The following is a 142,643-nucleotide window of genomic DNA, read 5'->3' on the forward strand; positions in this document are numbered from 1 at the left end:
GGTGAGATTGTCACTGATGTGAATAACTTTGCTGCCCACTCTGAGCATTCTGACTGAGACTTATCGGCCTGGAACTTCCTCCAACTGTGTTTCAGCCAGATCTGGGCCTCAAATTCCTGGGGGTGATGTGCACTCTGTCTGCGATAACAGCCCTGGCAGGGCTGCCTTGGCTGCATCTCTGCTCAGATAACAGAAGTCTGGCGAAGTGTCTCCACTTTATCTCCTGGAAAGCTGGCTTGGCTTTGGACTCAGACGGCTGTTGGGTGAGGCCAAATCTCCTCCACCTATTGCCTCTTCTGGCTCAAGGAAACTGCAGCAGGGAAGGGAGCCATATCAAAGGGCAGTGAGTTGCCCAGATGAGCAAGGCAGGTGTCTTCCATTGTGCTAGCCTGCCTGCCTGATGACAGAAGGAAGGAGTCATTCTGTCACTCACTCATCAGATATTTACTGAGCACTCCCCTTGGGTCAAGTCATGTTCAAATTATTTTTATATTTGAATTCATTTAATCTTCCCAATAAGCCGATTAGATAGGCCCTGCTGATATTTTATTCATTTTACAGCTGAGAAAACAAGGTCCAGAAGTAACTTGCCCAAGGTCACACAGCTGGTGTGTGGCAGAGTTCTTAACACAGGCTATCCAACCTATAGTATTTACAAATGAATAAACAAGTCAGCCAGTGACAAATACTCTGAAGAGTAGAGAGAGTAGAGCAGTTGCTACCTCTGCTGAGGCTCTCTGGGGTGGTGACTTTTCAGCCATATGTCAATGCAAGGATGAGTCATCTATGAGGTTCTGGGGGAAGGACATTTCAGGCAGAGGGGCACAGTAAGCACATGGGTTCTGAGGGAAAACAAGCTCCAGTGGGGAAAAGGCCCCAGAGAGCAAAGGGCCAGGGTTAGACGGAAAGCCAGGGCAGGCTGGACCCAGGTTCCCAGTCCAGGCTTTGGCTCCTCATCCCCTCCTGGCTCTTCTGTGGCCAGCCCTGTCTGAGCCCTGAGGCATTTCCTGGCTCACCTCCTCCCAGCTGCGTGATCCTGGGCGAGGGGCTTCCCTTCTCTCTGCTTTTGTTGGGTGCCTCACCCATGTCTGGGGCAGCAGTGAGGCCCCTGGGGTGAGGAACACTGTGGACCCACGGCTGCTGCCCAGATGTGAGGTGGCAACCACTGGGCCATGTGTCTTCTTGCAGAGATGGCAGGTGGTTCTGGAGGTGGTTCTGGAGGTTCTAACTTCCTCTCGGACCCAATCTAGGCTTTAGGTCTAGGAGAATGTGGACCCAGGACTGAAAGACCAAGGGACAGAATCAGAAGGAGATGCAGAGATCAAGGACAGAGTAAGTTGGAGAGACAGGTAAACATAAGAATGGAAAGAGACACACACACAGAGAGGATGGGAGTAGAGTAAGAAGCGCAGTGAGAGAGAGAGAGAGAGAGAGAGAGAGAGAGAGAGGGAGAGGATTATGAATATTCCATTGAATTGAATTGTATACTTTAAGATGGCAAAAGTGCTGAATTTTATGCCATGCGAATTTCACTACAATAAGAAGAGACAAAGACAGAAAATGGTAAATGGGGAAAGACAGACAGGTGGAAAATCAGAATTCCAGGGTCCTCACTCTCTTTGGATGTGGCTGGACTCTGAAGTTGATAATGGAGAAGGGACTTGGGGTTCTTGTACCGGAGTCCAGTCCTGCAGGGCCCGGTGGCTTTGGGCCAGTCCTCCTTCCACCTGGGCTGCTGTGGGGCCAGAATGTGCTGCCCTGTTCTGGCAGCGCTGCATTTTGTTTGTGTGGGTTTGGGGGTGGGGTTTTGAGTCCCCAGTCAGGAGAAAGGGCCTGGGAGGTAGTCCCTTGCCAACTTTCTGCTCCCCACAGGTCCTCTTACCAGGCACAGGCTCCTAGTCTGCCAAAGGGGATCAGTGGGTACTAGGCCATGGGATGCCCACCCTGCCTGGATTGTGGGGGTCAGAGTCACAGTCATTACCGTTTTGAACTTACAACTTGCAGGGCGTTCACCATCTGTTGAATGGGCCCTGTGCTGAGGGCTTGACATGGGATTCCCTATGTCTCCCCATCAACAGCCAGGGGTTAACCTTTCAAGAGATGAGGAGGCTGGATTCAGAGAGGACAAGGTCACACAGTGGTCAGAAGAAGCTGTGTGGGCTGGGGAAAATGACAAATCTAAACAGTCTCAAAGCTAGGGGCTGGGAACCATGTGCACAAAGACCTGTATTAGGGTGTCAAGTGCGATCAGGCCCTGTGGAGTGTGGGAACCCCCCAGGAATCTGAAGACTGGGGCCAAACTGGTCTTGACATGGACGGTGGACCCTGTCACACTGGTCTGCCTCTTTGAAGAGATGTACCTAGCCCCCTCAGGCCCTCCCAACGTGTCCGGAGTTTCTGAGCCCATCTTCCATGGGAAGACACTAAGAGTCACACTAGCTGAGGTGGCCAGAACAAAGCTCCCTAGCTCCGGGCAACAGTGCTATATCTGGAACTCAGAGTTTAGACTGGGCGAGGGAAGGGGGTGCAGGGAAGGAGTCCAGGTGTTTGGCGAACGCGCTGCAGCGCAGACATCGCGAGGCCTCGGTTTGCACATCTCCGCCGGAACGGAGCAACACCAGGTTGCCCATACACTACCCCCGCCGGGCGGAGACCCCGCCCCGGAGGCGGAGGCAGAGGAGGGGGCAGTGAGCCGGCTCCGGCCCGCCCCTCCCCTCTGTGCCTCCGCCCCGCCTCACGCCGCGCACAACCCGGGGCGCACGAGCTCTGGAGGCGCCGACGGCTCGGCGGACGGACGCACCGACGGACGGACGTGCGTAGCTCCCCTTGGTGAGTGCGCACTGACCCCTGCCCGGGCCTCTCTCTCCCCACTGCACCGCGACCCCACCAGCTTTCGCTTAGCGCCCCGATGCCCCGACGGCTCGGCGGCCCTACGGCCTCACGCCCTGCATCCAGGTCCCAGCCGCGGGGACTTCCCCTCAGCGCGCCAGGCCCATTGGATAGATGTCGGCACTGAAGCTGGCTCCTTACAGCGGGCTATGGCTCCGCGGGCAGGTCCCCCACGCGCCAGTTCCCTTTGGTCACCAACCCCCCTCTCCTTGTCCCACTGCTTTCCAACCGCCTCTCTGGTCGAGAGGCCTGATCCCCATCAACCCAGGGGAAGACTGGAACCCTAGGTCAAGCACCACCGCTTCCTTCACACATCCTCAGTTACCCCTCCCCCTTCTCCCAGTCACACTCACTGCCACACACGCACTCACACGAGTAGCCAGCAGAAGTTCTTGCACACTGTTCGTGGGTGCACCCACCTCCATGTCTGTCATTCTATTCCTCAGGTCTCTTAGTCCAATGGTCAGAGCCTCCTCCCCTAAATTTCTCTCACACATGTTTGGGCTCCTCACATTACCCCTCACACTCTGCCCTTTGGTGCACACGTGCTTCATATGTATATGCTTTGCACACTGGTGTCTCTCAGACGTACACGCCTCTGTGTTTCTGTTAAACCTGTGCATGTCTCTAACATGCACTTATGTCGGCCACACGTGAGACTATCACACACACATTATGTCAGATGTGCGTCTCACATACACGGAGTCACAAACATTTCCACACACACTGTGAATCTTGCACATAGAGTCACATATGCCCACAACTTCATAGCTTAGGCACTGCCATGCCATACCTCCATGGGCACAGTCCTCAGGCTATCCTGAGTGGTTGGAAGTTGGGGTGGGGCAGGGTCTTGTCTGACACTCCCTGACAGTGGGGTCTGGGTGGCTTTGGCGGGGAGCACAGGGAGGGGCCTCTGCCTGCAGGGTGGCCCTGACTCTGTCAGGCTCCCCACTTCTTATCACCCCCTGCATCCTCTGCCTTTCCCTACTCTCCCAAGAAGGAGTGCCCCCACTTCTTTGCTGTCACAAGTTCTTGTCCTGACTTGGACTGGTCCAAAGCTGGTCTGGGCCAGGAGGTGTCACATGACAGGCCAGAAAAAGAAAAAAGGGTTTGGGTGTTGGTCATTGTCTTGAGCCCCTGGAGTAAGGGAGCATTGATGTCTGGGCCTGCCACTGGCACATAGTTGTGGCTAAATGACTGGGGCTCTGGGCCTCACCTTCCCTACCTGCAGATGGGGGTGTAGGTCCCTACCAGGAGGAAGAAGGGGCCTGGAGCTGTTGCTTTCAGTGCTTCTTCAACTTCCCACCTTCTCTTCTGTGTTCAGAGCTGTGTGGTGGGGCATTGGGCTGGGGATGGATGAAGTCAAAGAATCTTATTCCTGTGGCATGAAAATCAGCCAGCCCTGGTTGTGGTTGTCCCTGCATGTTTTGTTTGGCTCTTACCATGTTGTTATTATTTTTAAAAATTTAATTAGCTGGCAGCATTTACAAATTGTCAGGTTTCACATAAAAGTCTGGATTCCTGTCTTCTGAAAAATCACAGGATCTGGCAGCTCAAAGTCCACATCTCTACGTGATGCTCATAGGCTGGTGCTGCCTGTCTGCTGCCACTGGGGGTGGGGCTGGAGCATCATTTAGCCACAGTCCCCACCCAGCCTGCTTGCACATTCTTGGCTCCTGCCTGGCCTGCCTGGGCTTCCATGTTGGCTAACCGTGCTGTATAAACGGGGGTATTTTTGCTGCATTGCCCACCCCAAAGTGGGTGTAGGCTAGTCCTCTCATTCATGGCTGGGGAATCCTTGAGTAAGCCTCCAATCTTTCAAGGACTTTCTCATCAGAGCACTGTTGGGTGTGCCAGGGGCCTGGCATCTTGTGATGCTGGCAGGCACCTTCTGCTAGACTGCGGGAAATAGCGGCCTGGAGGCCACATCAGAGAAAGGCAGTTATTTCAGAGCCAGGCCTCATACGTTGGTTTTCTTCCCAGATCTTGTCAACGACCCTGCAGGTTGAATTCTTACCCCTATGTGTCAGCCAAGGGAACTGAGGCTCAGAAAGGGTCTTGTAGCAAGCCAAGGGTCAAGCTGGGATTTCAAACCAGGTTTTTTTCTTTTTGACCCTAAAGTCAAGCTCTTTGCCTCCTTCTTAATACATGCATGAGATGAAAGACTTGGTCTCATTGACCCTGGGGAGATTTCCTGAGCCTGGTGCATGTGTGACATACAGTAGGTGCTTAGTGAGCTTATGGAACAACTGAGGGATGTAAAGCTGTGTTTTCTGCAGAGGTCAAGGTGGAACTAAATTCAGGGCCCAAGATGAAGATCTCTAATGGCCTAAATGACCAATAAATTTCCTTTGAATTTTCCTGAAAGCCCAGTGCAATTTCTTGCTCTTGATGTCCACGTTCACCGTGATCCCATTGACCACCAGGGTGAAGACCTCCAAGTCCCTTGAGTCTGTATGGCCTCAAGAGCATGGTGGTGTGTCCTGTTGGACACCAGATTCGATGTTTGCCTTGCATTTGGGGAATGTGGGTGTGAGCATATCCCCTTTAAACTCCTTTTAGGTCTTGGTGGGTGAGATGCCTTAGGAGAAGGGACTCAGTCCAAGGAGGGAAAGGTGGCTTCAGCTCCAATGCATGGCACTGGGTGGGGCAGCCGCTGAGTTAAGCCCGAATTCTCATGACCCTCTGCTCTGTCTTGTTTGCCACCTGCAGGTGGCTGAATTTACTTAAGCTTAGGGCCCCCATGGCATGTGGCCTCCTGAAAGACTGTTGATTGACTGAAGACCATCTTTCTCAGTGGCACGTGGACCTGCACGTGGGGATGGTGGGCAGTGCCTGGCCTCTTTCTCCTGGAGGTTTTCGTTTCTGTTGAGGAAGAAGGTGCTGGGCCAGGGTACATAAGGTGGTGCTGAGGACCTGTCCACCCTTTTCTGGGCCTCAGTCTTCTGTAAAGTATTGGGTTGGCCAAAAAGTCCATTTAGTTTTTTCTGTAAAATAAAAGACACAGTTTTCATTTGCACTAATAACTTTATTGATTTGAATATTTTGAGTATGTCAGCTATCTCCCGCTATTGGCTTCTAGTGGGTAGAGGCCAGGGGTGCTGCTAAACATCTTCCAATGCATAAGATAGCCCCACAGCAAAGAACTATTTGGCCAAAATGTCAATAATACTAAGAAACTTCACAAACCACTTTTGACATGTTTGATCAGTCATAGCACCTTCTCCATATACTGCACAAATCTTTTGTTGCATTTTTATGTTTTTTGAAATAATCAAGTACAATATGTTGAGAATGTTGTGTATTTTTGTCTATCTTCAATGTTAAAATGGCTGTGCAAAAATTTGCCAATTTTGTTGTTTTTTTAAAAAATGCATTCTTATTTGACAGCTGTCACAATATAATCTAACAAAATTGTTTCGTAATGACATTAAAGACAGCTAAGCACTACTAGAGCTATTAAAGGGAGAAACCTGGTTCTTCTTGCCAACATAGTAAAGAATTACAGATCAGCAAGCCTATTGGTATGCAGGCAAAGTTTATTAGTGCTCAGTTCTAATGGGAGAGCAAAAGCAAGGGGAGCCAGAGCAGGGTAACCAGAGGCTGGGTGGCCAGCAGCACCTGGGTGGCCAGAGGCCAGATGGCCAAAGAGAGTGGCCAGAGGCTGAGTGGCCACGCAACTCTCCTCCCCTGCGCCGTGTGGCAAGATAGCCAAGAGGCCAAGAGATTGAGTCCTTTGTTCTGAGGATTTATACAGTTGATGGGATGGAGTGAAGAAGTTACACATTGATTGACAGGTAAAGGTGGTGTCAGCTTCCCTCGGGGAGATGTGACTACACCAACGTAGTCATGTGTGGGGGTCTGTTAGCCTGAATCCTTGTCTTGCTCCAGGCTGTATGTGTTCATTTTGCATATGTGATGGGAGGCAGGCAGTTACCCAAAGTTGTTTTATGGACTTCACCGTGGATCCCTTTCTCCTTCCCCCTTCTAGGCCTTGGGATGAATACACAGTCTCAAGGTTTTCCTTTTTCCAGCTAGTGGAGATGATGCACACAGACTTTCAAGCACCACCCGCTCCCCCGGCACCTTCCTGCTCAATCATAGTTTTACTTGTTGTTGGGAATGTCTGGCAGCCTTATCAAGCCAGGCTCAGGACTACTGGGTCAATAGGTGAGACATCTCTTCCTTTGCTTTTAGCCTGCTGTTTAAGTTCTTTGTTAGGTTACAATGGTGAGGGCCCTGCCTTATTTCCCCTCTGACCACTTATTCCTAGCTGTTATCAGAACCATCACATGGAAAAAACGAAACAAACTTTTTGGCCAACCCAGTAGCTGCTGCCCAATGGTTTTCCAGTGCTCATGGTCCTGAAGTGGGGATATGGTCATAGAATCCTGGGGTCTGCTGTCCAGGTGGCAGCTGTGGGTGACCCTCCTCTCTGGCTTCCTGATCTCTTTCTGCCTCCACCTACCCCCGAGTCAATGGCCTTGCCCAGGGATGCTGTTTCAGCCCATGAAAAGATCCAGTACTGTGCTCTGCCAGCCTGTCACTTCCCCAAAGGCCATCACTTCTAATTCTGTCAGGCAGGAGCTTCTATAGGAGCCTGAATGTCCTGTACTGAGGGTGGCCAGGCAGGAATGGTCTGGGTAGGGAGCTCATGGTGGGCAGTGCGGAGACTATTTTTGCTCTTATGCAGTTTATATTCTAATTGGAGGGGCGAGGTGGGGTAACTTGGTCAACAAAGAAGTTAATTCCATTTATTTTCCAGAGGCATAGATGCTGTAAAGGGGCTATAAGGCTGCAGGGCAACCAAATCCAGGTAGGCAGGGAAGGTCTCATTCAAGAGAGGTTTTCTGAGTTGAGACCAGAGTGGTGAGGCCCTGAGGTGGGACCCTGCTTGGCATGTGTGAGGGACACAAAGGGAGGAGGATGGAATGGGTGAAGGACAGCAGAGCGGGGCAGGACAGGGAGATTGAAAGCTGCTGGAGATTTGTGAGCCAGGGAGTGATGAGAACTGATTTCTGTTTTAAGATGCCCTCTCTAGCTAGCTGCAAGATCAAGAGGAGGCTTTGCTCCTGGACGGAGTGGGTGCATGCGGCTGGGAGTGCTGAGCTGCCTGATGATCACTCATTAGAGCCAGCTCTGTGCTGGGGGCAGTTTTTACCCATAAGAAGCTACAGGCAGGTTGGGGAGAGAGCCCTGTCAAGAGACATTTGAGATCCAGGGTGACACACCCTGGTTGCATAGATGCTGGCATGGCCTTACAAGGAAAGATTACACAGCTGTAAAAAATGGGATGCTTTCTATGGAAAGGTTTTTAGGATCTATTAAGAGAAAAACACAATGTGGGCATTGTGTAGTATGCCCACAAGAGGTAGTGTGCTTTACCTACCATTGTGTATGTAAAGCACACTACCTCTTATGTAAAGTAAGAAATACAAATACACATTTGCTTGGCTGTCCAGAAACAAACTTGGAAGAGACACCAGGAGCAAGCTGTGGTGGTTACCTGTGGTCACCTGGGGAGGCGGTGCAGGTGGGGGACAAACGTGCGAGGGTGAGGTGACACTTCCCACTGTGTGTCTTTTATATTTTCTGGTTTTTGAACTATGTGACTATATCGCCTGTTGAAAACATTACATTAAATTCAAAAGCAGCTGGGCAGTTGGTGGTTGACTGTTCATTTGTGACTTTTAAGTGGAAGTGTTTAACGATGGTTTTTAAGTTGCCTGCTTTACTGACCTTGTGGTGGAACAGACGTCTTCCTGGCTTGGTATACAAAAGTTTCCACTGTGATTAAAATTAGATGGTAACAAAGTCACTCTTTGCAAGGTTTGGCAAATGGACAAAAGAAAAACCCACCCTTTCCCTCTCCCCCTTTTCCTGTGGTTGTATTTCCTCTGGTGATTTGACTGCTGGCTCTTCCTGGGGTGGGCACTGGTACACTGACCATTATGTCTTGATCCCATCCACAGTCTGCTAGCGACAGATCCAGACTCCAGGAGGGCTGGGGGAGCGGGCAGCAGTGCAGGGAAGTGGTGCAGTGCTGCTTTGGCATCCTACAAGGTTCAGATCCTAGCTCTGCTACTCACAGGCTGTGCCCTCTTTACACCAGTTACTCACCCTCTGAGCCTCAGTTCCCTCATCTGTAAAATGGTTCCCATACCTGTATCTCTCAGGGTTGTTGAAAGGAGGAAATGAGACCACTCATTCCTTTATTCAGCAGATACTTATTGAACACTTACTGGGTGCTGGTCACTGTGTTGAGTGTTGGGGATAAAGCAGTGACCAAGGCGACATCTTCTGTCCCCACAGAGTTTCTTTTCTGGTTGGGCAAAGCAGATGGGAGGCAAGTGGATGCTCTGCGTGGCGTGCGCTGCGCTCCACGCCTGCGAGGAAGAGCAGACAAGCTGGTCTGGGGCTGGCAGTGGGAGGGTAGGGCTCTTTGGGGGAGGGTGTCAGAGGAGGCCAGCAGGGCAGGGCCTGGGTGCAGTGGGGATGTTCAGGCACAGGGCATAACAAGTGCAAATGACTGGAAACAACTGGAGGACAGGACCCTTGTGAGAAAGGAGGGTGGTCAGGGCATGGGCCTAGTCTGGTGTTTTGATTTTATTCTGGGTGTGATGAGGATTCAATTCCTGGAGAGGTGAGGTCTGAATGAGATTTTACAGCTCTAAGGGAGAGCCAGGTGGGGTCTACACCCAGGCCTTATGGGGTAATGGGCAGTTGTGGAGTTGTGGCCTTCCTCCCAGAGGGTTAGCAGCCCTCACCAGGTCTTATTGGGAGCAGCCAGGGAAGGCTTGTGGAGTTGGGGTTCCTGGTTAGTGGCTGCCTGGACACCCATGCCAGGGCCATGTGGCCAAGGCCTTGGGTTCTCTCTCTCACACACAGTTCTAGCGGTAGCCTGTAGTGTGGGCCAGCCCATGGTCCCTCCCATGGCCATCCCAAGGGCCGCAGGGACTCGGACAGGTAGTTATGAAATGCTGTTTGGTCAGGGCTGTCCTGGAGAAGAGCACAGAGGCCCTGGATGGTGGGAGCATTCAGCCAAACCTGGGGGTGGTCAGCAGGGAAGGCTTCCTGGGAGAGGTGTTATTGGCACTGTAATGTGAAAGTAGAGGGGTGAGGGAGACACAGGGACAGGAGAAAACCTGGCTTCTTCTGGAGACATGGGGTGAAGGGGAGGTGGGAGGAGGAAGAACTGAAGAGGGAACCAGGTCTGTCCACCTCCAGATTCTATCCCAGGCAGACTGCCCTCTGATTACAAGGCCCCACTGGCATACACATATCACTAACTCATCTACTCGGGGCTGGTCCCCCCGCCCCAGGGCCCCTCTTGGGTCAAGCCATGCGTCATTTTACTTCATTGTCCTCACGGTTATTGGAATTTGGAAACACTGCAAAAATGCCTCTGCCTTCTCATATATGGATTGTTGCAATGAAAGTACTGATTTGGGGAAAGGTTAATTTCCTTCCTTGAGGGTGGGGAGCCTGGCTTTATGTGGAGTATTGTAGGCCAGAGTGACCTCGCCCGAGGCACAGCGCTGATGAGGAAGTGGTGCTGCCTGCCTGCCCAGGGCTGGGGCCGGGGCCCCTGGGAACTCTGCCTGGCCAAGAGGGTGGGGAGGGGGGCATGTACCTGGGGAGCGGGATGGCTGTTTGGGGCATAGGAAGCCTTTGCCTTCAGGCAGACCCTGCTGGCTTTAGGCCACCTCTCCTCTTAAGTCCTCAGTTTTCTATGAATTGTATGAATTGGGGGTAGCCTTGCTGACCCTGCTGCGATTTTGTCCCTGGGAATGGCCTAAAACCTGGGAAGAGGGCTGTGAAGTGTGGAGTGACGGTGGGGTGAGGGCCCAGCCCGGTGTGTGGGAAGCCCAGGGGGCGCTTGCTGTTCTGTCTACTTGGCCTGAGTCACCTGACCCTGAGTAATGAGGGTTTTCTCTCTCAGCCTCAACCTCTCAGTCTGTTAAGGGGCCTGGTGGTAGTGCCCACATAGTAGGGTTGGTGTGAGGACTGAAGGATGTATGGAAAACCTCAAGTGTGGGCTTCGGCAGGTATGTGGTGCTCAATTAATACATGTTAGCTAGGTTCTTTCTAGTGTCAAGGCCATCCCGTTCTCTCACTTCTCTTCTCTGTTCTGATCTCTGAGATGCCTTTGTCTGCATCGGAGCCAGCCCTGGGCTCTGTGGTCGGGACACACCGCGTTCTTTTATTTCTTAAAAGTAACTATTTAATTACAGTTGATATATGACATTATATTGGTTTCAGGTTTACAACACAGTGATTAGACATTTATGTAACTTAAGAAATGATCATGCTGATAACCCTAGTTGGCAGCATACATATTATTACAATATTATTGACTCGCAATATTATTGTATGATAACACTGTACAATAATATTACTGTACACCCCCTTGGCTGTTCTTTAACTGCCAAGCTATACTTCTTAATCCTTTTACCTTTTTCACCTCCAGTCCTCCCACTTGACAGCTGTCAAAATGTTCTCAGTATCTGTGAGTTTGTTTCTGTTCTGCTTGTTTATTTTGTGTTTCAGATTCCACATATAAGTGACATCATATGGCATTTGTCTTTCTCTGTCTGACTTATTTCACTCACTAGGTCTATCCACGTTGTTGCACATGGCAAAACTTTATTCATTTTTTATGGATGCTTCCATACTTTGGCTGTTGTAAATAAAGCTGCAATGAAAGGGACACACGGGTTCTTGAAGCCTCCCAGAGTTTTTTCTTCCTCAGCCTCAGTTCCCCATCTTGGCCTTACATTTTCGGCCATGTATTTGGTCATTAAATGAGCTTTTGGTGATCCAGAAAATTCTGTTCTTCTTAGAGTCTCCTCCCAATGAAAGCATGACATTAGAAATTTTTTTGGTAGAGAACTCTTGGGATCCCTGAGAATACCTCTCCAACACCCACTGAATCTGTGGCCTGTAGTTGGAGTGATAGACAGAGAAGAACTCTGAGCAGGAAAGTGTAGGCTGCCTGGGAATGCGCTGGACGGGCCAAGTGGGGACTACGTGGGAGTAGGATGGGGACTGAGGATCAGGGCCAGCTCAGGGAACAGGTGGTCTTTATACTTGCCAGCCCCTCAGAGGCATACCACGCTGTACCGTCGTTCACTCCTGGCGCTCACTCGCTCGCTCTCTGTCTCTCTCCCACTGCCCATCACTTCGTCAGCTAACCTGGTCCTCCTGGTAGTTGGTACTGGCCTAGAATCTCAGCGTTCCTGTCTGCTCCTCTGTGTATCTTCATAGCAGATGAATTATGCCACCTTCTCCGACCATGGACACCCCAGGACCGCTGTCTGCTGTTGTCTGATTACATGGCTGATATAGGCAGGTTCCATGGGTGCCTTGTGGTTCTTCCTTGGGGAAGGATCCAGTGGGTGTTGGCATTTTCTCATAAAGTGATGATTAGCATAATCCCATCTAGTGTCTCCCCTCCCATGCTCTTACATTATACTGAGTATATTTTTAGAAATGCCTCCCCTGTTTTATCTACATTCGTTTTTGAAGGAGGTGTTCTGTCACAACTATAGATAGAAATCAGGATCACTCCCATGGAATCAACAACACCCGTGAAAATAAAGGTAGTTACAAAGCAGGACCAAATTCTCATTGCCTTTCGTTCCTGTCCTCAGACTGAGCCAGTGAGTCCTGTCCTCTCTTTGTTAAAAAGAAGGTTGGTAAGTGGCAGGGAGATGTTCATGGCACTGAAAGTTTTCTGTGGTTCTGACTGGTTAAAACAGTATACGGAGGGGTCCTTACTCTCCATGGGTGTCTTGCCCTGAGACCTTCCCTCACCGTACATGGTTATCTCTAGCCCCACTTGGAAAGGCCCCCCTGGCTGGTCATCCATCACACACCTCACATCTTCTTGGAACCCTCCTGCTTTCTGGGCCCTCCTTGGCATGTTTCTCACTGGGCAGGGCTGTGAGAAGAGGCTGCAGCCCTAACAGCTAGGATGTGTTCTTCAAAATAAAGTCCCTGATTCTTAGTGGCTGGTGCTTGTTCTTGAGGGGCTGGAGCTGCCCTCTGTGCTCCCCAGCTCTGCACCCTTGGTGCTGGCTGTGCAGAGCTTGGGAGGATGAAGGCAGCATAGCCTGGGGTGTCCTGCAGCTTGGGGGCCATGCTGGGGGAAAGGCTTAGTGCCTTAGGGCCAGGGCTTCAGCTCTGAAGTAGAGGGCAATGGGGTCTGACAAGGTGAGGCTGGGTCTAAGGCAGGGGTGTCAAACTCATTTTCACCGGGGGCCACATCAGCCTTGCTGTTACCTTCAAAGGACCGAATGTAATTTTTAGGACTGTATAAATGCAACTACTCCTTAACTAGAGGCAAGGAGCTTGGCACTGCTGCCACATAGAAACAAGGTGCCTGGCTGGATAAAACAAGGTGGAGGGCCAGATTCGGCCTGCGGGCCTTGTGTTTGCCACCTGTGGTCTAGGGCTTGGGTGAGGTGGGGATCTAAACCTGATCAGATGGGAAAGTGCCTTATAAACTGTAAATTGCTGAGTCCAGGTGAGCAGAGGTCATTAATATTTCTTTTAATGGGTAATACCAGTAACACAGTAATGGCTGGTTGGCTACAGGCCCTTGATTAGCTGCAGAACCTGGTGTGAGGGAAGATCGCTTCAGTCCTCTTACTGTACCCTCTCCCTCCCTACTTGTTTTCTTGAACTAAGTGTCCAATCTTACTCTTTGATGAGAGCAAGAAATTCATTTAATATACTCCTGGGAATGGAAAAGTTGTAGTGACATTAGCTGCCTGTCCCTGAAATGCACACCATGATCCCAAGGCCAGATGTGCCCGATTCGGGTGCCCTTGGAGTAACCGTGGCTTTCCATGTATGGGGTGGGTAGAGAGGTCCTTCCTCAGCATACAGCATGGTCGCGCATTGGTGACCTGGGCTCCATCCATCACAGTGATTCTCCTACATTGTCAGGAAAGGAGGACAAGTGACTGCTACCTCCAGGCAATGCTGTAGCTAGGGACTCCTCATACTCATCTTTCTCCCCGCCACCCGCTGATAACCCTCCATGTGATCTCCATTTCTGTGATTCTGTTCCTGTTCGAGTTGTTTGCTTAGTCTGTTTTTGTTTTTGTTTTAGGTGTGGTTGTTAATAACTGTGAGCTTATTGTCATTTTAATGTTCATAGATTTGATCATCTTTTTCTTAAATAAGTCCCTTTAACATTTCATAGAATAAGGGCTTGGTGATGATGAACTCCTTTAACTTGACCTTATCTGGGAAGCACTTTATCTGCCCTTCCATTCTAAATGATAGCTTTGCTGGACAGAGCAATCTTGGATGTAGGTCTTTGCCTTTCATGACTTTGAATACTTCTTTCCAGCCCCTTCTTGCCTGCAGGGTCTCTTTTGAGAAATCAGCTAACAGTCTATGGAAACTTTTTTGTGGGTAACTATCTCCTTTTCTCTTGCTGCTTTTAAGATTCTCTCCTTATCTTTAATCTTGGGTAATGTAATTATGACATGCCTTGATGTGTTGCTCCTTGGGTCCAACTTCTTTGGGACTCTCTGAACTTCCTGGAAGTCTATTTCTTTTGCCAAATTGGGGAAATTGTCCTTCATTATGTTTTCAAGTAAGTTTTCAATTTCTTGCTCTTCCTCTTTTCCTTATGGCACCCCTATGATTCAGATTTTGGAATGTTTAAAGATGTCCTGGAGTTTCCTAAGCCTCGCCTCATTTTTTGAATTTTTGTTTCTTCATTCTGTCCTCATTGAATGTTTCTTCCTTCTGGTCCAGACTGTTGATTTGAGTCCCGGTTTCCTTCCTGTCACTGTTGCTTCTCTGTACATTTTCCTTTATTTCACTTAGTGTAGCCTTCATGTTTTAATCTAATTTGCAACCATATTCAACCAATTCTGTGAGCATCCTGATTTCCAGTGTTTTGAACTGTACATCTGACAAGTTGGCTATCTCTTTGTTGCTTAGTTGTATTTTTTCTTTTCTGGAGCTTTGATCTGTTGTTTCATTTGGGCCTTTTTTTTTTTTTTTTGGTCTCCCCTCATACCCATCTTTCTTTGTGCTTGTCTCTGGTTGACATGATTTAAATGTGTCCATCCTCAACTTGGATGTGTCCTGGTTCAATTTCTTCTAGAAATGGTCTGTTCTCTTTGATTTCCAGGTCAAAGTCCTGGGGAAGAGCTTTGATTAACCCAGCTTAATACCCACCCTGGGCTAATCAGCTGTGGCCAGGGGCAGGGGCAGCAAGTCATCATATAGGTGTGGCTTTAGGGGTATGTCTCTAGCTATTCTCTGAGAATGGGCATTCAGTGTAGCAGGCTGTTGGGACAAAGTTTAGTAACCTTAGAAGCTCAAGCTTCTTGGAGTCCAGTCATAGTCAGCAACAGATACAACACAGTTGCTATTATTGTTTTCTTTCATGGCTGTAAGGATTATTTTGGTTGCAGGTGATAGAGAGTACAACTTAAGCAAACAAGGCATGGAATTAAAATATACAGGGGACTAGCTTCAGGCTTGGCTGTATCCAGGGCCTCTGAAGATGCTGTTAGAGCTGTGTCTCCATGATCCATGTCTCAGGCAGACTCTGCCATGTGACAGTCAGGTGGTGGCCCAGCAGCTCCAGGGTCAGTGCTTTGAGCTCAGGAGCTTCAGCACTGGCCGGTGTGACTGAGTTTTGTGACTGTCCCTGACCAGTCATTGTGGATTGGGGAAGGAGGCTTCTTACTGGCCAGCTAGCAGTCCACATAGCCTGAGGGTGGGAGAGTGTGTCTCCCAGAGGAAAATTGGGTTTCTCCTACCAGGAGAAGTGGGCAGACATCCCTACAGCATCTCTGGCATGCTCCAGGTAAATGGCCTCTACAATCCTTTCCCTGTCCCTGTCTCACACGGTGGACCCATCATAAGAGAACTCGAGGATGTTCTAGTATGAGTAACAGCAGCTCTTTACCATCTGTGCGGCTTTTATTAAAAAAGGGAGTTGGAAAGCGGGGTAAGGGTTATGAGGTCCTGACCTCCAACCCAGCCACTTCTACTGCTAGTGGTGAGGATGTGGGCAGAATTAGTTATTCTCTGAGGGTTTGCTCTAAACCTCTTGTTTTTCCCTTCCTCCCTCCCTCCCTCCCTCCCTCCCTTCCTGCCTCCCTCCCTCCCTGCCTCCCTTCCCTCCTTCCCAGGGATTTTATTTACTTACTTTTAGAGAGAGGGGAAAGGAGGAGAAAGAGAGGGAGAGAAACATCATGTGTAAGAAATATATCTGTTGGAGGTAGACCTGGCCTGCAGCCCAGGCATGTGCCCTGACTGGGAATTGAACCAACAACCTTTTGGTGCACAGGCCAGGGCTCAGTCCACTGAGCCACACCAGCCAAGGATTTTTTTCCTTTTCTGTGAACTCTGAAGTTTGAGGGACTCTACAGCATGCAAAGAGGTCAAAGGAGGGAGCCATAAACACTGAGGAGAGGTTTCCCAGAACAGGGGATATTCATCTCTTCAGAGATGAGTAGGACTTTGCTAAGGGTCAGAAGGGTGTGCCTGACTGAGGGGACAAAGGAATGGGCAGACTTGAGGAATGTGAAAAAGTTAGAGCAGTTGGGGCCGGTAATTATTTATATTGAACATGTGTTGCTTGTTGTTTGCCATGTGTGATCCTGGGTCTTTACATCATCTCCTTGAGTCCTCCCGATGTTGCCAAATGGCTACTGTGTTGGGGCCCATATGTAGACAAAAAGCATGACTGCTCAGGGGGTCACATGCTCTGAGCTACCCAGCAGCCTAAGGGAAGAACTGGGTTAAAATTTGAACCTTGACCTCAGGGAGTCCAGAGCTTGATCCTTGCTGTCCATTTCTGCTCTGGCAGTGGCCGCTGATGACCTTGGGGGGCCTGATGGTTGTGCCACAGCCTGGGCCAGACCCTGCCATTTGCTGTACACTGGCTGCCTTGTTGGCAGCCCTGAGAAATTCCTTAATTTTGGGGCCATGCAAATAAACTGGGGCAGTGGCATGGCAAAGACCTGAGGGAGTTGTAGAGTTTCTCTGGCTGACGCCTCCCTCCAGATGCCTCAGTGGCTGAGGGAGCTGAGCTTTGCTGGTTTCAGCCCTGCCCGTCTGTTTCTGTCATCCGTTTCCTTTCTGGCCCTGTCTGCTTGGCTCTTGGTCCACTCCCTCTTTCTCTCTGTGTGTCCTCAGTGTCTTTCCTCCTGACTCTATTCCACCCCACCCTCCTCCATCTAAAATCTCAGGTCTAGGGAAGCTAAAAGGACACATGGGATGAGGCATAAGGGTGGATATGAAACGGGAAAAGTTGGAATGCATGCTGCCTGTCACTTCCAGAACCAAAAGTAGAGACAAGGATTGAAATTTTATGGGTGCTTTATGCAGATGACCAACGATCTGAAGAGACTGCAGGTTATGTATGTTTAAAACCATCTTAATGTCTTTCAAGCTGTATAAGGAAAAGAAAGGGTATGTAAGGGGTGTAGAAAAAGCTAATTGGATAGAAGGGTAGGTAAAGGGTTATATAAAAGGTTAATTGGATAAGAGTTGCAGTTCTCCTTTTCCTAGTACTTCTTGATCTGTTGATCAACAATTATTTATTTTTATCCCTTCCTGGAATAGAATGGCTCAGATACTGTCTCCACCGTCTTGCTTGCAGACCCCCTGGGGCACAAAGGTGGAACTGCTTGTCTTCTTGGAGTCCTGTGGTCATGCATTCCAGTTCTTAGAGGAACAGCTTTCCACATGCATTAGTCACTTAAGCCTATCAATTATGACTGAAACTAAGACCTTTAACTCTTGAATTCCCCTATCACATATGCACAGTGGTTGTAACCATGGAAAACTCTCAGCTTAGCCACTGACTTGCCAGGCGACTTTAGGCAAGTTTTCTCCAGCTATGAAGGCTCTTTGGGATGAGTGTTGGTGGCACTCACCTTTATAACTCATTCCATGTTTTCTGTCAGCTTTGTGCTAGGGCCACATAAATTAATTAATTAATTAGTCCACTGACCTATCAAAAGCATTCTTGAGTATCCACTGGGCCAGCCCCTGGGTGAAGGCTGAGCAGGAAAGCAGGGTCCTCGTGTTAAGAGTTGCAATCCAATCAAGGAGACCAGGAGGCGGGCAGTGCAAGGTGTCAGTTCCTAGGATGGAGCATGCCAGTTCCAGTCCCTAATGACTATTCTGTGGCTAGAGGGGAGGAACTGGGCACTCTGGCATGCAGCTGATGGAATGTGTCTGTCCAGGGTGCTGCAGGAACCCCCAGAGCTCTCTGCACTGAGGTCTGATGGTAGAAGTGGTATAGGAGTCTGGATGAACTCTGATGGATCTGTGAATAAGGTGGGTACAAGCACATGTCTGGAGAGCAGGAAGCAAGGCATGGAAGGACCAAGGAGGCCGTGTGGCCCAGAGATAGGAGGATGGCCAGGGGCACTGGGGAACAGTGACCCACTAGCTGGGGATGGAGAAGGGGCAAGGACCCGCCAGGCCCATCTTGTGTGTGAGCACATGCATGCTCACATTCTCACACACTCTCACTGTCTATACAAACTCACACATGCTTGCACACCCTTAAACACACCTCATGTTCACATACCCACTCACACACTTGTAGTTCACATATACACACATGCTCACAGTTGCACACATAATTACACCCACACTCACACCTCATGCACATACTCATACACATTTAAACACACCTTGCATGCACACACCCACTACATACCCATGCATTTATAATTATGTTTCACATGCACACAGATGCATTTACACTCTCAAACTTCTACACATACACTCATAAGTATTCACATCTCTTATAGAAAGGACTCTTGGTCTTTTGGCTTCTCTTGAAAAAAAAAAACACCTCTTGTATCAAAAAGAGGAGAAAAGAAGCAAGAGAATATCTGCTTGAGTCCAGAGACTCAGGTATGAACCTGGTCCAGGCCCTTCTTAGGGACTCTGCTCACCTCCCTGGAGCAGTTCAGTCTCTGCTGGGTTTCTCAGCATACAGGGACTCCTTACTGGACCCCTGAACTCAACTTCATGGGCTGAAAAGGGATAAAAGGGGCCTAGCTAATGTTTGGAAGGCTCTGGAGGAGGGGTGAACCCCCAAGTTTATCTCCTACTGGCCTGATGTAGTGCCTAAAATCCTACCTTTGTGTTCCTGCAGGGAGGCATTTAAACTCCCAAAGACCAGTTTATTCTCTGGAAGTGGAGCCAGGTGAACCCATTCTTGGTGTCTTCTAGGGAGGGGTCACTCCCATAGGTGGTCCTCTTGCCAGGAGAAGCCTACTTTTCTCAGTTTTCAGTCATAAAATGTTGAATTAAAAAGATTTTATTTACTTATTTTTTTAGAGAAAGAGGTAGGGAGGGAGAAAGGGACAGAATCATCAATGTGTGGTTGCCCCTTGCATGCCCCTAGCTGAGACCTGGCCCGCAACCCATGCAGCCCTGACTGGGAATCGAACTGGTGACCATTTGGTTTGCAGGCTGGCACTTAATCCACTGAGCCACACCAGCCTGTGCAAAAATGTTGAATTTTATTGAATACTTTTTTCCCAACATCTAGTGAGATGGTCAATTTTTCTTTTAGTGGATTGCATTGATGTTTTAGTATTGAACTATCCTTGCATTCTTGAGGTAGCCCTACTTGGGCACAATGTATTATTATCCCTGTAATATGCTGCTGGATTCGGTTTTCTGACAATTTCTTTATGACTTGGCAGCTAGGTTCCTAAGTGAAACAGGCCTATACATCCCTCTTCTTGTAGTCCATGTCTGCTGTTGATATCAGGGTTTTCTTAGCCTCATAAAATGAGAGGAGCTGGCACCTTTCTTTTTCTGGGCTCTGGAACAATTTTTTTTAATAGGATAGGAATTCTTGTGAGCTCTGTTGTACCATGTCTTGGGCTAGCCTCTGTGATTGTTTTTAACTTAATCGCATGGCATCCTGTGAGGAAAGCATGATGCTTCTCATCTAACAGATGGGAGAATGAGTCTCAGAGAGCCAGAGTCTCTGGTCTGTGGCCAGACAGTGGGAGGCGGCTCAGCTGGCCTCTGAACATAGGCCCTTCTGTCTCCAGGGCTTGTGCTTTTTAGGCTGTTCACCATGGTACACGAATTGTCTGAGAGGCTGGTCTATGGGACAGCCATCAGCCTTGCTCTGGGTTTTTCCAGGGGAGGGAGGAATGGGGCTGGGAAGAGCACTGACTGAGCATCAAGACGACTTTCCTGCCTCTACTCACCCACCTACTGGCCTACCTGTGTACCCATGAACCCATTCATGCATCCTCTTGTCTACTGACCCATTACCTGCCAGTTCCCAGCCATTCCTCAGCCATTCGTCCCCATGCTGATATACCCACCAGCTAGCCTACCTTGCCATCCATGCTATCTTTCATCTCCTCAGCTATCTTTCTACCCACCCATCTGTCCATCAGACATTTATCCACACACTGATTTCTTGCCCATCCATTGATCCATCTTCCCAGCCATCTGTCCTCCATCTGCCATCCATTCACCCACTTACCCATGATTCACCCCCACCCATCTGCTCACCCATCCTTCTCTTTATCTGTCAACTGGCCATCCACATGCCAATTCTCTTGCCTCTCTGTTGATCTATCTTCTCATCTGTCTGTCCTCCATCTGCTACCTGCTCATCGACCACCCACTTATGCACCCATTGCATCCACCGTCCACCCACCTGTCTATCTGTTCATCTGTCCATCACATCCATCACACCCACCTACCCACCCCTCACATCCACCCATCACATCCATTGCATCTACTCATCCATTCATACATTTACCCACGGCTGGGGCTTGGCCTGAAAGCAGGGGTTAGGATTTGGGTATGCAGAGACTCAGAATGGAGGGCAACCTGAATTGGGGCAATGGTACGGGCAAAGATGAGGGGTTGGGCACTTGTCTTCCAGTTTAGGAGGAATTGGGTACATGGAGGGCAACAGAGGGAAATGGGTTAGGAAAGATTGGTGGGGGCTAGATGGTGAAGGTCTTTGAATGCCACTCTTAGAGTTTTCACTTTGTCCTTGGGCCTGGGATCTTCAACCAGGGATTCATAAGTTTCAGGGAGTCTGTGAGACTCCTAAAATGATACACAGCTGTTTTTGGTGTATGTTTATATATCTGTTAAGATGCTTGGCTGCAAGAAGCAGACAACCTGGTCCAAGTTAGCTTAAGCAGAATGGGTTTATGTCATTGCAAAGTTTAGCTTTTCTATTTGCTTCAGCCATGGCTGGATCTAGTTGTTCAGCAGCTATTACTATGACTCTGTTTCTCTTTTCTCCACCTATTGACTTCTCTTGTTTGTTTGTTTTTTTGTTGCTGTTGTTTTGTTTTTGAGTTTGCTCCAGACTCTACCTGATGACAAGATGGCTTCAGGGATTCTTAATAATAAATCATCTCATGTCTAATACAGTGGGAAAGAGAGAGGCTGTTTGCTCAGTGTCTCACCTGAGTTGGTTCTCATGGGCTCAGATTGGCTCAGTGTCCATCCCTGAGTTAGGCATTGTTGCGAGAGGAACAAGAGGCACTAAATAGAGTGACAGTGGAGTGGTGTGAACCCCAGAATGAAATCTAGGCCCTGTTCTTGGAAGGAGGGTGAATATATGTTGGGTGGTTAGAAAGCACACCAGGTCTACTCTACCATGCTCTGTATTTTCCCTTTTTTGGTGGAAGGGGGTGCATTATCCGTGGGTTTTCTTAGGTTCTCAAAGGGACCAGAGATAGTAGGGATCCATTTAAGATTTTGAGTAGAGGTGGGAGATCAGATGAGAAGTTCCCAGTGGCAGGACCGTGGGCGAGCTGGATGGAGGATGCCTTGCGTTCTCACAGAAAGAGGAAGAGGCCAAGGGTGTGACTCCCATCCATCTGGGGCTGGGTGGAGGGCATGGGGAAGCCAGGTGGGGAAAGCAGTGAGGTCAGCCTTGGCTGCCTGCAGAGCTGTTTCTCATCACTCCGCCCTAGGAGTGTTTCTTCTTTCCTGAGTCGTGACTTGTGGGGAAGGAAAATATCGGCTCTCTCCTAGTGCCAGAAGCAACATTTTCTTTTTTCAAAGGTTAAAAGTCATGAGCATTCATCTTTGTAATTTTTCACTTATGTTGGTAATAAAATTAGTGATTATATATGAAGGGTCAGCTCTCACCGAGGGTTTAAGAAGTTTTTTATTCAGGGGAAAAACCTGACTATTCTACTTGAAGAGTGATTTTCCCCAGTGGTTTTATGAGCTTTCCCCAGTGGGCCCAATGAGCATGTGAGGATTCAGGGCTTCTGGCACCCTCTCTGCCTTCCAACTGGGGTCCCTCTGCTCCTCAGCACGTTTTACACAGCGTTTGCTCAGAGGCCCAGGGTTCCCCTGTGCTCTGGACCTAGCTCCTCCCTCATCCTGGGAGATCTCAGGCAACCCCATGAGTGCCTTCTGCTTGCCCTCTCTCGCCCGGGCCTGACCTGCTCTGGCTCTCCTACCCAAAAGGACCCAGGCCCCTTCCCAAACCCCCTACCCTGTACCCTGCCTTTTATTTTTTTTAATCTTTAAGCTCTGTCACCCTATAAATTCAATTTGAAAAATGCTTTTTATCAGAAATATTTCTTTTTTTGTTATTCTATTACAGTTGTCCCAGTTTTTCCCCTTTTACCCTCTTTTGCTCATCCCATGCCCCACTCCCACAGTCAAGTCCCAAAATCTTGTCCATGTCCGTGGGTCCTTCATACATGCTCTTTGACTAGTCCCTTCCCCTTCTTTTCACCATTATTCGTTCCCCTGCCCAGTCACTGTCAGTCAGTCCCGTATTTCCATGCCTGTGGTTCTATTTTGTTCCTTAGTTTATTTTGTTCATTAAATTCCTATTTATTCATTCATTTTTTTCATTCTATTACATATGTCCCAATTTTCCCGTTGCTTCCCCTGCTCTGCCCTGCCCCCTACAGTCAATCCCCACCCTGTTGTCCATGTCCATGGGTCATTGTGTAATTGTTCTTTAGCTAGGCCCTTCCCCGTCTTTCCTCCCTCCCTCCTCCTCTTATAGGTGAGATCACCTTTTCTTCTGAGAATTGTGACTATTTTGTGCTTCCCTGCCCTCCTCACTATTTCTTGTGTTAAACCTTCTCTGCCTGTTGTTTCCTTTGTAGGTTACTACAATTGGCTTTTTTTTCTTTAAAGAATCTCTTTTATTGTGAAAAAGCACACATATAAAAAGTCCATAAGGACATACAATTGAACAGACCATGGAATAGTCAGCACCTGGGTGAATCCGGAGGGCTGCCGCCACCCCACAATCTCGTTCCCTCCCCCTTCGAGGTGCCCTCCACTGGTCTCTCCTGTCACTGCTTGGCTTGGCGTTCTGCTCTGCCCCCTACATTTGCATTCCCTAAATAATGACATTTAGGCTTAATTTGGTTTTGTATTTTATATAACTGGGGTCTTCCTCATACTTCCTGAAAGGTCCCTTACCGAGTTTCCAGTATGCTGTGTAGTAGCCCCTGCCACCCTACAGGAACAGTGTCCACTGAATGTACTGGATGTTCTGTGGAGTCCCTGGGGCACTGGATATGGACAACTGGCCTTTCCCCCTTTCCAGCCTCTCTCCTTTCTTGGTTTTCACATCTCTCATCCACTTTTCCTCCTTTTGCTACCTTACTTCCCCTGTCACCAGACCAGTCCTGTGCTGGCGGCTGGCCCTGCCCTGCCCTGCCCTGCCCTGCCCTGCCCTGCGGGTCTGGGTCTGGGACTTCACTGGATTTGTGCAGGGAAAACTTCAAGAACAAGTCCAAGTGAGAGTCTGAGCGAGAGCAAAAGCAAATTTTATTTACCGTATTTTTCAGACTATAAGACGCATGTTTCTCCACCCCCAGCCCCCTAAATTTGGGAGGAATAATGGTTGTTAATGCTGCTGTTGAGCTCTGTTTACATTTACATTGGTGAAATATTATGATATAAAATATTTCACCACATTTTTTGCTTCAAAAGTTTTTTTTTCCTATTTTTCTCTAAAACCTAGGTGCATCTTATAGTCCAAAAAATAAGGTAGGTATAGAGCAAGAAGGCAGGACAGTGGCACCCTGTGAAGGAAGTGAAAGTGCGTGTTTGAATGGAGCCAGTGAGTTGCTGTGGTCAGTTCTTGGGATTTTATGTTTCCAGGTTTTGAATGTTGTGGTACCAAATCCTGCCTCTGCCTCCTGGTTGGGAGGGGCCTTGTTCCTAACATGGTCTTTTCTGGAGGTATCTTGGTGTTTATCCCCCTTGGCCATCCTTGCAGTGTTAGTTTTCATTAGAACAATGACATAAGCTTTGGGTCTTTCTCTGACTAATTTTTCCTCCATCTTGGATGGATCTGGTTCTGGCCAGTCCTTATTGCTGTTGACTTCTGTGACCACCACAAGGGTTTCCTGCCATAAACTGTTACTCTTTGATCATGCTTACAGGTGGGGGCTCTGGTGAGAGACCTGCTCCTACTTCCTCATTCCGCTTGTAGGGATTTTTCCCTGATTTTCTCATGTCTTGCCTCACTCCCACTCTCTTCTTTGTTCCGTGCATGCCTTTGCACATGCTGTTACTGCTGCCTGGGATTCCATTCCCCAGGTCTTTGTATGGTACCATGTCTTTTCAGGCAAGCCTCCACCAAAGCGCTGCCTCCTAGTGAGGCCTGCAGTGACTGCTCTTGCCAGAGGAGTGCCCTGCTTCTTCTCCTTCACAATGCTGACATTATCTTATTTATTTGTTCCTTGTCTCTTTGTTCCACCAGAACACTGGGCACCTGAGGGTAGGGACCTCTGTTGGTCTCGTTTACTGCCACATCCCACTACCTATAATAGGGGCTGTCAGGTAGCAGGTGCCCGATTAATATCTACAAACTGAAGGTCTCTGGCCATGCATATTCCCTTGGCCAGATAGACCTGGGTTCAAATCATTGCATCCCCTATTATTGGTGATGTAATCTGGGGAAGATCATTCACCCTTTCTGGGCCTGAGTTTCCTTCTCTGTAGAGCATGGTTAAATAAATTAAACATCCTGGAAAGCCGCAGTCCAGTGTCTGGCATCATGTCAGCACTGAGGAAGTGATTATAAATATGAACTTAGCAACAGTTAAAATTCCTCCAAATATTTTGTGCCAAAAACATGTTTATTTTTCCCAGTGAACTAGATGACTTCCTCTTATCAGACAGGGAGCACTGAATTATCCTCTAATTTCCCTCTTGGTCCTGGTGACCAGGAAGCTTACTACTAAGGGGAGGTCTCAGGAGCTGCCCTTATTTCCTGTTGGGACTTCAGTGTAGTCATTTTCCTTTCCTGTCTCTGCTCTGATTATTTGCTCTTGGCTCCACAGTACATGTGTTATTATTGTTTTTTATTATGGTATAATATATATAACACAAAATTGACCAATTTAACTCTTTTTAACTGTGCAGTTCAGTGGCATTAAGTGCAGTCACATTTTGTGGATCCGTCACCTCCATCCATCTCCAGAACTTGTTCATCTTGCAAAACTGAAACTCCATACCCATTACTCACTGCCTCCCCATTCCCCTCTCCCCAGCCCCCAGCATCCCCCCTTCTACTTTCTGTCTCTATGGATCTGACTACTCTAGGGACCTCATATGAGTGGAACCACAGTATGTGTCCTGTTGTGTCTGGCTTATTTCACTGAGCGTAATGTCCTCCTGGTTCATTCATGGTTAGCATGTGTCAGGATTTCTCTCCTTATTCAGGCTGAGAATTAATATTCCTTTGTATGGGTAGACCACACTTTGTCAGTCTGCTCATCTGTCCGTGGACACTGGGTTACTCTTGGCTCTTGACTATTGTGAATAATGCTGCTAAAGGTATGGGTGTGCAAACACTGTTTTAGTAAATTACTTCCTTACCCCTCTGACACTGGGGTGAGCATGAGTAGTTTCTAGAACCAAGCTGTCTTGCCAGCTTCTGCCCAGGTATGTGTGTGTGTGTGTGTGTGTGTGTGTGTGTGACAGATGCTGTGGCTGCTGCCTGTGCCCTGTCTGGTTCCCCCTCCCCTGAAGAGGCACTCCTCCCCCAGCTGCCCCAGATTTGAGCTGCTAATGGCCCTTGTCCGGGTGCTTGCCCTGGGTCCACAGGAGTTGCCTGTGCAACCCCCCTTCACCACCCCCATGCCTGGGAGATGATTTTCCCTTCTCCCTACCTTGGTCTGCGGTCACCGACTGACTCGTGTCTCTGTGGGTGGGATGAGCCCTGGGACACTGGTCACACTGTGGGACTCCCTGTAGGATCAGGCTCGTGCCATACTCCAGCTGAGGCCATGTCTTTGCCCAGCTTTGTTCTTTCCTCTGTCCTGCTTTCCTTTTTCCTTCGCCTGAGAGTTTTCCCCCAGTAAACTGTGAGCTCAAAAACCCAGCTCAGGCTCTGCTTCTGGGGGTCCCAGGCTAAGACAGTGTATAACTCCTGTATTCCCTCCTTCAGCTGTGTGTCTTGTATGGCTGGAGGTATGCCACGGGATTCCTCTGTGACTGGCGTACTGAGACCTACCTACTAGGCCACCTGGGTAGAAATGGGCTCCTTGGAAAGGGGCAAAATTCCCAGTGCCCATCACTTAGAGAAGAGGCAGGTCCTAACCCAGGAAACCTGGCCATTCAGGTGACCTTGGGCAGGAGGGTGCTGGAGCTTCCACCTCCTCTGGGCCTCTCTCCTTTGGGTGTGGACAAGAAGAGCCCAGGGCCCAGAAAGGTCTGGGATAGAGGGGCAGCAGTGACCCCAGTGTGGCAGTGGAGAGTGGGCGTGGATCCTGGTGGACAGTATCACTCTGCTGTCAGGCTTTACCTTCTAATTTTCTTAGAGAAGCTGGGATCCAGCTTCAGTGTAAAATGTTCTGATTTTAAATGTTAAAATATTAAAATAATAACATTGTAATATTATAATGTCAGCAACTAATTTCAAAAGTACCATATGGGCTCCCTGAACATGGTCTATGAATAGATGGTCCGGCTCTCTGGATGGGCTTGGGCAGGGCAGCTGTGCGGGCAGGCTGCTGGGAGGAGCTGAGGTGCTGCCTCCAGAGGTGCCAGTGGGCGGGCCAGGTGGTCCTGATTACTCCTGTGTTTGGTATGTGGACGAATGTCTTGTATGTTTATTTCCCTCCACCATCTCCAGCTGTTTGAAAGTCCAAGTGGTTTGATGTCCCAGTGTCTTGTTTAAAAGAGAGATCCTCTGCAAATATACAAAAAGTTTTCAACCGTGCCATCACCAACCTGATACTATTCTTATCTAGGGTTGCGTGGTAAAAACACAGGATGCCAGCAAAATTGGAATTTGAGATAAGTGATGAATAAGAATGTCCCAAGTATTGCACAGGACGTACTTATACTACACAATTATGCAGTATTTGCCTCAAGTTCCAGTGATTTTTATTTGCTCGCTCTGGCAAGCCTATTCTTGTCAGTGTCCGAAGGATCTGAGGACTGGAAAAAGGAAGAATTTCTCTACCTTGTGACGCAAAGGCATGTAAGGCCAGACCCCACTTTAGGTAATTGTGGTACTGGTGGTGAATTTGTGTCCCCGGGGGTTGTCTAAGGAGCATCAGGGGTGGCCTTGTGAGCCTGGAGTGTTTTTATCTGGGGCCTGCTCTGGATGGGTGCAAGGTTAATTTTTCAAAGGGGGTAATGTTGCCTTACTGTAGGGATGTGTCTGTGTTTTATTTTTGGAGGGGGGACAGCAGTGAGGGTGGCAGAGAGAGGAGCTTGCAGCCAGGGTGAGCCAAGGTAGCTGGTGTTTGAGCAGCATGCTGAAGCACCTGACCCAGACTTCCCTCCCTAACCCTTCCCACCTTCAGAGGCCCCGTGGTGTGGGGGCTGTGGGAGAGTCAGTGTGTCTCCACACCCAACCACCTCTCTGCAGGTGCTCCCTGGAGATAAACCCTTACTGAGTGTGTTGTTCCCCCCTCCACTGTCCTGTCTTGTCCATGTTCAAGTTATGGCCTAAGAACCTAACCCCAAGCTGCATTAGAAGCTCCACTGTCCCCACCCACAGCAGGGGACTGATCAACAAAGACCGAACTGTGACAGCTCAGACTGTGACCTCAACTTGCCCTTGCCTTAAGCCCACTCTGGATCTTCAGCTTGGGAGTCAAAGACTGTACAGGGCTGGATGTACCCCCAGACTCTATGTTGGTGGCTCCCCACCTTTCACTCCCACGTAAACACTGACTGTCTTGTGGCTCTTCATGTGGAGTTGGCAAACCAAAATAGAGAAGACCAGAAAGGACACCCAGACACCCGACACCTGGATTTCACAGTAGTTAATGTTTTCACATATATTGCCCTTGGCTATTTTCATGCTGAAGTATGTTAGAGCATATTATAGACATGATGATATTTAAAATATTCATCTTTTAAAAATGCCAGTGTTTGCCAGGCATCACACATCACAGAATATCGGCTGTTCCTTGGTATCCTTTGGTCCTCAGTCCATCCTTGGAGCCTCTCATTTGGCCCCAGCATCTCTCTCAGCTGATTCCTCATGCTGGGTCTCATCAGGAATCCCACATGCATTGTCGGTTGTACCCCAGGCCTGTTCTAATGTAGAGCAGCTTCTCTCCTTACTTTCCTGTGCACTGAGGAGGTGGGCCTTTGTCCAATAGAGGTGTCCTGCCTCTGGACTATCTGCTTTTAATTGCTGACTTAGATCCCAGGGGTTCAGGTTACACATTGCTGCATAACCAACGACCCTGACACTTGGAGGCTGAAACAGCAATAGTCACGTAATTTGCCCAGGAATTTAGGCAAGGCTAGGCCAGGCTCTTTTTTTTTTTTATCTCTACATGGCATCAGTCGGGGACTTTGGTATACCTGCCTCCTCACAGAGAAGGGTTCCCAAGTGAGCTCATGCACACGCCCAGTGCAGTTATCAAAAGGAGCGGACCAGCATGTGGTCTCTTTGGCAGTCTGGCCCCTACATCTTCCCAAGTGGCTCAGTGTTTTTAGAGACCTAGGTAGAGGCTGCCAGGCCCCATGGAGGGGCTTGGCACGCCTTCTGCCGGTCTTTAGTGAGAGCAGTCACAGTGCTGAGTCTCATTAGTTAGGTGTGGTTTCAGTCCCACCCCTCAGCCAATCGCAGCAAAGCCACATGTGTCCCTTCCCCCGCCTCAGCTGGATGCGGGAACAACATGCCCCCCTCCCAGACTGTTGGGGTTTCTGACAGGGATACAGTATGGGATTTCCTTTGGATTTCTCAGCTGGACCTCAGGAGCTAAGGGTTGGGTTAGCTACTCTCTTAAATAATAACACACTATTATCTTCATCTCTGCCAGGTACTGCTCTTATACTGCTTCTATACTGCTCCTCTTTTATCGGTCAGTTTATTCTACTGTCTCTGCTCCAGAGCCATTCCTTTCCCCACTACAGGCTGATATGCAGTTCTGGTCTGTGTGGATCTGTTTAATTGCCTATATTTTTGCAAGTAGTATTTTTTTTTTTACCTTGGGTGTGTACATTTTTACTTGACATGAGTGGTGTTGTAACCAGACATAATGGAGTTTCAGCTGCCTGCGTCCCCAAAAGCTGAAATTGTGAGGCAGGTGCTGGTGCAAAAGGAAAGTTTTTATTCAGGTGCCGCACACCTGGGGCAGTGGCGGACTGCTGTCTCAGAGACCATCTCAGTCTTCCTGCTCAAGCCTGCAGTTCTTAGAGGGATAGGGAGGGGAAAGCTTTTTTCCTATCCAATTATCTTTCTAGCCTTTGGCGTGCTCAGGGCCCTGTCTGTTCATCATTCTAGCTTTCCACGCGTGCTTGGGCCCTATCCATTCACATAAGGTAAGAACCTCTTTCTGCCACCATCTTGGCCAACGGGCAGAGACTCCCTTGGTGCTCTGACGGTTTTATGGTAACAGTGTTGGGCTCACTATCTTGTTCTGGTTCTTACCTTTTCCATTTAGTGTTCTATTCTTAAGGTCGATTCTTGTTGCTCTGTGTACACTGAATCAGTCATTGGCTTTGAGTTCTGTGAGGTCCACCTGGGGCTGCGCCTGTCAGGGTCCCAGCTGGAAACGGGAGCCCCTCACGGGTGTCAACCAATGGCCACTGGTGCCAGTTCAGTGCCAACAGGAGTCCCCAATTTGGGGTGCGGTGAAGAAGGAGACTTTATTCAGTGCCAACAGTTCAGTTGTGATACCACATGACTGCAGCAGTGAAAATAACTCTGTAGTGTTACAGCCCAGTTAGGAGACAGCAGGGTTGTGGAAAAGCATGCTGTGAAGAAGCCCTAGGCCAAGGCCCCTATTTGGCTAGTCAGTGCAGAAAATTAATTTTTCAGTCTTTGGTGGAAAGGGAAAGTGCTTTCCCGAGCTGGACAGAAGTCCCTGCCCTGGTTCTTGAATGGTCTGTCCTCATGCAAATGAGGACTCCAAATACTCACAGTTTGAATGGTATAGTTTGGTGAAGATGCTGATGAGGATGTCGCTGTGCAGCTCTAGTTGGATGGGGAAAGCCTCAGTCCTATTGGTTGAAACAGGACTCCAGGAACACCTGCGTAAGGGCTGGCACAGGTGGAAGAATCACCGTGCAGGCAGGCAGTTTAGTGCAGGCTTCTCTCTAATATGTGGTTTGTGTGAGAGGCCCTGGTGTGGAGATAGCTGCTAGGCTATTTTTTTAGATTTTGAGCCCAGTTAAGCCACCAGGAGTCTTTCTTGGTAGATACCTTCTTTCTCAGGACACTGGGCTTAGGGAAGGATTAGTCCATGATGAGAACTGGAACAGGTGTGAGCAGGGTTAGGGGAATCTACAGAGGGTTGGCCGGCTCTTGGAGTAGCAATGGTGGGTGGATGGGGAGCCCTTAGTACCTTGGGCCTGTAGGGGTGGGGGAGAGGCAGGTCTCATAACCCAGCAGGGTCACCCAACAGGAGCTATGGCCATGGGGGAGCGGAGACAGCCACCACCAAACCTCTGCCCAGGTGGTAAAGTGGGTGGGGGCGGGAAATGAGCATCCCAACCTCTCTCCCATCCTCTGATCTCCTCTTAGAGGCTGTTATTGGAGGGTGAGGGGGCCTGGGTGCACATTCTGAGGAGGTCAACCTCCTCAGTGGAGAGCAGGGTGGAGAAGGGCAGGGAGTGGATCTGGGGACAGGTATCAGCATGGTGACCTACCCCTGCCTTATCCCCTCCTACAAACAGAGAGATACCCAGTGACCATTGTGGGTGTGCGGACCTGGTGCAGGTGTCTTTAGGTATCTCACAGGGCATGAGAACTGCCATCATACACTGCTCATGTGGGCGATTTGCATGTATTTTTCTGTCCAGAGTGTCCTGTCCCATGATCATTTAGGTCAGCTGGCATAATAATCATCATCTAAAATTATAATCGTACTATTAATGTAAATGTATTATCCAGCTTTTCAGTTGATGGGTACAGGGCAGAGCCTGTGGGAGATTTTCTTTTACTCTCCCTGGTCCTGGTGAGCTCTTGGCTTGGAATGTGCCTCCCCCCTCACTCTTCTCCCACCCCCCACCGCATATACACTCATGGCCCACGAACCATCCAGAGCAGCTGTAGTGATGTACCAGGGCCTCTTGAGGCTAACTCTTCTCCAGGTGAGCCTCCTCTAGGGGCCTGGCCCTTCCCTACTGGGCCACCTCCTCCAGGTACATCCCAGCTGGTCCCATCCCCCTCATGGATGGCACACAACCTTCATACAGTACTGGGGGCTCTGAGCAGCATGCAGCATTGATGCAGACCCTGGCTCGTGGGGTCCGCCACATTGTGGGTGAGAAACGAGAAATTCACGTGGACTACTGAGTCCTGTGGAGGAAAAGGGACAGCGTGGCCACTCTCTCAAGGGGAGAGCGCCCCAACCCTTGCCTTGACAGGCTTTTATTGGGTTCAGTTTGCAAAGGAATAAAGCTCATCAAATCATTGTCATGCAGAAATGATTAAACAATAGATAACATTCAAAGAACTCTGAGGGCATATTCTGAGTCAGGATCAGATAGTTAAAGGGCCATAAAACTTAGGGGAACAAACTCACTTCCTGCTTGGTCCCTTATTATTTAAATTGAGGGTATTAGCAAAGTAGATTCCATAGGATTTTATGCATTCTTTCTTAGGCCTGATCACCCCAGGGAACCTGCCCTTTTTAGCACAGGGCAGTATCTACTTCCAGCATTGTTTCAGGCTTAAGTCAGGCAGGGGAAGTCAAGCAGCCAAGAGATTAGGAGACTTCTTGCAGACAGAATGAGGGCTCAGGCTATGTCAAAGCCGAGGGGTGAGGGTCCATCACCCCCTTCTTCTGTAGCTCCCAAGTCCTTCCCTGGGGGCTCCCCATGATCGTGTTTGTCTTAGTTCATCCCTCCCTTGAGGAATCTTACCCATCATTGGCTAACTGATCAAGCATTGGGGGCCAGGCAGGGTGAAGTGAAAGGAGCAGAAACAGTGCCCCTGCCAGGGAGATAAGCTTTGTCTCCTTAGTGGCTTATGGTCTGAAGGTTGCTCACTCAGCCTTAGCCATGAGGGTGGTTACAGCCTCTGAAACCAGGCAGGGCAGTTCCCAACATAGCATTCCAGATCTCCACTCTCCCAGCTGGAGGCCACAGTGGGATTGACCATGGGGTTCCCAGTTCAGAGGTGAGCCTGGGTTCAAACATACCAGCCACATGTGAGTGAGTGGAGAGGTCCTGTAGGCTTCATGGGGAATTGAGAGTCCATGCCCTGTGTGACATCTTAGGGTGGCCAGGGCTCAGCAGTGTTCAGGAGGAGTTGGAAACCTGAATTTTCATGTGAAGACTTCCAAGTTGTAAATATAAGTAACTAATTTAAAACTAAAAACCCACCATGTGAGATAAACAAGTGCAGTCATGGGCTAGAAAGTGCCTGTGGGCCTCTGGCCATGACGGAAGGTGTGGTAGAACCTTTTCACTACACAGATGCAGAGCTGAGACTCAGAGAGGGCAAGAGCCTTACTTAGGTTTGCACAGCAAATGAGGAAAACACAAAGCCGGGGCCTAATGTTCTTTATCATTCCTCTGAGGCGGAGGTGATGGGTGAACCCAAGATGTGGAATCTATTTGTGAGTGGGCAGAATGTGATGCTTGGGGGGTGGGGTCCAAGGGCCGGCCACTGTCGGGGTGGAGGGGGTGTGCAGAACTAGGGGACTGACTTGTGGTGGGGGGTGGGGATGGGTGCAGTGGGCCCGGCTGGGAACAAACACAGGTTCTCTGGGAGGAGTCTGCCAACCTCCAGTAGGAGTATTTCCCTCCTGGCTGTGTTGTTCCAGTGAGTGTGTGATGAACGGAAAGGCAAATGGAGGTTGGCAGAAGAGTTTAGGTCTTAGTCTGCTTCTTAAACGACACAATTGAACATAGACTAGAGGGCCTCTGTGCCCCTGCCTTCTATCTTCATGTGGAGTGTGGTTGATTTTGTCACTGGGGATTGCAGGCCCCAGCTCTCCCAGTGCCTGATACCTAATCAGACTGGCTTTATGGAGCCCTCCACCCTCTTGAAGTGGCTTCTCAGCTTAGAGGGATGTGCGGGTCGCCTCTTGGAGTCCACTGACGCCCCTAGCCCCCTGGCCCAGGCACAGACTCCTATCCCCGGTGACATTCTTACCATCATCACTTGGATGATCCCTGGGCTTCTCAAACTCAGTACTGACCACACTGGGCTTCGGTCTCTACTGTAGGTCCACAGCCCTCCTTCCACGGCCCTCCCTGCTCAGGAAGCGGCAGCTCCATCCTTCCTGGTGCTCCAGCCAAGACCGGGGCTCATCCTGGACACCTCTGCTGTCACATGCATGTAGTCTAGCAGCAAATCCTGTCAACTCTACCTTCAGAGTATTCCCCTGTGCACTGTCCTCTCCTGTCTCCTATCACTTATCTCCCCAGCCTCTCTGTTCTCGCCCAGCTCCCCTGCTTTCAACATAGCAGCCTTAATAGAGTCCCATCAAGTCATTCCAGGCCCAGAGCTTCCAGAAGCCCTTACTGTAGTCAGAAGCCTTGCTTGATCTGGTTGTTACCACACTCACCCTTGCTCATTTTGCTCAGCAGTGGTGGCCTTCTGCTATTCCTTACCTCCCTCCTGCTGGGCCTGCCCCAGGCCCTTTGCATCTGCTGTTCCTGCTGCCTGACATATTTGGCCTCTGGATGTTCACATGGCTGTCTCCATTGATTCACTCAGGTCTCAGCAGCTCAAATGCCATTTTCTTGGAGAAGCCTTGCTTGACCACTCTGGCTGAAATGGGCTTTTGCATACCTCCCAGCCACTTCCTGTTCCATTTCCCTGCTCTCGTTCATTTATTGCCTCATTGTACTTACTATGTTCAGAAACCCACTGAATTCTGTGGGTGTAGGACCTGTGTTTCTGCATCAGAGGGTCAGTGCTAGCAGAATGGCCAGGGGGCCTGCCTTATTTGCTAATAAACCCCAAGTTCTAGAAGGATCCATGGCACAGAGGACCTGCTGCTCAGTCAGTGCTGAGATTTCCTTTCTCTGCTGTGCCTGGACACTAAGTGGCTGTGGTCCTGTCACTGCCCCACTAGACACCGGTCCTGTGCTCTCAGGTCATGCTTGCCTGCCCCTGCTCTAGGCTTAGCCAGGAGGTGGGGAGCTTGCAGTCACTTCCTCTAGAAATAGCAGTGGCTCTGCCCTCTGCCTTCTTTCTCTTCTTTGTCAAAAACTTTTAAGAAGTTTTCATTACTATTTTTAGATTTGCAATTACAAACGCTTAAAATGCTAGAGATGTCACTTCATTGTCTTTTTATCCCTTTTTAAAAAAATTGGATAATACACAGTAGCCCAGGGTTGTGGGCTGGGAGTGGGTGGAGAAGGAGCCCTTTTTCTGTGACCCAGGAGCAGGCAGCCTAGGTGGGGACAGTCTGGCCCCAGAGCCGCTATTGACTGTGGTGACCAGTGACTTTTGTGAAGGTAGCAGTGGGAGAGGCTGAGGACTGGTGAAAAGGTGGCACTTGAGTGGCCTATAGAGGATGACAAGGAGGGGCTATGGAAAGAGAGGGTCCTGTGAGAGTGTCGTGTGAGGGCCTTCGAGAGGGGAGGGTCAGACAGCCCCACAGGGCGCCTTTCCTTGCTGGCAGCCTGACACAGGGGCATAGTTTGGGGCCTCTGGTGTGTCAGGTTAGCTGTTCTGGGATTGCACTGGCTTTGCCGAGAAAGGGTAGCAGTGGAGTTGGGAATGGCGAGAGGTGGAGGTTTCCCAGGGCTGGACAGAGGGGACAGAGGTAGAGAGCCTCACGGAGTCAAAGGACTTGAGAGGTGTATGGGGAGGGGGTGGAGGTGTAGGGGCACTGGGTGTCCAGGATAATTCTGTAAGTGGTGGTAACCTTTGCTGGGGCAGCTGAGGAGGTTGGTAGGAGTGTCCCCTATGGCCAAACTTGCAGAGCAAGGAGGTCCCCTTGAGGTTGTTCCTGAGCCCTGAGGTCTGCTCGGAGCTGTGGCAGGGAGCTGTCTGTCTGTGCCAAGGCCTGGAAGGGAGCCTGTTGCTGCCCAGCTTTCAGCTGACCGTGTCCTTTGGTAGTCAGTCACAGGCCACAGGGCAGATGGCTGGGGATTTAGCAAGATTTGGGGGGAGGGAAATTGTTTGGGTGGTTATTGTTCATGCATGTGGGGGACTGTGTATGGAAGACCACCCTGGTGTCCTGAGGCTGTAGGTGAGACGATGTGTGTGTGACGGCGTGTGTGACTGAGGATTGGGGCTGGCCTGTGAGCAACCATGGGTGCCTGTCATGGAGGGTGTGAGTGACCAGGGTGCCCTAGACTGCTGGGCGGGTGCCCTGGTGAGTGAGTGCAGGTGTGTGTCTGTGAGTGTGTGTGTGACTGGGCAGGAGGGTCCCACTCAGAGGCCATGTGTCAGAAAGCAGCTGGGGTGGGTCACTTGCCTTGCATGGGGCCATGCTGTACTCTGGACGGTAGACCTGCAGTGCCTGAGCGACTGTGGAAGCCGCTGTCTGTGACTGTTTCACACATGTGGCAAAGCCTCTGCATGTGCAAACGCATGTGACCACGAGTGTATGTATGGGGACATGGCAGTGAGTGCACATGTGTGAGTGAAGGAGGCTGAGGCTGTGTCCAGTTGCTGCACGTGTTGTTGGTGTGTATGCCTGGTGAGGTGCATGTGTTTTCACGTGTGGGCCCTGTATGGTGCTGACAGGTGTCCTTTCCGATTCCCCCAGGGCCTCGCAGGAGAGGGGACCTTTTGGCTCGAGGTGGCATCTGGGCTTGCTGTGGGACCATGGTGCTGCTCTGGGAGCCTGTAGGAGCCTGGCTGGCCTTGACCCTGGCCCTGGCCCTGGCCCTGGGTGCAGGCACAGGGCTGGCAGCCCCACAGCAGGACTGCACAGGTGTTGAGTGCCCACCGCTGGAGAACTGCATCGAGGAGGCCCTGGAGCCCGGTGCCTGCTGCGCCACGTGTGTGCAGCAGGGCTGCGCCTGTGAGGGCTACCAATACTATGACTGTCTGCAGGGTGGCTTTGTGCGCGGCCGGGTGCCCGCTGGCCAGTCCTACTTTGTGGACTTTGGCAGTACCGAGTGTTCCTGCCCACCGGGTGGTGGCAAGATCAGCTGCCAGTTCATGCTGTGCCCTGAGCTCCCACCCAACTGCATTGAGGCTGTGGTGGTAGCTGATAGCTGCCCCCAGTGTGGCCAGGTGGGCTGCGTCCACACTGGCCTCAAGTACCCCGCTGGCCACACAGTCCACCTGCCACCGTGCCGGGCCTGCCACTGTCCTGACACCGGTGGTGAGCTCATCTGCTACCAGGTCCCCAATTGTCACGGAGACGTCGAGGCCATGCCCACTACTGCCACTGGGAACTTCTCAGAGACTGAGGACAGCGACTCTGAGCGACACTATGAAGACCCCTACAGCTATGACCAGGAGGTAGCTGTAGCAGAAGCGGCAGCAGCTTTGGAGGGCAGGCTTCAGGCAGGCACAGGGGGCCCAGCTACTCTGGGAGGTGGAAGCCAGCCTCCGTCTGCCATCCAGGCCACTCCCTGGCTGGCCGCCCTCTCTAGGCCAACAGCAGCCGCAGCCCTGGGTCCACCAGCTCCTGTGCAGGCCAAAGCCAGGAGAGTGACAGAGGACAGCCAAGGGGAAGGGGAAGAAGAGAGGGAAATAGCTGTCAGGGAGCAGCTGGCAGCAGGTGGCCTCAGGGGGCTTGATGGGCCTCCCAGCACAGGCCCAGCCAGGCCCAGTCTCCCTGTCCAAGAGGAGGGGACAGATGCTGGAGCAGGGCCCAAAGAGAACCTCATCCCAGACGCCCAGGCCACCTCTCAAAGCCCTGGACAGGAGGGAGTCAACCCCGTGCTGGGGTCAAGTATGGCCAGTGTCCTCCAGTCTCAGGCCACGTCGAGTTCTCCTGGAGACCCAACGAAGCCCAGCAACCATACCATGCTGACCACACTTCCCCACGAGGCCACCCAGGTCCTGCCCATCCAGGAAGTGCCCAAGCAGCCACCAGTTCTGTCCCATCTTCAGCCAGAGGAGGATGCTGACCCCAACTCTGTCCATTCTGCCCCCAGAGGTGACCCTGAAGGTAAGCCCCTTTCTTAATTCCTTCAGGGGCACTCAGTCCAGGGAAGGGCAGCCTCGGGCCCCATCATTGCCCGAGGTCTCTACGCTGCTGCCTGCGGCAGGGGAAGCTGGGTCTGTGGGACCTCACCCTGTAGGGCGGGAGCCTCTTAGATATAGTTTTCTCCCTGGCTTAGCTCCTGGGGATGGAGTGGGTGGGTGGGGGTGAAGTCCCTATTGTGGTCATTGCCGGGCTACATGCATGGATGGTATGGCTGTGGTCGAGGCATCCCTCATCAGTGTAGGGGAGTCACTGAAGAGGGTTCCTGCTCAGGTGCAGGTGGGGCCTGGCAGGGTCCAAAGTGCCCCAGCAGGAAGTGGGGAGTTTCACAGACCCAGGGCAGCTGCCCCCTCACATCCTTCCCGACAGTGGCCTCCAGGCATGGCTGTGATCTTGGTCTCTGAGGTGACAGCCAAAGGGATGCAGTCTCTCACGGGGGCTCTTTTTGAGAGTCCAGGACCAGGTTTGCCACCTCTTCCGGTCAGCCCTGCTAACACACAAGTTATTCTCATCCCCCTGCTCTGCACCCTGCCGTGGCTCTCGCCTACTCGGTGCAGAAGCCAAAATCCTCTTGGGGGTACCAGCTCTGCACAGCCTGCCTCTGTGACTTCTGGGCCTCGTGTTTATCACCCTTGTCTAGTCTATTTGGGCTGCTGTAACAAAAAATACCATAGACTGGGTGGCTTAAATGACAGGCACTATTTTTCACAGTTCTGGGGGCTAGGAAGGCAGTGTGAAGGTTGGGTCTCTGCTGCAGGCCCACTTGCTGGTTTGCAGGCGGCCTGCTTCTTGTTACCTCACTTCTCATCTGAGGTAACATTAGAGAAGGAGCAAACTCTTTGGTATTTCTTCTTAGAATGGCACTAATTCCATCATGAGGGTTCCACCCTCATCACCTAATCCCCTCCCAAAAAGCTTCATTTCCAAATACCATCCCGTCGGGGATTAGGGTTTTAACACACCCTACTTTGGGGCGGGGAGAAACATCCAGTTCATAACCACCCTCCCTCATACCCACTCTGCTCAGCCCCACTGGCCTCCTGTCTAGGCACCTTGGCAGCCCTGGGGCCTTTACACTCACCACTTCCTCTTCCTTTTCCAGGTGTCCATGTGGCTCACTCCTTTCGTCCATTCAGCTCTCTGTTCAAGGTCACCTCCCCAGAGAGGCTTTCCCCGGCACCCAGCTGAAAGAACACCACTCCTTCCTCTTACTGTGCTCTGTGCTCTGTTTCCCCTAGTGGGATGTGAGTGCCATGAGCAGAGGGACCACATTTGTCATCTTTTCTGCTGTGCCCAGAGCCTCCAGCAGGGTGCTCCACACAGTGGGTACTCTGTAGATGCTGGGGGGATGAATGAGGGAATCGACAGAGGCTCTGCGGCCATTCCTCTGTCAGTTACCCTTCCTCATCCTGGTTGCACTGCCGTCCCGTGAACCCTGTAGCATCATCCACACATGTGCTCACACGGTTTCCAGCTAGCACAGGTAGCCCCTCCTTTAGGGAGCCTTCCTGGGATCTTTGTCTTGTCTGACCCTTCCCCCAGTTCCATTTTCTTTCTGTCTTCCCTCTGAGGGTTCCCTCAGAGATCTCTCCCCACAGCTGGGAGTCTGTGTCTTGTTCAGTCCTGTATCATTCACTCTACCAGCCTTCACTAGGTATAAATAATGAGCAGGTCCTGGTGGGCCCTTGGTAGATAGGAATGGCTGTGAGGGAAGGATCGCTGGGAGGTAGCTGGGAAGGCTTTTTGGAGGAGGGGGCAGTGGGACTCTGGGATTTCTGCAGTATTCCCATTGACCCACCCTGCTGCTCACAGCCATGTGGCCTTGGGCAAGTCTCTAGCTGGCCTGGGCTCCATGTTCCCATCCATCAAGTGCTATAGGCCTTGATGGGCATCAGCTGTGTGCAAAGCCTGCGCACATGCAGTGAGGGGGAAACTGTGCTCCTCCTGACCAGATGGTCTGCAAGCCCAGACACCTCTGCATCCAGCCTGCTTACCAGGGCCGGGGCACAGAATTCACAGAGCACCTATTGGGTGCCAGGCCCTGTTTCTGTGACTTCGTCCTCCCCACAAGCCAGAGAGGTAAGTTTCTTCTCATTTTAAGGTCAGAGAGGTGTGTCTAGTGGCTCTAGGTCACAGAATGGGAGGTGGTGCACTGGGCCAGGCTGTTGTGCTTCAGGGGGCTCCTTCCCACCAAGCCCAGAGCCTGTGGGAAGTGAAGAGTGTGCGTGGGACGAGGTGGGGGCTGTAATGAAGTGCACGTGTGCCCAGAGAGGGCTGTACGCCTGGCTCCAGAGCATGGCGCATGCAGCATGTTTGGGCTGCAGCCTCCAGGGTTTCCAAAATAGAGGAAGCCCCACCCCCAACCCCACCTCTTGCCGCCAGAGGCCTCTCTGTGGTCCCGGGCCTTTTGGAATCCTGGGGAATTGCTTTGTTCTCAGGATCCCTGGTTTTTGTTTTCTTTTCTGTCCTGGGCTTTCTCACTGAATTTTGGAGTGTGGCCTTTTATGAGGGCTGCTTGGGGGTAGGGGTCTATGATTGAGTGCCCCTTTTCTCATCTGAAGGCTATTCTGGCAGAAGGCCCCACACATGCAAGGCCCACTGATGAGAATTATCAGGATGCGCAGCTTTTGGCAGTGCTGGGGAAAGGAAGGTATAGGAGGTTGCTGTGGGGCTGGGGGAAGGGTGGAGTAGGTGGTTTTAAATGGGAACCAGGGACTTGGTCCTGGCCAGATACACAAGGGCTGGCCCGCCGTCCACCCACATGTCTTTTGTCCTCCTACTCACTCAGTGTCCATCCATCACTCGTGAAACTTAGGCAAATGGCTTACCTCTTTGTGCCTCAGTTTCTTCACCTGTAAGCAGCAGAGAAGTTCCTGCTTCATGGGACCTTTTTGAGGACTGAATGAGTTAATTCGTGTCCAGTGCTTGGCAGGGAACTTAGTACTTGCTGAGTAGTTACAATATTAGCCATTATAACTCTCCATTCTTCAGTCTGCTCACTTCAACAAGTATGTAGGGAGTACCTGTCTATGTCAGGGGTTGTGCCAGTAAAAAGGGAGGCACAGCCTCTCTCCTTTTGGGGTTTCATGGGGGAGGATGGCATTAAATGGATGAGAACACAGATTTATTTGTGGTCACAGCTGAGTGCATGCGACAAGGGGGCTGTCGGGGGCAGGGAGGCCTGTTGAGGGGCTGGGTCAGGTGCCCAACTGAGCGTCTTGAGAAAAGTAAGACACCTGGATGCTATCATGGGGAAGGGCTGGGGGATCCCCAGTGATGCAAGGGCCCTCTCTGAGGAGAAGCTGGGGAGGTGGCTTTGCCCTGCTTGCCTGTGGGCCTGCTGAGAGGTGGGCCATGGGGCCAGATATGACCCCCAGCCATGTTGCCATGGCAGCCCTGGGGCCTGGAGGAGGTTTCTAGCCATTGCCCCAGGCCTGGCTGGCTGGGGCAGGGGGTGGGGGAAAGAGGGGTTCCTGTCTTTGAGCCGGAACCCTGTCAGGGATCCAGACTGCCTCTGAACATGTCCAGATGTGGCCTAATGGAAGCCACATGCCTGGCTCTGTGGTCCAGGCAGAGGGGTATGATGCCTGTTGTCATCCAGGGGGCTTTGTGAGGGGGTTTCTACTGCTGGGCTGGCACAATGGAGGGGTCAGCAAGCATCCCTTCCCCAAACCCTGCTGTACTCCTAGGCCACAGGGAGGAAACCCTGGGACAGGGCAGCCCTCAGAAAGTCAGAGGTCTCCTGAGCAGCTGGAGGCAGTCCCTCTCCTGTAAAAGGCCCCAACACAACCTCTGCAGGCCCCAGGAATGTGGCAGGAAAGAGGCCCCTTCCTCAGGGCCTCACTCAGTCAGAGTCTGCAGGGCAGGGGTCTCTGAGTGCTTTGACAATCAGGTTAGCAGAGAAGCTATTTAAATTCAAATAACTGTATATTAATTGCAGACACCATATAGTGCTTATGCCAGTCAGGCATCATTGTAAGCCCTCTTTGATTATTCACCCCTTAAATCCTTGTAGCCATTGCCATAGTTTACGGAGGGCATTCAGGCCACTTACCCACAGACGCTTGTGTAGGAAGTGGTGAACCCAGGTGTCCCTCGCATGTCTTCATGCCTTCATCTCTGACAGTCATTTCTTAGTGCCAGTGTGTACACAGGCAGTGACAGATGAAAAACGTGTAGCGTTGAGTAAAATTCACATCATCTTTGCCTTTTGGAAGCTTATGGTTTATGGGGGATGTAAAAAACCCAATAGTCATGGGTGTGAAGTTTCTGTGCCCTGTGAGCTTGTGTGTCTGTGTGTGTCTGTTGGGGGCGGGGCCTCATCCCTCCTGGAGATCAGGGAAGGCTTCCTAGGGGAAGTGATGTTTGAGCATCGGTTTTTGGCCGGGTGATGGGATGGAAGCAGAGAGAAGAGAGTGCCCCAGCTAGAGGACACAGCATATACAAAGGCCCTGCGGCCTGAGGGGAGTGAACTGGATTAAAAGGGGGCTGTGTGGCTGGTGTGGGAGGCAGCTGAGAGGGGCAGAGGCCAGGCCCAGGGTGAAGTACGTATCATGGGATGAAGATTTGGGCCTTTGTGGGGAGCTGCTAGGTGTCAGGCAGGAGGTGGTGTTACCTTATCTGTGCTGGGTAGTGCCCCCCTGGGTGCAAGGTGGAGACTGCAGGAGCAGGGCTGTGCCTGCCTCACCCTGTAGCCCTCAGGAGCCAGCACTGGGCCTTCCAATGTCAGTGGGCCTCCAAGGTGCCCTACAATCACTAGGTTGTGGTGCTGCTCCAGGGAGCAGGCGAGGGGGACTCCCTTAGACTGTTCCCCAGATGACCCCTACAAACCCTGCCATCTCCTCTCTAGTACTGGCCTATGGAAGGTTAAACTTGTGTGGGATCTGAGGGAGCCAGGCTAGGATTCTAGACACGTGAGTCTGTGTCCTATACAACAGAATGACCTCCTGCAAGAACTCAAGGCTCCTGGGGCGGGCTGGGGAGGGGGTTACCATGTGGGGAACTTGGCCCTGCTCAGCAGCAGCAGAGTGCTGTGAGGAGAGCTTACAGGTGGGCCCACCTGCTCCTTCCCATAGGCACCCCCAGCCCATGGGGTCTTGAAATGGGATGGATGTCTGGCTCTGTCAGGGTCTGCTGGGAGCAACAAGGACCAGGACAGGCAGAAAAGAGGCCTGGGTTTCCCACCAATCCCTGCAGGCCCACAGTGAGTTCCCAGTCATTGTGTGACCTGGAGCCTGGGACATCAGCCCTCTGAGCTCTAGTTTTCTTATTGGTGAAATGATGTGCTTAGCATGTGAAGCTGTAGTGAGAACTAACATTTCTGGAGCAGGGGCTGTGTGGCGAGAGAGTGAGGCCACGGCCCTACCTCTGCCTGCTGCCCTGCTTAAAGTTGTGCACATACCTCTTATCTGTCCACCTGCTAGCTTCTTTCTGCAGAGCATATTTGTAAGCATTAGAATTGTGTTGTGACATTTAGAAATTGGAACACATCACATAAGATTCAGCTTTGTGGCTGTTGCTGAAAATTGGCAATTGTGGGTACACTAGGTCCATGTGCCATTGGTTGGCCATCAGGGAAGCTGAGAAGAGACTGCCATTCAGACTGGGCAGGTGCTGTGCACTTTGCTGGGCCAGCTTGCCTCGATTTTATTGTCTGCTCAGCCCTGATTCACAGCTGGGTTGGGTCCTCTGCTGGGGCACCTGTCAGAGCATAGCGTTTCACCCTGTGGCAACCTTGAGAGAATCAGTGTGGTCATACTATTTTATGGAAGAGACACTGGTGTCCCGAGAGGGGAAGGGGCTTTTCTGGAAGGCATAGGATGCTAAGCAGGGGGCCCCAGTGTCCCAGTAGAAGGGGTGGGTTCATGGCCCCCATAGGGGACCTGGCAGCTGCAGTGGGTCTGTGTTGCCTAGAGCCAAGCCCTCCCTGAATTTGCCTCCCAGAGGACAGGACGTGTGCCAGCCACCTGAAGCAAACAGGGCTCCCCATCATGAGGGTCTGGGGCCAAGGCTAGGCCTTTGGTAGGTTTCTTTATTTTAACTTTTAAAACTATGTTTTCTTTATTTTTTCTAAAACAGCTTTATTAAGATATTATATATGTACCATAAAGTCCCCCTATTTAATTGTACAACTCAATAGTTTTTAGTACAGTTGTGTAAATAGCACCAGATATTCTAATTTTAGAACATTTTTATCACCCCAAAAAGAAACCCTGTACTCTGTAACAGCCACTTCTCATTTCTTCCTTCTCTGAGCCCCCAGCAAACATCACCCTACTGTCCATCTCCATGGATTTCCATATACTGGACATCCCTGGACTTAGAGGACTATCTTCTGTCACTTAGCATTAATGCTTTAAAGGTCCATGCACATAGTAGCAGATGTCAGTATTTCATCCCTTTTGTGCCTGAGTGACATTCCATTGCATGGATGGACCACATCCAATTTATCTACTCATCCATTGATGGCCACTGTGTTTCACCTTTTATCTATTGTGAATACTGCTACTGTTAATATTCACATACCTATTTTTGTGAGGATGTATGTTTTCATTTCTCTTGGGAGTGTACCTAGGAGTAGAATTGCTGGATTATATGTTAATGCTGTGTTTAACCACCAGATGAACTGCCAAACTGTTTTCTGCAGTGGCTGCAGAAATAATAATGCACTATAATGCGTGAGGGTTCTAGTTTCTCTACATCCTTGCCAACACTTGTTATTGTCTGTCTTGTTGAGTACAGCCAGCCTCAGTGCTGTGAGGTGGTGTCTCACTGTAGTTTTCATTTGCATTTTCCTGATGACTAACAATGTCAGCCATCTTTTCATGAGCTGACTTTAGAAAATTCTAGAAAACGCAGAAAAACAGACACACATTCCATTAACCATCAGTGTGTGACATTACCACATTGTCATGTAGTCTCCGAGGAACTCCGGAGTGGTTGTGGGAGAAACAGTGATGAAAAAGGCAACTAAATAGTGTTGTTGTGAAAACAGCTCTTTGCAAAGGTCTCAGGATCCCTCCAGGGCCCATGTTCACACTTGGGCACCACTGGTCAATACCACTACAGTAATGGAGGGTGCGCACATATTTTCGCAAATACTAGCATGGTATGCAGTGTGCTCTCCTGTGCTTTTTTTTCAATTATCATATCTTGGAGCTTTTCCTTGTCAGTATGTGGATAGTCCCCTACCGGCTAGTGGTCCACTGTGTGCATGGTTTCCCTTTTGTTTGCCAGTCCCTACTGATGCACCCTCAGATTGCTTTCGGTCTTTTGCCACTAAAAAAACAACGCTTCAGTGAATACCTTTATGCTGCACCCAGCAGTCAATGTGCATATGCCTTCCTTTATTTTTATTTTGAAAAACTCAGTCATACATTTTCCCAAATGAACACACCTGTGGGACCATCATTCAGACCAGGAAACATGATGAGACAGGGCAGGTCCCCTCTCAGTGACCATCCTATGGAGCCGCCTTCTAGCAGCGCAGCTGCCAAACTTTCACAAACGGAGCCATGCAGGCGGTTCTCTTTGGTGTCTGGCTTCTTTCACTCGCATAGCATTTCTAAGGCTCACCGAACTGTGTCTCAGAGTCAGTCCTTTTTACTGCTGAGAAGTGCTCCACTGTGTGGGTGGACCCAGTCCGGCTGGCTACTCTCCCATCGAGGGGCCTTGGGGTGGATTCCAGTCTGGGGTCACGGGAACAGTGTTGCCATGTACCTGCTCAGATGACCAGCCACACGCATTTCCTCTGGGAGGTGTTGGCTGGTATGTGCTCAGTTTTAGAGGACACAGAATGCATGTTTATAATCCTGGTAGATGCGGTCAACTTGTCTTCCCTTGATGGTGTACCATTTTTATTTACACCTGCAATGTATGAGAATGCCTGTTCCCCAATTTATTCATTCAACAAATATTTGAGTGCCTGTCATACTGTTCCAGGTGCTGGAGATACAGCAGTGATGAAAACAGATGAACTTTCCATCCCTTGTGGAGCTTCCACTCTGTGTGTAGGGGACACACACAGCCAATCACATGAATATGTAAAGTCTATGGTTAGAGGATGAAAAGCACTAAGGAGAGAACTGAACAGGGTGCTATAAAATGTTCCCAGCTTGGCAAATAGGGGAGGTGTGAATATGTGTCTTACAGTGGCTTGCCTCATGGGCTTTCCTCTCCCCCTGCCTTGATCAAGGGCTCCCCAGCCAGTCTGGCCTCACTCCCACTAACACTGTGTGAGGCTGTGGTGGGGTCTTTCTGCTACCCCCACTAAACTGGTGCCAGTCCTTCCTGCTGAGGACACACGTTGGGCATGATAAGGGCAGTCTATTTATTGCCATAATAATGTGAGTGGCAGACTACCACAGATCCTCTGTAGCACACAGTACACTTTCAGTGTTGTTCCCAAGTCCACAGGCCAGGTGCAGCTGATGTCGGCTGGGGCTGGCTGGTCTGGGGTGGCCTCACTGGGACGGCTCATCTCTGCTCCTGGCGCTCTCTCATCCTCCAGTGGATTAGCCCTGGCTAGTTCTCCTTCTGGAGACAGGGCCCCAGGTGAAAACGTTAGAATCACATAAGGATCCATGGGCCTAGGCTTGAAACTAACACAACTGTTGCTTTTGTCGCATCCTATTACCAGTCAGAATCGGGGCAGTCAGTGCAGTGGATGTACCCCAGGCCGTGGGCTGGGTGCTCCATGTACCTCATTTCACTTGGTACTTCCCTTCAGAAGGAAACGTGACTGGCTTATGGCCCAGCAGCAAGTAAGTGGTGGGCCCAGCTCTGAACCCAGGTCCGCCTGTGCTTAAGGTATCTCTGAATTTCCTGCTGGGGTAGACCTGGTACAAGGCTCCCCAGGTTTGAGGCTGGTTCTGTCCCTCACTAGTTATGTGACCTTACGCAAATTACTTCACTGCCCCGGGCCCCAGTTTTCTCACCGTGTGATGGGTTTACTGAGAGCTCTCCCCTAGAGCTGTGTTCTCAGTTAGAAGAAAGCTGGTGTTGAGCACCAGGTGCTGGGCTTCACTCGTAGCTGGTGTCCTTGGTGCTGTGATTTCAGTCCTGGTAGCACTGCTGGACGGACGGTGGCTTCTGAGTTCTGGGCTGCTTCCTGTTCACACACCAAGCCTGAGGCAGCAGATGCGGCTCTCCTAGGGTTAACCACGCTCCTTTGGCTTCCTGCACCCTTAGCCTTCCAGAGTCCTGGGTGGCTCTGAGTTGGAGCTCAGGTCTGTGCTGCAGGCTTCCCTGTGGGCAGTGGTAGCAGTGCCGTATCATCTGCCCACTGGCACCTCCTTCAAGCTGGGCCACGGTTCTGTGGCTGTGGGGTCCTTTGTCCTGCAGTCTCTGAGGCTTCGAGGAGGAGGCTTCCATCTGACTGAGGTCAGCATTTTGTGGCCTGGGGATTTGCTGGGACCCCTTTGTCTACTACAGGGTCTCCACACCATGATAGTGGGCTAGAGGCTGAGTCATGCTGGGGAATGAGCCAAGTAGGCCCTCAGAAGCTGTGTCCTTGGGTGTGAATCCTGCTTTCCTGGCTGTGTGACCTTAGATAAAGTCAAGTCACCTTCTTTGGGCCCATGTCTGAATCTGTAAAATGGGAGAGTAATCTCTTACCTCCTGCTCCACCCCCAAGGTTACTGAGAAGAGTAGCAGAGAGAATGCTAGTCAGCATAGATTGGACATTGGATACTGTGAGTTTCCTTTTTTCTTGCCAGAGTGCCACTGGGAAGTGGCAGAATGGATTTGTGTCTTTATTTAAGTGAACAGGTAGGTGTCTTTTCTGGTGGCCGGGAGTTGTCCCTCTGGGGGAAAAGCAAAGGAACAAGGCCTTGTGGGCTTGGGTAGGGGATGTCCGCTGCTTACCTCCTGCTCCCACCCCTGCCTGCATCACTCTGCCTGCATTTGTGCAGTGCAGCGGTCCTCCCCGCTGCCTCCCTGCCCTGGGCTTTTGCTTCAGCCAGCTGAGTTGGCAGACACTCAAGTCCTGAGATCTTCTCTTCAGCGGCACAGTCTAGCCTGTCTGTGAGGCTGACTTCCCAGAAACCAGAGGAGTGGGTGCACCCCATGGTGGGGGAGCATTTATTACATAGCAGGCTTTGTGCTTATCACGACGTGTACTGGTGCATTAAGCTGTCTGATGCCCCTGTGAGAAGGGGATGGTCATTATGTTCCTTTTGGGGGTGGGGTAACAGGCACAGGGAAGTTAAGTGAATTGCCTAAGCTGACGGAGGGCAGTGAAGCAGATGCTTGCCAAACGCTGACTCTCCCTGTGCTGGGCCCAGGGAGCTCCCAGAACCTGAGGGGTGTGGAGGAGAGAATGTGACAGGTCCCGGGTGTGTGAACGAAGAGTCTTTCCTTGCTTCCAGTTCCCACAGTCTCACCTGCCCCACTCACTCATTCATGGCACGTGTGTAGGCCATGTTATGTCAGGTGCCAGGGGATCCAGTGGGAACCAGAAAGGCGAAGGCACCCCTCCATGGGGTGGACTCAGTTGCTGTGACAAGCAGGCCTTTGGAATGTGCACAGTGGGGAGGCAAAGCCAGGTAGGTGCTTAAGATGAGGTAGCTGGTGGAGAGGAGCCACTGGCCAGTGGAGGCCATGGGGACCAGGATGATGCCTTGAATGCAGGACCACTGGCTCTCCAGCTGCAGTTGTTGCCCTGGGGCAGCACAGGCCCAGCATGGCCCATAACTTTGGATTTTCCAAGAGAAGCCTGGGATCTTTAATTGTATAAGATAGCTCCCAATTTGTAAGTGTGGGCAACTGAATCAAATATATTACAGTATCAATAAAGCATGCAGTGGGCCCGGTGTGCTACCACAGTGTTGACTCAGACTGCCAACTGCCCCCACCCCTTAATTATACAGCCAGGACACAGAGGCTCAGAGTGGGATAAGAAGATGTCTTAAGACTCGTAGTTGAGTTCAGAGGATGGGGCCCCTGATGTCCTTACTCCCAACCCCCTACCCTTTCCTCCTAGATCTTCCTGCCCAGTGAAGTCAACAAAGGAATTACATGCAGAGGTGAGGGTGGGGTAGGGGACCAGCAGGGCACAGTGCAGCACCTGGGCTGGCAGTACTGGGAGCTGTCATCCCCAGGCCTGAAGGGGAACCTGGTGAGAGCTGAAGCCTTGGGAGGGCCCCGTGGCCTTAGGCAGAAGTGGCCATGGGGGCCCATGCTGCAGCTCCTACAGGTCAGCCTCTGTCAGCAAAGAGCAAGGTGGAAGGCAGATATGGGACAGCAGGAGGCAGGCCACAGGTTTAGTGGAGGGTGACTGCAGGTGTGCCTGGCTAGGGGTCAGGATCTCTTCGAGATGCCAGCTCCCACGCTTGGGTGTGGTGTGCGCATGCTGAGATGGGGAATCCCAGGTCAGTGGGCAAGGGCTACTCATGGTTTCATCCGGGAGGTGTTGAAGCCGGTTGCTGACACCAATGTGGAGACACTACTTCCACGTTTGGGGTTTTGAGTCTGGAGGACAGAGCTGAGGTCTGGGCTGGAGGTGCAAACTCAGAGAAAGGCTGGGCCCCACTTGGCAGGTGAGCAGCAGGTGGATGTTGAGTGAGCACCTGAGGAAGGTCTCATGATTCCTTATGCATCATCACAGGGCCCCCAAAGCCTGGATTCAGGAACAGAGTTCAATGTTTTGCCTGAGGTCAGTCAGCCCCGGGGAGCTAGAGCAGGGCTCTGGGCAGGGTTCTCTGACTTCCTAGGTCTGTGCTGCAACCTGACCCCAGCTCATGACCATCTGTGTGGAGTCCTGTTAACTTTCCTCTCCTGGACACCTTTGATGGTGTTCATTGCTTCACTTGCGATATTCAGAGTCACCAGTCACTTTACAAGCTGCAGGGGGAACAAGACAAACTGTGGAGATGTTTGGGGAGTGGGGAAAAGATTTGGCCAAGGGCTATGTGGTGCATTGGCCTGCTGGGGCCAAGATCCCAACTATACGGGTGAAGATAAATGGAAAGTGGCTGAGCAGAGCCCTGGAAATTGGTTCTGGAGGAGCCTGTGTGCTCCTCTTTGAGAACACTGGGAGCCTGAGGGCACAGACTTGCGCCACCCAGACCCCTCACCAGTGCAGCCCCTCTGCCCTCCCTTGCTTTAGCAGGGCCCCATCTGGCACTGCCCCCAGGATGCCGCTGCCTTTTCGCCAGACGGGATTTCCACATCCCGGGGCCAGTCAGCTGCACAGGAAACCGTGCCAGTGCCCTGGTTCCCGTTTGCCTCTAAGAGGAGGAGAAACCCGGCTAGTTTTTTATATGGTATTATAATTTCTGTGTTTCTTAAAAAGATTTATTTATTTTTAGAGAGGGGGAAAGGAGGGAGAAAGAGAACGAGAGGAACATCAGTGTGTGGTTACCTCTCCTGTGCCATGCACTGCAGACCTGGCCCACAGCCCAGGCATGTTTCCTGACTAGGATCAAACCCACGACCCTTTTGTTTGCTGGCCGGCACACGAGCCACTGAGCCACACCAGCGAGGGCAATTTTTGTGTTCTTTTACTAATCACTATTAAGGTAAAAATAAAATTACATTTACATTTTTCTTAGAGTAAATACTGGCCTGGGAAAACCCAAATTGCTGTATAATTAACCATCTTCTCATATTAAATTGTATGTATAAATGGTGGACTGGTAATTAAAATAAACTGGAAAGAATGATAAAAAAGCAAGTCATCCATTAGATGCACCTATAAAACAAAAAGCTATTCCAAGAACTGAATTCCATCAAGCTTTTGTCAGTGTAAGTATAGTCTCTTAGCAGCAATTTCTTACACTGATAATGAAAGAGATAAATCACAGTTCTTTTGAGGAGGAATGTCTTGGTGGAGTTCTGGAAGTCCACATTTTGGTTTGTTTGAATGAGTTACTGAAGGCTGTACTGGGAGGGGGTCAGGAGGGGTTTTGGAGGCCTCTCCAAGGAGCATGAGAGGGAGAGGGGTGCTTGCCTTTGGACCTGGGGCCACCGTGAACCTCAGCAGGTGGTGAACATTGGCCAGTAGTCAGGAGTGAGCCTGCATGGAGGAAAAACAGCTCTCCTTAGATTAAGGCCACCAGCTGGTGAGGGACCATAATGGGCTTGCAGTGTTTCAATTCTGGAGCCATTGTCCAGTGAACAGTGCATTCTTCAGGTGAGCTGTCCACTCTGGTGTCCAAGTATTTTACACCTCTGTTCTGTCGTTGGTCTGGGAAAGTATTTTCCTCCTCAGGGATTAGACTGATGCTGTTCAGCTTTTTGGAGTTTGCCTAAAAACTGGCAAGGTTCCATATCTTTTTAGGGTGACTCTTTTTTTTAAAGATTTTATTTATTTATTTTTAGAAAGAGGGAAAGGGAGGGAGGAAGAGAGGGAGAGAAATGTCAATGTACAAGAGATACATCAACCAATTGCCTCTCTCATACACCCAACTTGGGACCTAGCCCACAACCCAGGCATGTGCCCTGACTGGGAATCAAACCAGCAACCTTCCTGTTTGCGGGCCCACGCTCAATCCACTGAGCCATACCAGCCAGGGCATAGGGTGACTCTTTTTAGGGTAGCATCCTCTTAAAATGATGCCAGTTGCACACATTCCTTTTGAACAGAGCTAAAGTTGTCAAGAGTTTTTGCACTCTTCCTGATCAGAGCAGCCCTTTCTGTGCAAGCTGCTAACCTCTTTTTGCATAGATTCAGCTTATCATCCATTGTAAAGGACTGAACAGAAATAGCCCTTAAAACACTGATGACAGGTGCACTTACACCACACACCACCTGGGAGGCCACAGAGGGTGGGGCCTGTCCAGGGGTCGTCCGGCCATTCAGCCACCATCTCCCAAAGCTTCCCAAGGACCAGTCTGAAGCCAGGCATGATGGGACACTGGAGCCCCAAAATGTGGCCAAAGCCCACCATAGCATACCCTCATACCCGTGGCTCCACCAGCCAGAAAGGATCCCCACTCACACCAGGCAGCTGGGACAGACCCTCAGTAAAGCTGTTCTAAGGGGCCTCAGGGAAGATGACTCAGTGCTATAACTGTCCAGTGCTCACTCCTCTCTCTCTCATTTGAGATAGTGTGTGCTGCAGCAAGGGAAACATTTCAATCTTGACACTGTGTTGCAACTCTAAAAGGTAAAGACATTCTGCTATATTACCCACATACCACGGTCCTACACTTAACACAATTACCAACTCCCTGATGCTGTCTAATACTCAGACCCCATTTGTATTTCTCTGCTTGTCACCAAAGTGTATTGTACATAGCTTGTTTTTTAAAGTAATATCTAATCAATATTTGGTTGTTACATCTCCTGAGTTTCCTTCTTTCTAAAAGTTTGTGTTGAAGTATGTTACAGATACTCTTGAGTATTGTTTAATCTAGATTAATAAAATTGTTACCAAACAGACCCACTGGGGGAGAGGTACAATATACTATTACCAAATGGACCCCTCCTCTTCTCCCGGGGTCCCCCTGTACTAGGTTTGCCTTGCCCGCCGCCAGGGAATTACATCTCTCAATGCCAGGGATTGGTGAAAAGGAAAGGAATTATTTATTCAAAGGTTTACAGACTTAGAGTAATAACTTAATGTCTTCCTTGAGATCCCAAAGTCCCTTAGAATACCCACAAATGCACACAGTCCTTCTTTCCCCCTTTGCCCAGTCTGAGGTACTGTGTATCAGGAAAATAAATAGGAGTCCATGGCTCAGGTAACCCCTCGGTTCCCAGCAATCCGTGCTCAGCTGGCAGGCCTCCTTTGGTTCCCAGCACCATCAGCTGTGTCACCACTGAGATCTCTAGTTAATCCATTCCCTCATGGCACCTTCTCCTGGCCCACCAGCAAGAGTCCTTTCACCCCTTTCCTTCCCTCAGCATCTCTCCTGCATTCTTCCAAACTGCAAAGAGAGCTCTGCATCAGTGCTACTGTCTTGCTTTCTAGTTTCCTAAGCTCTGTGGCAAAGGGAGTCCCAAAGCCACATGGTTCTCCCTTTCTCCCTTTCTCAAAAGCCAGGTGGTCCCAACCATTCTTTCACCAAAGCTGTGTGGCCCCTCCTTCTTTTAGTTCTCATGCAGGCATTGTAACCAGGGGGAGTTGCCCCCCAATTACATCATGGGCTGAAGTCACTCCCATCTCTTTGTCTCAAAGCATTGGCCACAGCTATTTAACATACTCATGAAACCAGTTACAAGTTATAGATATGTTAAATGACCATGCCTGAGGTTATTTGCAAAACTTGCTATGCAAAACAGCTCTCAATGGCCCCACTCCATGTGTCCCATCCCCCAGTTCAGACTTGTGGGGGTGAGGACATCCTATATATTTTTTTATTATTTCCTGGACACCCTGAGTTCTGGACCCCATTATAAATCCCTATTTGCAATGCCCCCTCACCCCCAGCTGCACCCTGTTGCAAAATTACTTCTTATAAACCTTTTTATTTTTGTTTTATTTTATTTTTTATTTCTGGACAGTGAAGCATACAAGTCTTCCTAGAACAGCTCATGGATTGTCATGTATGTGTAACTCAGGCAGCTTCCTCCCAGTCAAGATATAAACATTCCAGGTGCTCCAGCATTTTCCTGGCACCCTTTCTCAGTCAGTTCCATCCTCCCTACCCCTTGGAAACCGCAGTGCGGACTGTTATCACCATCAATTATTCTTACCTGTTTGTGAATTTATATATTTATTTTTATGAAACAAGTTTTATTAATTATTTCAAAGATCAATGAAATTGAAAAAGTAGCAGGACTGATCAAGGGGAAAAAAGTGAGAATTCAAATTACTAACACCAGGAATAAATATTAGGACTGTGTGTCACTCTATAATATACAGATATATGAAGGACAATAAGTAAACACAATAAACAACTTGAACAATTTGATATGCAAAGTTAGTAACTTTACCTACTGTAGGTATCTAACTTCTTTTCCCTTGCTTCTATTAAAATTCTCTCTTTATCTTTAACCTTTGGGATTTTAATTATGTGTCTTGAAGTGGGCCTCTTTGCATCCCTCTAGTTTGGTACTATGTGCTTCTTGAACTTACATGTCTATTTCCTTCATCTAAGGGAAGTTTTCTTTCATTATTTTTTCAGATAGGTTTCCAATTTCTTGCTCTTTCTCGTCTCCTTCTGGCACACCTATGATGCAAATGTTGGAATGCTTGCAGTGGTCCCAGAGGCTGCTTATACTATCCTTGTTTTGATTCTTTTTTTCTTCTTCTGATTTGTAAATTTCTTATGTTCCAAATCATTAATTTGATTCTCACCTTCATCCACTCTACTGTTGTTTCCTTGTAAATTGTTCTTTATTTCAATTAGTGAATCCGTTGTTTCTGACTAGATCTTGTTTATGCTGCCAAGGTCCTCACTAAGTCCCTTGAGCATCCTCATAACCAGTATTTTGAACTCTGCATCTAAGAGATTACTTATCTCCATTGCATTTAGTTCTTTTTCTGGAGTTTTTGATCCATTCTTTCATTTGGGCCATGTTTCTTTGTCTCCTAGTTTTGCATCCTCCCTGTGTTTGCTTCCATGTATTAGGTAGAGCTGCTATGACTCCCTGTCTTGCTGACATGGGCTAATGTAGTAGGTGTCCTGAAGGGTCCAGTGGCAGAGCTTCCCCTATCACCCAAGCTGGGTACTCAAGGTGCACCCTTCATGTGGGCTGAGTACACCCTCCTCTTGTAGTTGAGCCTTGGTTGCTCTTGGCAGGTCAGTGGGAGGGATTTACCCAGGCCAGGCAACTGCAAGGATTGGCTGTGACCACTGGCCATCAACCTCCACCCTCGTTGGAATGTGAGCTGTGCAGGGGCAGAGTGGTGGTGCTCTGATGTGGTCTATAGCTGGCCACTGGGTGTGCTGGCCCTGGGGTTTCCCGGGTGGTGCAGGCCAAAGTCAGCCCCTACCAGTGTTTTGCCCTTCCTGAGCTATAGAGCAATCTGAGAAGGCTGCTACTTGTGCTGGGCTTAGAGATTCCCAGACAAAGCCAAGCTGTGAATCTAGGTTGGCTGCTGCTAGTGCCATGCCTGGGGTCATTTTACAAGAAGTGGTGGGGGGTGCGGGGCTGGGGGCTCACTGAGGCCAGCTGTTGGTTGTTTGAAAGGATTTAGGAAGTTGTGAAGCTTGAGCCAAGACCAGTCATTCATATGGAAAAGCCACTTTTAACAGGGGGGATGGAGCCTCAGGGGATCTCCAGGGTAGGGCAAACAGAGTTAGCCAGGTTGACAGAGTCTCAGATGTGGTACAAGCCTGCCTGCTCTGTGGTTCTGTCCATTTACTGCCTGGGAGAAAGCTGTTCCCCATTTCTTGCCTTGATGCCAGACACTTCAGTTCCTGTCTGCATGCCACTGGTCCTTTCAAGCTGCTACCCTGGTGCTGGAGCTCAGAGGGAGTGAGTCTCAGGAAGTTCGTATGTGGGTTCTTTAAGAGTAACTGCTTGGGACTCCAGAAGTTTCTTCTACTGATTCAAGCCCTGCTGGTTTTTGGAGCCAGAAGTTATGGGGACTTATCTTCCTGGCACTGATACTCTGGGCTGGGGAGGCCTGGTGTGTGGCTGGGACTCCTTGCTCCTGAAATATCCCTCCTGAAATTTTATTTACCACACGTGGACATAGGACCAGCCCGCTCTGTGTCTGCCCCTCCAACCAGTCTTGATATTGTTGTGGTTTCTTTCATTCTGTACTTGTCAGACTTCCATTCAACTTGATTTCTGACAGTTCTGTATTTTAGTTGTAATTTTAATGTGGTTGTGCAAGAAGGCAAGCTGTGTTTACCTACGCTGCCATCCTGATGGGAAGTCTGGAGAATTGTCTCATGAATTTATTTTGTATAGTGTGGGCCATACAGTATGATTTTGCTTGTTAGCCTCTTTAGTTCAGGATAATGTGTTTGAGATTCATTCATGTTGCACGTAGCAGTAGTTTGTTTATTTTTTTAAATTGCCCTTTATTATTCCATTGTAGGAGTAAATCATAGTTTATCCTAGTTCGGATGGACATTTGTGCTGTTTCCTGTTTTTGGCTGTGATGAATACAGTTGCTGTGAACATTCGAAAGTGTGCGTCTTTTGAAAGGTTTAGACAGATATTTCTGTTGGATATCCACCTACGAGTGGAACTGCTGCATCAAAGGTTTGGTTGGTTAGCTTCAGCAGATACTACCACACAGTTTTCCTAGTATGTTACTGGTTTACATCCCCGCTAGCGGTTGATGAGAGTTTCAGTTACTCCCCATCTTTGCCAACAATAGGATGTTGTAATTCTTTCTCTTTTTTTAGCCAATCAAGTGGTTATGTAATAGTATCTCATTATGGTTTTAATATACATCCCCCCATAACATGATGCAGAGCACATTTCATATTACTGTTGAACATTTTGTTGTCATTTGCCCGTTTTAAAATTGGATTTCTTTGCCTTGCTGATTCATAGTAGTTCTTCATGTATTCTGATTACGCATCTTTCTTTGGATCACAAGTATTTCATCTCATCTGTGACTTTTTCCACTCTCTTAATGATGTTTTCTGATGAGTCTGTTGCAAATAAAGTCTTCTGAGAAACACAGATTTCTGATTTTAATAAAACACAATTTATTAATCTTTTATGTTAGTACATTTTATGTTTTTTTAAAAAATAAATCTTTGTCAATCCAAGAGTCATGAAGATGCTCTCCTATGTTCTAGATCTTAACTTGTTTCACTTTTCACATTAGATCACATGTAGGTTTATATCTCAGGGTGGTGTGAGTAGGGGTCAAAATTCATTCTTTTTTCAAATGCATATTCGACTGACTCAGCACATTCTCCCCCACTGCAGTGTGACCTTTGTCAGGAATGTATGAGTAGATTTATTTCTGGCTTCTCTTTACTATTCCCGTTCTGTCAAGCTGACTGTCTTTGCATATTGTTTTGATTACCCGGTAGTGGAAGTTTTCCAGTATTGTTCTTTTAAAGAAAAAGATCATTTTGGCTATTCTAGGTATTTGCGTTTCCAATTTCTACATTAAAGAAGCCTGCTAGGATTTTTTATTGGTACTATGTTGACTCTATATATCAATTTTGGGAGAATTGCCATTTTAATATTAATTTTCTAATCCCTGAACATGGTATATCCCTCTGTTTATTCTGACTTAAATCTTTTTCAGCATTGTTTTTATAATGTTGAGTATAGAGGTCACCCACATCTTTAACGAGATCTATTCCTAGCTAATTACTTGGGGCTAATGCTAGTTTCGTAACCACTGTGGGTCTGCAGTTGGGCTGAGCTCTGCTGGCCTAGGCCAGGCTTTGCGTGTTTCAGTCTCATGTGGTTTTTGTTTTAGGTGTGGTTGTTAATAATTGTGAGTTTGCTGTCATTTTATTGCACATGTTTTTTATCTTCTTTTTCTTAGATAAGTCCCGTTAACATTTCATATAATAAGGGCTGGGTGATGATGAACTCCTTTAACTTGACCTTATCTGGGAAGCACTTTATCTGCCCTTCCATTCTAAATGAGAGCTTTGCCAGGTAAAATCATCTTGGATGTAGGTCCTTGCCTTTCATGACTTGGAATACTTCTTTCCAGCCCCTTCTTGCCTGCAAGGTCTCTTTTGAGAAATCAGCTGACAGTCTAATGAGAACTCCTTCGTAGGTAACTGTCTCCTTTCCTCTTGCTGCTTTTAAGATTCTGTCCTTATCTTTAATCTTGGGTAATGTAATTATGATGTGCCTCGGTGTGTGCTTCCTTGGGTCCAACTTCTTTGGTACTCTCTGAGCTTCCTGGACTTCCTGGAAGTCTATTTCCTTTGCCAGATTGAGAAAGTTCTCCTTAATTATTTGTTCAAATAAGTTTTCAATTTCTTGCCCTTCCTCTTCTCCTTATGACACCCCTGTGATTCATATGTCAGAACATTTAAAGTTGTCCCAGAGGTTCCTAAGCTTCTCCTCATTCTTTGAATTCTTGTTTCTTCATTCTGTTCTGGTTGAATGTTTATTTCTTCCTTCTGCTCCAAACCATTGATTTGGATATTGGTTTCCTTCCCGTCACTGTTGGTTCCCTGTTCATTTTCCTTTATTTCACTTTTCATAGCCTTCATATTTTCCTCTATTTTGGGATCATACTCAACCAATTCTGTGAGCATCCTAATTACCAGTGTTTTGAACTGTGCATCTGATAGGTTGACTATCTCCTTGTCACTTATTTGAATTTTTTTCTGGAACTGTGATCTGTTCTTTCATTTGGGCCATTTTTTTTTGTCTTGGTTTACCTGTTATATAGTAAGGGGTGGAGCCTTGGGTGTTCACCAGGGCAGGGCAACCCACACCCCAGTGCTGTAATGCTGTATATGGGGGGTGGGGGTTCTGAGAGGGAATAGTCTTGCTTGTTCTGCTCTCTGCCAGCTTTCAGTCACTTTCCCTGCTACTCACAATCAAATTGGGTCCTTCTGGTGCTGATTCCCGGGTGAGTGGGTTTGTGTATGTTCTAGGACCTGTGGGTCTTTCCAGTGAACTCTCCTGTGAGGCTGGAAGTTTCTCCTACAACCTCAACCCCCACAGGTGTTTTCAGTCAGATGCTTTGAGGCTTTATTTCCCTGTGCTGGGACCCTGGGTTGTGTGGTCTATTTCGCTTCCCAGTTGTTCCTCCTGGTTTTCTGCACGCAAATGTGGGACTACCCAGTCTGCCAGCCGCAAATCCTCTCCACCCAGCTGCCCATCTCCGCCTTTCCTACTGGTCTGGAGCAATGTTTCTTCATTAACTCCTTGGTTGTTGGACTTCCATACAGTTTGGTTTCCTGTCAGTCCTTATTGTTTTTTGTTTTTAAATTTGTTGTCCTTCTTTTGATTGTGCGAGCAGGCAAAGTGTGTCTACATATGCCTCCATCTTGGCTGGAAGTCCTAAATTCCCCATATGACTATTTTTATAACTGGCAGTTTGTACTTCATAATCCCATAGTTCTTAAGGGCTTTAATGTCTGGGGGCAGGGACTGTCTAGAGGGGTTGCAACCCCGGGGCTGGATTGTTCAGGACACCTATTGTTCTGTGATCAAAGGAAGTCAGCATCTCCTGAGTCTCAGAATCCTTTTATAACAGAGCCCTTCTTGTTTGGACAATGCCTGCATATGGTAACCAACCCACAAAAATATGAAAAGGGGGAACAGTGAAATCTCAGTTGCTTCCACCCTCTGCAGCGCAAACCACTTTGACCAGTTTCTTTGGTCTTCTTCCAGAAACAATCATATGTGTACACATCCCTTTAAAAAGATAACTGATGACTTATTATACATGCATTCAACACTGAGCCCTTCCTTCTTCATATGCATTGAAAAATTGTCATATGTAAGTGTATGAAGATCTAATATTTTTTTACCACCTAAATAAGATTGGATGGATGTGACACCCTTTACATAATCACTGCTCTATTGATAGGATTTTGATTGTTTCTGGATCTTTTCTCTCACAAATTTGTCTTTGGCAAGCATCCGTGACATGCGTGTTTGTGCCCATGGGTGTCTGTCCGCTGATTAGAGTTTATGAGGGGACATTCTAGGTCACATTTTTTTAACACTGCAATGCATTATTTTCTTTTTATTGTGTTTAAAATGTAACCATTTTTAAGTGTCCAGTGGTGTTAAGTGCATTCACACTGTTGTGCAGCCATCACCAATAGCCATCCTCAGAACTTCTTCATCTTCCCAAACTGAAACTCTGTCCCCACCGGACACTGACTCCTCGGGCCCCAACCCCAGCCCTGGGAACCTATATTCCACTTTCCGTGTCTATAAATCTTTTTTAGGTACCCCATGCAAGTAGAATCATATAATATTTGTCCTTTTGTATCTGGCTTATGTCATTTTTCGGGTCACATTTTTGAAGACTCAGTCTTTAGTTTTAGGATTTTCTAATCATATTACTTTTTTAAATAATGTTTTTCTTGGGAAGTATTTGTGAATAGAAGAGCATATGGACTTGTGGGAAAAGTTAAAGTTAAGCGTTTACAGTGGGCGCCCATGAAGGCACCAGCCAGTGGGACAGAAGCTGTGACTGGCCTGCCCTGAACCCCTTCCCACTCCATGGTTACTACCATCCTGACTTCTGTGGGCAGGAGTTCCTTCCTTTTCTTAGAGTTTTACCACCTAAATAGTTGTTTGCTGTTTCCTCTTTTTGAACTTCATATAAAAGGCAGTATGCATTATTCTTCTGTGATTTGCTTCTTTCACCCACGCTCATGTCTGTGTGATTCATCCATATTGTGTTGTATGGTTAGCATGCATTCCTTCACACGGTGTGTTCATGCTACGGCTTAGTCTCTCCTTCTCCTGTTGATGGGTTGTTTCCAGTTTGGGCTACTGTTTGTGGGTTTCCAGGTGGAGACCACAGACACCTGTTTGTCCTGGATGTGTACCTGACAATGCAATTGCTACATTTTTGGCTTTGTGTATCTTCCATTTTATCAGATAATGGTAAATCGTTTTCAGAAGGGGAGTCAGTCTCCCTTTGCTACTCAGGGATGTCAGAGGCAGAGTCCTGCTCTTCATGCTGGCAGGGCCTTGAAGCCCTGATTCTGTGAGGCAGACATGTCCAAGCATTCTGAAGCCAGGGCGGTGCTGGCCCATGTCCTTGGTAATGCCAGGAGGCGAGAGAGCCTAATGAACTAGAGTTGCGGCTCTCACAGTGGGAAGTGGCCTTTACCTCTGTGTGCACAGTGCTGCGGATAACTGACAGGTAAGGAAGGACATGCACCCCCGTGGCCTAAGCTCAGACAAAGTGGAAAAGTGGTCAGAAATGGACTCTATGAAAACCTAGAGGAAAGCAGAAAAGATAGGGAGGGATTGCTGAAAGCTCCAGCAGCTTCTTCTAGTTTAAGGGATGCTTGTCCTGTGTGTGCATTTATTGGTCTGTTCCTTCGTTTTTAATGAACTAACTGGAGATGTCACCAAATCCCTTCTGTGCCTGCAGGCCAGAAGGTACTATGTACTGAGCACCTGCTATTTGCCAGACACTGAATTGTCTCACTTCCCCTTTTTGTGAACTAAGGGCAAAGAAATGGAAATTCAGAGAGGTGGTTTGACAAAAATCAGTTGCTGAACAGATTCTGGCCTTAGGAACACCAGGGAGATGTGGGAGTTTAGTAGCCAGTGGTGTGTGTATAGGAGACTAAGCTGGGGTTGGATGTGCAGGGGGCGAGATGAAGAAGGCATTTGAAGCTCAGATCCTGAATGAGATTAGCCAGGGTATAGATGGAGAATAGAGAAGGCACCATCACTGGAACCCTGAAAGGTTGATGCCCAGGGAGTTAAAAAGAATCACAGGGGGCTGGGGCAGGGGGAACCTCAGAAGGGTGGTCAGAGAAGGAGAGGACTTCTGGGCTGAGCCTTGAAACATTGGGCTGGGAAGCAGGTGGGTCTTCTTGATGAAGACATAGGGATACACATCTTGTTAGGCTTTGCCTGGCCCTGCTTCCTATATATTGGATGGTACCCGGCAATGACATGCTTGGCCCTTGTACTAATTCCCCTCTGCTCCAAGTGGGTGATCCTCCCAGCATAAGGGGTCATGGCCCCAGTGTTCCTTTGAAAAGGAGGAAAGCCAAGGTGGGAAAGGCCAGGAGAGAATGGTGGGAAGTTTGCCAAGCTCAGGATGAAATCTGTCATCTGATCAAGGAGGGGGCAGGAAGATAGCACCATTTAGTCCACAGGGAAGCAGAATCACCTTTCAGGCTGGTGACGATTAGTTTCATAGAGAGGGCCTTCAGGATCAGCTGCCTCAGCTCACCCAGCCGACAGTGGTGCGGAAGCTGAGGGGTGGGGAGGGGGAGTTGAGGCTTAGGACTTCTAAATTCCTACCTGATCTGTCTTGTAGGCATAACAACAGGACTCCTGAAAATCGGAGTGTTTGGACTTGTGCCTGGCTCGCTGGTAGCACCCAGTTCATTACAGCTGTTGCTGTTACCCAGACAGGGTACCCATTTCATGATGCCTGGTCAAGACCCAGGGATCTGTTGCAATCTCCTAATCTCTTTGTAAGGCAATCTTGCAGAAGGCTCAGGGAGAAAGGGTCCATTTAGTCCAGTAAAAGAAAGGGCATTGTGAGCCTAAGCTACACAGAAAAGGGACAAGCTGCCTGCATGGAGTGAGCCCTCCATCACCAGAAGTATTTAGACAAAGGTGAGACTCCCATTTGCCCAGAGTGTAATTAGAAAGGATGCAATGGTGGTGTTACTCTTAGTGGCCACAGAGACTGAATCCTGACTCTGTGTAATCTGTGCTGTGTTATGTTCCTGTGGTGTGCCCCAGCCGATCATGCGGTCTGTAACAGGTTCTCATTTGCCCAGTGTCTCACTGATTCACTTAGCAGATACTTGTTGAACATCCACTCTGTACCAGGCACCCTGCCAAGATAAATAAAACACATAGGTTTTGGAGCCAGAGATTACAGAGGAGGAAACTGACAACTGAAAAAACACCTAAATGAGAGCTCATTTATCATAGTGAGAAATGTTAAGGGGAAATTTAAAACTGAGTGACATGGTAAGAGAGTAATGGGGCTGGTTGGATGTGCTGCCATTTGCCATAGAGGTATTTTATACTTTAATGTTCTCAGTTGTATTAATGTTTTTATTTTTTGCATGTGAATTTTATTTCTTTTTTCTTTCAGCTTTATATAGCATGTAAGTTTACAAAGGTATACCATGTAATAATTTATATATATATAAATGATTAATAAGGCTAGTTAGCACCTCCATTATCTGACATATTTACCATTTGTCCCCCCTGTGGTGAGAACACAACAACATCTAGTTCCTTAGAAACTTTCAAGTATATAAAACAGGACTGTTAACTGTAGTCACCATGCTGTACATTCGACCCTGAGAACTTGTTTGTCTTATAACTGGAAGTTCGTTCTCTTTGACCACCCCCTGCCTACCTCCCCCGCCCCTCCCCCATTGCCGGTGATCATCAGTCTACTCTGTGTTTACCAGTTTGGCTATTTTAGATTTCATATAGTGTATTTGTCTTTCTCTATTTGACTTTTTTCACTTAGCATAATGCCCTCTAGGTCCATCCATGTTGTCGCAAATGAGAGGTTTTCCTTCTTTTGTACGGTGGAATATTATTTCATTCTACATATGTACCACATTTTCTTTATCCAGGAATCTACTGATGGACTCTTAGGTGGTTTCTATGTCTTGGCTATGGTCAACACAGATGCAGTGAGCATGGACGGTGCAGATATATTTTCATGGTCGTGTTTTCATTTCCTTTGGATATATATCCTGAATTGGGATTGCTGGTGGTTTTGTTTTTAATTTTTTGAGGAGCCTCCATACTGCTTTCCATAGCAGCTGTAACAATTTACATTCCTACCAACAGTGCACAAGGGTTCCCTTTTCTCCACATCCTCATCAATACTTGTTGTCTCTTGTCTTTTTGGCGATAGCCACCCTAACAGGTGTGAAGTGATAGCTCCTTGTGGTTTTGATTTGCATTTCCCTGAGGATCAGCAGTGTTGAGCATCTTTTCGTGTATCTGTTAGCCATTTGTATGTCTTCTTTGTAAAAATGTGCATTAGATCTTAGGCCATTTTTAAATTAATGAATTAATTAATTTGCTATTGAGTTCCTTATATATATTTTGGATATTAACCCCTTATCAGCTATGTCATTTGCAGATAGTTTCTCCCAGTCACTAGGTTGCCTTTTCATTTTGTTAGTGGCTCCCTTTGCTGTGGAGAAAGAAGCTTTTTAGTTTGATGTGGTCTCACTTGTGGGATTTTTCTTTAGTTGCTTGTGCTTTTGGTGTCATTCCCCAAAAATTGTTTCTAAGACCAATCAATGTCAAGGAGCTTTCCCCCTTTGTTTTCTTCTAGGAGTTGTATAGTTTCATGTCTTACATTTGTGTCTTTAATCCATTTTGAGTTAATTTTTTTATGTGGTGTGAGGTAATAGTCCAGTTTCATTCTTCTGTGTATTTTATTTAGGAAGAAGGCTCTCTTTATTATAAAATTAGTTTCTTAGGTTTTCTTCTAATACTGCCTTCATAGAACTGGGATTTATTTTTGTGTATGGTGGGAGGTAGGTCCTACCATCATCTGTTGAATCCTTTCCCCACTGAGTTTGAATGCCACCTTTATTGTATACTAAATACCCGTATGCACAGTTCTGTTCCTGAACTCGATTCTGTTCCATTGATCTCTTTGTCTCTCTGTTTTAATTATTACAACTTCAAAGTATATTTTTCTTTTCAGAAACTTTCTTGAGTATTCTTTGTTTTTGGGTTTTGTTTTTTGGTTTTTTGGTTTTTTACCTTTGTTTCAGACTTTATTCCCAGGCTTCTTCAGCTTAATGAGCTGCAAAGAATGATTTGTATATAAGCAAAAACTGAAAAGAGCTGCAGTATCCAATGGGCTTGGGCTTAAAAATATTAGAGATCTGAATTTTATCAGATCCATAAACAAAATTTGAAAAAGCAGTCATAAAGTAGCACCTCCCAGTAACTTCTTCAAGTTTATCTTCTTCAGAAGTTGACTCAGGTCAGTTTGCTTCACTCTCGGAAGCCTCATTACAGTTCTACACGAGATCTGGAATTTCCTCCTCCTCTTCCATAGCAAGTGGTGATTTTCATCTACAGACTGCCTGGGCCGAGTTTCGCCGGTCTCCTTAAACTAGTCAGACTGTGTGAAGCTGGTTTAAGGTGCTGAGTAGCATTTCCATCAGCTGCTGTGTCTCAGTGTGGCATTAATGGTGAGTGTTTACTGCCAGAGATGCCTGAACTTCAGGGTTGTTAAAGTGGATCACTGTTTCTTGGTTTGTGAACATGTCTACCTCTTCAGTACCAGAGATACTGTTTATCCCTAACTTCTGTAACGAGAACTGAAGTTTTTTATCTTCAGCTGTAACTGTTCTGTGAACCACCTTCTTCTCTCTATGAGCAGTTCCTTTACTCCCAATGTGTGCTTGTGCCTGCACTTCTGCGAGTTTCTCTTGGTTCCTGATAGCTCCTTTCATCTTGTTGGAGAGGAAACATGGCCATGTGGGACCAGGGTTGGTACTCAGGGTGTCTTGGCAGATGAGCTGAGAATTTTCTTGGGTATTCTTAAAAAACAAAACAAAACAAAACAAAAAAAACTTCACCTGAGGTTATGTTCATTGATTTTAGAGAGAGAGACAAACATCGATATAAGAGAGAAACATGGATCCATTCCTTCCTGTAAGTTCACTGACTGGGAATTGAATCTGCAACCTTTTGGTGTATGGGACAGTGCTCCAACCAACTGAGCCACCTGGCCAGGGCTTCTTGGGTATTCTTAAACATTGCCTTTTTTTTTAAAGTATATTTTATTGATTATGCTGTTATAGTTATCCTAATTTTTCTTGTTGTCACCCTCATCCTGGCACCTCTCTTCCCTCCAGTAATCCCCTGCCCCATTAGCTCATGTCTGTGGGTCGTGCATGTAAATTCTTTGGCTTCTCCCTTTCCTATACTGTTCTTAACCTCCCTCTGTCTATTTTGTACCTACCAATTACGCTTCTTATTCCCTGTGCCAGTTCCCTCTTTCTCCCTGACTTTCCCTCCCAGCTGATAACCCTCCAAATGATCCCCATAGCTATGATTCTGTTCCTGTGTGGTTGTTTGCTAAATTTGTTTTTGTCTTTACTTTTTAGATTCAGTTGATAGTTGTGAGTTTGTTGTCATTTTCATGTTCATAGTTTTTATCTTATTTTTCAGTTTTTTAGGAGTGGGACAATGTAAGTCTTTACTTTTTAAATATATTTTATTGATTATGCTATTACAGTTGTCCCATTTTTTTTGCCCCTTTATTCCCCTCCACCCTGCACCCACCTACCCCCCTGCACTCCCCCCCTTAGTTCACATCCATGGGCCACACATATAAGTTTTCTGGCTTCTCGATTTCCTATAATATTCTTAACCTCCCCCCTCTCTATTTTGTACATACCATTAATGATTTTTATTCCCTATACCTTTTACCCCTTTCCCCTCCCTGCTGTTAACCTTCCATGTGATCTCTATTTCTGTGATTCTGTTCCTGTTCTAGTTGTTTGCTTAGTTTGTTTTTGTTTTTTATGTTCAATTGTTGATAATTGTGGGTTTGTTGTCATTTTACTGTTCATAGTTTTGATCATCATCTTTTTCTTACATAAGTCCCTTTAAAATTTCATAGAATAAGGGCTTTGTGATGATGAACTCCTTTAACTTGACCTTATCTGGGAAGCACTTTATCTGCCCTTCCATTCTAAATGATAGCTTTGCTGGATAGAGTAATATTGGTTGTAGATCTTTGCTTTTTATCACTTTGAACACTTCTTGCCAGCCCCTTCTTATCTGCACAGTTTCTTTTGAGAAATCAGCTGACAGTCCTATGGGAACTCCTTTGTAGGTAACTCTCTGCTTTTCTCTTGTTGCTTGTAAGATTCCCTCTTTATCTTTAACCTTTGTCATTTTAATTATGATGTGTATTGGTATAGTCCTCTTTGGGTCCAACTTGATTGGGACTCTGTGTTTCCTGGACTTGCATGTTTATTTCCTTTGCCAAATTAGGTAAGTTTTCTTTTATTTTTTTTTCAAATCATTTCCAATTTCTTGTTCTTCCTCTTCTCTTTCTGGTAGCCCAATGATGTGAATGTTGGGCTTCTTCAAGTTGTTCCAGAAGCTGCTTATACTATCCTCATTTTTTTGGATTCTTTTTTCTTGTTATTGTTCTAATTAGTTGTTTTTTGCTTCCCTATGTTCCAAATCATTAATTTGATTCTCACCTTCATCCACTCTACTGTTGTTTCCTTGTAAATTGTTCTTTATTTCAATTAGTGAATCCGTTGTTTCTGACTAGATCTTGTTTATGCTGCTGAGGTTCTTACTATGAAGTCCTTGAGCATCCTCATAACCAGTATTTTGAACTCTGCATCTAAGAGAATACTTATCTCCATTGTATTTAGTTCTTTTTCTGGAGTTTTTGATCCGTTCTTTCATTTGAAACATGTTTCTTTGTCTCCTAGGTTTGGCATCCTCCCTGTGTTTGCTTCCATGTATTAGGTAGAGCTGCTATGACTCCCTGTCTTGCTGACATGGGCTAATGTAGTAGGTGTCCTGAAGGGTCCAGTGGCAGAGCCTCCCCTATCACCCAAGCTGGGTACTTGAGGTGCACCCTTCATGTGGGCTGAGTACACCCTCCTCTTGTAATTGAGCCTTGGTTGCTCTTGGCAGGTCAATGGGAGGGATTTACCCAGGCCAGGCAACTGCAAGGATTGGCTGTGACCACTGGCCACCAACTTCCACCCTCCTTGGAGTGTGAGCTGTGCAGGGACATGGTGGTGGTGCTCTGATGTGGTCTATAGCTGGCCACTGGGTGTGCTGGCCCTGGGGTTTCCCGGGTGGTACAGGCCACAGTCAGCCTCTACCTGTGTTTTGCCCTGGGTTGCTCTTTATAGAGCAATCTGAGAAGGCTGCTACTTGTACTGGGCTTGGAGATTCCTAGACAAAGCCAAGCTGTGAATCTAGGTTGGCTGCTGGTAATACCTGGCCTGTAGATCACTGAGGGCAGCTGTTGGTTGTTTGAAAGGATTTAGGAAGTTGTGAAGCTTGAGCCAAGACCAGTCATTCATATGGAAAAGCAGCTTGGGTGGGCAGGTAAGTTGACTGGCCCAGGGTCTGTGGGGCTCTCCAAAGCAGGTCAGTTTTATCTAGGTTGATGGAGTCTCAAATATGACACCAGCCTGCTAGCTCTGTGGCTGTGCGGGGAGAGGGTTCAGAAAAGGGACAATGGCCTCTGCTCACTCTGATGCCAGACATATGGGTTCCTCCCTATATGCCACTGGTGCCCTTCAAGCTGCCATCCCAGCACTGGGTCTCAGAAGGAGTAAGTCCGAGTAGCTGAGTCCATGTGTGGGTTCTTTAAGAGGAACTGCTTGGGGCTCCAAAAGTTTCTTCCACTGACCCAATCCCTGCTGGTTTTTGGAGCCAGAAGTTGTGAGGACTTATCTTGCTGGCCTTGGAACCCTAGGCTAGGGAGCCTGGTGCATGGCTGGGCCTGCTTGCTCCTGAGATATCCCTCCCAAAATTTTATTTACCACAGATGAGTGAGATACCTGCCCATTCAGTGTCAGCATCCCTCCTACCAGTCTTAATGGATGTGGTTTCTTTAATTCCATAGTTTTCAGACTTCCATTCAACTTGATTTCTGAGTGTTCTGAGTAATAGTTGTTCTATATTTTAGTTGTAATTTTAATGTGGTTGTGCAAAGAGGCAAGCTATGTCTACCTACACCACCATCTTGCTAGAATCTCAACATTTTCTTTTTGATGAATTTTAGAATCAGTTGATAATTTTATAACAAATTATGTTGGGACTTTGGGATTACACTGAAATTATAATAGAGGAAAATTTACCTCTTCAAGGTGTTGGAGACTGTCATCTAGACACAATATATCTATTTTTTAATAAAGTGCACTGTTGTACCTACTAGACAGCTTTTCTCTTCATGTAGATTTAGCATGTTTACTATAGATTTATTTCTAGAATTATCTGTTTTGAATGGGATTTTTTTCTACTATATTTTTTTTAATTGAATTTATTGGGGTGACATTTGTTCATAAAATTATATAGGTTTCAGGTATACAATTCTATAATACATTATATCTATATTGTATTGTGTGTTCCACACTCCAAGTCAAGTCTATACTATCTTTTGTTTGTTGTTGGTGTATAGGAAAGCCACCAATTTGAATATATTGATTTTGGTTTTGGTTACCAGATATTATTAATAATAATAATTAGTAGTAGTAGTATTCATTTTAATATCATATTAACTTTTAATTCACTTGGATTTTCTAGGAAGATGAACTCATAGTTTATAAATAATGACCATCACCTCCTTCTTTCTAGTATTTTTACTGCCTCTTTATGGCTTGTTTTATTGCATTTGCTGCCACCTCTAGGAAACTACTACATAGTAGGAGTGTCAGTAGGCTTTTTTGCCATATTTTAAATATTTTTTATTGATTGATTTTGCACTTGATCTTAGCCAAAAGGCTGAGAAGCAATATTATTGATTGATTTGAGAGAGAGAAGGGGAGACAGAGAGAGAAACATCAATTTGTTGTTACACTTATTTATGCATTCATTGATTGATTCTTATATGTGCCCTGACCAGAGATTGAACCTGCAGCCTTGGCCTATTGGGATGACGCTCTGACCAACTGAGTGACCTGACCAGGGCATTTTTGTCATATTTTTTACTTCAGTGGGGCATGTGCCTAATGTTTCAGTGGGGCATGTGTCTAATGAGTGTGATGTTTATGACTTATTTCTGGTAGACACCAGTTATTAGGAATTATTCTTATAATTCTTTTGGTGCCTTACAGCAGCCCTTAAGTTGTTATTGAAACTTATATTCCCTGTTTTACAGAAGGTAATGGAAACAGAAAAGTTCAAGGACTTGAAATGCCCTTTTAGCGTAAAGCTGGTGATTCTAGCCAGCTCTCACTCTGTTCCTAGAACCTTGCAGACTGCTGACATCCCTTGGTGCTTTAGTTGCTTTGCCCTGTCAGGTTATGGGAATTACTACAGGTTATTTAAAGGTCCTTATAGGCTTCAGCAGCTGTACAGACATTAGGTCCTCTGTAACAGAGACAGACACTGAGTCTTTAGGGAGAAGAAACAGCTACACATGGTAGCACCAAGATGTAGATCCCAGCTCAGAGTTACTCTCTGCAACACCCTACTGCCCCTCATCATGTACATAGATATTCTAGATGAGCTTTATTTTTGAATGTCACATATTTTCAGACCTCAGAGGGAAGTGGTTGGGTCAGTTGTACTCCTCATTTTCTGTCACTTTATATCTTATCACCTTTGAAGATTCTCTTGTTTTATTTATGTATTTTGTTCCCTTTTATTTCCTATCCGCATTGCCATCCTTCTGCCCCCACCACAGGCAACTGTTCTCTTCTATTTAATTTGCGGCTATTTTTTTTTGCTTTTATATGTTCTTGTAAAGTGTGTATTGTTATTTTGTGTGCAATATTTTAGGTTTGTGTAATGAATCCCACTTGTTTTTTTCCTATTCCTCCTCAGCCTTCTGTTCTGTACCACTCATGTTGCTTGTGTGCATGTGTTGTCATGTTGTCATGTGGACATCTGGTCTGTTGTTTCTGACAGAAGTGGAATCCTATATGGAGGATGTCTCTAAATTCCCTTCATCCACTCTTCCAATGTGAACTTCCAGACTTCCTCCAAGCCCCTTCCCCAATAACACTCAAGTGCACGTATGTGCTGGTTGCATGATGGGCCTGGCCAAGGATCCCCCTAGAATGTATACCTGGAGCGGAACCACAAGGCCCTAGCTGATGTTCAGACTTCATTGTATAAGTAGTGCCAGATCTCCCTCCAGAATGGCTGCCAGTTCCCACTGCCACCCCTAGGTGGCATTTAATGCTTGTTCTGATTTTTTTTTTGTTTAAAACGTATTTTATGTCGGGGTTGCTTTTTTCTTGATAATTTTCAGGAGGTTATTATATTTCTTAATAGCAATACTTTGTCACGTGTAGACATTCTAAAATTGCCTCCTAGCCTGTCAGCAACCTGTTATATTTGTCCATGGAGGTCTTTGTTATACAGAGAAGTTTAATTTTGAGCTGGTCAGATTCACCCATTTGAGTTTGAGTTGGAAGATGTTCTCCCTGAGCCCCTGACCCCTTCCCATCCTCCCTGGTCATAGAAGTTCTCTCCATGCACTTTGTTCCACGAACTCACCTGAGTTTTAAACTTCCCTTGCTGCTGCAGTTACTTTCTTATGTCTTGTCCTGTGTTGGAGTCTTAGGTTATGCTCCTTAAGAGCAGAGCCTGAGTTGGGGTCCTTGTGCACAAGGTTGTTTGGGGAGGTGCAGGGAAGGAGCTGGACAAGGCTTCTGATCCCACAGGGAACTCAAGTGTGAGTGGCCCCACAAGACTGTCACCTTTGTACTCCTATGCCACCCATCAATTGGCTGTGTACCCCCATGGGGCTAACTTACCATCCTAAGCAGTTCTCCAAAGGTGTTTGCAGTGTGAGCTGGTGGCCACCATCCAGAACAGTGGAGGGAGTGTGTTACCTTCCCAGTAATGGGGGTGTGGATGGGCACCAGCAGCATCTATTCTACTAGTTGACGTAGACACCTTGGAACTGCATACCTCTTATAGGGTGGTGGTGACTCTGCCCATGTTGCCACCCACAGTCTCCACAAAGGACCTGATCGAGACTTGCTGCGCAGCTGGACAGCAGTGGGCCATTGACAATGACGAGTGCCTTGAAATCCCTGAGAGTGGTGCTGAGGGTGACATCTGCAGGTAAGGTGGGCACCCTGGAACGCGCAGAGCTGCCTGTTCCCCCTCTCCAGATCCCTGCTTGCCATGGACCCCAGGCCCTGACGGTGAGCACATGGTTCACCTGTTTCCAGGTGCACAAGAGTGATTGGATGTGGCAGCTGTGGCCCAGAGGGTAAGGATTTCTGCAGGTGTGGAGAGCCCAAGACTGGTCCCCAGTGTATATACTAGCCACATAAATTCATAGCCGGCCTAATGCACAAAATTGGAGGAGTGAACAGTGTGGACCAAGTGTTACAGGACCATTGTCACCTAGGAGTAATTGGGGACTTCTTTCTGCTGGGCAGTGTTCCACCCACACAGGTTTTACCTACTCAGCTTTGAGCTGGGGGAACTTGGCCCTCTGTTTCTCCCTACTTTGCTGCCTTGGAGTCTCCAAAAGGCTGGCCTTTCACTGTTGTCTTCACTGCCTGTATTGATTGTTTCTTTGGACTGTAGTATCTCAGCAATGGAATCATTTACAACCATGCCAGCCAGCCCTCTGCCAGGCCTAGAAGACGTCTTGGTCAGCCACTAACTATTTCTTTTTTCTAGTGATACCATCTTTTCAACCTACCCATTTTTCCAGACAAGGAAAAGAAGGTTCAGAGAGGTGATGTGATTCATCCTAAGCTATACAGCTCATTGGGAGCATGGCCAGGATTAGACCCCATGTTTGCGAATGTCCAGCCCATCATGCCTACTTTGGAAACATTTAAATTCTAATCTTCTCCCTTTCTTTTATCTCTGTTGTCTCACCATTTTTTTTTTTTTTTTTTGGCTGGTTAGTAGTTAGAGCCTGCACCATTCATATTCCTGGAGTTTTGTGCTGAGTACCCTAGTGTGTGCTTATATCTCTCTTGTGATGGGAAATTCACTGGGTAGCCCTTGCTAGGACATGCTCTTCCTCAGGTGGGGCTGAACCCTACTTCCCATGACCCTGCTTCTCTGTCCTGGCTCTGTCTGCATGCTCCTGGCTCATCAGCTGCCTCTGCCTCAGGACAGCCCTGCAGAGATTAGGAGGTTTTACCAGGAACCCTATTTTCCTCCAGGCCAACCCAGGATTGGGTCTTCCTAACTTTCACTGCTTGTGGGGGGTTTGGAGTGCCAATTCCCCTTTTGTCGTTGGTCAGAGACACACAGCAATGAGTCCAGTGGAGCCTAGGCCTAAGTCTTCTTGGTTAAGAAGAAACAAACCCATGTGACCCAGTGGGGGATTTGCTGGCCTTGCCAAGGCACCTGCCACCAGCACTGCCCTGCTCATATGGGCTTCCCTTGTCTGAGCCTCAGTTTTTTTCTCTGTGAGATGGGAGCTGTGATCTGTCCTATAGAGGGTCAGTGGGAGGACGGGGCAGCACTCAGGTGGGGCTGAGGACACTTCTGTTGCAGGACAGCCCAGAAGCACTGCTGCGTGTCGTACCTGAAGGAGAAGAGCTGTATGGCTGGCGTCATGGGAGCCAAGGAGGGCGAGGCCTGTGGGCTTGAGGACAGTGACACCTGTGGCGTCTCCTTGTACAAGGCAAGACTGACCTGCAGCCTTTGTTGCCTGGGCCCCTGAGGGTCCTTGAGGGCTGGATTTGGGCTCCCCTGTGGGGTTCCATGGTTGGGGGGGACCCTCACACCTGTGTCTATTCATCTGCATAGAAAATATCATCAGTTATTATATTGATCTATTGATTCACAAAATATTTACTGGACACCAGTGTATGCCAGGCCCTGTTTTAGGCATGAGGGATGCAGAAATGAGTAACATAAAAATCCCTGCCTTCTCTGGGTCTTCTTTCTAGTCAGGGAGATAGATGGAGATTGATACATGGTGTGGTAGAAAGAAGGTGATGGTGCCAGGGAGGAAAAATTCAAGAGAGGATGGGGATAAGCTCTGTCAGGGGTGGGTAGGGACTGAAGTTTCAGCTAACAGTGGCTGGAGATGGCCTCACTAATAAGAGGACATTTGTGTAAAACCCTGGAGGAAGAGAGGGTTGAGCCATGTGGTCACCTGTGGGAAGTATCTTCTAGGCAGAGGGAACAAGTGCAAAGGTCCTGAGGCAGGTGTGAGAAGCAACAAGGAGGCCTGTGTGTCTGGAGTGCAGTGAGTTAGGAGAGAGTGGCAGGAGCTGAGGCCAGAGAGGTGATGGGGCAGACCCTCTCCGTCATTATAAGGGTGATGGTTTGCTCTGAGTGAGGTGGGAAGCATAGAGAGTTTTGAAGGACACTATCTGGTTCCTTCTGGCAGTTGTGGGGACCATTCATTGAGGGGGCTCTTCTACATGGACAGTGTGATCCGGATGGAGTGAAATCTCATCAGGTGGCAGACTGGGACAGAGAGAAGAGGAGGGTACTTCTAAGAGAGGGAACAATGTGAGCAAAGACACAGAGGCAAGAATGGGTGGGAAAGGGGTTCCGCAGGCTTGAGTTGTAATGAGGACAGGCTGCTAGGAGACCTCTGGCTCTTATGTGAAGGACAGTAGCTATTGCCCTGAGATCTTTCAGGCTTTAAGCCAAGGGTATACAGGGCCCTGGGAAGGATTCACACAAGATCAGTTACTGTGCTAGAGCTCACACTGGTGGCAGGGCTAGGAATGAGGCCTTGGTTTGGCTACAGGTAGTGGAAAACTCCCTGAACATTGGTTATTCTGTCATATGCTGGAGGTTGGAGGCAGCCAGGCCAGAACCGAAGGAGCGAGTGGCTCTGTGGTCTTCAGGGACACAGGCTCGTTCTGTCTTGTTGCCCTACCAACTGTGATTTGCTGCTATTTGGTCCCAGATGGCTGCTTGAGCTCCGAGCAGCAGGAAGGAGCCCCCCCTTTTACATTATTTTTCATTGTGCCAAATACACATAATGTAAAATTCACCATCTTAGTTATTTTTTAGTGTATGGTTCAGTGGCATTAAACACAGTCACATTATTGTGCAACCATCACCACCCTCCATCTCCAGAACTCTCTTCACCTTCCCACACTGAAACTCTGTCCCCATCAAACACTAACCACCAGCCCCCGACAACCAACCTTCTGCTTTCTGTCTCTGTGAATTACACTATCTGGATACCTCATAAATGTGGAATCACAATATTTGTCCTGTTGTGTCTGGCTTATTTCACTGAGCATACTGTCCTCCAGGTTCATCCATGTTGTAGCATGTGCCAGGATTTTCATCCTTTTAATGTTGATTAATATTCCATTACATGTATAGAATGCTTCTATTCATGTATTTATCTGTTCATAGACATTGAGTTGCTTCTTATCAATACCTCATGGCTGTGTGACTAATGCTGCTGTGCACACAGGTGTGAGAAGAGCCCCTCTTCTGAGGACAGGCAGTACTTCCACTAACATCACATTATCTAGAACTAGGTCCAGTGGCCACACTTAGCTGAAGGGAGGCTGAGGAATGTCTTTATTCTGGAGAGGTCACATGCTCCACTGAAAATTGGGAAGAATGGAAAACAGACATTGGGGGTCAATACCTGGCCCCCATGCAGCAGAGGATGGGGCAGACTAGGGCAGTGGACAGCTTCAGGAAGCATCGCTGAAAGAGGTGTTTAGGAGAGAGGAGTATAAGGAATTGAAGTATCACAAGCCTGGATGACTGTGACAGGGACCTCTGGAGGAGGGTGGCATTTGGGAGATTATTTCGACTTTAATTTTTATTGTGTTGGGGTTGATTGTTTATAAAGATAATGATATTAGGGAAAGGACTTTGGCGACAGGAACATTTCGAATCCCATTTTTTATCTGTATATTTGACCCTGGGCCAGCCTTCTTTTCTGAGCCTCAGCTTGTCCACCTACAAAGTGAGGATAATAATATATGTCTTATGGGGTGGTTGTGAGGATCAGAGTTAAGGCTAACTGTTTATTAAGTACCTGGTGGGTCTTTACTAACTGGTGAAGTGGTCACCATTGGGTGATGCATGTCTGGAGTATCAGTTAGCTATTGCTGTGTAACAAACAACCCCAAACCATAGTGATTTATGACTGGCACATAGCCTGAGTTGGGGTAGTTTTAATGGCATGGGCCATGCTCTGCTGATCTTGGCTAAGCTCACTTATGTGTTTGCTGCCAGCTGATGGCTCTCGTGGTACTTTATGATGTAGGATCGCTGCAGCTGGGATGAGTTTTCTCTACTCTGTGCAGTCTCTCAACCTCTAGCAGGCTAGTCTGGGCTTGCTCAGTTAGTGGTGGGCAGGGTTCCAACACAGAGTAGAAATGTTCAAGGCCTTTTGAGGCCTAAGCTCAGAACTGGTGTACTGTCACTTGTGTCTCATCCTGTTGGCCAGAGCAAAACTTACAGTGCAACCAAGCAGTTGGCAAATAGTCTCCTTTGATTGGAGCAACTGCACTATCACACTGCAAAGACAGTGGACACAAGGAAGCAGAAACAATTGGGGCTATTATAATCAGTCTACCACAGTAGTTTAAACAATTGAAGATTTTTGTTAGAAGTGAGCAGTCTGGGACAAGGATGTATCTACACAGTATCTTCAGACAATCTGTCTTCTATTTTTCTGCTTGGTCATCTTTAGCTTGTAGCCTCCATCTTGAAAGTCGCCTCATGTCCCATGATGGTTGCTAGAACTCCAGCCACCACATCTGTTCTGAAAAGGAGGAAGAGGGCTACAAAAAGGATATACTTTCAAGGTGAATCAGCCCTAGTTAAAAGCTCTCCTGAAAGTTTTATCCAGTGACTTTAGTCTCTAACTTCAAGGGATACTTGAAAATGCTGTTAGCTGCTAGTCTGCTAGTGAAAACAGAGGGTAGTGGAAGTGGTTGGGGCTAATTTGTAGTTCTTTTCATAGAGGCCATTTATTAGTTATTTCAAAAAATTTGTATTAGCCCTACTCTGAGATAGACATGGAAAATAGAGAAAAGTGACTCCTCTGCCCTTGGAGAGTACATACTGGACAGAAGAAACAAGACAAAATGAATCATTCTCACTTATCAGCTCCTCTACTGAGCCAGACCTGGGCTGTTTTCTGGGGGTCCTTAGTGAGTCCGATGGGCTCACAGACCCAGGAGAAGGCTGAGGGGCCAAGGTGTGGCAGTGACTGCATGTCTTTTCTCCAGCAATGCTGTGACTGCTGTGGCCTGGGGCTCCGTGTGAGGGCCGAGGGCCAGTCATGTGAATCCAACCCCAACCTGGGCTACCCCTGCAACCACGTCATGCTATCCTGCTGTGAGGGCGAAGACCCCCTCATTGTGCCAGAGGTCCGCCAGCCTCCAGAGCCTGAGGCCGCACCACAGAGAGGTGGGTGTTGCCTCAACCTGGGCTGGGGTACATGGGATAGTTGGGTGAGGGGAGAGAGCTGGTAGCCCTCTGGTCTTCCCTGGGGACCCTGCATCCATAGCCATCTGTGACTTCAGGCACAAGCTCTGCTCTGGACAGAGTTCTTCTGTGCCTTCTGATAGTGGGCTTTGGCCTATTATTTCCAAGATGGAAATTTCATTCAGTTTTCCGAGTACCATCCACTTCACCCACCGAATTGCCAACTACTTACTACCTACCATGCTTCCATCCACTGTTTTATCCATCCATCATCTCACCCATCCCCTACCCATTCTCTGGTCTATTTCACCGTCCATTCATCTATCCAATACACCATTCATCCACCATCCCCTCATCTATCCATTTACACATCCATTCATCCATCCATTCTTCTACCTCACCCATCCACTCACCCATGCACCCACACAACCACTTACTCATGCACCCATTCACTTACGCATTCATCTGTTCATCCATCCGTTTGTCCATTTGTCCATCTGTCTGTCCATCTGTTCATGTATTCACCCACTCACCTGGTCAGCAAACCTTTCACTTACCCATTTATTCACTTACCTTTCCTTGTGTTCAATCCCTCTCACCTATCCCATTCTTGTTTCCTCAGGGAACAGGGTATAACTAGTATGGAGAATACATTCATAAATGTTGCCACTCCTGCCTGATCAGCCCCTTCAGGCTATCACTGTCTTTTATGTCTATATTCTCAGTTCCTGGCCCTATGCTTTTCGTAGAAGAATCACTAGCAAATGACTGAATGAATGATGAGTTTGTTTGGCAGCCCTCCTTCACCACTAGACCATGAGTTCTTGAGGGCTGACCAGGACTGTGCCTTTACCCTCTCTATACCTGCCTGGCACTGGCCCCAGAAGCCATAGGCAGTGTGTGTGTTGCGGGGAGCTCCAGGTGCATTGTGGAGCCTGGAATTTGTGCTTGCTCCTGCCTGAGGTTCAGGAGCCAGGTCCTGGAGCTTCCATGGGAGCTTCAGGTCCTGGAGCGTCTCTGGGGTCTTCTTCCTCCTGTGCTTTCCATGTGCTCTTGTCATTTTTCCAGCTGCCACATGCAGCCTCTGTCACCCTATCTAGGGCTATCTCCTGGACTCGTGGCCATTAGTCTTCTTTGTGCCTGTGGGCCAGCAGGAGCCCAGTCAAGGTGTCCCTGTGAGTCAGCAGTTATCCTTTGTATAGCTGGGCCTAGCAGCCCTGGGACTAGTGCCTGGCAGGTTACTTCTGCCCGTGTTCACACACTTAGTCTTGACCAGCCAGGGATCAGGTGCTCATGAGGGTTCCAGAAACACTAGGCTAGGCCTGGGCACTTCAAGGACTGAGCAAGGTCTGGGAATGAAAGCCCCAAAGATGGTCCTAGCATCAAGGTTAATTCTTGGCCTTTGGAGTCTAGCAGACCTGGTTGGAATCCCAGCTCCACCATTCTTCTCAGCAAATCATGGCCCTTCTTGGACAGTTTGTCAGATAGGGATTCTGCTTTTCACCTCCCTCTCTATGAGGGTGGATGACAGGATGCTCGTCAAGAGCTTATGATAGTGCCTGGCAAAACACTCAGATGCTACCCTGTTACTATCACCATGTTTTAGTAGTCTGGATGAGGAAGCTGAGGGCCAGAGAGGGGCAGGACCTCGCCCCACATGCACAGTGGGTCTTTGGCATAGTTGGGACCAGACTCTTGGCTCTGATGACTCCCATTTTTGACTTGGGCTTTCTAGTGTCCTGGATTTGACCAGACCCAGTCATCCCTGGGTCTCTGTCATGATAACAGAAGACAATGGAAGTCTGTGCATAGAAATTAGAATGCCTGCTGTCCGTAGGCTACAAGGCCAGGGGCTCCTAGGAGAAGAACTTGTAACCTGTGGGTACAAAATTTGCTGGATATGGTAGTAGGCCTAGTAGATACCTGGGTCTTCCAGCAGGGTGTGCAGTAGCAAGCATGTGGTGCCTGGGCCAGACCAGGGGAAGCTGCCAAGACAGAGGAACTAGCCAGCTTCACTAGGACAGCATGGGCACAGGGGCTGTCCAGTCCAAGGAAGTTACACTTGATGAGAATGGCTTTTGGGGGGCTGGTTGAGCATTGGTCTGAAGGCTAGGTTAGTACCCACAGGTCTAATTCAAAGTAAAATTTTGGAAGTCTGGCTTCGGGGGGTCAGAGGGTAGGTGTAGGGCTGAGAAGGGTCCAGAGCCAGAGATACGTGTTCCTCTCCTTCTGTGATGAACTGAGGGGTAACCTGGACCTCAGGGGACACAAATATCAGGGTCAGACCAACTTGGGTTTCAGTTCTGCTTAGGTGACCTAGGAAAAAATCACTCTGTTCCTCTAAGCCTCAATATCCCCTCTGCTGAAATCATTGTGAGAAATATGCTGATGAAGGTGGCCTGAGCTTGAACCCTAGAGATGTTGCCCAGCCTGTAGCAAGCTCAGTAGAGCCCAAGCACAGGTCCGTAGGGCTGGGCCATCATCCGTTATGGCCCTGCTGGCAGGTACTGGGCCTGAGCTGATTGGGCTGGAACTTAATGTAAATGCCCTCAATATGAAACATGTTCCTCAGATGTGACCTTATGCAGTTGCTCCCTTCAGGGGCTTGGCTGTCTGGTGCTGGTGGGCAGAGCTGAGGCACCAGGCTGCCATATGGAGGGATTTCGGGCCTCTCCCTTTTCCATGACTGTATATCTAGAGTCTTCCAAGACAGCTCTGCCCTGGGAACCTTCTCTCTCTCCCACTCTCACCTCCTCCTTAACATAGCTTGGAATGCATGGAAAGACCTAGTGCTGTTGAAAGTGACACAGCTAGGGGTCACCCAAGTGAGGGTACAGCTCTTAATCTGATGGAACTCAGGTTTGGGCCCTTTCTGTTGCTACAGGTAGGCCTCTCTGATGTCACTGAAGTCAGGGGTCTGAGTCCTATTTATTACTTTAATTTTGTTTATTTTATTGGTTCCAGAGAGGGGGGAAGGGAGGGAGAAAGAGAGGGAGAGAAACATTGATGTGAGAGAGAAACATCGATAGGTTGCCTCTTGCACACCCCCAACCAGGGATAGAACTTGCAACCCAGGCATGTGCCCTGACTGGGAATTGGATCCTTGGCCTTTCAGTTTGCAGGATGTTGCCCAACCAACTGAGTGACACTGGCCAGGGCCCATTTATCACTTCAGCCAATGCTTCCTGAGGGCTGTTATAGATCTGGCTCTGATGGGTTCACTCTTATTTCTGAGGTCTGTCCATCCCCCCATCCTTCATCATCCATCCATCTATTCATCCATCCACCTATCATCCATCCATGCTCTCTCAGCTGGGCATGCAGAGGGTTCTGATGAGGACCTGCACTGATTTTCTGGGGGCCTGAGGTCTCGGCCACCTGCTGGGGCCAACCCAGATCCCATCTGACCTCTGCCCCAGTTTCAGAGACGCAGCTGGGGAGCCGGGAGGCCCTGTCACTGAGCATGGACACCGAGCTGCCCAATAGCCTGCCCGGCGATGACCAGGATGAGTGCCTACTTCTCCCAGGGGAGCTTTGCCAGCACCTCTGCATCAATACTGTGGGCTCTTACCACTGTGCCTGCTTTCCTGGCTTTTCACTACAGGATGATGGCCGTACCTGCCACCCAGGTAAGGACCCAGGCAGTTGAGGTAGGGGCTGGGGTTACTCTTGCCAGGGGAGTGTGGGATTCCAGCAGTGGGGACTGTGGGGTACTTCTCCTTCTGCCGCCCCACACATTGGAACCTATAGGAGCCAGAGGCCTCTGGTGGTGGGCTTTGTGAGGCCCAGCATATAGGCTTCTTCCTGGAACTCTACTGCATGGTAAGCTCCAGTGCCCTGCTCTGGATTCAAATGCAGGACCGGGACCTGAGCTACAGAGGCTCCCATCAGCCCAGTCTGATTCCCCAGTCCTGGGCCCAAGGTGGTTAAGCCCTAATAGGCAGCCCAGGAAGTTGCCAGCTTCCAGGGATAGATTTGTTGTCAGTCTAGAAACTCACTCCTCTTCTTCCTTGCCTCCTCTGCTGTGAATGGCTGTGAGATTGACCTTACCTAAGTATATTGCATAGCTCCCTGAGCCTCAGTTTCCTCTCCTGGGAAATGGGTGGTGGTGGATTAAATGAAGCAGTTTCTATCAAGTGCTGGCATGGTGCCTGTTCAGGCCTGAGGCCTGGCTGCAGATGTGAGACAGACCTCCCCCTCCTGTTTGCTCTGCCTGGGACAGACAATCGCCCCCCACAGCCAGAGGCTGCAGAGAAGTCTGCACTGAGGCCAGAATCCTCCCAAGTGCCCCCCAACACCATCCTGCTACCACGGCCGCAACCCAACACCTGCAAAGGTAATGTGGGCCTCGGGATGGGTCTGGCTTGCTTGTAGGTAGAGCTCTTTAGTGTTGGGCATGTGCAAGGTGGCTCTGTCGAAGGGGTGCTTCTGCTTTGGGGGTCGGCTGGTCTTGCCTGTCTGAGTTGAGTATACCTGAGGAGGTGAGATTTGGGGGAGAGTCAGCCTGGGGTGAGAAAGGAGATGAGAATAGAGGACAGCCTGGGGTGATTGTATATGATGACCCCAGGCAAGCCAATTAGGTACTTTTTTGGTCTCAGTTCCTGTGAAATTCAGAGAATACATCTTTGCTTGTAGAACTGTCATGCAGACTGTAATGTGTAAAAAGTTCTTTGTTCTGCTCTTCTCTTCTTCCTTGTTCCTTCTCTCTCTGCATCTTTTCTGTCTTCTCTGTCTCCTCCTCACTACCATTACTGTTACTTGAGGGAAGGGTGTGGTGGGGGTGGCGGGAGATCTAACACATCATCCTAGACACCAGCTGATGTATGAACCAGTTTAACAGGTGAACTTGTAAAAAGGTCCAGGTGTGGGGTTCCTTGGCTCCCAGCCTTTCCACCTGCAGGTTAGAGCTGGAGGTGATGAGCCTGGCAGTCTCTGATTTCTGTGCGGTTTTCTCCCAGACGATGGGCCTTGCAAGCAGGTGTGCCGCATTATTGGGGACACAGCCATGTGCTCCTGCTTTCCTGGCTATGCTATCATGGCAGACGGTCTGTCCTGTGAAGGTGAGTACCATGGGGGTTACCCTCATACCTGTCCAAACCTAAGTTAGCCTGTGGTACGGGCCCCCGAGTGGGGATCAGACAAACAAAATAAGGGAAGCGGTCTGGATCTAAAACTTAGGAGGTTTATGAGGGAGCAGGTTTGGCTGTTTGTGATAAAGAGCTCCAGATAGCTTAAGCAGTGATTCTTCTCATGTCACCATGCACAGGTGTGTGTGTAGTACAGGGTGGGCACACGGGCTGGCAGGACCCCAGGCCTCTTTTGTCATGTTGTTTGCTATTCTCTGGAGCAATGCTTCCCAAACTTCAGCGTGCACCAGAGTCATCTGGAAGCCTAGTGACAGCATGGATCCTGAGAATTCCACAGAATCCCCAGAGATCCTTACCCAGCAGGTCTGGGGTGGGGCCTGAGAATATGTATTTCTCACCAGGTCTCTGGACCATGCTCCACCTTTCCTGTCCTTGAGGGTTTTCTCTGTCTGCATGGCCTAAGTTGATTCTGACCACCTTGTTCCTGATCTAGTCATGGGGGGAGAAAGAGAAAGAGGGAAGTGCATGCCAGATTAGTGTAAGGCAGGACCCAGAAGTGGCATTCATCCCTCCCATTTGCCTTTGATTGGAAGCAAGACTGGGGAGTATGAGTCCCAGCTGGATGGCATGAGTTCAGTTTGTTAAAGAAAAGTTCAGTTCTGTTAAGGAGAGGACAAAGGATGTTGGTGGCAGTTGACTACCTCTTCCCTGCACAAAGAGGCTGAAGATTCCAAAAGCATGTTCCTTTCATGCCAGTGACCCTGCCAGTGATCTTGTCTCAGCAGGGCCTCTCTCAGCTGGGATGTCCTCCTGTAAGATGGGGGCATTGGATCTAACACCTGCTGGGGTGGTTTCCACAGTACGTAGTGCATTGAGAACAACCTGAGAGGCCTCGAGACTGCACCTCCTCATGTCTGGAGGCAAGACAGACATGGAACGTGCAGGTGGTCTAACACACACTTCAGTTCAGGTTCAAGTTCAGGAAAGGTGTTCCTGGTGGGTTTCTGGGTATGCTAGGGTTAAGTCTATCAGGGAAAATGCATACACCTCTGCCAGAAGCTGAAACCCTTATTTAGCCTCTGGGCTGAAACTGTTTTCTGATGTGGGTGACAACTATCCAGTGCCCAGAGAGGACAGGAGACTGGCTCAGGACACAACATGATGGTGACTGGCAGGCCTTTGTCTTAGGTCGTAGGGACAGATCTCAGGTGCCCTCTGGGCTTTGCTCCCTGTCTCTCAGGGCCCTGAAGACATGAGGATGTGTCTCTCCTGGGTCAGGATCCCTTCAGGCCCAGCCAGGCTGCAGGCCGGTGTCTCTGTCTCTCCAGGTCTCCCTCCCTCCTGCAAGCCCTGGCAGTAAAGGCTGTGGGTTCCAGGCCAGGGGTTGCAGACAGTCATTCTGAGGGTAAAGCTTGGCCTGTAGCAAGTCCTGCTGGGCTCTACCCTGTTTACAATAATCAGATGTGTTACTAATCATGAAAAATGCAGTATTTTTTTTAAATGTCCAGATTTCAGTTTTCTCTTGAAACTTTATAAAGCCTGCAGTTCTAGTCCCCCTCTGGAGAGAACATAGGCCTTGCACTGCCCATAGAACCCCCTTTGGTTCCTTCTTTCATTTATGTTGCCAGCCTGGCCCCTAAACACTTGAACTTGCAGCCCCTGCCTTACATGGCTCCCTTGGCTGCCTGTGGAGGTGGAGCATCTCCAGAATGTGGGTGGGTGGCAGGCTGCTTACTACCCTCTCTGAGCCTGACCTTGCCATTTGTCCTTACTGGAATTCCAGCTTTGACTATACAAACTCAGGCTTGGGCCCAAAGCCAGAGCTATACCACTGGTGAGCTTGGAGGCCCTGAGCAGCTGCCTGTCCCTCTCTGGGTCTCAGTTTTCCCATCCGTCACTGGTGCATCGTGACAGGCTGTGCCCCTCTAATGGCCCTTCTGTTTTTCCTTCTGCGGCTGTCACTAGACCAAGACGAGTGCCTGCTGGGTGCTCACGATTGTAGCCGGCGACAGTTCTGTGTGAACACCCTGGGATCCTTCTACTGTGTCAACCACACAGTGCTCTGTGCCCAGGGCTTTATCCTCAACGTGCACAGGAAGTGTGTGGGTAAGCGAGAGCCCCCGCTGCCGCCAACGTCATGGTGCCCTGCTCTGCTCCACACCTAGCCTGCCACACGCTACAGGGCCTGCCCTTTGCATATGAGCTCTCAGCACAGCTGGCACCCCATGTCATGTCCTGTGTGTATTGGTGTCCTGTCCTGCTTCTCCACTGATGCTCCTGGCAGGTTGCTTTCCCCTGGGATGTGCCTGAGAGTCAGAAAACTCCCATAGATTTATGATGTGGCTGGGTCATTGAAATGAGGAGGTTGGACCTGTGGGCAGGGGCAGCAGGATAGAGCATGTGAGGTCTGGAGGCAGAGAGGGTCCTGGGTATGAAGCAGGACCCTCTAGTAGCTCTGTGGCCTTGAATCAGTGACTGCCCTTCTCCATCCCTTAGTTATGTCACCTGTAAAAAGAAGACACTGAGGGCACTGATCCTCCTTTGTAGGTTATGCTACATCTGTGTGCAGTGCAGCAGAGGCTGGGGCACAGTTAGCATGAGATGTCAGCTGCCAGGATTGTCCTTAGATGCATCCAGAGTCCCCTCTGGAGATGAATGGGTGGAGGGGGGTCTGACAGAACCAGCCCCGCACCCCAACATGGTGTTTCCTGTCTTGCCATGAGCACTGAAGCTCTCCTGTCTGAGCCTATTTCCTCACCTCTAACCTTAGGGCTTGCAGGACTGGAGAATGGACGGTGCCCCTCTGCTGCCTGCCATGGATGGGGCTGGTGTATGGTAACAGCTTGTCTACCTGCCTCTCACAGTGTCTGTGGTGGCTGGGTGCTGGGGCTCCAGCTGTAGTCTATGGGCAGCAAGGAGGGTGGACTTGATGCTGACCCATGTGTGGAGGAACACTATAAACCCAAAGTAGCAGGAACTCATGGCAGCAAGGAAGTGCTCCAACAGACACACAGGCCAAGAGACAGGCCATTCTAGCTGTAGCATCTGCCCACACTTCCTGAAGAAGGTGGTGTTTGCACCTGTCTCCAAGGATGGCTAGGACTTGCCAGGTGGAAGGAACAGCTCGAGCAAAGATGTGGAGGTAGGAACAGTACAGATGCGTTCAGGGCATGTGCCTAGGGCCAAGTCCATCGTCTTTGTGTTTGGGGACCATGTCCAGCCTGAACGTGTCCTTGTCTTCACTTCCACTGCTGACTGACAGTCCCGTTTGCTGGGCTGTGCAGCCACCGCAGACATGTTTGCCCCTGGCCTCCAGCCATTGGCACAACATGTGCCTTCTTCAACCCGCTTGTCAGCGGCTGGGTGGCTCCTCTTGTTTGGGTTGTGCCTGTGTGTGTATGTCTGGGCAGGCAGGTCCCAAGCCTGTGAGTACCCCTCCTGGGACGCCCCGCCTGCTTGCCGTGGCCCGGTGTGCAGGCTCCTCTGGGGGTCTGGAGAGAAGACTTTGTGCTACAAGGGTTGCTGGGCAGCCGGAACACAGGTTCCAGGATTAAAAGAGCAAAGGTACATTTCATTTACCAAATTTATTGAGTGCGTGTTCTCATTCATGTCTTTCCTTCCTTGTTCATCCTGCACAGACTTGTCAGGGCTGTCTTTGTCCTCCAGTACTTTGTTCCAGTACTCACTCATCCGCAAGCGTAGACTCGTGTCTTCTGCAGTTCACTTTTTAGCTTCAGGCATGTCTATTAATCCTAGCTGGTGAGGTGGGAGACTGGTACCCAGATAAAGAGTGGGGCTTCCACAGCCAGACTGCCTGGGTTCAAGTCCTTGCTCTGCCACTTTCTACTTATAAGACCTTAGACAAGCCATTTATCCTCTCTAGCCCCAGCTTCCTCACCTTTGAGATGAGTTAGTAATAGTACCCACCTCAGAGGGTTACTGTGGAGATTAAATATAGAGAACTTCCAAGTGTTTGATGTCATTATTGTGATTTAATAAATGTTATACTGAGGCAGCCTGCATAGGTAGTGAGTTTTCCATCACTATAGGTATTGTAAGGCGAAGTGGGACACTGCTGGGTGGTGCCAAGTTTAGAGTACCTCTAGTGGACATGTGACCTCTGTGGGGACTCTGCTGTGCTTTGCTGTTTGCATTTTGTTCCCTGCCCTTTGAGGACTGTCTTGGTTCATGGGAAAAGTGTCCCAGGTGGCTGGGCTTCAAGACGATGGGGAGGGAGCAGCCGCCAGCTCTGGGGCCCAGCCCACAGCAGGGGAAGGGCCCACTCCTGGGCGGGCACTCGGGGGTCTGCTGCTGCCACATGCAGGCTGCGTGGCTCTGGCCCAACCACGTGCCCTCTGGGAGACCTGTGTTCCTGTCTGTGAGACAGTGTTGCAGGATGGCAGTTCCTGCGGACTGCCCGGTCCCTAGCAAGCCTCAGTCAGTGGTGTCTGCTGTTGTTTATCACCATGATTCCTCTCGGGAGGCGGGGCTCCTGGGCACCGTGTCTCCCTCTGTTAATCAGCCTGTAAATCCGAAGTTCCTATTTTGCCCAGCCAAGCCCTCCTTAGAGACCACTGACCCAAAACTATCTTCTCCTGCCTCTACTCCCCACCCCCAAACCAGGGTTGGCATGACCTTAACCATTTGGGTCACCTGTGAGTTTGGGAGAGTCACTCTCCCTGCAGCCCTGCACCCCTCCTCTCCACGGTCATCCTTCTAGACTTGGCTCTGATGTCGATACCCTCTGAGAAGAGACTCTCACAGTCTAGGACCCAGAGACTGCCCAGCTTTGCTCCCTGGAGTCGCCACCCTTCCTGTCCTGTCTGCCCCGCCAGGCTGGCAGTTCTCTGAGGGCAGGGGCTGTGGCCGACGCTCCTACTCGGCCATCTGGACCTAGCACCACAGAACGGGAACTAGTTAATGAGTGTCCAAGAATGACTGAATCAGTGAATGATCGCTGCCCCACCACCAGCAGGTGCAGCATGGAGACAGTCACCAGTTATGCGTCCGTGTGCCCTTAACACCAACTTGCAATGATTTCTGAGTTGTGATCTCTCCAAGGGCTCTCCTCCACCCTCCCTGCTGCTTCTCTCTTCCCTTCCCAATGGCTCATTCTTGGAGTCAGTCCTTGGCCTCTTCTTTCTGCGCCACATCCACCAGATGACCTCAACAGCTGACCGCTCTCAAGACCCCTTTAGTGAGCTCAGTGGTATGCCTCTGGCTGCCTCAAATCCAGTGTGACCACGAGGGTTCCCGACCTTCCCCTGCAAGCCAGCTTCTCCTGGCCACCCCGTCCCAGGTGCTGGTGCTCTCACCTCTCCAGCCCCTTGGCCAGAAGGCTCTGTAGACCTTTTGGCTCCTCTTTTCCGCTCCCCTTCATCTCATGCACTGCTGGATCCTGCCAGTTCCATCTTCACTATGTTTTTCAGAACCTGGTGGCTCCTTGCCTCCACAGACTGCAGTCCTTCATCTCCTATTCTACCAGCTTCCACCTTCATCCCCAAAGTATTCACACCCAGCCAGGGGACCATGTTATAAAGAAGTCCAACTACTTCCTTGCCCGGCTGGAACTCTCTCTGGCTCCCACCTCCCTCCGCATCTCCTGACACCCTTCTCTCCCCTCCTAGCTGGCACTTGAACCTGCCTTGCAGGCCCCTCTTCAGGGCCCTGGCATTGGCCATCCCCTCAACCTGGAATATCTGCTGGGCTCATTCTGTCACTTCTTCAAATGCTTGTTCAAATGTCTTGTTCTCTGAGGACCCTCCTCTGACCTCCTACTTAAAATGGTGTGTGCCTTCCCCACATTGCCCCCCTCAGCACCCTCAGCTTTCTTCCTTTTCTTCACCCACAGCACTATGGCCACCCTTCCTGTTACATATGTGCTTGTTCATCTGTTGGGCCTCCTTTTCTTGAGTGTCCCCTTGATGGCAGGGATTTCTATCTATCTTGTTCGCCATGCACCCCTGGTGCCAAGAACAGTGCTCGTTGGCACATGGCAGGTACTCGGTAAATCTCTGTTGAATGAACAGATGCACAGACAGGTGGACATCAACTGTGCAACTACTTTCTGGGTAGTGAGCACCTTGAGGCCAGTGCTGGCTGCGCTCAGCCGCCATCCAGGAAGTACCTGGTGGCCTCTGATGACATCACTCTCCCTGCAGACATCAACGAGTGCGTGACAGACTTGCACACGTGCAGCCGGGGAGAGCACTGCGTGAACACAGTAGGCTCCTTCCGCTGCTACAAGGCTCTCACCTGCCAGCCGGGCCATGCCCTCGAGGATGGCGAGTGTACAGGTGAGGACAGTGGTCTGCAGGCCCCACCCCTGATCTGCCCCGTCTGCCTCCTGACCTGCTCAGACTGAAGAGCTTCTAGCAGTTAGGTTTTATGCCTTTGGGAAGGCCTCACAAATGATGGTGTTTGAGGCAAAGGGGGGATTGAGGCTGGTGGGGGGAAGCTAGGGTGTGCTCCTGGCTTTTATACCATTGTTGATGCCTAGGTGCCACTTGTTCTCCTTGCCACGCCTCCGTTCCTGTTTGTATGCTGGGGTGGAGCCCACAGATCACTTCCATCCCTTTCACTGGAGACTTCTAGCCTTTTGGAGCGGGGTGGGGGGGGGTGAGTTTCATTGAACCACTTTAGTAGATACTTCCCAGTGTCTTTATGTGCCTGCAGGGATCTGGGTGGCAGGGATAGCGGTAGGTCATGGTATCCTTGTTTCCGATCGCCTGATGAGGGTCATGGAGTCACACAGGCAAATAGGATGGCAGAATAGCCACGAGCTGGTGCTTTGTTAGGTAGGGGTTCAAAGGCCCTCTGTGGAGGTGAAGTTAGAGTGGAGAACCACATAATGAGAAGCTCCTAGGAAGGCTGTTCTAGGAAGAGGGAACAGCAAGTGTGAGACCTTGAGAGGAGAGAGATCTTGGCACATTCAAAGAAGGAAAGAGGGTCTCAGGGCTGGAGCAAGATGCCAGCATCTTCAAAGGAGGGCACAGGGTTGACAGGCCCAGATGGGGAAGGAGTTTAGAATCCGTTTCTCATGTGATATGAAGCATTTTATTTTTAAGTAAAAGTGTCTAGAAGAGTGTCAGACACTCTTCTAGGGGAAGGAGGGAATATATACTGAAGACTGAAGTGCTCATTTGTTACAAGCCCTGGGGAATACTCATGAGAAGGAGCCCTGAGGTTGGGTGTGAGCTCAGGGAGGTGGGTTAACACGGTCATGTTTGGCACCCAGCTGGTCGTAGGTGGGGTTGATGAGCTACAGGAGAAATGAGCCTAGGCCCCTCTGCACACGTGTGCACACACCTGCATGTGCCCATAAGGGCAGATGCAGATCCAGGGCAAGCCCCCCTCTATGAAACCAGACTGCGGAGGGGTGCTACCTCCTTGGACATGCCCCAGCACCCCCTAACCCTGTCTTACCTCAGGGTACTGGGCTCCTTAGAGTGGATGTGGAGAGGCTGCCTCTCAGGCACCAGACTAACCATGTGGGGACTGTGCCCAATCGTGTCTGGCTGCCTGGAGCCTAGCACATGGCCCCCCAGTGACTGAGTGGCTATGGGAAGGTGGTGGAGGCTTTGGAAACCAGAGAGGGGATTGGAGGAGGAAGCACAGATAGGCAGACGACACACAGACATATAGGGGTTGGTCTGGCAATCAGCAAAGCTGAGGGAGGTTTGGCCTGCCATCGATTCTGTGTGTTGCTCTTCTGCTCTGCCTGTTTTCTGTCTGGAAACAGCCTGCTGTACCTGCTGTGCAGGAAGCACGAGGGGAAGCACGGGGCACCGCTGTGTGTACTGCGGAGCACTGAGCAGAGGCAAGCCCCTTGTTAACCGCTCAGTGCCCCAGCAGGTGGGGGGCGGGGTGGGGTGGGGTGGGAGGGATCAGTTTCCCTCCTAGTCTGGCAGCCCCATCCTTCAGAGTTCCAAGCCTTGTTGCTGCCAACACCACTTTCAGAGAAGCCTGGACACATGACCTTAGGGATGTGAGCACGTGTCCCCCATTTCTGCTTGCCCAAGGAAGCAAGAGGCAGTGGTGAAGAATATAGACCCCCCCTGGGTTCTGGTCCCAGCTGTGGAACCATGTCTGTGCTCTGGATCTTCCTGTGTAAAGTGAGGTTTGTTATAGACCCCACTTCCTAGGCTGGTTGTAAGCATTAAATAGATAAATAGATCTCTGAGTGCTGGGGACGGTGTATGGTACCATGGAGGAACACAGTCCATATGGTAATGTCGTCACTTTATTGTTATTGGGCGTGGGCATGCAGCAGTGGACTCCCCCTATTCCCATGATACACAGGACCTTTGTAACCATCAAGTTCGTGGTAGGGTTGTATGGGCAAGGCCCTGCGGCCTGCCAGCCACTGACTCCTGCCTCTGTGTGCCAGATGTGGACGAGTGTGAGCTGGGCACTCACGGCTGCCAGGCGGGCTCCACGTGCCACAACACCAAGGGCTCCTTCTACTGCCAGGCACGGCAGCGCTGTATGGAGGGCTTTCTGCAGGACCCCGAGGGCAACTGTGTGGGTGAGTGGGTAGGGAGTGCCCTGCAGGGATGTCTTCGGGAGGTGTCATGGGTGGGTGGGGGACTTGGAGGGTTTAGAAATCAAGGAGACCTGGCTTACTGCTCTCTCCCTCTCCCAGCCTCAGTATACCCCAACCTGTGAATGGACGTTTCAGTGCCTGGCCCCAGGAGGCTCTCGCAAAACAGAAGCTCTTCTGTTGAGCTGTCTGACCTTGGCTGAGTTACTTCCCTGTGGCCTCAGTTTATCCATCTATGGGGCTGGACTAGATGAACATGTATCAACTTTCTTTTAACTAGTTAATAGGAAGGAATGTTTTATATCTTGATGTGGCACACATTTGCACACAACCATGACTGGAACACAGGCTTCACAAGACACTACTGCATGTGATACTGAAATTTATGTTTGCAAAGAATGCTAGCAAGACCTTCGTGGTTGATTTCATGTTGCACTCATGAGTGGAGACCCACAGTATGACAGATACTGGCCTTGTTGCCCCCACATGGGTCTGAAGAGCTCTCATGCTCTTCCCATCTCTCTTCAGTGACTTCCACAGAGTCCATGGCCTGCAGCCGGGGCCCCATCTTCCCCAAGGCTGCTGACCATGAGGCTGGAGGTGGAGCATCAGCACCCCAGATTACTGATGGCACCCAGAGTGTAGGTGTGATGAAAACAACACTCAACTTGGGAGGGATGAAAGACAGAGGGAGAGGTGAAAAGGTGGCCACTGCGAGGAGAGCTCGGGGTGAGAAAGAAACAAGGGATTTGTTAGAACACAGCTTCTGTCACTTACCCTTGACTACTAAGAACAGCTGTGGGCATCCCCATCTTACAGGGAGGACACTGAGGGACAGAGGGGCCTTAACTTTATCTTGAGAAGGCTTTCTCAAGACTGTTTGGGGGTTCTTTTAGCCAGTTTAGGATCTGGAACTCTCCCTGAGCCCCTTCCCCCCTTAACAGCTGAGCCCCAACACTGTCACAGGACACGGGCAACCCCTCAGGGCACTACAGGGCTGTGGACATGATAAGGTCCCTGTGGTCTGCCCTGGAACACCCAGCCAGGGTCAGGGCAAGGTGGGGAAGGGTCTGCCCGGCCGCAAACAGCTCCTCAGCGATGTGTTCGCTGGTGCTTCCTGAGCACCTGTTGTGTGTCAGGGGTTGCAGCAGTTTAATGAGACATCTTGGAGGGGAGGGATTAAATGAGCAAACACATTTATACAAGTGGCCGTTAGGGTGCTTTCCTTAATAAGACAAAGAGGGGGTGCTTTTGTATCTAGAATGGTCAGTCAGGGCCTCCCTGAGGAGGTGACATTGGGGCAGGGGTCTGAGAAAATAAGGGAGCCAACCATGAAAATATTAGGGGACTGTGCACTGGAGAAGGGGAGACAACATGTGCAAAGGCTCTGTGGCAGGCTGTGCCTAAGTGTGATGGGATGACTGATGAAGAGGCCAGTGGGCTGGGCACAGTATGGGAGGCAGCAATGGAGGAGGAAGTTGGCAGGCTGGTAGGTTTGGAGAAGCCAGAGCAGGAGTGTGATGTACCATAGCCAGCCTGTAAGTCAGCCTAGATTTCCCCTCTGGTTCTAGCTGCTCCATTAGAAAACAGCTGGCAGGTTCTTGGGTTCTGGGAGTTGAAGCCCCTGTGCCATGAGACACGGGTAGGGCAGTCTACCCCTATAACCCTTACCTGGGCTGGTCTGGAGCCCAGGACTGGCCACCTCCCCGTGCAGCCTTGGACCCAGGTGCTGGGGCCTGGGGAGGGGCTGTGCCTGGCTCCCTGTCACCCACACCCACCTCTGCAGACATCAACGAGTGCACGTCTCTGTCTGAGCCATGCCGGCCTGGCTTCAGCTGCATTAACACGGTGGGCTCCTACACATGCCAGAGGAACCCACTGCTCTGCGGACGAGGCTACCACGCCAGCCAGGACGGGACCAAGTGTGTGGGTAAGACCAGATGCTTCCCTGCCTCCTGGCTGGCCTTGGCCTTTCTGGGTTTCTAGCCTGAGGGAGACCCCTGTAGGGGGAGGGCACGGGCCTCAGGGTGCCTTTCCTACCTTCCCCGGCAGATGTGAATGAGTGTGAGACCGGTGCACACCACTGCAGGGAGGGCCAGGTGTGCCACAACTTTCCTGGTTCCTACCGCTGTGACTGCAAAGCTGGCTTTCAGCAGGACCCCTTCAGTCGGGCCTGTGTAGGTAGGTGGGGGCTGGCTGCCAAGCCCCTCTCTGGCCCAGTGTTCGCCTGCCCCAGGCCGGCCTTCTGGCTGCCTCCTCCTTTCTGCCGGCCCTGCCCTCACTGGGCTTGACTTGCTCCTGCCTCTGGCCTGGCTGTGTCTCTGCTCCCTCTGCTCTGGCCTCGTCTGCCCCTCCTAGCCTCTGTCCCTGTTGCCCTCTTCTCTTGCCCTTTGCTGTGACTCTCTGTCCCTCTTTCTGCCTCCAGCTTTCTTTCAACACTCTCATTGCCATTTTCTCCTGGCCCCGGTATTTTTTGCCACTCTCCCAGTCTGAGTCTCCCTGTCTCTCCTGGGGTCCTGGGTCCCACGTCCCACCCAGCCCCCTCTTCTACCTGGGATGGAGGGAGCTGGCTTCCAGGAGCTACCCATCCCCCCGTGCCACCTACCCACAGATGTGAATGAGTGCTGGACGTCCCCTGGCCGTCTGTGCCAGCACACGTGCGAGAACACGCTCGGCTCCTATCGCTGTTCCTGTGCCTCTGGCTTCCGGCTGGCTGCTGACGGCAAGCACTGTGAAGGTACTGCTGACCCTGACCTCCGACGTCCGACCCCACAAATATGTACCTATTACAGAAATCCCAAACCAGCGTCCAGCCTCCAGTCCCACACCTTCAGTGCCATCAGCCCTACTTCATGCCGCTTCTCCATCTGTGCAAACCCTCCCTGGCCTCAGCTGGTTCAGCTGTTTCCTGCCATGAGTCCTCCCTAAGGGCCCAGGGCCCCACTTAATCAGACCAGAGGGGCTGGGTCTCTGTGTCATGTACATCCTTGGATGGGAGCCCCACGCAGGCAGGAATGGCAGTGCAGCCTCTGCCCCTTGGGGAGCTCTGATCCTGGTCCTGGTTCAGTGCCCTGGGGGCCAGGCAGGGAACAGAGGTAGGTAAAACATGAGATAGGGCCTGTGGCTACCTGGGGAGTCCAGGATCTGATGGCAAATGGGGGTGGTAGCCACAGAGCACCCACAGATGGGTGCCACCCAGCAGTGACAGTCCTGAGTGCCCAATCTTTTTGGCTTTTCCAGATGCCAGAAAAGTAGGTATTTATATAAAATCTAGTTTTTACACATTGCTGATGGATTTAAACTTTTAGAGAACACACTGTGGGTTAAACTGTGCATGTGAACAGGCTGGACTTTGCCCACAGTTGGCATCTGAAGACAAGTTCTCACCTGTGTAGGGTATACCCAAGGCTGATGGAGGGGGCAGTGTGTGGGAGTTGGCCTTGCCATCGGTCAGGACCAGTCCAGTGGCCGAGGAGTGTGACCAGACCTGGCTGAATCTGACATTGGGATGGGCGCCCAAACCACACCTTTGCACTCTTATCATTCATTCATTTGAATTATAATCGCCTGTGAGCACCTCCTCTGCACCTGGCTGTGTGCAAGTTGTGGGGATGAGGCCTCTGCCTCCCAGGCATTATAGTGGTCATTCACCCACTTTTTGGCCCTTAGGGCTTCACCAACCCCATCCCTACCTAGTGCCATTCCCCATCTGTGGCTGGACATTAGAGACTCAGAGGTGAAACTAGTGTGGCCCCTGGCCCTCAGAAGCTCAGAGCCTAGATGCAAGTATTCATTTATTCTGTTGTTGATTCATTTTGTGTGAATGCTGTGTCTCTTGTGATGCCCTAAGGGTCTGGGTGTGGATCAGACTTGGCCTCAGGGCCCTGCAAGATCTGACCGCCCCTCCCCCCAATCTCCCTCCACTTCCTCTGCTCTGATCACACCCACCTCCTTGCTGCTCTTTACTGCTCCAGACCTGCACCCATCTCAAGGTCTTGCTCCTGTACCTTCTTCTGCCTGGAATGCTTCCCTAGATGCCTACATGGCTCCGAAATTGCAACCCTCCCAGACATAATCCCTCTCTCCTTTCTCTGTTCTTTCTCCATCCACTTGCCGCCTTCTGACGTGCTGGTTCTTTGACTCATTTAATTCGCCACCTCCCACCCCACCCCCTTTCTTCTCTAACACACACAAGTCTCAGCTCCACAGCTGGAGATTTTTGTCCCTCTTGTTCATGGTGACATCTCCAGGTCCTGGGACAGGCCTAGCATGTCATAAGAGGTCAGCAGGTCTCAGTTTTGTGAATGAAAGACCCATCCTTGCCTACAGGAACTCAGTCCAGTCGATGTTCCATCTAATTGTAAGCTGTTAGGTGACCCTTTACTCCATCAGTCCCACATTGCTCAGCCCATACTCTCAAGTACGTCAGCACTTGCTCCCCCTTCACACCCATGCAGTACTTGAGGAGGTCCTTGTTAGCACCTGGGTGACACTTCTCAGAGCTCTCTGTACCAGGTGCTGAGGACCCTCAGCAGGGAAGCATTTATAATGACCAGGGGATCTGAGTCCAGCCAGTGGCTGCCTCCTCCAGGCAGCAGGCCACGCCAGGACTCCACAGCAAGCCCAGCCCTGCCCTTGCCTCAGTTGCCTGCCCCAGGTGGGCCACTTGTCCTTATTTGGGCTTTTGACTCCTCATCAGCCCCAAAGGGAGGCTGGAACTAATGTTCTTTCAAGAGATGGCTGTAGGTGAGTCTGGACCCTGGGCTTCATCTCTGTCTTGGGAGGGTTCCACTGTGACCACCAGCTGGTCTTCCTGCAGATGTGAACGAGTGTGAGGCCCAGCGCTGCAGCCAGGAGTGCGCCAACATCTATGGCTCCTACCAGTGCTATTGCCGCCAGGGCTACCAGTTGGCTGAGGATGGGCATACCTGCACAGGTACCTTTTCTCTGCCCAAGGCCCCTTCCTGAGAGGTACCCCTTCCCTGCGTACCCAACTCCCAAAGAGTCCCTGTGGGCCGGAGGCACACAAGGCATGCAGAGGCTTTAGCATCACAGCAGAGTTGGAGTCCCATCCCTGTGACCTCCTGGCTGTGTGACTTTGGACACATGCTTCCTGAGTCTGACCTTAGTTTCCTCTTCTGCAAAGTGGAGATGCCAGTTCTGACCTCAGTGGAGCGAAGGGTTCTTTAGTTGAGTACTACGTCCAGGCCTGTGTCAGTGCCTGATTGCCCCTTAGCTGATAGTGTTTGTGGAGCAGCCCCTGGGAGCAAGCACTAGAATGGGAGGCCTGTTTTGCTGTGTGACTTTGGGCAACTGTTTTTCTCTCTGAGCCTTATTGTCCTCATCTGTAAAATGTGTTCTAAGCTCCATAGGCGTGGCAGGGACAGCATGGCTGTAGGGGCTGGGCCCTGTGGGTGGGCAGAGTCACAGGGTAAATATCTCTCTGGCAGACATCAACGAGTGTGCTCAAGGAGCCAGTATCCTTTGCAACTTCCGCTGTGTCAACGTGCCAGGGAGCTACCAGTGTGCATGCCCAGAGTCGGGCTACACCATGACAGCAAACGGGAGATCCTGCAAGGGTAAGCAGGGGTCCCTGTCCACCAGGGCCTCAGCCAGGGTCCTAGCAGACAGCCTCACACAGCCTGCTGTGCACTTGGAGCTCTGACACCAACTGCATACACACAGAATGGCCAGTGTCTTTGGTGGTCTGTGTCTGGGATGAGAAAGGTGACAGCCTTGCTGCTGCTTGACCCAGCTTACAATTTTCTATACTTGGACTTAGCTCTGGGCTTTTCCCTGCAAATGGGGCAGGGATCTCATGGGGTGGTTCTAAAAGGCATGAGAGACCTGTCCAGTGAGAAGCCTGCTGAAGAGCAGCTTTAGGTTTCTCAGTCTCTGTCCCCAAGTGTCTATGATCCTATCCAGAGACTGGGCCAGCCAGATCTCTGGACTCAGAGGCTGAGGTGGGTCCCAAAGTAAAGGAAATAAGGTCACAGAAGGCTTATCATAGAGCTTCATGCAAAAAGATATTCGTCCAGAGCTGGGAAGGGATGGAAAGGAGGAAGGGGACTTCCTGTCACTGAAGATGTACAAAGAGGAGCTGGGTAGTCACCTGTTAAATTTGCAGTTGAGGAGACTGCTTCCCTGGATGGTTCTGTGACATCTAATCTTTTAAGCTGAAGAGTCATGATCTTTAGTCTGGCACTATTAGAATACACCAAAGTCACCAAATTCCATGCCCAGCAAGCCACCAGAGCAAAGTGGCGAGAACCCACCTGGGGCCGGATATAGGAGCAGCACCCACAACCCCAACAATGCAGCTTCTCAGAGCACAGCTCACCTGTGCCGTGCCAGTTTTCATGACTGAGCCTTCTCCGGTGGTGGGGCTGAGAGCCCACAGGTCCCTGGGTAGCAGCTTCGGTCCCCTAAGGCAGACCCTGTGATTCTGGGGAACTAGTGGTCAGGGTTGGCACCCGAAAGGGTACAGAGGTGGACTAACAGTTGCTATCTATAAAAGGATCCTGAGATCAAATTTGTAGATCTCAGTCAGCTCAGTTTTTTGTTGTTTTTTTTTTTTTTTAAATGTAGAATAGAATGTAGGGTCTAGGGTCAGGTTGGGTAGAATGGACATGCTGTAGGTTAGAGTGCACTGTGCCCAAAAGGATTGTTTTAGTCCCATGTGTATCCTTAGTCGCCATGCAAAAGGGTTCCTTACTGTATGTTGATATAAATAATAATAACAGTAGTAAAATTAATAATATAATTAATTAATAATAATAAAAATTAAAGGGCTCTGAGTAAGAACAGGTAAATTGGAGGCCTGCTGGGCTCGCTCACAGAAGCTAACCTAGTCTCTTTGGCTGCAAAGCACCCTGCTTTTTAATTTAAAAAATAATTGGTATGGACTCCATAAAAGTAGGGATTTTACCCCCCATAAACTGAGCTGTGTGGGAAATACTTTATGTTCCCAGAACGTGATTTCACTTTCGAGACTGAGGCCCTGTGTGCCTGGTGGAAGAACACAAGTGTGGTCACTTCTAGGAAGATTCAATCAGAACTGCAGCGAATTTTGCTCTTGACAGCACTTCAGGTTGAAAACCTGGTCACATTCAAGACTGTCTCTCTCTGACCCCTTCTCCCTGACCTGTGCTGGCTAGGATCAGAGGAATGCCCAGACATCCAAGCGTGCCTGTGCCGTACCAGGGGGCTCTCTGGGCCCAGGCATGCGTCCCATCTGTGCTGGCCACGGGTGCATCTGACCTCTACCACTGATCTTGGGCCCTGGCACCCATAGCTCCCCTTGCTGGCCTCCCCATCCCACTCTCTGCGTCATCTTCCAGAGTGGGGGGCAGCCCTTTTGCTCCCTTACAGCCTACCCAGTGACCCACTTCCCGGAGATGCAACAGAACTGAGGCACAGATCTCTTCCATGCTGTGTCACCAGCCCCCACCTGGGAGGTATCCCACACGTGGGACACTTGTGTTTTCTCTCCAAACTGTTTTGCTGGAAGAGTCTCTGCTATCACAGGTGGACAAGGGCAGAGTTTGAGATGCTGGCTCTGCCTGGTCACATCCACGTCCTGAGTCATGCTGCGGTGCCCTCTGTGGCCGCAGGCCTTCATAGTTAAGCAGTTGCTCCTTTGAGCTCCCTGGTCCTGTTCTGAGTTGGACCAAACACTGAGTTTCATGGCTCCAGTGGTGGGATGGCCCTGGGGGGCAGAGTGTGCCAGTTTGTATCTCATGTCAGCACCTGCCTCTCCTTTATAGTAAGAAATGGGACAGAAAAGTGTTCAGGCATTGAGGTTCAGCATACCCCCTGGAATTTACGCTCTGTGAAGGAAGGGTTGTGACTTCAGTTCACAAACACACACAGCAGCAGCCAGCACATGACAGGTGCTCATCGAACATTCTACCACGCGACCAAACTGAGAGGCAACTATTGCCAGTATTTGGATGTTTTCCTTCCAGTCTGTCTTTATGCCAATATGTATAAACATATATAGAGGGTATAGCAAAAGTAGGTTGATAGTCATTCATGTGGGAAATAATACAACAATTAATAAACAATACAAGAAAAAACTCAGTGTTGCATACTCACAACTGTCAACCTACTTCTGTCCACCCTGTGCATGTGCAATATAATATTATCTAAGATCATGCAGAAAATACCTGGAATCCTGCTTTTTTTTCTTTCTTTTTTTTTCCCCGTTTTTAGTGTACGTGAAGCCCTTGGCTGTATGCCCCTGAATAAGGCCCAGCTTTTGGCAATGCTGTCAGCCTTCCTGTTGACTTTGTCCCCTATTTCTGCATGTCTGAGTTATGGCATCACCACCTGGATGGGGTGCAGGGACACTCCCTGGTGCACAGCCTTGAGCTCTCCCTTTGGCTGGAGCTCTCCAGGGGAGGCTTCAGGGTCAAAGGCCTGCAGGCTCCAGGGGCCTGGCAACACCAAGGGGCAAGGACCCTGGGGTCCTAGGGAAGTCCTGCAGCAGCTTCCCCAGCCACTGAGCCTTGGGCTCCTCCTGCCACTTCTGGACACACCTGTCAAAACCAGCCCAGGGCAGACAGTGAAGCTGCTGCCATCTCATTCCTGCTCCACCCCCACCCAGGCTTCAGGGTCAGGATTTCCTGCTCACATTGTTGGCAGCTGGCATAGGGTAAGGAAAAGAAGGAGGTCCTTGCAACATGTGGATTCAATTAATGAACATCAGGACAACAACAATGCCCATCTTGGCCCCGCCAGCCCTGGCCCCTGCCATGTTTCCTCCCACTCTCCTTTCCGCCTCCCTGGGAAATTGGGATCATGACAACTTTGCAGAGGAAGAAAGTGAGGCTTGGAGAGGTGAGTGACTGTGAGTTAGTCTGCGTGGTCAAGCATGGCAGACAGCAGCCCAGAGTCTGAAGCAGGCCTGGGTTTGAGCGGTGGCCCTGTCCTGCTGCAGCTGCCCAGCCCTGGGCATGTCTGGATGCGGGGGCGGGGGTGACACCCATACCTGTGAGGATAAGTGAGTGAGTGTGGAGTGCCTGGAGCATTGAATGAATGTCAGGTGGTGAACTCATGATGCAGGTTGGCTGTTGCTGTCATTACTATTATGTTGCAGCTGGTATTGTTAGGAGTCAGCTTGGCGTCATGATTAGATCCCACATTTTGACATCAGGTGGACCTGGCTTCCAGCCCCAGCTGCCTCGCTGACTGCTGTGTGACCTTGAGCAAGGTTATGTCCATCTTGGATCCCCAGTTCCCTCTTCTGGGGCCAGTGACCCTCACCCCAATGGACTAGCATGAGGATTGGGTGAGGAGAAATGCCTAAACTGGCTCAGTGTGGAGGACCAGAGAATAAAATCTGAAGCCCCCCAGAAAGTGCCTGACAGACCCCTGCTCCCCCACCCCAGGCATACATAGGAAGGTCTCTGTGAGCCATTTATTTGATCCATGGGTTTCCTGTGAAACACACACACACACACACACACACACACACACACACGTGCGCGTGCGCGCGCTTGCTTCTCTGAGGTTTCGTTAGATATTTACTCATATGTTTGTGTGTGGTTGGGGATGTTTCAGTGTCTTGAATGGGCCCTTCTTATGTGTGTGTGGGTGTGTCTGTGTAGGTGTGTCTGAGCTTATACATATGCCCAGCCATATGCACAGGAAGTGTGAGTGTGTCCATGCAGTTCATGGAGGCATTTGTAGCTGTGCACCTTGGAGCATGTGTTTAGAAGTGGAGAGTCTTGAGCATCTACCCAAAAATCCATGTAGAGAACGTGCCATGTGCCTGGCACTCTGCTGGGTGCTGGGGACCCCACAGGACTGAGGAAGACATGCCTTCCCCCGCCCCACCCTCCTGGAGCTCACACTGAGGAGGGGGGAGTGGGAAACAGAACAGACAGACAAAATAGTTCGCATGTGTTTGAGAGCAGGACTAGCAGTATGCGGGGAGTAAAAGGGGAAGGAGTGGAGGGCGATGGGGAGGAGGACCACTGTAGGATAGTCAGGGAGGGCATCCTGTAGGGTGTGGCCCTGAGCTGAGACCTGAAAAATGAGAAGGAGCCAACCGTGGGATAAGGGTCAGGGCACTGGGGCAGCTCAGAAATGTCTAGCAGGACTGTAGCCCAAGTGAAGAGGGGCCCAGTGAAGGGCCAGAGGGGCCCTGCAATGCAGGGCGTGGCATCTGTAGGAGAGACTAGGGCTTTTGTTCTGGGAGCATGGAAAGCCCTCAGAGAACAGGACAAAAACTGACTTACATTTTAAATCAAGGCCCCCTGGCTACTGGGTATGGGGGGTAGGGGTGTGGCTGGGATGTGTACAACACAGGCTGGAATTATGCGTTGTGTCTGGCAGTCAGGAACAGCTGCTCTGAGACCCAGGCTGGAGGCCTGGGTGATTTGGATGACAGTCCCTAGTGTGGGGCATTCCTGCCAACCCCCTTCGCTCCTCCCTGCAGACCTGGACGAGTGTGCACTGGGCACCCACAACTGCTCTGAGGCCGAGACTTGCCATAATATCCAGGGTAGCTTCCGCTGCCTGCGCTTTGAGTGTCCTCCAAACTACGCTCGAGTCTCCGAAACGTGAGTGTCTCCACCCCATCCTTGGGCCTGGGACCCTGTACAGATCCCATGATGCCCAGGGAGAGGCCAAGAGACCCGTGGCCCCTGTTTTCACCATACCCTGTTCTTCACCTGTCCCCACTGGAGGGTCTGTGGTCAAACTGACCGCAAATGGCACAGATGAAAGCACCTTGCAGAAAGTTCAGTCTATGAAGGGAAGATGCACAGAAAAATCTCTCTCACACATGCACACACACATGCCATACTAGCTATTCTAATACATAGCACCTTAACCTGACAAACACATCGTCTCACACAGCTTTGGAGGGTCAGGAATCAGGAGCAGCTTAGCTGGGTGGCTCTGGCCCAGGGTCGTATGGGACTGTAGGAGCCTGCTGTCCAGTCACACAGCTCTGGGCAGGAGGCCTCAGCTCCTCACCAGGTGGGTCTCTCCATAGCTAGGGGAAGACATGTCTTCCCTAGCACAGGTTATGAAGAGAGTGAGTGACAGTCCTTTGCAAAAGTGATACATGGTTATGAAAATATTCATGTAATAAAAATGTGCAAAACAAGCTCTTGCCCCTCTCATGAAACCAATCACACAGTTGCTGACCAGCTGGGGTGTATCCACGCTCTCTTCTCTGAGCATACAGCACGTGTCGCTGCGCTGTTACACAGACTCACCCCGCTATTCCCAGCTGGCTGTCTCTGCCTTGTGGCTCTCTGGAGTCTGTACGTAGCCTGCCTCAGACAGGGTTCCCTAGCACGAATGTGTCATTTCCTGCTGCTCTGCTGGCAGTTTACCATTTTTCACTATTACACACGGGGATGTCCATGATTTAGGGAGTGTGTTTGGGTGGCCCTAGGCAAGTGACCTCCCTTCTCTGGGTCCCAGCTGCCTCATCTGCAACATGGGAATGACAGCAGCACCACCCCTGGGTGTGCATATCAGAGGAGTGAAGACGTGTGTTTGGCACAGTGCGTGGCCCAGCATGGCACGAGTGCCATGCCCACGCTCCTGGGCAGCGTGCCTGGCCTGGCCTGGCCTGGTGCTGCAGCATGCCAGTTAGAGAGTTCTGCTCAGAAGGTCTTTGGAGTTGCTGAATCTTGGCACCTAAACAGCATCCCATCTAGGAAGCAGTCAGCTTTTATGCTGATTTAATGATGGACATGCCAGTAGCTTAGAGGGCTAGGAAGAGACCACATTGCTGCTGCACTTAAGAATTGAGGTCTTTGGCCCCCTCTGGGGTTTGTCAGAGGTTGTTTTTTTTGTTTGTTTGTTTGTTTTTTATCACCCCCATGTAGCATAGCTGAGTATTGAGGCTTCTACCTGGAAAGGGCAGGGCATCCCAAGGCAGAGGAGGAAATGGCCCAGAAGCGTCAATTAATGAAAGAAAAGGTGACTCAACAGATGCTACAGGCTATGAAGGGTAGAGCTGGGGCCAGCTGGCCCTCACGCCTGCCTCCGCCGTGTCCAGGATGGTGGGCAGCAGGGGTGGGAGCTCCTGGGATGGATGTACTCCAGCCCCCGGCCCACTGACCAGGTCCCGTGCACCCCACAGGAAGTGTGAGCGCACTACGTGCCATGACTTTTTGGAGTGCCAGAACTCACCGGCTCACATCACGTACTACCAGCTCAGCTTCCAGACCGGCCTCCTGGTTCCGGCTCACATTTTCCGCATCACCCCAGTGCCCGTCTTTGCAGGGGACACCATTGCCCTCACTATCACCAGGGGCAACGAGGAGGGCTACTTTGGCACACGTCGGCTCAACGCCTACACAGGCCTTGTCTACCTACAGCGGTCAGTGCGAGAGCCGAGGGACTTTGCTCTGGATGTGGAGATGAAGCTCTGGCGCCAGGGCTCCGTCACCACCTTCCTGGCCAAGATGCACATCTTCTTTACCACCTTTGCCCTGTGAGGCACCCACTTGAGCGCATGCAGGGGTCGTGTCACCTGGAGTCCCCCCGCTGGTCCCTGTGGCACCCTCTGTACCACCCTCCAACGCACCTGCCTGTGGCACTGAGCACCAAGTGCGTGGGGCTGGGTTCTTGGGCCAGTTTCTGCTACAACTGTAAATTAATTTTACTGACTTGATTCCTTGTGGGTTCCTAGTAGGGATCTTGTCAGCAGGAGCTTTAGGGAAGCTTTGAAAACTGTTCAAGGTCACTTCGAGTGCTCTGTAGGTGGACCGAGAGGACCAAAGGTGAGAAGATGACCAAAGACTGGAAAGAGAGACCATGTTGTGGCTTTTGGACTCAACTGGAAGAGGCCTTTCCCCAAAGTTGATTTTCCATTTCATGTTTCATGGTGATTACTTCTTTACTTAAAAAAATTCACTTTAAGTGTTTTCATTTAATTGTAAAAGTAGTACACATTGCAAAAAAAATTCAAATAGTACAAAAGGGTTATAAACTAAAAAAGTGAGAAAAGAAACAGTGTTTGAATTTGATGATGGTGTCTGAATTTCCCGGCTTCCCCAGGCCAGATATTGAGTCAGTCTGTTGATTAGACCTTCCTTCGATTGTCTTACTCAAGGAGTTCGTCCCTAACTAAGAGGCCCCATGGGGGTGAACGGGTCGCAGTGTTAACTTGCTGGCTTTGTGATCGTTTCCTCATTTACCACTGCTTCCTCTCCCTCCTCTCCCCTCCTTTCTTCTCCTTCCCCACATGTGGACCTCAGCTAGCGTGTCACTTTGGAATTGTCCAGGAACTCTGGTCCTAGTCCCTGTCACTGAGGCTTGAACACATCAGGTCAGACAGTGCGTTTGGACAGGGACCTGAGGGTGAGAGAATTCTTTTTTTTTTTTCTCCACTGTAGACTTCTGGGGCTTTCCGGCCAGGATGGAGGAGGAGGACTCGGGTGTGAGGCCCCTAAGCACGCACTTGCCACCGCCCCAGCTCCTTCCCTAAAGCAGTGGACTTTAGACTGTGCAGTGTGTGACTCTGTGGGTCTTGCGTGTAGTGGACAGTGGATAGCAGCCAGCATTTAAAACCGTGACAGACACTAGCAGAGTGTGTACCTGGGGAAGAGAAGACTCGGGTCACGAAACAGCAGTGCGCGTGTCTGTGTGTGCACCCGTGGTGCTGCCAGCTTCGGCTGTGCCGCGGGGTCTGTTTCCGACTGTGTGGCAGTCAGAAATGGAGACTCGCGGGCCCGCTGGGGTTGTGGGGCACTGGGAGCACAGGCCCTGTGTGGAGGGGTGGCCTTTGCAGCTCCCAAAACTGCTGCCTTCTGGGGACCTGGGCCCAGATGGCCAGACGTTCTCATTCTTCAAGACAAGTTCCCAAAGTACATTTTGATGTAAAATCTCTCAATTTTAAAATGTGGTGATTAATTAAAACCTTTAGGTGTGAGATTGCCATGGAAGGCCCACCATCGTGTGCCCTTATCGCCCCCTGTTCTTCCCGGGCTCTGGTCTCAAGAGCTTGTGGCAGAAGCCAAAACTTCTTCCTCACTGGCCCAGCTGCCCCCGTTCCTCTGTTTCTGGGAACCAGAGCTGGCAAATCTGTCAGACGTGCTTACTTACTGGGCAGGGACCAGTAGGGAACAGACTTCCATTCCAGAAGCAGACTGGGGACACCAGTGAGGGGTGGGTGACACCTGGCTGGCTGGCGGAGGCCCCAGCGGGCCTACAACAGACTCCCACACCATCCAGGGTCCTTCCCCCAGCTGACGAGTACCCCCCACGGGAACTCGGTTGACTGACGTCCCCTCCTGGGGTCTCGGCCCTTCCACAGTGCAGGGATCCCCATGCTCCTCTCACGGGGCTGCTGTGCCCACACACATACAGCCTCCAGCTCGGCACCGGCTTAACTGAGGCTCTCTCTGGGAAAACGATTTTCCTTCTGATTTTAGAGTTTCCAAAATTCAGTGATTCTAGAATTCCAGACCTGCAAGGAGTTTGGCAAGCTGCAGTTTGGGAGAACAGTCTCTACAAGTGTGTCTCCATTGCAGAGTCCGGACAGAAGCTTGAGGGTTCCCACAGCCACCCTTCTTGCCAAATGTCGCTCTCATGTCCTCAGGTCGTGTCAGTGTCCTGGGACAAAGGGGGACAGCCCACACAGTGTTGCCACCCCAGGAGCCTTTGGTGTCCAGCATTTTTATTGAAGCTTGGCCCCATACTGTCAGCACGGCTGACCTTTAGTGTCTAGCTCCTCCTGGAGGTGAGACTGATAGGGCATGTCCCAAGGTCCCTATCATAAGTCAGATTATTAGACTATCCAGTGCCCCGAGGTAAACAAAGATACCCAGTTAGGTCTTCCCAGGGGCCTAGAGATAACCTCCCAGGAGTCAAGGGCAAAGGCCAGACTTTGTTCAGATAAGCAAAGGTCAGCCCCTCCAGCCTCTGGCTGGGACTTTCTTACAGAAGTAATGTATCTGGGCATCTACATTTAGTGCTACTCATTACCTCTCTTGATGTGTTGTCTGTGCCTTATGATAAACTTGTGCAGAGTCACTTGCCATAGAAATGAGTTAATGGTTCCTCAGGCTGGACATCTTCCATTGGCATTGCATCCTGGGGAGGCTGTAACTCTATGGTTGGCATGCTTGGCCATTGGTGTAAGTATGACCTTACCAACAATGCCAGTGCTATGCCATGTCACAGCAGGTAAGTGTGACCTGGAAAGTAAGACCGGGGCCCATTGAGCTATTGGCAGTTCATCCAGCCCATTAAAATGTGTCCCACGGTGAGGCCACTCAGGTTTGCAGCTTCCATTCAACCTCGTTAGGTATCACAAGTAAGAGGGGGGCTTTGCTTCACCTTTCAGGCATCTGTTGTAATCAAGATAAGAGACAGTGTCCTCTTTCTCCAAGCCTCTTGAGATAATGTAAAGCTGCACCAGTGTTCTGCTGGGTGTCCTTCATTCATAATGCATTTGCTCCCTTTCCCTCTGCCCTCTCCACTTGCACTCCAGTTCTTCCACCCCTGAAAGGGATGTTAGAGTCGGCCTCTGTGCTGGTTTAGATTACAAGCAGCAGTACTAGTCTAGCAGTTGCCTCCCCCCCAGGCCACTCCCATCCTGTGAGGATGGGTTGTGCAGCACCAGTGGACCACCTCAACCAGCAGGTGTGCTGCCTCATTCACTGCCAACCATATTCTGCCACAGGGATGAAGGCAGGATCCACCTCGCCAGGCCCTTAGGAATTGTCACATCAAGGTTTATAGGTTTAGTTATAGTTTCGTGCTCAGGGATTCTCCCTGCTTCTGGCCCCCACAGTTGCAGCCTTGGTTTTGGGACAACAGCATTAGATAGGAAAAAAGAAAGTTGAGATGATACTAGGGGGAAAACACAGTCATGCCAGCACCCTTTCTCTGTGGGAAGAGTTGTGTTGTCATAACAGCACTCTCCCCTGAGATCACCTAGAAAACCAGAGGAATCTATCTGGTGGGACATTCCCTTCGCACCTCTCATATTGAGTGTGAGCACACACTGCTGATGGCATGTAAGCCAGCCCTTCGTGCCTGCGTCTCCCCACCCTGTTTTAGATAGACATTGGTTCAGTTGCCGGTTCTGATTCTCTATCTCGAATTACTCCAAGGGAGATCTCTCTGCCCATTGTGGGACACAACACTGGACTACCACTGTGTCTTCGAAGAAATGTGAATCGTCGGTCCAAATCGGCATACTGTCTCCTGTGCCAATGACTTACAGTAGCTCGAGGATTTCCATCTACCACTGGGCTGACTGAGGGTGCAAAGCCCAGTCCATAGAAAATACCTCTTCCTATTGGGACCCATTTGCAGTGTCCTGGGGCTTCCATAATTAGTCCATTTGCCAGCTCCAGAGAATCTTCCCATAGTGATCTATAGTCTCTCCAGTTAACAGGACAGTTCTTGTTGACATTTTGTGTCTCAGAGGGGGGCAAGAGGAATATGTCTTGATTTAACCAGCTTCTGTATTGCTGTATCCCCCAAATGTCCATTTGTTTCATGGACCCAGTTGGCCACCTCAGAGGAGTACACCAGTATACCTACTCACCAATTCCAGTCTCTTTCTGATCCTGGACTGGAGTTCTGATGGGCATCAGTGTGTTTTTATACTAATAAAACTAGTCCCATATACTAATTTCCATAGAGCCAGGCCCACATGGGGACCCTTTAATAGACCAGTTTTCATTGCTCTTCTTGAACATGCCATTGGCCATCACCTACAAGTCAATGAAAAACCAAATGGGACAAATAGCATGCGATCAGCCTATTCTTCAGACTTGCTTTACTTTCTCCCATCAGAGAAGCCTTCCAACAGGATGCTGTCTGTACATGTTGAAACTGCTATCCATATACCAAGCAACTCTCTTGCTCAATCAAGAGCCTTCATAGGACACCACACAAGTGACTGTAGGATATGACTGGAAACTCAGGTGGTTCCAAACTCAGCTGAAGGGGGGAAACCCTGCTTGTGGTTATGTCAGGTTCTTTCTAGCACTCCCTTGGTAGCATCTTCCTGCACAAACACATTCATTTGCTTACAAGATCTCTTCTGGAGACCCACTGCCCTCCTCATCAGAGCATTTCCTCAAATTCATCTATGGCATGATAGGTATTTTGGATTTCAAGATTATTTTATGGCCTTCAGTCATAAGAGCAGTGTCAGTGAAGGCCCATGTCCAGCCATGTCTCTCAATGGAAAATTTCTAGACCCAAATCTCAGCAGTCGCTCCTGGCTGGCACTCAGAGCTGTACATTAAGCCCAGGTCTGCGCTGTGGGAGGACTCCAGAGACTCTTTGGGTCACTTTTACCTACAGGAGCTAGCAATGTCCTCAGATGTGGAATATGTGTCCTCCAAAACCCAAGTGAACTGACCAGTTGCAGGTCTGCTAACATGTTTTGTCCACCAGTGTTGTCTGAAGGGCAGAGGTACATGTCTTCTCTTTTACAGTTGGGCAGGGGAAGTGTTTCCCAGTCAGACACAAATATGTGTTCTCATGAGGATGCAGGCACAAGGTCTGTTCAAACATTCCTGTGTTCATGGAAATGTTAGCCTTAATCCCTTCAGCCATCGCATTTCTGTATCCTCCCAGGTCCAAATGTATCCCCATTGGGACTTTACCAAAAGGTTTTGGAATCACAGTGCATTGGGATCCCATCCCATAAAACAAGTCCTAGGGTGACCTATGGGCCTAAGAGAATGGGTGCCCACTTGCCAAAGCAGATCTGGCTACTGCTGCCTTTGAATGCAACCGGGAGGAACACAGAGTCTACATGTGTTGCTAGCCACTTGACAGTGAAGGAACACTACATTAGCCCCTTCCATTTTGAGCTAGATGCCAATTCAGCAAGAAGTACTATCCGGGGACTAACACAGTGTCCGACCCCTGGGCATTATGTAGGATCCGACTGGGGTCCTGATCCACAGTGAAGCAGTTGAGATACTTGCCCATGACCATGGGACCCACTGGTCATGCACAAACAAGACTCAGAGGTGGCCACCCTTATAGAGTGTGGGAATGGCCTTCTAAGAGTGAATGAAGTATTGGCTTGAGGGAAACATTATGAAACAATGGGGTGCCGTCCATAGAATGCAGGTCATTAAATCTGAGCCCTATATGGAGCTGTGTCTGAAAGGAAGGATAAGCTGACCAGGATCTAAGGGATGAAAGGAGTATATCCCACTTGTCATCACTCCAGTGGCCACTAAGTGGTTCTGTTCTTCCTGTCTCTGCAACTCTGGACTATTCAGGGTTAGAGGTTCTGTTCCCCTAAGGAGCACACTCTTCCTGGGAGAAGAAGCAGGATGCAATAGACTTACACATCGTAGTCACTGCTCTTTGGTCTCCTAGTGGCCTGGACTAGTAAGTAAGGAGTGGGGTCCATATACTGAGAGGGTGATTGGCCCTGGGCAGCAGAGGAGAGAGAGATGCTTTGACCCAATGGGGCAGGAAGGAAAATGAGGACTCAGATGATCTCAGGTGCTCTTGCCCCATTGTACCTGCAAACAGACCTGTGCAGCAACACCAGACCAAGATAGGCACAATGGTCCAGGTGTCAAACACCAAGTTCTCAAAGATCACTCAGAATGAAGGCTTGGGTTATACTATTAGGTGAGTCACACCTATGATCAAGGGCACTTTTGATAGTAGAGGAGGGAGAGGAGGAATACCGGTGATTGCCCCTAGATCAACTGCAGTGACAGGTGCTGTGGGTCACTCCACTCACCCTCCTTTGCTGAGTTTTCTCTCATATAAACCGGCCCACCAGACCCTGTGTGGATGCCCTGAGAACAGGGTGCCCTGGGAATGCACCTGGCAGACCTCCTACTAACAGGAGTGTAACTGACCATGTGTGCCCACAGCTGAGCTTTGAAAGCCTTTGTCATGTTGTGTGAGCTCATGATTCCCATGGGATGCTCCCAGCTAGGGACTGAGCAAAACAGGAATACCGTGGCAGGCCCCTTCCTGGCAGACATGGGGCTTCTCCTTGAGGACTGCCAACAGTCCTGCTGAACCTTCTTTAGATGAATGGCAGGCAGGGCTGTGGCCAGCCACTCAGTTCTCCTTCCCTCGGGGGCAGATGGCTTGCTTCCAGCCTTCCCCAGACTTAACCCTATTTCTCTCACAGCCATTTTCACTAACAGTCTTGGTGTCTGTTTTTTGAAAGAGTTGAATTAACACGTGCTCACACACACACACACACACAAATGAATAATGCTGAAGAGATAACTACGCTATGACCTCATCTCTGTTAAACACTAATCTAAACAAAAAGGTTCCAGTGACCAGGAGGGACACTGATTTTCCTTTGGGGGCTGGATTCCATGAGTCTACGAACCACCTTCTGTGTAAACCAGCTAAAGTTATGTTTCCTCTTACTGAACACGGTACCGGGAGTAGGGCGTTAGAAATGGCAGACAGTAAATGTTGACTGACTGAGTCGTGGAGAAATGTGAGAGCTGCCCTAGCCCTGGCTGAGAAACTGGTGCTTCCCGTTGTTTGGTGTGAAAGAGCCGGTCAGTGTGCCACCATGTCTTGGGAGAACAAACTAAGGAAGCTGGATGGTATTAGCTATCTCTTTCTGATGTCCTTTCAATGCTATAAGAAAAGAGACAAGTAAGCTTGAAACTTGTCTCACCTGACAGCATCCAAGGATGAAAATGCAAGGGGTTTATGGTGGCTTTTCTCTCCTCTCTCGACCTGGGACACTGGGTGTGTGGGTGGTTCATCATCAGGAGGCACATCCACATTTGCCATCCACCAGAGGTCCTAGATGTGGATTGGGTGACACTGTGTTTTCTGTGTTTTTCATACATGTGTGAGCTCAGAGTGGGAGGAAGGGGCATCTGGATTCTAGGGAGTCAAAAGGGTGGGCTCTGGGGGCCATCTGCATTTCACCAGCATAGCATCAAAACACCTTCTCTGGGCTCAGTGCCCCCCTTTTCGTTAGGGAATTTCCTCTCCTGAACAATGGTGTCCATGTGTGTTGGACCTAAGCTGACTAGGAGCATGTTTCCTGACTCTCGTAACTGGTTACAGGACACCCCTTGATGCCATCTGAGGCAATGAGGTGCTATGAGACCCTTGCTGGGAATACTGGGATGCAGGTGGTACTCTTGTCCCCTGACCTTGAACCTGAGAGGCTCTCCAGACTGGAACTGCTGTCTCCACACTGCTACGGGTGATGGTACGACTGAAGCCAGCACTGTTAAGAGCAGAGCAGAAAGCTGGAGACACACAGTCCTGGCTGCTAGCAGTGCCTGAGCCGAGCCCTGCCAGGCCACTGATACTTGAAATTTCTGCGATTACTTCCTGTTTTGTGTAAGCTAATTTTGTTGAGTTTTCTATCAAATGCAACAGGAAAAAATCTAACATAATACACTGACAAGTGGGAAGGGCATGCCAGGCAAGGGGACATTATGTACAAAGCTTCTGAGATGGGGAAGAGGCTGATATGCCAGGAGACTTGAAGAAAGATGAGTGGCATGATGGGATGGGGCAAAGGGAGTTGCGGCAAGGTCAGAGGGGATGTGGTAGACCTTATGGATAGGACTCTAATCTAATCTTCAAGATGACAGGCTGCGAAGTGTTGTGGATGGTAACAGGGCCAGATTTGCATTTTACAAATGTCTCCCTGGCCCCATCTGGAGAATGGAGTACAGGGCTGAGGGCAGGTCCCTGTAGAGGTGGGTCCCTCTGAGGATACCAATGCCTTGTGATTAGGACCCATGGGTGCCGGTCTTATCACTTCAGCCCTATCTCATGTTTAGGCCCCCTCCCCCTTACCTTGGGGACAAGCCAAGGACTTCCTCATCAGACTGGACAAGCCTGCTAGATGCATCTGCAACATCCCCACTAATGCTCATGTGTTCTGCATGATGCACTGTGCTCTTCAGGCCCCAGGGAGGGGTGGCAGTTCATGGCCTGCATTAGGTGGAGCATAGCACCCCAACACCACACACACACACACACACGCGCACATGCACACGCACATGCACACACACCCTCCTATAGCTTCTAGGCAGGCCCCAGCTGCCTGCTGGCTTCCTTTGCTGAGGCATTCCTGCTGCTGGTGGGCCCACCTTGGTCAGCCTGCTCTCTCTGGGCAGAGCCAGCCTGGAGCCAGCTGGACATAGGCACACGTTGCAGGGGGGAGTCTGGGCTGATCTCACCATCGTGGCATAAGGGCTTCCCTGCAAGGGGTGGCCGATGTGTCCATGCACAGGGGGTCATGTGGGGAGCCTGGGGCTGCTGGCCTTTCTGTTCTGTGGCTTTTCAGACCTTGGGAGAGAGGGCTGGCATTCCCTTCATGACTGTCCCTGGGGGCTGTATCGACATCCCCATCCTGCTCCTCCAAGCCTCCATTCTAACATTTGGTTGTGTATCTCTGCCTTAGAAGGAGCTTTGGAAAATAAATACTGTGGCTTGGTGTGCATGTAATTTTTGAATAAACTTTTTATTTTAGAATAGTTTAGATTTATCAAAAAAGTGCAAAGATAGCACAGAGTTCTTGCACACTGCCACCACCCAATTTTATCGTTAGCATCTTACGTTATTATACACACTTGTCACAATGAGTGAACCATTATAGATAATTATCAACTAAAGTCCATTGTTTGTTCAGATTTCCTTCGTTTTTACCTAATATCCCTTTTTTTGGTCCTGGCTATGACGGCCTTTCAGACTGTCCTTGTTTCTGACTCCCTCGATAGTGTGAGGAGTGTGGGCCGAGGGCACTCTGAGGCGCCCTCTCCTGGGACGTGGCTGATGTGTTCCTCAGGGTGAGACTGGGATCGTGGGCTGGGGGGAAAGACCCACCGTATCAAGGGTACATGCTTTTATTTAACACGGCATGTCACTGTTGATTTTGATCTTGATCAACTGGCTGAGGTCATGTTTTCAGGTTTCTTGGTTGTGAAGCAACTTTTTCTTTACCCTCTTCCCATACTGCATTCTTCCGCTCACATATTTTTAATTCTTGAATGGTCTTGTGGTACAGACGTCCATTCTGTTTCTTAATTGCTTTGCACCCAGCACGGCAATTAAACTTTTATTGTTGCCATGTGCATCTGGTCTGATGCCGCAGAGCCCTCCACGGGGCCTGCACAACAGACCCTGGTGATGATGCCCAGGCTGTCCCAGGTACCGACCCCTCAGACGCTGCCACAGTGAACATCCTCGTGCCCTTGGAGCCTACTCCAGGACTCCTCTGGATGCAAAACCAGGAGTGAACCGCTGGTCATCTGGTGTCTGCCCTCCAGAAAGGCAGCACTAGTCAGCCTCCTGCAACCTCTGTCTCCATCGATGATCTCACTTCCTCACACATGCTAAGCTGAGGGCCATGCAGTGCCGTTGGCCCATGCACAGGTGTGCTGTCTGACTGCCACACATGGACACTCCCACGAGCTGGCTTCATCTGAACCATTGAACTGCACCACACATCAGGGCCCCATCTGGCGAGCTGAGGACCCACGTGCCCCACTGCTTGGCTGGCACAACAGTTAGAAATTTTTTGAGCCAACATGTAAACACTGAGACATTTCACATAAACTTTTGAGGTTTGAGCTTTTCTGGAAATCCCAGTCTTCTTTCTTATCATGATTTTTAAAAGTAAATCTGTTCTCTGGAAATACCAGTTTGGCCAAAGTGTCCATTTAGTTTTTCCTGTAAAATATAAGAACACATTTTTCATTTTCACCAATAACTTTATTGAGTTGGATATTTTGAGTATGTCAGCTATGTCCTGTGGTATAACATTGATTGTTCTCAATTAATGTCTCAATTTGATCACCACCAACTTCAACTGGTCTACCCAACTGTGGAACATCATCTAGTGGAAAATCTCCAACACGAAAACCACTGTTGACACGTTCTACCAGTCACAGCACCTTCTCCATTCACCGCACAAGGTTTTTTTTGTGTGTTTCAGTTGCATTTTTACTTTTCTTGAAATAATAAAGCATAATGTCTCAAAATATTGCTTGTTTTATTCCATTTTCAATATTAAAATGGCTATACAAAAATTCACCAATTTTGATGAGTTGTTTAGAAAATGCACACTGATATGGCAGCTGTCACAATACAATCTAACAAAGTTTATTTGAAATGAAGTTAAAGACAACTAAATGCTACTATAGCCATCTTACAGAAAAAAACAAATGGACTTTTTGGCCAACCCAATTTTTGGATTTGGTAGTTCCCATGGCCTCTTAAAACCTTGTGGCTTCTGCAAATCAGGCTCCAAACACTGCAAAGCCCTTTTCTTACAGGAAGAGCAGCCCTGTCTGAGCCTGGCAGCCTGGCTGGAGGTGGACAGCACCCCATCACTAGAGGTGCACAAGCTGGGCCTGGGTTGCCTGGACGTATGATAGGGTCCTTGAAATTCTGTCTTGTCCAGATTTCCTGGTTATTGAGACAGGCATTCTCCCCCCTTTCTGGTCTGTAAGCCAGGAGGATGCAAGTGGCACCTCCCTACATTTCGGGTGAATTTTGGCACATCTACTGGGTAATAGTGCCCCCTTGTGGCCCTTGCTCTAACCCAGCAGGCTCTGCTCACTACCAATGGAGAGGGATGGATTTGGACACATGGGCATGAGGGAAAGGTATTTCTGGTGGCAAGGAGGGCCAGGATACCTTCTGGCATGGGCACGTGAGGCCCGGCCCATGGCCCAGTGGGTGGAGTGAAGGGTGTTTCAGGAGCAGAGGCTGTGGAGGTTGAGGGATGCCGGATGGGGAGGGCTCTGGATGCTGAGTGAGGGATGTCCTTGAGGGGATGTGGCCTAAGTGGTGCCCTGACTTTGGCAGAGTGGGCAACCCTCCCTTCAACAACAAGTGTGTCCCTTGTCCCAAGGCTGTGTTCTCCCTGAGGTCAGCTCCTCTGTCCCACCTGTGAGACCAAGAATTCCCACCCACAAGAATCTTCCTGGCAAATGCACTTATTGACCTCCCCTGCCATGGACGGGACCACCATTAATAGCCAAGTGCTTTAATGGTGGAACTGTGGGCAGAGGGCGCCACCCAGAGAACTGAGATGACTCTGCTTCACCAACCTCTACTCAGCAGCCTGTGTGAGTGGGGACTCTGCGTCTCTAAGATTTCATTCATCCTTATACAGTGTGGGACAGAGGTGGGAACTGAAACTCAGAGGAAGCAGGTGTCTTGCCCAAGTTCATCAGGAGATTTGAACCCAAGTGTGCTTTACTACCAAAGTTCATAGTCAAGAGAATGAGAAGATAAGCAACAAACTGGGGGAAAATATTTGCAACAGACATAGCTGTTGAAGGACAATTATCCAAAAAAATACAAATAACTCTTTGAAGTCAACAATAAGAAAATGAATAACCTAATCTGAAAATGGGCCAATGACCTTAATATATATCTCACCAAAGAAGATGTGCAGATGACAAAGAGGACATATGAAAGATTCTCCTTATCATATATTATTGGGAACATGCAAGTTAAAACGAGGAGATACCACTACACACCTGTGAGGGTGGCCAAACTCTCGAACGCTGACGCCACCAAATGCAGGCGAGGATGTGGGACAATAGGGGCTCTCGCCCACTGCGTGTGGGGGTACAAACAGGTGCAGCCACTTTGGAAGACAGTTTGCATGTTTTTTACGAAACTGAACAAACCCTCACCTTACAACCCAGCAATCGTGCTCCCTGGTATTTACCCATATGAGCAGGAACCTTTCATCTACACAAAAACCTGCATGCAGGTATTTACAGCAGCTTTGTTCGTAACTGCCAAACTCTGAAGCAACAAGGCTGCCCTCTCGACATGTGAATGGGTAAGTAAAACTGATACATCCAGACAATGGAATATTATTGAGCACTAAAAAGAAAGGAGTGATCAAGCCATGAAAAGACACAGAGGACATTTAAATTCATATTATTAAGTCAAAGAGGCCAATCTGAGAAGGATACATACTGTCTGATCCCAACTATAGGTGTTCTGGAAAAGGCAAAACTATGGAGACAGTGAAAAGATTATGATTGCCGGGAGTTGGGGGCAGGGGGGATGCATAGGTGTAGCGCAGACAGTTTTTGGAGCAGGGAAACTGCTCTGTATACCATAGTGACAGACACATGTCATTATGCACTTTTTCTATCCCCACAGAATGTGCAACAGCAAGAGTGAGCCTTCGTGTAAACAACAGACTTTGGGCAATGACGGTGTGTTAATGTAGGTTCACAGATGGTAACAGATGTGCCACTCTGATGGGAAGTTGTTGGCAGGGAAGACTATTCATGTGTGAATAGTAAGGGTATAGGAAAAGTCTACATTTTCCATTCAATATTGCTGTGAATCTAAGACCACTCTGAAAAATGGTTTACTAAAAAAATAGCTCATTGCATTGCCTTGCCCAGTCTTTGGAAGCTCACAGTATGGTGGGGACTGGATATGGAAACAGGTATGATCATTTGGATAGTCACTGCTGTAATGAGGAAACCGCAAGGGGCTATGGACACTTAGGGGAGCTATTACACGGCATTAGAGAAGGCTTCCTGGAGGAGGTGTTGCCTCCAGTGGGCTTTGAAGGCCCAGATAGAGAAGCAGGGGAAGCAATCTAGGCAGAGGAATCAGCAATCAAAAAATGTAAGCACCAAGTTGTGAGGTATGGGGGGAGTGGCACAGTTCCAAGGTGCAGAGTGGGGGTGCTTGTGCACAGTTGAGTTGCAGGCAGTGGGCAAGATAACTGGGTGCTGCCCCGAGAGCTTCATGGAGTTAACACAGAGTCAGAGTGAGGTGGGGCCTTTCACAGAGGCTCCTCCTGGCCCCCAGGCGTGGGGTTCTGCGGGACTCCAGCTTGCTGCAGTGCGGGTGGCCACACAGGCACAGAGAGGGGAGTGCTGTGTGTGGGGCACAGCACAGTGAGCACTGGGTCTGAGAGCCGGTTCCAGGACCTGGAAAGAAATTGGAATTGTGAATACAGATGCACAAAAATGACATCTTTTCTTTGTTCCTAACCCATAATGCAAATGGAGCTTTTCCTTTCATAAACACAGGCAACAAACCACAGTAGTGTTTGTTAGCTGTGTTCGCAAATCTAATATGTGTTTCAGATATTTCAAAACATTGCTTATGCTCAACAGTGCTTTAAAATTGCCATGGGTGTTAGACCTGCCGCTAGACCATATTATTCATTAATATGGTCTTAAGAAAGAATTCCACATAGTGCTGTATTACAGACTTCTCAGTATTTTTGGTAATTATAATTTCAATCTAATTAGCATGTAAAAACCTACAGTTTTCTTCACACTGCCAGACATCTCTGGCACATGCATGCACCCAGTCCCACAAAACTGCACATGTGTGCACACGAAATACAAACACAAGCATGTGCACGTGCACATGGCACATGAAAATGCACATGGGTGCAGGCATGTGCACACACAAACGTGCACACAACACACAAACATGCACACACACCTGGGTATGTGCATACAGACACATGGATGTATGTGCATACAGACATGTGCATGCAAGTGCATATTTAGGTGTACACATGCATGTGTGCACACATAAAACACACCAACACACCTGCACTCACACACAATGATTGAAAACTCTTCTTGAGAGGAAAGGCAACACCAGCAAGTATCCCTGATCTTGTAACTTATTGTCTAAATCTGCACACTTGAGTGAGAGAAGGGGCACTGATTAGCCTGGAATGACGGGTATAAGCAGACTCTGCTCAGCACACTAGGACAAGAGCTTCCCTACAGATGGTCATATCGTATTAATTGCATTTCTGTGGGCAAGAGAACCTGCGTGGGCGTGCAGCTGTGGTGGAGGGATGTCACTGTCTAGTTGTGGGGATGTGGTGTGTGTGTAGGGGGTTCTGATCTCTGGTGCCTGGGCTCTGGAAGCTACCTGACCTATGGCCCCATGGTCATGCTAGTCCTCAGAGGAGACCTTGCCCAGGCATTCCCAGGGATGGCAAGTGGTCTGAAGGTGGGGTCTGCCTTGCTTCCTCTGAGAGAGACAGATGGGCTACATGTTCAGTCCTCTTGCTTCACCACACTCATCCTCCCTTCCACAATCATCCCCATTTTACTGATGCAGAAACTAAGGCCCAGATAGGTTGAATATTTTGCCAAGGCCACACAGAGAGTCCAGCCATGGATGATGAGGAGCAGGACCCCTGGATTTTCTGTGTCCTTGCTTGCCATGTCAGGAGGTGAGAGGCAACATCTGGGGCTGAGCTAGCAGAGGAGGCATTCAGCTCTGGGCCCCTCTTGTGTGGGCCCACCGTGACTCCCCACCTGCAAGCATCAAGTCTAAGTTCCACAGACCCAGGTCACTCCCTATCCATGCCCTGCGCTCCAGCCACACCAGCCAGTAGCCCTTCCCAGTTCTCTTCTCAGTGTCTTCACACCTTCAGGTCTCTGCCCATTCTGTTTCCTGTGCTTGGAGTGCCCGGCAAATTCCTACTCATCCTGCGAGGTCCGCTCTGATCCCCTCACACAGAGTTGGCATGTCCCTGCTCTGTGTCCCATCTGCCTTCACACATCCCTGGGGGGTAGCCCTTCTCCGAATTTATGCAGATAAACATCATCACTGTCCTCCCCATACTTAGCACCAGGTACAGAATAAGGTAGGCACTAATAGCTGTTTGTTGAATGAATACAAACTTGTGTGTGTACTCCAAGTTGCTTAAGAGAAAGGCTGGGTCCTCTCCAGCATTCAGGTGGTAGTCAGAGATTGTCCAGCTGTCCAGGCTAGGGCCAGAGTTGGAGGCAGGAGCTGGGTGGTTGTGACAGCACCCGTTGGGTGGGGCCTGTATGGGACCTGCTCTACCCCCCTAATACGTGAAGCACGTGTCCCAGGTTCCTCTCTGCATGCTCCTTGGGGTGCAGGTAGGACTTTGCCATGGCTCCTACACAGGCACTCGAAGGTCCCCAGTGGGGCCCAGCTCTCCGAGGCTCTCTCACTCTCAGCCCTAAAAGGTCAGTGCTGGGCCAGGCCTCGTCCTCTTCTCAGTCCACTTATCAGGTCGGAAGCTCAAGGCTGAAACAGCCTGGAAGAGCCAAGGTTTATGTGCTTGTTCTCTCCACCCTAGCTACTCTGACCCTGTGAAATGCTCCAGGAAGGGTGGGGACAGGAAGAGGACAGTGGGCCTCTGTGTCTGTCCCAGGGCACTGTCAGCTGAGTCAGGATTTATGCCTCAGTGCTTCCACCCTGGGGACTGGTCACCAGGCTGATGCCCTTGGGCCATAGCTGAGCCCTCCCTGCAGAGGGCCTAGCAGGACTGGGGATCAGGGGCAGCTGACCCAGAGGTGGGCAGGAGGAGCAGAGGCATTCTGAGACACCCTCAGCTTGGGCCCAGAGTGAATACAAATCACCCTGTCACTGCTGTGGGACAGGAACTCCTGGAGAAACCCACCCACCACCTGTGGTGAAGGGATAGCATCAACTGACGAGGCTGATGCAAGCCCAGCTTGGCCCAGCTGAGGGATATTGGCTAGGACATCTGCTTTCATGGGCCTCAGTTTCATAACCAAGAATGGGCATGATCTTCGTAGCCACTCCTCAGGCCCTGGGACAGCGTGTGTCCACTGGACATCAGTTAAGGTGCACGCCCACAGAGGGCATGGGTTGGTTGTGTCTGCCTTCCCTCCTTGCTGTGCCAGCACCCCCACCCTATTGTCTTTTGGGGATGGCCACTTTCACATCCAATCTTTGCTGGACTGTCCCCTGTACGCCCTCCTCCCCACCCCTCCAGGCATGGGGGTTAAAGAGAGAACACTCTCAACACGGGCCTCTTAGAGGGTTGCTTAGATGGGCAAGAAGTAAGGGGAGAGGTGGTTTTAGGGGTTCCCAGAGTCACGGTGGGAAGGTGTGACTGAACCTGAATTAGATCAAGGGCTGCACAAGATGGAGCCATGGTAGCCAGACTCCTCCCCTACCACATCCAAACCACCAGTGATCCCTGCCAGCTGGACCCTCAGAACATTCCAGAACCCAACCTCTTCCCTGGCTTCTGCTCCTCCCTAGCCCCTACATTCAACTGTAGGCAAATCCTGCACAACCAATTCTCAGAACATATCAGAACCAGCCACCTGCCCTGCTTCTATTGCCAGCACCTGGCTCCTGCACCACCTCTGCCTCCTGTCCCATCCACCTCCCTCCTGCCCACACGGCCCTTTCACCTCACATCTACCTGAGCAATTCTAAATAACTTGCCTGTGTTCACCCCCTGCTTGTTTCCCACCCAGGATAAATTTAATTTCCTTACTGTCGTCTGTAAGACTGCCAGCTCTGCCCCCGCCCCCCTCCCTGACCTCATCTCCTCCACTCCTTCCCACTTCCACGTGGGTGCTCCTCACTGTTCCCAAGCTCCCCGAGTTCCGTGCCCACCTCTGGGCCTTTGCTGGGTCCTTTGCCTGGAACATTTGATTCCCAGGTGTTCCTAAGATTCCTTCCCCCTCTTCATTCAGGTCTTTTCTCAAATGTCCCCTCCTCAGAAAGGTCCTCCCTGACCCCACACCTGCAACAGGCTCTGCTCCCCCACCACCCAGCATCCCCTGTCTTTTCACCCTTTGTGTTTTTCTTCCAAACGTGTCCTGATATTTTTTATGTGATCACTGTCTGGGGCCCCTGGGAGACAGACTCCGCTGCGATGAGTGCTGTGACGGTGGAAATGTAAGGGTCTGTGGGGAATTTGGAGCAAGTTGCTTCTCCTCTCTGGTCCTCAGTTTCCCCATCTTATTCTAAGGCCTGGGCTTTCCTGCTCAACGGCCTACTAGGACTACTAACAGTGGTGTTGGTAATAATGCGTCTTCCCTTTGTCCTGGAAGAGAGGCTACTGTGGAAGCAGAGGCACTAGGCTCTAGCAGAGGGACCATCCTTCTCCCTTCTAGGACCATTGCTACCTGATTTGGGGAAACCATGCCACCAAAGGTTTGTATGTTTGTTAAAAGCCCAAATCTGGGCACCTTCCTTATCCTTCAGCCTACACTTTGTCTCCAATTTGTGAAACAGATCACACAAGGGCAAAGTTGACTTGAGTAGCGGTGCAGGATCAGGTACATCAGGACCCAGGGCATCTGGATCAGGGGTATGTCCCCAGCCCACTGATTTCAGGCGGGTTCACCCCTGGTATTTCCATCTGCACCCAGTTCTGCTTTAAGAAAAGCAATGTCGAGCCCATCCATTTTCCTGGTCCCATGCTCAGTGGAGCAGAATATTGGCTCCTCTGAAGTGTGTGTCACTGGCTGAACTCATAGCCTCTGCTCCATTTGGTCCCTTGGGCTCCTCCAGGAAAGTGGGCCTGCCTGCTAGGCACAGTGGAGTGGTGGGCAGGCCCTACCCCTGCCCATGCCTCCCCAGGGCAAAGTTGGAGCTGGAAGGTCCATGACCTCAAGGCTAGGGGTGTGGTCCCTCTCTTCCGTCCTCCTGGCTGCTGCTCTGGCGTGGGGAGGGGTACAGGAAGCCCAGGCTTCTCTGGTAAGGCCAGTAGCCTGCAGCATGTGGTGAGAGGAGTGCCTCTCCTCCAGCCACTGTCAGTCACACGCCGCCTTCCACCCTCTCATCCACACCAGCCTTTAGTCGCTCTGTGTCAGGCTTTGGGCAGCTCTTTCCTTCCCAGAGCGCGTCCCTTCCCCACCGCTTCGGGGGGCGGGGAGGGGAGGCATTCAACTCGGGCTCCGTGGGAAGGACCAGCCCGCGCCCAAGGCCAGAGCCAGACGCCGGGAGCTGCCGCCAGGGGGCGCTGCGGCACCGTGGCACACGCAGAGTCCCGGTCTGCTCTGGAAGGTGGAGAGAGGAGGGGTTGCTCTGAGTGTCTCCTGGCCGCTAAGGCCTGGGTCAGGTCCGTCCGCCCGCACAACCTACCATCGGTCTGGCTGCTTACCTAGGAAGCTTGGTACAACAAGGAGGGAAGGGGCCTCCTGGCAGACACAAACAACCGGAGGCCCTCGACACAGCTTCAGTTTCCCCATTCGTGCCCCTGAGAGCAGGATGAGTCTGGGGGATCCAGAGCAGTGTCACCAAACTAACTGCAGACAGGGAACCTCCCCAAGGAATCCACATCCCCCGTGCACTTTTCAGGAGCAGCAGCTGCCCTTGGTCCGTTTTCCTGAGGGTCATGGGTGCCCAGAGATGTCTAGGCCTCGACATTTTCCCAGCCCGGAAGTGGAGGTCATACTGCATTAAGGAGACGACACTCTTAGGTGTATGTAATATTCCAGTGTTCAAATCTCAACACCTAAACTCTGTACTAGGTGCTCTCTGAACATCAGTATAGTGTAGGGTGATGAGCACAGAGCCTGGAGCCAGACTTCCAGGGTTCAAATCCCGGCTCTGTCCCTTACCTGGGCAAGTCTTTTTACTTTCTGTGTCCCAGTTTCCTCACCTGTGAGATGGGGTTAATAGTGGAACCAGCTTTACAGGTGGGAAGGACCTGAGAGAGCACATGATAGCTCTACAGGTGGTGATTAGCATCACTCATGACAGTGTATTTGACTCATTGGGCTGAAAAACCCAGAGACTTATAATAGGAGGTGCAGCAAATCAGGAATTTGAGAAATGGGTTTGTGTGATCCCTGATGTTTGGGAGCAGCCCGGAGATATTTGGCCCAAATTTTTCTCTTTTTGGGAAGAAGAGGAAAATGAGAGGCTGCAGCAGGTTGGGCCATAGGGGGTGGAGTCTATGCCAGGCCAAGATCATGGTCTTGGGGACACTGATGAACTGGGTGATGTGGGCAAGTTGCCAAATGCTCCAAACCCCAGTCTCCCCACCTGAAAAATGGGATGCAGATGCCTCTCATTTATCACAGATGGGGCACATCCAGGGCAGGGTGTGGCGCGCAGTAGATGTTCAACAAATGGGGGTGGCTGCCTCCCCTAACTTTGTCACATAGCAAAAGAGAGGCTTGCATGGGGAGGCCGGGGCCAGGCCTCCCTATGCAAGCCTCCCCCTCCGTCCAGAAGAGGCCAATGACAGCTGCTCTCAGGCCATCTTAGAAGGCTGCTGAGCAGGTGGATGGCAGTCCTTGCTGCCACTGGTTGTCCCCCTGAGCCTGGGCACAGCCCCTTTCTCAATGATACATTTCTCTTTGCTGCTGAGTCTGCCATCCCTTGAGCTACAAGGGGAGGATGGTCAGTAAGTAGCTGGAGGAGCAGGAAAGCACATCAGGAGGGTGTGCTTATGAAACACACAGGTTCAGAGCAGAGAGAGACTCCATACAGTGAGATGGAGGTTCCCATGGTCATAGAGAACTTTGTAGCCATTCTCACTAGACCCATGCTGTACCTGAGAGGAACTAAAGCCAAGGATGTGAAAAGACTCAACCAGAGTCTCACAGAGCCAGATAGAAGTGGGTGGGGTGAAGGGGACTGAGCCTGTGTGTCTTTCCCACAAGCAGTATATCCAGACCAGATTCATTTCTGCACATCTCTCTGTACCAGCATGGAACAGCATAAAGATATGTTTCTCGAGCTGATGACTGTGTCTGTCAGACCACATTACCGAAGGTCTATGCTTGCAACAAGGAAGGGGACATACAGCTTAGCTTTGCTGTCCTCTGAGCTCCCTAGTTCCTGTGCTCAACTCTAGACCCCTTGGTGGACTCTGAGGTGTACAGCAGTCTCTGGAGACTCCATCCTATGAGGAGAGAGTGGCTCAGTCAGGAAATGGGTGGCCCCAGGGGTTCCGACTGCTGTCTCTAGTTCTCTGCTGGACAGTCTGTGGCAGGAGGGGCAGAGGGGTAGGGCTGAGAGCCTTGGGAACATAGGGCTCAAACTCATCAGGAAGTTCCCCTTTTTAAGTCATAGATGCCCCATAATGGAGGTGAAGAAGTTGGGGTGCCCATTTGGTGGGAATGTTAATGTAGTCATTTGAGTGCCAGGCACTGGAGCTGATAGTATAGTGCTGGAGAAATAGCCAGCAAACAAATTTAAAATGTGATGTCAGGTGGTGACAAATATAAAGATGAACAGCAGAGCAGAGCTGAGGGCAGAGAGCATCAGGAAGCTGGAGGATGAGAAGGAGCCACCACATGAAAAGGCAGGAAAGGGTGTCCCAGGAAGAAAGACCTGCAAGGGCAAAGGCTGAGAGGTAAGAGCGTGCTGGAGGGGAGTGGTGGGAGTGGGGCGAGTGAGACTAGAGAGAATGGCTGTGCCCATGCTCCTGGCCCCTTGCCTTCTGCCCATCCAGGCACCCCTCCCTCACTCAAGTGGACTCCAGAGGCCCCCCAAACAGCAGAAGGCTGCATTTACTCCATTGATCATAAGAGGGCAGCAGAGAAATGACCTGGCAGGAGTTCAGAGGTTGAGGCTCGAATCTGAGCCCTGAGGGGACTCTGAGGCAGCCAGGGCTGGATATGAAACACTCCTGCTCTGCTTCTCCGAATCCATCTTTGCTACTCTCTTCTCATGCTCCTCCCTCCTAACTATCAGGGACACCTGCTAAAATCCCAATGCCACTACTTCTGGTAAAGCAAGTCTCCTTTGAGCCTCAATGCCCACATCCTGGAAATGGGAACAGTTCCATCTCTAAAGGCATGCCATAGGTGTCAGTAACATTGTCTGCTTGTAGTCATGGGTGCCTCCACCAAACAGCTGTGTGGCCTTGGGTACTCTTTTACACTCTCTGAGTTTCAGTTCCCCATCTGTAAAATGAGGATGACTGCAGGCCTATGGCATGGAAACCCTGTGCAAGAAAACCAACACAATGCACAGCGCATGCATACTCAGCATGGTGCCTGACACTTAGTAAATGCTCAACGATAATAATTGATGTTGACAACAGCATTACTGACTTGAGTGTGTGGAGCCAGGAGAGACCTGCTATTCAGATGAGAGCACTGGAAATTGTCAAGAGGAGGATTGCCCAACTTGTACTACCCAAGAATGAGGCCAAGAGACCCCTCCAGGGCTGCCTGTCCATTTGACAGATGAAATGCTGAGCCCCAGGGAGGACTGGCAGCTTGGCCAAGGCCACCCTGTGGCAGACACAGGACTAGAGTCCGGGATGCCTGCTGCCTGGCCATGGCTTATCCTGCCGTTATAGGGCCTCTCTCTGACCCAGGGCTGGACACCGCTTCTCAAAGAGGCTATCCAGGCCCTGCTTGCGTGCCCCCAGGGAGGTCACCCCCTCCCAAGTCAGCTCTGACTGGGAGGGAGGGAGTGTTCTGCCTCCCTATAGCTCTGTGAGGAAGGAGCTTACCAAGGTGGGCTATTTTCAGGCTGTAGTCCCTGATGTCCTCGCCCCCCTACCCTGCCTTCCCACTGCCAAACTTCCCCTGTGCTGTGTGAAACTGGAGACCTGCAAGTCTTAGAATGCAGCGTTCTTGGAAACCTGGTCCCTTCCAGTTTTTGAATTCATAGAGCTTCCTATTAGAGCTGAGGCCTTGATTTTGATGTTTTTTGGAGTGAACAAGGTGTTTTTGGAGAATGGGCAGTGCAGGGTGTGTGTGGCTGGAGCTGACAGTGGGGGTGGGAGTTAGGGCAGAGAGGAGGAAGAGGTTTTGGGGAGCACCTTGTGAGCCCCCACCAGGATGACATCTCTCTCTCATCTGGTGCACTGACCCTCAGCGTGGAGAGGAGCGCTCTTCCATGTCCTTTCTGCCCACGTCCTTGCGAGCCACTCCCGGTCCTTGTGGGACACGGCCCCTGAAACCTCAAATACCTCCAGCGCCTCCCAGGGTATTTTTCTTGTGGTTAAGGTGGTATTTACAGTGAAAACAGCTATTGAAGCGAATCACAAAAATAATGTCAGTGTTTCCACTTTTGACAGAAATGGGAAGGCAGGTGGTTTCTTGTCTGCGATAAGCGCATCTGCTCCTGCAATAATTACTATTTGAGATAATTGTGAAAAAGAATTTAAATACTTAAGGCATGCACAGGGGCCAGGACAACTTTCTTTTGCCTTATTCATAAAGTATTCTGCAAGTTGGAGTTTTGTCCTGCTGTGGGCCGTGGGAGGACCAAGGGAGGGGCACTGGAGGTGGTGGGGCCTGCTCCAGGGACCAGGGACCAGGGACCAGGGACCAGGGACCAGGGACCAGGGACCAGGGCCGGCTGGGCGCCCAGCACGAGTGAGGGTCTTGGAGAAGGATGCACCTCGGTTGAATCTGGATTCGTTGGGGGCAGGACTAGTAGACAACTTTCTCTGAACCTTAGTTTCCTGGTTTGTGAAATGGGGCTGATAATTGAGTACACCTTAGAGGATTGTTATGAAAATTAAGGCAGATCATGTGTGAAGAGCACTCAGCATGCTGCGTGGTATACAGACAGGACTCCGCTCATGCTGGGTCCCTTCCTGTGCCAACAAGGCCAGGACCAACTCCTGCAGCTCCATGGAGATAAAAAGCAAGCCCCTGAGGGGGAACTGTCATGAGCTGTCATTCCCTTTCCTCCACTCTCACCTGAACTTCTTCTGGGAGTGCTGGATTCTGAAAGTGGTGAGTGTATATAAATGTGGGGAGGAGCCCCAGGGAGCCCTGGTCCCTATCTGGGTGGGCCCAGAGGACAGGTCTGGGACTCCTCGGGGCTGATTCCAGCTCTGTGTGAAGCCCAGGTATCCCAGTTGGGGTGCAGAGGGACTGGGTTGGACTGTCGGGGAGGAAGTGTCTTGTCTGTCACCCTAGGTGCCCAGGCAGCCCAAGCTTGGGCTGAGGGACCCCGGAGGGCCTCTGGTATTAAGATGAGGGTGAATCCTGGGTTCTAGGGGAGGCCAGGGAAGAGAGACATGGAGGCCAGAGCCTGGGGCTGACAAAGCGCTTGCAGCCACAGAGGGGAATGGCTGGCCCCGGCTCATGCACTGGTGCCTGCTGGGGCCCAGAACACACCTCCCAATGCCTCCACCCTGGGCTGCCTCTGAGGGGCCCTCCATGGGTGGCAATGAGGCAGAGGAATAGCGTAGGTGACCTTGGGAGAAGAAGGTCTTATAGCATAGTACAGCAATCAGAAGAGCCAGCCCAGGGCTCATCAAAAAACAAGGCAGGTGCTCAGTCCTATACTGGCCCTAGTGTGACTCATTGTCCAGCCTTGCACAGGTCCGTACCTGACTCTAGCCTCACTTGCTCCAGGTTTACAATAAGAGGGTTGGACTATAAATGAAAACCTCAAAGAGTAATGACTTAAACAAGAGAAACTTTTCTCTCTTTCATATTTAAGTCTAGAGGTAGGTGGTACAGGGCTGGTGTGGGGACCAGCCTCCTTCTAGCTCCTGGCTTCACCAAACCAAAGAAGAAATCTGGTCTTTGTGGTCTAAAATGGCTGCCAGACTTCTAGCCATCACATCTTAGTTCTAAGCAGAGGCACAGAGGAAGGAGAGAAGAAAAAAAGGCGGGGGTCAGGGGGAGCGGTTGGTGGTGGCTATCAGATAAAGGCTTCAGAAGTTGATGCTGGACACTGTTTCTTTTCTTTATTATTATTTTTAATTTTCTTCATTGTTGTTCCATGGACACTATTTCTTACATCCCACTGGTGAAAGCTAGCCACTTCTAGACACAAGAGAGGCTGGGAATAAGATTTTATTCTGGGAACCCAGCTGAAAATCAGAGAAAGAAGAGAAGGATGGTGCTGGGGGCTGTCAGCTGAGGCTGCCATGGGATGATCTCATGAGACCTTTTTGGTTTGACTCCTGAGGGGCCAGAGGGTCTGGAAGTGTACAATTTGCCCTGGCTCAGAAGTTTGAGAACAGATAATGAGCTAAATTGAAACAAACAAGTTTTCAAAAGTTTAAAATTCTGGGATTCTGGAATTTCCAAAGGAGGTGTGCGTGTGTGTGCATGCCCGTGTGTCTAGGAGCAGGACCCATTCAGGTAGCAGAGTCGGGGCTCTCCTGGGGAGTGGCAGGGCAGGGGCTGGTGGTGACCCACTGAGGGCAGCTTTTTGGCATTTAGCAGGCTGCTCCCTGGGCTCCTAGAGTCCGCTCATGCTCGGCACACTGGCCTGTCAGCACATGTGTCTGTGTGCACCAGCAGCTGGGGGTGAAGTGGGGGCCAGGGAGGCAGGAGGGTTCACCCAGGAATGCCTGCCCTTTTTAAGTCAAAGTCATTTGTGCAAACTCCACAGATCTGGTGCCACAGGCTAGCATGGGAGGTTGGGGCACCTGAGAGCAAACTCCAGGGTGGTGGGGGGCTATGCACAGGGGGTGTCAGAGGGGAGCTTCTATCTGGAGGTCTCCTAGTTCTGCTTTCTGTAGATATTTGGCAAGGGCTGTGTAAAACACTGTTCTAGGCGCTGGGAATACAGCAGAGAAGATCCCTCCCCTTGGGGAGCTAGTCAATTGACAAAAGATGTAAGTGAGTAAATGGTATGTGATGAGCACTAGGAAGAAAACCAAGCAGGAAATGGGGTGGAGAGTAGTGGCAGCATGTGCAGTCTTAGACTTGTGGTCAAGGAAGTACTTGCTGAAAGGGTGACTTTTGGGTGAAGACTTGAAGTGGAGGAGCAAGCCAAGTGAACATCTGAGAGAGGACACGCTAGGCACAGGGCGCAGACTGGGCAAAGGCCCCAAGGCAGGTGTGTGTCTGATGTGTTTGAATTACAGAGCAGGGGCAAGATGGAACAGAATGGCTGAAGGGAAAGGAGGGTGGGAGGTGAGGTCAGGGAGGTCATTGGGCCAGATCATGCAGGGCCTTGTAGCCACAGTAAGGACTTTGGCTTTTTCTCAGGGTGAGGAAGGCCACTGGAGGTCTGAGCAGGGGAGGGTCATGATCTGGCCTCAGTTTTCATGGGGCTTCTGTGGGGAGAATGTAGATGAAATGCTGGCTCTTCTCCCTCTGCTATAATTCGGAACTCTAGATCCCCTTCTCTGTCTGAAGCTTCCTCATTCTGACACCGTCGGCCTTCTCCACAGCCTTCGTGCAGGCTGAGGCCTCAGCTTCTCTTATCTGCCCCCTTTAGTTTTTAACCCCCTCAAGATGGCAGAATGGCTGCAGTGCTTCCAGGCCTCACTTGTGGGATTTTCCACAGAGCCAGCAGAGATTCTGGTCTTTGCATAAAGTGGATCATTTCTGTGCCAATTTCTAGAGGAGGAGTATGCCACCCTCTGTTGGCCTTGCTCTGGGTTATCCGAATCAGTGGTTGAGGCAAGAGGTGTGGAATGTCACAGACCAACTTGGGTGAGGCTGGGCCACCCCTGTGTCCACAGCTGCACCCAAGACTGGGACATGGCCTTCCAGCACACTGTCTCATGGGAGGTGTGCTCAGGGACCCCTGATGTGTGGGCGGTGAGCTCCAGGCTCCCTCACCCAGCCCTGGGGTACTTCTCCCTCAGACCCTCTACAAGCCAGACTGGTGTCTGGATTATTTGCTATCATTTCTGTAACACATACCACAAACAGAGTGGCTCAACACATTTATTCTCTTAATAGTTCTGGAGGTCAGAAGTCCACAATGGGTATTACAAGGATGAGATCAAGGTGTGGGCAAGGCTGCATTCCTTCTGGGGGCTCTCAGAGAGAATCGTTCTCCTTGCCTTTTCTAGTTTCTAGAGGCTTGCTGCACTCCTTGGCTCCTGGCCTTGTCTTCTATCTTCAAAGCCAGAAATGTAGCAGCTTCAAGTGTTTCTGTGACTGATCTGCTTCCCTCTTCCACCTTATAAGGACCTTGCGCCCACCTGGGTGATCTGGATAATCCCCCATCTCAACATCCTTTAACCACATCTGCAAAGTCTCTTTTGCCAGGTTAGATAATACATTCAAAGGATCCAGGACTTGGGCATCTTGGAGGAGGGGCATTTTTTGCTTACTGCAGGGGCTGTGCCCTCTCAAGGCCTGTGTGGCAGCCCCTGCCCACACTGGGTGTGGGCCTCTGGGGTATCTGAGCTGGTGGGAGTGAGTTGCATGGGTATGGGGTGCGCCCTGAATAAAATTTACAAGACTCAAGGTGGGAAGGTTGACTTTCACGGCACCCCTTTATAGGACAGCGTATTCTAGGTAGCTTTCTTGCTACTTCCCACCCTGACTTTCCTCTCTGGTCTCTAGGTTGACGGAGAAAGGGGGGGTATCAGCAAAGACACCAAGAAGTGCCCCAAACCTGAGGCCTCTGCTGCAGATTCAGGGCAGCTTTTAGGGATCTCATTAACCTCAGAGTGCCAGGATGAGGGTCCTGCCTCACAGTGCAGAGAATAGGGGTGGCCTACATGGGGACCATCCCCACCCATGGGAGGCTGGGACTGAGGTTCCAGGTGTAGACCCAAATAGCATGCTGCCACCTCCACCCCGCCTTGTTCACTGATGGCCTCCGTGTGCCAGCCCTCTGTCTTCATCATGCCCAATCCTGTGCTGCCCCACTCCTCGTTGGACAGGGCCTCCTTCAGCCTGCTCTTGGGTTCTGTCTGAGAGTTAGTGTTTTCAGTGATTCAATGAGATTTTATATAAAAATCTGGATTTATTGCTTTTCTTAAAAACAATGTATCAACAACACCAACCCAGAAGCCCCTACAACCTATATTTCGACCTGGCAAAAAGTGGCTGGAGTTGAGTCACCCACTCCCCTTTCGAAGGGGCATGTGCTCTCCTGCTCCTCTCCGTCCCCACCACTCTCCGCAATCTGCCCAGCAGAGCAACTCCTCCCACTCCTCATCTGCTGCTTGACTGGTGCCTGAGCCTTGATTTAACAGCCCCAGCCTAGTCAGAGTCTCACTTCTCTTTCCCCCTCCCAGGACACTGAGTCTTAACGCCCTGATGCTGGTGGTGCCTGGGCAACAGGGACCTGCCCTGGAGAAGCCACGTGCATGACACAGGGCAATCGATCCCTTGGGGCACCATGAGGGCAAGGGTGCTCCCAAAAGATAAGTGTGACTGCAGTGGCAGGGCCCATCCCGTCACAGCATCCTAGAGTCCAAGGCCTTGAAGACTGCCATGCCCCTTGCCCTGGAAGTGTGGGCACCAGGCTCCAGTCAGCCTCTGCCTTTGACTTGCTCTGTGACCTTCAGCACTGCCTTGACCTTTCTAAGCCCTGGCCTTCCCATCTGTGAATGGGGAGTGAACTGGTGACAAGTAGCCAAAAGGCTTTCCAGCCCAGGCACTGATATGCAGCCTTGAACTGCATTTGGATGTCGTAAAGTGCTGGGTTATAAACCTGTCCCCAAACCTCCTCTTCCCCACCTGTAGGAGTCATTTGTCTCCACTAAGCCTACTTCACATGGCTGCTGTTGAGTGTGATAGCCCCAAACCTGCTTTATAAGTATCCAGACTAAAGGGAGGAGGGACTTAGCATTTATTAAGCACCTACTGTTTTGAGGCACTGCGTTTGACAGTGGAGCCCCACAGCCACTCTGTAAGCTGGATTCACCACCCCTCTTGAAGCATAAAAAAACTGGCCCAAGTGAGCTGCCTGCCATGGGACGGAGAGCGTGGGGAAGTTTTTGAACTTGAAAGGAGGCTGCCTTTTCCCAGCGACTGGGAATGAGCATCAATTTGAGCTCCTTGAAGATTTTGGGGCTTCACTTCAAGACTGCAGTGGTGGTGGCTCTGACTCAACTTCCTGTCTTAGAGCAGGAGGCAGGTGGCCAGTCTATTTGCTGCTGGGCAGGGCCACCTGCGGCAGGAGTGGGGGTGGGAGTTGAATATAAGGAAGAGAAGAGAAGTGAGGCTTGGGCCCTGCCAAGAGGTATTGATTCTGGGCACCACGTGCTGTGCTGGGGCCCAGCCAAGAGATGAGGTCATGAAGGACAGAGACGGTGACTCTGGAGGCCACAGTGTCCTGGCCTGGTGACGCTGTTTGCTAGACTTGAGGAATCTCTCTCTGCCTGGAAAAGGCAGGCTTTCTCCTTCCTTCCCCTTGACAACCCCCTTACTCCAGTCTGTGGTGCTTGGGGAGAAGGTCCATGGTCCCTGCCTTGCTACTGTGCTGTGATACCTTGGGAAAGTCACGGTGCCTCTTTGGGCTTCCTCGTGAGACCCCATGGCTCTGGGAGCACCTCCTGTGGATACTTTGATCAATCCACACCCAAGATCCTCAGTCTCTAGAGAGGGTCAGGCAGAGAGGCAGGGATGCCTGAGAAGGGGATCATCAGTAGCTCCCAGCAACCACCCACAACTGCTTCAGTTTCCCCACCAAGACCTTAGGGAGAGGAGGTGGCTCTCCTCAGCTCCTCTTGATATCCCCCTCTGTGGAAGCTGGGGTGTGAGTGGGGATGTGTAGTTCCAGGCTCTGACACTTGCAGGCTTTGTGGTCTCAGGTGAGTTGTATAACTCTCTGTGCCTAGTTTCCCATCATGAGGCTATGGTAGGAGCTGAGAGATGTTGAGCTGGCAGGCGGGATCCTGGCTGTAAGTTGGCACTCTTTTCCAATCACATGTCCTCTGGAGTCCTCCTGGACTGAATTTGGGTCCTGGCTCTGGTGCTGCTTAGCTGTGAGACTTCAAGTGAATTGGTGCCCTTCTCTGAGCCTCAGTTTCCCTATCTTTGAAGTGGGGACAACAGTATCTTCCAGATTGTGTTGCTGTAGACATGAAGGGAGGCTGTGAGGGGCATGCTTTGACACAGGGTGTGTGTCACTGGGGCACTGCTGTATGGATGCTATTGGTGTCAGGGCTGGCTGGTGTGCCCAGCCCAGCCCCTGCACCTTCCTTCCCTTCAGATCAGCCCCTAGCCCATGAAAACGTCCTATTAGAGAACTCAGCTGTGGTCAGCATGTCACCAGAAAGCTGCGGATGGTGCACTGACTCATGGCAGTGACCACCATACCTGTCACATCTCTCAGAACCACGGCCCACCCCATACTGTCTTGGCTATAGAACCAAAAAGTGATGCATCTCTTTAAAGTTCCTATTTAAACATAACTTAGAGGGACTGAACTAACTTCAGAGGGGGAAAACCCCAGATAAACCAAAGGAAGACCAAAACTTGCCTGCAATTTCCTCAGAGATGATCCTTAGCATTTGCTATGGCTATACATATAGATTTATATTTAGAAAGAAGGGACCATGTATTTTTCATTTTAACTGTATATAATGCATATCTTTCCATTTAGTAAACATTTCTCCACAGCATCATCTCACATGACCACATCATATCCCATGACTTTGACATGGTATAATAATACACACAAATTCTCTGTTGACACTTGAGTGTTTTCTAGATTTTCTCTGCTGTAATTAAACGTGCATGACCATCATTACAGCTAAATTTTTTTATTAAAACAATGTGCATTTTTATTTATTTATTTACTCTTTAAAATAGATGTTATTTATATATTTTAGAGAGAGGGAAGGGAGGGAGAAAAAGAGGATGAGAACCATTGACATTTGAGAGCAACATTCACAGTTGGCTCTGTTTTGTGTCTTGATGAGGGACTGAACCTGCAACCAACCACATGCCTCAACCTGGAATCCTTTGCCCTGCCAGAGGGCCCCCAACCAATGGAGCCACACCAGTCAGGGTTGTTATTTACTTATCAATCAGTTTAAATCCTTGAGGGGTACAGCATTACACGAATTCGCTGTCCAATGGCCTTAGCAGGGAGGTTACTTTGGAATTTAGCACGAACCATGCCACTGTTTCCATGAGCACGAGTTACCATTCCCCGTACTACTCTGGTTTTGTTTGGTCACCACCAGGAGTCACTGTGTTTTTCTTTGCTTCATACACAGAAGCACATCTCTTGCCTAGATAGAATTCAGTTTCATCTGGAGCATAAAGAATTTTAAGAAGAGCTGTGTGCTCCCTCTGGTCCCAGAGACCCCATTGATAGCCAGCAGAAATGGCCGTGGACATACTCACTTCCAGACGTATTTGTCATTGTAGAAGTCCTGTTCTTGGCAGGCTCCACAGGCTTCAAGGTGGCGAAAAGGAAAGTGAGGCCCCACCACTTGGCCTGGTGGGATCAGAATGTGCATTTTCAATGTTTGGATATTAACACCAGTTCATACTCCCAGTAACTATGTGTTAGTTTTTATGTAGAATGTTCTGGGATCAAAAGTGATTGGTGCTATGTATCCTTCTTCAAACACAATTTACCATGCTTTGGAGGAGCGGATACTACCTGGAGAGGCAAACTTCTTTCTTTCTTAGGAATCTTTAATTAATCAGCCCCATCTCAGTTGGACTTCTAGCCAAGATGGAGGCATAGGCAGATGTGCTTTGCCTCTTTACACAACCAAAAGACGGACAACAACAAATTTTAAAACAAAAAATAACCAGAAAAGCCAGAAAATTGAACCATGTGTAAGTCTGACAACCAAGGAGTTAAAGAAGAAACATTCATACAGACCAGTAGGAGGGGGTGGAGATGGGCAGCCAGGGTGGAGAGGACATGCAGCAAGGCAATGGCTGGCAGACCTGGGCAAGCAAGGTGGCAGCTGGCAGAGCGGGCAGTCCCACATTTGCTTGTGGATAAACCAGGAGCAACAACTGGTGAGCAAGACAGACCACACAACCCAGGGTTCCAGCACGGGAAATAAAGCCTCAAAACCTCTGACTGAAATAACCTGTGGAAGCTGCAGCAGTGGGAGAAACAAGAAACTCCCAGCCTCACAGGACAGTGCGTTGGAGAAACCCACAGGGTCCTAGAATGTACACAAACCCACCCACCTGGGAATCAGCACCAGAGTGGCCCACTTTGCTTGTGAGTAGTGGTGGAAGTGAGTGAAAGCTGGCCGAGAGCCGAGCAAGCGGCATTGTTCCCCCCTCTGACCCCTCCTCCACATACAGTGCCACAACACAGCAAAGAGGGATGCCCTGCCCTGGCGAAATACCTAAGGCTCCGCCCCTTACAACCTAACAGGTGTGCCGAGACAAAGAAATATGGCCCAAATGAAAGAACAGATCAAAGCTCCAAAAATACAACTAAGCAATGAAGAGGTAGCCAACCTATCAGATGCAGAGTTCAAAACACTGGTAATCAGGATGCTCACAGAATTGGTTGAATTTGGTCGCAAATTAGATGAAAAAAATGAAGGATATGCTAAGCGAAATAAAGAGAAATATACAGGGAACCAACAGTGAAGGAAAGGAAACCAGGACTCAAATCAATGATTTGGAGTGGAAGGAAGAAATAAACATTCAACCAGAACAGAATGAAGAAAGAAGAATTCAAAAGCATGAGGAGAGGCTTGGGAACCTCTGGGACAACTTTAAACATTCCAACAACCAAATCATAGGGGTCCCAGAAGGAGAAGAGGAAGAGCAAGAAATTGAAAACTCATTTGAACAAATAATGAAGGAGAACTTCCCCAATGTCGCAAAGGAAATAGACTTCCAGGAGGCCCAGAAAGCTCAGAGAGTCCCAGAGAAGTTGGACCCAAGGAAGCACACACCAAGGCACATCATCATTACATTACCCAAGATGAATGAGAAGGAGAGAATCTTAAAAGCAGCAAGAGGAAAGGAGATGATTACCTACAAAGGAGTTCCCATAAGACTATCAGCAGATTTCTCAAAAGAAACCTTGCAGGCAACAAGGGGCTGAAAGAAGTATTCAGTCATGAAAAGCAAGGACCTACATCCAAGATGATTCTGTCCAGCAAAGCTATCATTTAGAATGGAAGGGCAGATAAAGTGCTTCCCAGGTAAGGTCAAGTTAAACGAGTCCATCATCACCAAGCCCTTATTCTATGAAACGTTAAAGGGGCTTATCCAAGAAAAAGAAGATGATCAAAAGTATGAACAGTAAAATGACAAGGAGTCCACAACTATCAACAACTGAACCTAAAAAATACAAAAACAAAAACAAACTAAGCAAACAACTAGAACAGGAACAGAGTCACAGAAACAGAGATCACACTGAGGGTTATCAGTGGGGAGGGGGAGGGGAGAATGGGGGATAGGTACAGGGAATAGAAGTATAATTGGTAGATATAAAATAGACAGGGGGATGTTAAGAATAGTATGAGAAATAGAGAAACCAAAGAACTTACATGTACGACCCATGGACATGAACTGTGGGGGGTGGGGGATGCTGGTGGGAGGGGGAGTGTGCAGTGCAGATGGGAATAAAGGGGAGCAAAAAATAGGACAAGTGTACTAGCATGATCAATAAAATATACTTAAAAAAAGAAAAATCGTGTTGTGAGGGTCCAATGAGGTCATCTGTGTTGAGTATGAAGAATAGAACCCCAGGCAGAGAAATGGGCAAGAACTCTGAGTGTTCTCACTGTCATGTGCCAGACATAGCACTGGGCACTTTTCGTACATCATCATTTTCCTTGTTCAGGGTACACATGGTCATCAGGACGCATTATTCCCATTTGCCACCTGAGGAAACTGAGACTCAGAGACAGAAGTCAGATCCACTGCATCCTCTCTCATACTGTCTGCTGTGTGTTCTGTTGAATAAGAGGACAAGAGTATTTACCTTTTGGTTCACCTGCTTCCAAGTTCATGGTTATTCTAGTCTCATGTCCAGACACTGGCCTAGACTCTAAGGAAACTGCAGGGATGGTACAGAGAATGTCCATGTTTTCCTGTCATGGAGAAACCAGGGCTGATGTACAGCCAGTGCCAATGGCTACCTTCACTTGGTGCCCCACTATGCCTCTGAAAGAGCTGGACCTTATATACGTAAATAAAAACATAAAAAAAGAAAAATTCCAAAAGTCTGTAATGAAGAGGAAAAGGATAATACAGAGATGTAGGTGGGCAAGTATAGATTAACTAGGATGGCCAGGGAACATCTCTCAGGCAATACAATTTGTGCTGTTGAGAAAATAAAAAACATATTTTGGCTATCTGAGGGAAGAGAATCCAGAAGAGGAAACAGGATGTGCAAAGGCCCTGAGGCAGAATCATGTTAGGCAAGCTCAAAGAGCAGTGAGGTACCAGCATGGCTAGAATGAAACAGGGTGAAAAGAGATGAGGTTAATATTTTTTAAGTATATTTTATTGATCATGCTAGTACACTTGTCCTATTTTTTGCTCCCCTTTATTCCCATCTGCACTGCACACTCCCCCTCCCACCAGCATCCCCCACCCCCCACAGTTCATGTCCATGGGTCGTACATGTAAGTTCTTTGGTTTCTCTATTTCTCATACTATTCTTAACATCCCCCTGTCTATTTTATATCTACCAATTATACTTCTATTCCCTGTACCTATCCTCCATTCTCCCCTCCCCACCCCACTGATAAACCTCAGTGTGATCTCTGTTTCTGTGACTCTGTTCCTGTTCTAGTTGTTTGCTTAGTTTGTTTTTTGTTTTTGTATTTTTTAGGTTCAGTTGTTGATAGTTGTGGACTCCTTGTCATTTTACTGTTCATACTTTTGATCATCTTCTTTTTTCTTGGATAAGCCCCTTTAACGTTTCATAGAATAAGGGCTTGGTGATGATGGACTCGTTTAACTTGACCTTACCTGGGAAGCACTTTATCTGCCCTTCCATTCTAAATGATAGCTTTGCTGGACAGAATCATCTTGGATGTAGGTCCTTGCTTTTCATGACTGAATACTTCTTTCAGCCCCTTGTTGCCTGCAAGGTTTCTTTTGAGAAATCTGCTGATAGTCTTATGGGAACTCCTTTGTAGGTAATCATCTCCTTTCCTCTTGCTGCTTTTAAGATTCTCTCCTTCTCATTCATCTTGGGTAATGTAATGATGATGTGCCTTGGTGTGTGCTTCCTTGGGTCCAACTTCTCTGGGACTCTCTGAGCTTTCTGGGCCTCCTGGAAGTCTATTTCCTTTGCGACATTGGGGAAGTTCTCCTTCATTATTTGTTCAAATGAGTTTTCAATTTCTTGCTCTTCCTCTTCTCCTTCTGGGACCCCCTATGATTTGGTTGTTGGAATGTTTAAAGTTGTCCCAGAGGTTCCCAAGCCTCTCCTCATGCTTTTGAATTCTTCTTTCTTCATTCTGTTCTGGTTGAATGTTTATTTCTTCCTTCCACTCCAAATCATTGATTTGAGTCCTGGTTTCCTTTCCTTCACTGTTGGTTCCCTGTATATTTCTCTTTATTTCGCTTAGCATATCCTTCATTTTTTTTTCATCTAATTTGCGACCAAATTCAACCAATTCTGTGAGCATCCTGATTACCAGTGTTTTGAACTCTGCATCTGATAGGTTGGCTACCTCTTCATTGCTTAGTTGTATTTTTGGAGCTTTGATCTGTTCTTTCATTTGGGCCATATTTCTTTGTCTCGGCACACCTGTTAGGTTGTAAGGGGCGGAGCCTTAGGTATTCGCCAGGGCAGGGCATCCCTCTTTGCTGTGTTGTGGCACTGTATGTGGAGGAGGGGTCAGAGGGGGAACAATGCCGCTTGCTCGGCTCTCGGCCAGCTTTCACTCACTTCCACCACTACTCACAAGCAAAGTGGGCCACTCTGGTGCTGATTCCCAGGTGGGTGGGTTTGTGTACATTCTAGGACCCTGTGGGTTTCTCCAACGCACTGTCCTGTGAGGCTGGGAGTTTCTTGTTTCTCCCACTGCTGCAGCTTCCACAGGTTATTTCAGTCAGAGGTTTTGAGGCTTTATTTCCCCGTGCTGGAACCCTGGGTTGTGTGGTCTGTCTTGCTCACCAGTTGTTGCTCCTGGTTTATCCACAAGCAAATGTGGGACTGCCCGCTCTGCCAGCTGCCACCTTGCTTGCCCAGGTCTGCCAGCCATTGCCTTGCTGCATGTCCTCTCCACCCTGGCTGCCCATCTCCACCCCTCCTACTGGTCTGTATGAATGTTTCTTCTTTAACTCCTTGGTTGTCAGACTTACACATGGTTCAATTTTCTGGCTTTTCTGGTTATTTTTTGTTTTAAAATTTGTTGTTGTCCGTCTTTTGGTTGTGTAAAGAGGCAAAGCACATCTACCTATGCCTCCATCTTGCCCGGAAATCGGGGACAGCACCATATTTCAATGAGGCAAAATGAGACCAGAGAGTGCATTGGCCAAGGTCGCCTGGCTCATAAGGGCTGGGTCTGCCTGTGACATGTACAGTTGTGTTCACAGAAGGGACATCCCACCTGGTTGCTGCTGCTCAGGGAGGTATTGTCAAGGTACACCTTTTCCACAGGCCTCAGGTTTCCCATTTGTAAAGCACAGAATACACTCGTGTCCCACACATTTGTCAGTGACTCCCTAGGATACTTCTGGCAGGAGGGGACCATGGCTCAAGCTAAGATAAGGGGAAGCAAGTATGGAAAGAAAACACTTAGAAGAAGATTGTGTGTCAGAGTCTGACTCAGGCAGTTATGACGAGGACACTGTGCTGCCCTTCCCTCTCCATCAAAGGTGAGGCTAGAGCACTTCTCCCCTCTGTCATGGTCTCTCCAGGCTAAGTGCCACCATATCCTGCCCATGGCTGTGCCAAGTTACAGATGACCCAAAGCCACAGACAGACCATAAAATAACTCAGGAATCCAAATGGTCTTGTCACACTGACAGTGATAAAGGGCAATTGCAGCACTTGGATGCAAAAAGTAAGCTGTCTTATGGCCAGGATCAGAAGATATGGCTTAGCACTACCCGTGGTGGTCAGAGCTTAGCACCTGGGTGGTGTAGCCACACAAATGCATTCCAAGCCATGTCACTTAAGGCACAGAGGCAAGACAGAGGAAGGTGATTGCTGCCTCTTCCCATGTATAGTCCAGAATCTCCTAAATGCTGCAGCTGAGATCTTTGAGGAAAAAACAGGTATAGGCTGCACTGTGTCCAGAGGAACAGCCAGACAGTAGAGACTTCACTTCATAGAATGTAATTGGAGGAGCTGGACCCCTCAGCTTAGAGAGGCAACCCCAGAGGTTTTGGTCACTACCTCCCCCAGTGTCTGTAGGGCAGTCCTGAAATGGGGTGGGTAGGACAGAAGCAAGTCTGTGTGGGTCAGAAGGCAGAAGGGCCAGGACCTTCTGTGCATGTTTGGGTGACACTGAAGGGAGGTGTTAGCTCTGTCCCAGTAAGTGTTTTTTTTCCTGGTCTCAGTTTCTGGGAAAGAGATATGCCATTTTGAAGATATGTTTTTAATTTATCCATTTGTCCTTCTGCCCATCCATCCATCCATCCATCCATCCATCCATCTGTCTGTCCTGTTCACCCATGCATTCATTTGTGCATCCACCCATTATTTATTGAACCTTCTGCACTAGCTTGGGGACACAACAGTGACAACATGCACCATTTCTGCCCCTGCAAAGCTCATAGTCCCAGTCAGACTGGAGTAAAGAGTGTCAGGAGAATGAGTTCCCTTACCATGGAGGTGTGGAGGAGGAGGATGAGGCTGCTTTGCTGAAGAGGTATTAAACTGTCAGGTGGGTGGTTGGGCAAGGTGAGCTAGGGGGTCTATCTGCAGGAAAAGGCAGGTTGGCATGGTATTTCTGTTCACAGGCTGCCATTGGTGGTACAATCCCTAAGTCCCCACCCCCCAGATGCCACTGGAACATTGATTCTAGGCAGCTGGATGGGCCCTTAAATATCTCAGTTGAGGTCTGCAGAGAAAGAAGTATGTGGGTGGGGGTCCTGGACTGCTTCACTCCCTCAACCAAAGCAACTTAAGCTTTCTTCTGCATCAGGCACTGGGTGCCTGTGTGAGCTGTAGTTTGAGGATGGGGTTCTGTGTTTAAACAAGCTGGAGACCCTACTTTTCTCTAGTGATCTGTGGATTTGGCCTTCCCAGCACCCGCTTTGCTATCTTAGGGAAGATTTATTATCTTTGGGGGATAACAGGGGTTGGGGGAAGATTGTCACTCCAGGCTTCAGATGGGAGCATATGACACAGGCCTGGCATGTCAGAGAAGAGCATGCTTGACTAAGGTGGTTGGGGGGCATGGTCACATGACACAAGACAAGCCAATCACCCCTGAGATTCTGCTTGGTGTCATCAAGGAGATGCCTTTTGGTTTCTGGGGGTGTGAAGCCACTTGGCTGCAAGTTGGGAGCTGCTGGTAGACATCTTGCCACCACCAGGGGACCCTGCCTGAGAATGTAGCCACATAAATTTTGATCTATGCTGAGCACTGAGGAGGCAGTCCCTGATGACAGCAGGGATGCAGCCGCCTGACTCGAGCCCTCTGCTGAACTCTTTACTTGCATGTGCCTATTTTGTGCACTTCTCCATTTTTTATTTATCTTCCCCAGCTTTTTGAGATATACTTGTAAAACACTTAAAGTGTACATCACGGTGATGTGATGTAAGTACACATTGTGAAAGTCTTCCTCCCATCTAGTTAATTAACACATCCATCACTTCACATATTTATTTTCATATGTATGTTAAGAACATTCAATTTCTACTACTCTCTTAGTAAATTCTAAGTATACAACACAGTGTATATTCACCATGTTACACAGTAGACCCTCAGACCTTAGAAATGAAAGTTTGCACCCTTTTGTCAACCTCTCCCTAATTCCCCTCCCCCACCTCCTAGCAACTGCAACCAGTTTTCTACTATGAGTCTGACTTTTTTTTTTTTAGATTCCGGGTCTGAGTGACCTTGAGATATTTCTCTTTCTCTGCCTGACTTATCTCACTTAGCATAATGTCCTCAATATCCATCCATGTTGCCCAAGTGGCAAGATTTTCTTCTTTATCATGGCTGATAACACTCCATTGTGTGTGTGTGTGTGTGTGTGTGTGTGTGTGTGTGCGCGCATCTCACATCTTCTTTGTCCTGTCCTCCATTGATGGACACTGGGTTGTTTCTAGGTTTTGGCTGTTGTAAATAATGCTGCTTTGAACATGGGAGTGCAGCTATCTTTTGATATCCTGTTTTCATTTCCTTTGGATATATCCCCAGAAGTAAGATTACTGGGTTGTATGGCAGCTCTACTTTTAATTTTTTGATGAAATATTATACTGTTTTCCACAATGGCTGCACCAATTTATATTTCCACCAACAGTGCACAAATACTCCCATTTCTCTATTTTTTTAAATCTTCACCTAAAAACATTTTTTTCATTGCTTTTAGAGAGAGAGAAAGGGAGACAGGGAGAGAGAGAGAGAAACGTCGATAAAAGAGAGTAGCATTGATTGGCTATCTCTGGTACATGCCCGCCCAAACCAGAGTTCACACATGCCTGGACTGGGGATTGTATGCATCCAGACCAGGGGTCACCCTGACCAGGAATCCAACCTGCAATGTTTTGGATATGGGAGGACACTCCAACCAAGTGAGCCAACCCAGCCAGGGCCCATTCCTCCATTTCTCAAAGTCAGTTTGAGTTGGCTGTCCTTTGCACCTAAAATAATCCTGATCAATATATCCTCTCACATTGTACCTGTAGAGGAAACTGAGACCTAGGGAGGCAAGTCACCCAGTCTCTCGGCAAGCTGGCAATAGACATCAGATCTAACCTCAAGCCTGTTGCCCTCCAGCAGGCTTTCTTTTCCCCATAGCTTCTAATGCTTTATCCTAGTCAGAATGGCCTCTGGGAGGGCGCAGGTAGTAAGCTAATAGGGGCCAGGAGGCCCAGCATCAAGCAAGGCAGGGAACCCTCCAAGCAGCAGGGCTTCATCTCTGTACTGGGGGCTCTGTGGCCAGTGGACAGAGCTGGAGCAAGGACAGCAGTGTCCTGCTATTGCTGAGGGCCAACATAGAATTCAGCTTAGGGGTGAAGGAATAACTTCTCACAATTGTAGCGTCTCAATGCTCAGCTCATGCCTGAAATTCAAACAATCTTTGGTAGAGCCCAGAGTTCCTGAGGTCCTTTGGTATCCACTGTAGATGGGCCAAGAGGAAAACAACTGCATTTTCCATCTTTTTATGTTTTGGTGTTTCCTTGAATGGTTTTGCTTGAAAAATGAAAACAGAAATTCAACCACTAAAAATAGTTCAAAATACACTGGATTCATGTCTGCAGCCATTTTACAGAAAGGAAAACCGAGGCTCTAGAGCTAGAGCTAGAAGTCTGCCAAGGACATTCAGGAAGGTAGTACTAGCCCTGGAACCCTGGTTTCCTGACACTTCCACGACCTTGGTGCATAGGCTTGCTTGTGCTCCTCTGAGCATCGGTCTGCAGGATCAAGTGTCTCTGGGAGTGCTCCAGCTTCATGCTCTGCATCCCCAGCTACCTCCCAGGTTCTTCCATCCTTGGGGCCACCTTCAATGAAATGAGAAGTTATTTCTGTCTTTACGGAAAGGATGGATGAATCAGAGGGTTGATCAGCAAAGACACTCATGCAGTCTCCCAGCCAGCATCGTCATTCCTTTGTGCGTTGAATGAAATTCTTTTTCTGTATGTGCCTTTCAGGAAGGAAAGAAAAAAAAACTGGGTAAAGAATCCAGAGAGATGGATTGACTCTGATAATATCAAAGAGTTAATTTCTGAGCTCATTCCTGAGCTGTCAGGGCTCTGGGAGACTTTCTGTAAGCCATAAATAACGCATTTTAATAAAAGGGACTTTGATTCCTCTCTGGGGGCTGAAACTGTATCATGATTCCGGTGGCAGCTTGTCAGGGTGCCAATGTGGGCTTTCTCGGGCACTTAGTAAGGGATTACATATTTTGAGCATGTTCAGGTCTTCATGGTCTACTGGAAAACCATCTTGTTGAAAATGTTTTTGACCCAAGGAAATGGACTTTTAGTGGAAAACGATTTTTCCACCTCTCAGGTTCATTGTTTGCCAGTTTCACCCTGAATTTGGTCGAAAGTAATTAGTTATTTTCTGCATTTCCCTGACTTTACAGAAGCTTACATGACTCAGAGGCAATTCTAGTCTCCTGCTTCACCGGGAACCATGTTTAAAGCTGCTCTAGATAATGGAATTTTGGTACCTTGGAGAATGAAAAATCCTGCCTTACAAAAACTTCAGGGTTGCCCTCTTAATAATAAACCTTAAGCTCAATGACTCTGTGGTTTGATGTTCTTTGAAGTTTGGAGAAAAGCCACTTTTTCTTTTGTAAAATGAGGATAATGACACTCACTTCCCTGAAAAAGGTACTTGGTTCCTTTTCAAGGAAATGAAGACAAAGTCACAGACAAGACAAGACTGAGAGAGGGCTTATAGCTACCCTGAAAACTGTAAGGCTTCATTCCAACACTTGTAGGCTTCTTTTATACAGGACAAAAGAGAACAATATAAATAATCCTAGTAGATACTGTCATTTACCTAACACATATCCATCTATTTTTTCTAGGTACTAGGACTCCAATTTTGTCCAGAGCAGCTTAACACCCAAGTTTGCTTGCAACTGGGAGTCTCTGTG

The 142,643-nt window shown here is 49.5% G+C and overlaps 1 protein-coding gene and 2 pseudogenes across 2 annotated transcripts; 1 reads left to right on the forward strand and 2 right to left on the reverse strand.

The window, feature by feature from the left end:
- The first annotated feature begins 2,743 nt into the window (after nucleotides 1-2,743).
- Nucleotides 2,744-102,613, forward strand: FBLN2 (fibulin 2). Of its 2 annotated transcripts, XM_045851740.1 has the most exons (18): nucleotides 2,744-2,829; nucleotides 36,039-37,397; nucleotides 70,611-70,722; nucleotides 72,127-72,256; nucleotides 75,804-75,984; nucleotides 79,422-79,631; nucleotides 80,225-80,338; nucleotides 80,961-81,062; nucleotides 83,055-83,195; nucleotides 87,251-87,385; nucleotides 89,479-89,616; nucleotides 91,418-91,561; nucleotides 91,684-91,812; nucleotides 92,243-92,368; nucleotides 94,451-94,567; nucleotides 95,082-95,210; nucleotides 100,076-100,199; nucleotides 101,741-102,613. In XM_045851740.1, the coding sequence occupies exons 2-18, from the start codon at nucleotides 36,098-36,100 to the stop codon at nucleotides 102,096-102,098; spliced, it is 3,690 nt and encodes a 1,229-aa protein (XP_045707696.1). In that variant the 5' UTR covers nucleotides 2,744-2,829; nucleotides 36,039-36,097; the 3' UTR covers nucleotides 102,099-102,613. The 2 variants fall into 2 exon arrangements, with proteins under 2 accessions (XP_045707696.1, XP_045707697.1); XM_045851741.1 differs by lacking the exon at nucleotides 83,055-83,195.
- On the reverse strand, nucleotides 63,915-64,388 carry LOC123827259 (annotated as a pseudogene).
- Nucleotides 102,614-131,991: 29,378 nt separating the features above from the next.
- On the reverse strand, nucleotides 131,992-132,302 carry LOC123827456 (annotated as a pseudogene).
- Nucleotides 132,303-142,643: the final 10,341 nt, after the last annotated feature.

Source organism: Phyllostomus hastatus, unplaced genomic scaffold (genome assembly GCF_019186645.2).
Source record: "Phyllostomus hastatus isolate PE091 unplaced genomic scaffold, TTU_PhHast_1.1 phas_contig_86, whole genome shotgun sequence".
NCBI lineage: Eukaryota > Metazoa > Chordata > Mammalia > Chiroptera > Phyllostomidae > Phyllostomus > Phyllostomus hastatus.

What these genes read in the sequence shown, in the direction of transcription:
- FBLN2 (XM_045851740.1), top strand. Translation starts at nt 36,098, where the DNA reads ATGGTGCTGCTCTGGGAGCCTGTAGGAGCCTGGCTGGCCTTGACCCTG. An exon ending in GTGGCGTCTCCTTGTACAAG is followed by an intron (nt 72,257 to 75,803) that starts GCAAGACTGACC and finishes TCTTTTCTCCAG; the next exon opens with CAATGCTGTGACTGCTGTGG. An exon ending in CGTGCACAGGAAGTGTGTGG is followed by an intron (nt 83,196 to 87,250) that starts GTAAGCGAGAGC and finishes CTCTCCCTGCAG; the next exon opens with ACATCAACGAGTGCGTGACA.